The sequence below is a fragment of the Megascapheus bottae genome, chromosome 6 (assembly GCF_031878675.1).
Source record: "Megascapheus bottae isolate mThoBot1 chromosome 6, mThoBot2.hap1, whole genome shotgun sequence".
NCBI classification, from domain to species: domain Eukaryota; kingdom Metazoa; phylum Chordata; class Mammalia; order Rodentia; family Geomyidae; genus Megascapheus; species Megascapheus bottae.
The window spans coordinates 2,300,053-2,427,500 of record NC_143514.1 but is presented as its reverse complement, the minus strand read 5'-3'; the positions used below and the strand labels follow the sequence as shown (position 1 = coordinate 2,427,500).

The window sequence follows — 127,448 nt, the reverse complement described above, 5'->3', positions numbered from 1 at the left end:
ATTAACCACCAGAAAACCGGAAGTGGCACTGTGACTCAGGGATAGGGCATTAGCCTTGAGCTGGATTGCTCGGGGACAAAGCCCATGCCCAGAGTTCTAGTCCCATAACCACACACACACACAAAAAAAAAATTCACCTCAAGAAAAGACACATATTTACACTGGATCTTAGATTTGAGGTAGGAAGTATGGGGGATTGGAAGCAGTCCTGTTCACTGCTGTGGATGTATGTAGATTTGTGTGCGTGTGTGTGCATGTGCATATACATATATATATATACATACACACACATATATATATATGGGGATATACAACACCTCCACAGGTAGACTCATTGTATTAGCCACACAGAGGTTATGAGTGCATGATCTTTGCTGTCGAGGTGTGAAAGGTTTCTGAGGGAGGTAGTTGGAGCCATCAGCAGGTCTACTTGTTGGTACTGTGCCTGGATGAAACTTCTCCCCCTGCTCTTCTGAGATTTTATTCTCAGCCATGGTATCCAGTGCTAGGGTTGGCACACACACACACACACACACACACACACACACACACACATACACACACACACACTAGCTAATCCTATTTAGGTTTGAGACCATAGATCCCACTTAATACACCTCTGGTGGTACAATAAAGAAGTTTCTAGACTAGATGGATGGTATTTGGGGCTCATGTGGCAATGCCTGTGTTTCTCAACTATCTAGAGAGGCTGGGAAGGTTCTGGAAATTCCTAGATCATGTTGTTTGAGGGACCTGCCCTTCAGCTGGCACTGCCCTTACCCAACCAGGGTCTCTGATACCAGCTTGTAGAAGCTGCAGTCCTCTGACTGTCCTAGATGACTTCATGGTTCTGTGTCTCTTTCCTGCTCCAGCTTGGAGATGAGGAAAGATTCTGGAACTTTCCTTTAGCATTTAGAAAAGATGTTGTTGCGTTACCATGGTTAGAACCCCCAGGCTCTTCTCCCTGACCTGAAATGACCAGAGGCTGCCCCGCTGAGTTTAGGAGACACTTCTCCAATCCTTTTCTCCTGAGAAGCAGCAACCATACTTTGTCCCAGTGCCTGGGAAAGGGACACTAAGCAGAAGGTGACACTAGAGCCAGGAAGGCTTGACTAGAGGCAACATGCCAGTGACACATCCTGAAGAGTAGAAACAGTCCCAGAAAGTACTTCTGCCTGGCGAGATGTGGATTCAAAGCACTGTGGTCTGCAGAGGCCGAGCTAATGAAACATTTCAGAGTTTCCTTACATCACATGTTCCCTTTATTTTGGGTTGGCATTTCTTAGGTGTGATTGCAGAAAAGGATTCCTGGGGGAACCTATGGTATCTTTGTACATGAATAATAATAATAATAAACTAGTTCTGGATCTTGGGGTCATCATACCTGTCCAGGAACATGTAGCTCTTTTCAACACTGGAACAGACCTGAATTTCTCCCCCATTCCTTGACAGATGAACATTAGAGACTATTTAGATCTTGAGCTCTTGAGGACCTGATTAGAGCACACCACAGTGAACAGTGTTAATGGTCTGCCTGCAGAAAACTCAAGCTCTGCTTCTCATCCCTGGAACCCTCTTTTGTTTTAGAGCCTGGACTAATGATGTGAAATAATGTACTGAGTTGTCTCATCAGAACTCAGGGGTTGGGGGAGGATGAACTATTCCGGTCTCCCTGTGCTGTCCTGTCCCACAGCAGGGAGCAGCTGGGGTGTGGCCTGCTGTCAGTCATCCTGCTGGGGCCAGGATAGAGAACCCTGACAAAACAAGGAGAAAAGGGAAATGCTCTAAAGGAAAATGTTCACCTAACCACAAAGAACCCACTCCATGGGGAAAATCAGCCTAAGTGGGTGGGCTTAGGAGACAAGATGAATGCGTATAAGGAAAATTCATACCTAAGCCAGGCGCGGTGGCTCACACCTGTAATCCTAGCTACTCAAGAGGCTGAGATCTGAGGATCATGGTTCAAAGCCAGCCCAGGCACAAAAGGACCTGAGATTCTTAGCTCCAATTAACCCCTAGAAAATGGGAAGTGGGGCTTAGCTCAAGGGTAGGGCTGTAGCCTTGAGCTGAAGAGCTCAGGGACAATGCCCAGGCCCAGGGGTAGGGCAGTAGCCTTGAGCTGAAGAGCTCAGGGACAGCACCAAGGCTGAGTTCAAGCCTGATGATCCCTTCCCCCCACCAAAAAAAATTCACACCCAAGGAACAGTCTGAATTATCTGATCATCAGAGCTGAAGGAGAGTTCTAGAAATGGCAGCACACATTTCAGGACATCCTCTCTCAGGATAATTCATGTTGCTGAGCTGCTTTCCCCCACAGGCCGGGGTGTCTCAAGGACACACCTCAGCAGCAGGTGACGTCAGCTAGGGGCCTCAGTATATTCCAGGGACCAGTGGGCAAGTGCCTGTGGAGTGCCAGGCCCGAGGCAGCAGAGCCCTGTCCCTTACTCCCTCTTACTGCCGAGGACAATCCTAGTTCAGGCTGAAAATCATAGTTCCAACTTGAGCTCTCAACTCTCATGAGCCCTGGGAGACAGGTAAGTCCAGAATTAACAACATCCTTTCTTTCTTTTTGTTTTTATATTTTCTGGAACTGTGGGTTGCCCTCAGGATCTCCAGCTTGCTAGACAAGTGCAAGCTCCCTATTCTTGTTTGGCTTATTTTCAGATAGGGTCTCATGCTTTTGCCCAGGGTTCCTTTCACATTGCAATCCTCTGATCTCCCGTTCCACATAGCCAGGAAAACACCTGGCTTGTTCTCTCAGATAACATCTTGCTAACTTCATTTTTCTCCCCAGCTGAATCTTGAACTATGACATTCCTATCTCTATTTCCCAAGTAGCTATGGTTGCAGTGTAAGCCACTACTCTGGGCAATAATCGACAGACAACAGCTTCTTCCAACCAAGAACAGGTGGAGATGAACTTGAACTCAGTCCAATAGGAAATGCCAAATTCAGTGTTCTTTCACTTCACCTATGTCCTGCCCTTTGCAGGCTAGGCTGGCACACGATCCATCAGATAGAGCATACATGTTGGATGGCACTATATTCATTCCAGAAATGATAAGCCAGTCTTGGGTCTTGGGGATCAGAGTCAAGGTGGAATGAAAGTTGTTCTCTGTTTCACTGATCACCTTTAGTGATTGGAATTTCAATTTCTCTAATAATTTCTGTCATTGCTTGGCTGTGTCTAAATATTTAGGCATCTATGTGCAGAGTGGTTTGTCTGTTTGGTGTGTTACATATATTTATGTATTCCGGTTGTCAGTCAGTAAGAAAACCATACCACGGAAAGCAGATGTGATCTGACAGCTGCCAAATGTGTTCTTCATCGTCTCTGCACCTCTCAAAACCAGAACTGGATTCTGCCTTTGGATCACAGGGGACTGGTCATTTCTTAGTATCTTCTCACTTCTCTCCCTCATTACTCTTCTTGGTAGTACCAGGGCTTGAACTCAGAACTCCGTGCTCTTGCTTGGCTTGCTTACTCACAGCTGGCATTCTACCACTCGAGCTACACCTCTAGTACTGCATTTTGCTGGTTTATTGGAGTTAGAGTTTTTCTGACTTTTCTCCCGGGTTGACTTCAATTTATAATCCCCTGTCTTTACCTCCTAAGTAGCAAGGACTACAGGTATGAGCCACAGAAACCCAGTAACCCACATCACTCAAACTTCTCATTGATGATTCAATGGTCACTCAGTGTCTCATGTGTACTAATGTCTCCGTGGCGTTGTCTAACCAAGATAGCTTTACTGAATCCTCACATTTACATGGAATCGGTAAGCTCTTGGTTAGAAGTAGCTTTATTCTTTTCCTCCCTTGGAATTAATGTCCCAGTGACTTCCTGATTTCAGTGTCACAAAAATATGATGTCGCTTTGTAAATCATGAATTATCTTTTTGCATGATTTGTGAATTATCTTTGGGAATGTTATGTTAACATCCATTTGGCATTGTGCTAGCCTTTGCTTCATTCATGTAGATGTGAATTTATATGTATATATGTATGTACGTATGTATCTATCTATCTATCTATATACACATATATATTTATATTTCAGCTGAACAACTACTCTGGGAATTTTAGGTCATTATTTATCTATACATGATCTCCCATATCAGTTTTCTTTCTTTCTTTGTTTTTTTTTGTTTTTGTTTTTTTTTTTTTGTGGGTCATGGGGCTTGAACTCAGCCTGGGCGCTGTCCCTGAGCTCTTCAGCTCAAGGCTACTGCATTACCCTTGAGCCAAGCCCCACTTCCCATTTTCTAGAGGTTAATTGGAGACAAGAGTCTCAGATCCTCTTGTGCTCGGGCTGGCTTTGAACCTTCATCCTCAGATCTCAGCTTCTTGAGTTGTTGGGATTACAGGCATGAGCCACTTTGCCCAGCCATATCAGTTTTCTATTGCTGCACATATAATAAATTTCCCCAAAAAGTATTGGCTCAAAAGTACAGTTACTTCTCTCTTTCTTTGTTTCTTTCTCTTTTTTCCTTCCTCCCTCCCTCCCTCCCTCCCTCCCTCCCTCCCTCCCTTCCTTCCTTCCTTCCTTCCTTCCTTCCTTCCTTCATTGCTTCTTTCTTTTCTTTTGCTGGTACTGAGGCTTGAACTCAGAGCTTCACCCCCTCACTAGTCTTTTGTCTTTTTCACTCAAGGCTGGTGCTCTACCAGTTGGGGCCCATACATCTACATCTACTTCTGGTTTTGTGCTGGCTCATTGGAGATAAGAGTCATGGACTTTTCTGCCCAGACTGCCATTGAATAATGATCCTCAGATCTCAGCCTCCCGAGTAGCTAGGGTGACAGGTGGTAAGCATCCATGCTCTCTAACAGCGACTTCTTTGTAAGACAGCTCTGTCCCCATAATCCAAATCCAAATCCTTACATCTCTATCCTAGCCCTTCCTTGGCTTTTATTTTACTTATTTGTTTTTTGAACTTTTTCTCTCCACCCACCCTTCCCAAGGAATCTCACAGCCTCCACTGGAGGGTGGGAAGAAGGAGCAGAAAGGCCTCCCTTTTCCTCTGTTTCCATCCACTCCCTCAGGACCCACCCAGCAGACTCCACCTGCTGCAGGCCTGGAAGTCCAGGCTCCTCTTCCACGGGGGCTCCAGTGATGTTACAGCCCCCTGGATCCATCCAAGGCACCTTTCTCTAGGCAAAAATCATTTCGAAAGCCTTCCTCCATTTTGTCTCTCCCTCTTGTCAACTAAGAGCAAGATGTGGGAGCCGGGAAGTCTTGTCTGGGTCAGCTCTAGTTGCAGACTTTCCTTTTGAGGCTCAAGCAGGGAATGCTGAGCTTTGGGTCGTCCAACCCTCAGTCACAAGCCCCTTCCCTTCCTTCACTGCACTGAGTTGCTGGCCTAAGTGGGGCCATTTTCTTGGTGAGCAGACTAGAGACCAAAGTTGCAGTTTATAGGGCTACCATCACACCTGGCTTTGCCGAAGGTGTTATCCGCTTGTGGTTTGTTTTATGGCTCTTTTGGTCAGGGAGCATCCGGGTACAGTTTTATTCATAGAACACACACGCCCAGTGGGATGGCTTTGGTGATAATGAAGTGCCAATGTTGCCTCACCAAGTGGGATAAAAGCACCATTGTCATGTGGGTGTGGGTGTGGGCCAGGCTGCATGTCCACAGGTGTCAGGCTGCATATCCACAGTGTCAGGGTCATGAGAGGTCATGTGGCCCCTTCTCACTGGGCAGTTCTTCCTCTCACCTCACTCACAGCTTTCTCTCAAAGAACATCTGAGGCTCCTTGCTACCTCTTGTTCTCTCTCTCTTCCCTCCCCTCCCCTCCCTTCCCCTCCCCTCCACTGGAGCAAGTACCCTTGTACCTCCTCCAAGACACCCCTGCCTCGAGCTTCTCCCCTCCATCTCTGTGAGATGTCAACAGCCAGGTGTCCTTATCTTGAGCCCCCAGACAAGGGTGGCCTTGATTTACACCCACCCTCTGCCCTGCCTGCTCTCCTCTTCCTATTATAACTCATTGGCTGGCGCCAGCCAAGAATTTATTGCTGCTTTAACAGACTAGGGCTGTGAGCAGATACCCCTGCCCAGCTCCCCCCTGCTTCCAGCTGAGACCCATTCCACACATCACTCATGGTCCACTGTTAGTTCCCAACCCTAACACACACCTCCCACCTTCCCACAACTCACTACAAAATGTCCCAGCCTGCAAGCAAAGTATCTAGGTTTGACTGGAGGCTCCCTTTCCTAGGTTTAGTTTGCTCTCAGTAAACCTGGGCTGGTCTTCAGTCATCTTCATCTTATTCCCCTACTCTATGTACCAAGATGTTACTATTCTACTTGGTTGTGACAACGAGCCACTGTGATGCTGTAATTATATCCCACTGAACAGATAAGAAAATGGAATCCAGAACCTGTGTGTGCTAGGCAAACACTAAGCCATGTGCCCATCTCCAATCCAGGAATATGACAACTTAGGCTCTGGCAGGGAGTTTGGCCTAGCGGTAGAGTGCTTGCCTAGCATGCAGGAAGATCCAGGTTCGATTCCTCGGTACTACATATATAGAAAAAGCCAGAAGTGATGATGTGGCTCAAGTGGTAGAGTACTAGCCTTGAGAAAGCCCAGGGACAGTGCTCAGGTCCTGAGTTCAAGCCCCAGGACTGGTGCAAAAAAAAAAAAAATAGGCTGATGATAACATGAAAAAAAACACAAAAATTGGGACTCAGATTTTGCTTGTATCCCTGTGCCTGTTTTTTGTTGGTTGTGGGACTTGAACTCAGGGCCTGGGCATTGTCCCTGAGCTCTTTAGCTCAAGGCTACCGCCCTACCCCTTGAGCCACAGCCCCTACCCCTTGAGCCACAGCCCCACTTCCGGTTTTCTGGTGGTTAATTGAAGAGAAGAGTCTCCCAGACTTGATTACCCAGACTGGCTTTGAACTGCGATCCTCAGATCTCAGCCTCGTGAGTAGCTAGGATTACATGTGTGAGCCACCACACCCAGCTATCACTGTGCCTTTTTAGAACACCTTCTGAACTATTTTCTGACAAACTATCTCAGAAATGACCTTCTTTGGCTTTTCTGATGAACATTCTTCCAGGGATTTCTTTCCCTTTCTAAAGATAAAAATAGATGACCCAGAGGTCCCCAGTATAGTCAGTATAAGGCTCACTAAGAGTAGACTGCCACATAGTCCAGGCAGAAAAGTTTATTAGAGAGCACATTGCCTGCAAGTGAGGGTCCACAGAAAAAGGGCCAACCATGGCAGAGTCGAGTATAAGTGGGAGGAAGTGTGACCAGGATGAGCTAGGGTGTGACCTCAGAGAAAGGGAAGGTGACTGCCTCCAGGTGTGCCAGTTACCTAGGTAACACAGGTACTAGCCAGAGACTTAAACAGGAAGGGGAGGTGTCTACACGGTGGTCAGAGGAGATGGGAGTCTGCACAGGGGCCTTCCTGGGTGGACCTTATAGACAGAAGATAGATTTTTCTGCTGGGCTTGGTAGCTATAATCCTAGCACAGGGGAGACTGAGGTCAGCCTATGTAACTCGTATCCCTGTCCAGTGCCGCTGGCCACACCTGGAATACCAGCTACTCAGGAGGCTGAGAACTGAGGATCTCAGGACAGAGAGGAAAAGTCTGAGAGACTCTTATTTCCAATGAGCCAGAAAAAAAAAAGTCAGAAGTAGAGCTGTGGCTCAGGTGGTAGAACACCAGCCTTGAGTAAAAAAAATAAGGGAGGGGCTGGGAGTTTGGCTTAGTGGTAGAGTGCTTGCCTAGCATGCACAAAGACCCGGGTTCAATTCCTCGGTATCACATACATTTAAAAAAATGGAAGTGGTGCTGAGGCTCAAGTGGTAGAGCTCTAGCCTTGAGAAAGCTCAAGGACAGTGCTCAGGCCCTGAGCTCAAGCCCAGGACTGGCAAAATAATAATAATAATAATAATTAATAATAATAATAATAAAGTAGCCAGGCGCTGGTGGCTCACACCTGTAATCCTAGCTACTCAGGAGGCTGAGATCTGAGGCAGTTCAAAGGCAACCTGGGAACTAAAGACCGTGAGACTCATCTCCAATTAAACACCAGAAAACTGGAAGTGGTGCTGTGGCTCAAGTGGTAGAGCACTAGCCTTGAGCTGAAGAGTTCAGAGACAACACCTAGGCCCAGAGTTCAAGCCCCACAACTGACAAAAAAAAAAAAGATAATAAAGTAAAATTACAAAATAAGATTACATCTCATCAACTAACCAAAAAAGAATGTGCATACATTTTATATAAAGCTTGCATGCATCACTTCCTTGATTCTTAGAACCATAATGAAAGAGCCAGGAGCTGTCCTGTCTGGCGTTGTCTTCTACCTAGATTTGAAATTCCTTTGCTTCAGGATTCCCTTCTCCACTATTAACTCGGTGTGCAGTACTCAGCAGGCGCTTAATCACTGCTCTTTGCTGGAGAGGATATAACCACAAAAAGGCTAACTTGCAGACAGGCTGTTACAAAGGCCTGACGTGCGGAGGAATGTCTGCTGCCTCAGGTTGCTGGCTTCTAGTGACTTTGGGCAGGAAGCAGGCAGAGGGTGAGGGTCATTTCCTAACCCACCAGAAAAGGATCTGCCATGGCTGTCACACCCTCTAATTACTTAGAGTTTCCTGCACAAGCCGCCACCGGGGCCCCCAAGATTGGGGGAAGGAACTTCAGGGGTTGTGGGGGCCAGTCCTCTGCCCCCCAGGATGTAAGCATTTCAGCCGGCTTCTTTTTATAGTTTCAATCATCCCTGGTAATGAAGAGTCTGCAATTAGCACTCAGCTGGCAGTTGGGCCAGGGACGCGGGAGGCAACCCGGCTGCGGGAGGGCAGGCCTGTTTGTCAGGAAAACTTGAAGGCGCCCTGGGAACCAGCGAGAGGACCAGGGCTATTTTTACAGATGGTTTCCTGGCTGGCATCACACCTTAAATAAGTTCTACTCAGGCATCACCGACTGCACATTTTCGGTAGATAATCAGAGAACAGAAAGCATCAGGTTTCCTTTATTTAGGCCGCCTCTAAATATGATAGATGGAGCAGATGATAGCTTGTCTGTGTGTGTTCCATGGCGGAAGCATTTGTTGAAAGCTGTGGATTAGCCTCTTCAAGAAGGTAAACTGGCCAAGCATCAGCGGCTCTTACCTGAAATCCTAGCTATTCCGGAGGCTGAGATCTGTGGATGGCAGTTTGAGGACAGCTAGGGCAGAAAACTCTGTGAGACTCTTATGTACAATTAGCCAGCAAAAAGCTGGAAGTGGAGCTGTAGCTCAAGTGGTAGGGTGCCAGCCTTGATTAAAGAGCTAAGCAAGAGTCCAAGGGCATCAAGTTACCAGGATAACTTACAGCTGTCCCCAGCTTTCCCTGACTGGCTCTCAGAGGATCTTTACAGATTCTTTCCCATCACCTCAAGACTGGCTATAGCCTGAACACAAGCACCCTAGGGTGTAAACCCTGCCCTGGGGTGGCTCGGCCCACAGATACTGCTTCTCCAAAGATGGGCTGGTGGCAGCTTTCTGTAATGGCCACCCTTCTCCCCACACATTTTGATTTGGTTCTGCCCTCTTCAACTATTGCTTCAAAGTGATTCCTCCTTATCCTCCAGCCCCAAACAAACCCCCAGTCCTGGCTTCTTCACTGGACTCAAACTCCAAGTTTACCCCAGCCCTGACCCAGTTCTGAACTCAAGTACATCTGCCAACTTCCCTACGTGAACTGAGGACGATATATTCTTGTTCAAGGCTTCTTAGGGTACACACTTTCTTCACCTTCCTTTCTTTTCTTTATTTTTTTTGTCCATCATGGGGCTTGAACTCAGGGCCTGGGCATTGTCCCTGAGCTTTCTTTGCTCAAGGTTACAACTTTCTTTGCTCAAGGCTACCACTTTGAGCCACAGCACCAACTTCCAGTTTTCTGATGGTTATTTGGAGATGAGTCTCATGGGCTTTTCTGCCAAGGCTGGCTTTGAACCTTGATATTCACAGCTAAGTCTCCTGAGTAGTGAGGATTGCAGCTGTGAGACACCAGCACAGGGTGCTGTGAAAACCAAGGTTTAGATAGGTTTTTTTTAATATATATAATTAATCTTAGACCTTCATCCCTTTCCCCAAATTAGATGACTTAGCCCCACCCCTGGTCCTGAAACTGCACGTACCTCTAGCCTACAGCAGCATCGTCAGAATGCTGTCCACCCATGTCTGACTCTCCCTGGGCTATGGTGTTCTCTCAGATGTCCAAGGACAGCTACAGAAGCACCCCCGCCCCTAATGGCTCCAGCAGGTGACCTCGTGAAATTGTTCAGGAAAATTCTTCGTGAAAATTGCCTGTGAAATTGTTCATGATAAGGCTAACTGCAAATTTAGCGTCTGTGAATCAGCTTGTTTGCCTGCAAAACCGTGTGTGGTTTTTTTACCTGTATAAACCTACCCCTATAGAGGTCAGGGCAGTCCTTTGTTCTGAGATTTGCTTGGGAATCCTGGACAGGACAGTTGCTAGCTTGCTATAAACTCCTTTGTCATCTTTAAGCATGCTGTGCCATCATAGAAGACCCGAGAATATTTCAGTGCTCCTTCCTTTTTTCATTTAACGTTTTGAAGTAGTTTCAGATCTATGCAGGTGAACCTCCTTCTTTCACTTGACTGGATACACTTTACCAAATTATTTACTCAATTCTTTCACGTTACTCAATTACTTCACCATTTAGACTCTGGCATATACTGCTTCTCCACTTTTGTACCATGCGTGTTTCTTGGCCTAGCAGCGGGGTAAGGAGACATGACTGGAATCTCAACATTAGGTCCAGTTTGGATCCCTGCTGAGCTGGGAGCGATGGTGGAGACTGGACCTGGCTCTTGCCTCAGTAAACTTCACTTACTGATGCTGCAGAGGCTGAGTGAATGTGGGAGAGAAGAAAGTGAGCTGTGTGTTGGGGTAGGCTAAGTTTGAGTCTGTAACCCTCTTTCTGACGCCATACACCAACTGGCTCTGTACTCCTGTCCACTCGGGGCTATGAGCTGGAGCGAGAATGTCCTCTTACCCTCCCCTCCAGGTGAGTGACAGTAAAGAATGCCACCAGGACCTTGGCAGGCAGCTATGGTGGACTTATTTCTAAGAGAATGAGTCTTTTGAGAATTCCTTTGGAACTGTGGATGCAATCCTTTTCTAAACTGCCATTGATGTTTCAAGGCCAGTGGCCCAGGGGACGGGGCGAGCTGAATGATGCGAGGCTCTGCTTCCTAAAATTCCGAAAGCGAGACATGGAGGAAGAAGTTAACCATGATGACCTTCCTTCTTCCTGAACATTCAGTCCAGCGTTAAGAAAGCAATCTGCATAGCAGTCACAGTGTCCTCCACGTGAATCCAAGCCCCACTGGAAAAGGGCATGGGAGCTACATCTGTAATGAAATTCAGACCCGGCCGCCTCTAAATCACTAGAAGCTTCATTCTGGCTGTGAGTCACTATCAGAGATGGCAGGATTTAAGCATCTGCACTGTTCACCTGGACAGCTCCCATTTTTCTTCTCGACAGTGGAATCAACAGGAAGTCAGCTGTCACTCGGACAGGGCTCGTGTTTAACGATGGAACTCAATCGGGGATTGCAGGTGCATAACTGCTCTGAATTATGCACCTGAGCATAGTTCTGCATTTCTAGTATCTGAGCAGAACATGTATAGGCCCAGTATCCTTGTTCTAAGCCCCCCAGTCCAATGTTTCAAGGGCTAATGATGTTTCCCATGAGGTTGCAAATGAGTAGATGTCTCACTTAAGTGTCTCTCTTTTTTTTTTTTTTTCCACCAATCCTGTGGGTTGAGCTCAGGGCCTGAGCACTGTCCTTGGGCTAGAGCTCTACCACTTGAGCCACAGCACCACTTCTGGCTTCTTCTATGTATGTGGTACTGAGGAATGGAACCCGGGTCTTTGTGCATGCTAAGCGAGCACTCTACCAGTAGGCCAAACTTCCCTTAAGTGTCACTCTTACGTTCTTGCTGTCTTGAACAAAGAATTTAGTGAAACACAGGACTAGTAAGAGAGCTGGAGAGTCCTAAGGCCCGGAGGCCGGCGTGGGCTGAGAGGAGTCCTTCAGGAAGGACGGGCTGTGGTTAAGAACGGTGAATGTCAGACCCCTCCCCCGCCACCCCCAAGGCTTTGCCCAGTCTGGATCAGTGCATCTCCTCCTGGAGTGAACTCCAAGAAAGAAAAACAAAAATGAGGTAACCGAGCAAAAGAAGTGGGAAACCAGTTGGGGGCTGTTTATCTACCTGCTCACAAGACGAAGTTAATGGAATGACACCAGGTCCCAGGTTGACATGCCTCTGCTCACCAGCCATCCAGTGCTAAGTATATGAACAAGAAATCCCATGAGCCCAGGAGCCTCTGAGCCTAAGAGTCACCCACAGCAGCCGTGTCTTATAGGATCAGTCCCCGGGTCGGTGGGTTTCCTCTCAATGCCCGGACGGGAATTCCAGTTCTCCCCCCTCCCTGACAACTTCTATCTCTTCATGCTTTTTCTGTGTAATTGACATTTTCTCCAGTGAGCCAATGTACCCTCCTCTCCCCGGGGAGAGATGAAATAGTGACATTAGGAGATGACAACAAAGATGGAGAGATGGAAAGAGAAGATGCTTAGACTCAGAGAGTTGACACTAAAGACTATGTGGGATTTCTGGGCAACAGGGCCAGGGGCAGTAAGCAGATAGAAGATGATCACCCTTCAGACGTGGCAGTCTAGCCTCTTGGTGCAGTGAGGAGGTGAAGGAATGAGGGAGTGAAGGAATTAAGCCAATCTAGGACTTGAGGTTCCGTGTAAGGGGGGGGGGGCAATGAGGAAGGGCAGCCAAGGTGACCTTGGAGCTGAGGAATGTCTTGGCTCGACCTGGGCCAGGCTGTACACTGAGGATTTGTGAGGCTTTTTGTATTGCACAATGTGGCGATATGATGGTGGTAGTAGTAATTATATAGAAATCCACAAACATAAAAGCACAAGAGCAGAGCTAGCAGCGCTCCATGCTAGGGGGTTTCATTGAGAAATAGGTCAACATTGAAGTCCTGGAAGAATATTCCGTATTACATGCGTGCAGTGAGTCATTGTGTATTGCTGGGCACAGATAGTGCACATCTGTAATCCTAGTAACTCAGGAGGCTGAGATCTGAGGATAGTGGTTCAAAGCCAGTCCAGGCACTAAAGTTAATGAGATTCTTTTTTTTTTTTTTTTGCCAATCCTGGACTTTGAACTCAAGGCCTGAGCACTGTCCTTGGGGCTTTCTCGAGGCTAGAATGCTACCACTTGAACCACAGCACCACTTCTGGCTTTTTCTATGTATGTGGTAACTGAGAAATTGAACCCAGGTCTTGGTGCATACTAGGCAAGCACTCTACCACTAGGCCAAACTCTGGGCCTCTCCATGAGATTCTTATTAATGAACCATCAGAAAATTAAAGTAGAGATGTGGCTCAAGCACCAGCCTTGATTTAAACAAACAAAAAGGCCAAGTGAGGGGCTGGGAGTTGGGCCTAGTGGTAGAGTCCTTGCCTAGCATGCATGAAGACCCTAATTTGATTCCTGGGTTCCATATACATAGAAAAAGCTGAAAATGGTCCTGTGGCTCAGGTGGTAGAGCTAGTGCTCTACCTAGGGCCTTGAGAAAGCCTAAGGACAATGCTCAGGGCCTGAGTTCAAGCCCTAGGACTGGCAAAAAAAAAAGCCAAGTGAGAGTTTAAGGCCCTGAGTTCAAGCCCCTAAACCAGCAAAGGTGAAAAAAAAAAAAAGTCCATGAGCTAAACATCCTGGAAGAATGTGGAGAGTATGAGTTTCCTCTTAGCTGGCCAGGCACTGTGATCTTTCTAGTTATAGCTTCCCAAATAATGAGTTATAGATACAGATGACCACACTGAACTAACTTACTTTCTTTCTTTCTTTCTTTCTTTCTTTCTTTCTTTCTTTCTTTCTTTCTTTCTTTCTTTCCTCTGTCTGTCTTTTGCTAGTCCTGGGGCTTGAACTCAGGGCCTGGGCACTGTCCTTGGACAGCTCTATCTCTTGAGCCACAGCACCACTTCCGGCTTTTTCTGAGTATGTGGTACTAAGGAATGGAATCCAGGGCTTTGTGCATGCTAACCAAGCACTCTTACCACTAGGCTACACTCCCGACCACTGGACTTATTTCTTGAGATGAGGAGTCTTGCTAAATTTTTGTTGTTGCTGGCCTCAAACCATGATCCTGAGTATCTGGAATGATAGTGTCGAGCCACCTTGTGGGGGTGTGTTGATGACAAAAATGCTGCTCCTGCTAGCCAAAGTCAAGGGACCCCACCAGGCAAATGTCCATGCAACAGGAAGACTGTAAGGAAGACAGGAAGGACACAGGATTGCTGTTTCCCAGAGGACTAAGGGCGATGGGGCAAGCCAAGTGGCTGTGGTTCCTCCTGGACCCTTCCCATCCCTCCGTCCATGGTGCCTTCCAGAACCTTGATGGTGTAACGGTCTCCATATGTTTTCTGTGTCGTCACATTATTCTGGTAGAACGTGGAATGCCAGTGATGAAGTCACCACTTGGTCTCATTTCACAGAGGTGTGTCTGCCCACCATCCTTCCGCCCCGTGGTAAAGGGCTCTGCCACCTTGAACTTACGAAATCTCACTCTTTATCTGGCAGTGTTGATCTAGTCTGTGCCCCTTGCACCTGTCTTATAATGACTGGTGTATGTATGAAAGTTAATGAATACACAGAAATGTAATGAATATACATGAGGATCGGGTTTAACTACTTGTGGAACAAATCCCTGTGTAACTCATCTGTGCCAAGACATAGAACACTGTTGACCCTTAAAAAGAATTCCCTCCTGGGTCTGGGAGTTTGGCCTACTGGTAGAGTGCTTGGCTAGCATGCACAAAGACCTAGGTTCGATTCCTCCGTACCACATACATAGAAAAAAGCTGGAAGTGATGCTGAGGCTCAAGTGGTAGAGCTCTAGCCTTGAGAAAGTCCCGGGACAGGGCTCAAGCCCTGAGCCCAAGCCCAGGACTGGCAAAAATAAAAAAAAAAAAAAAATTCCCTCCCTACCTGAACTCTACCTTTCCCAGGGAGGAAATGCACTCTTGATTTTTTTTATAGTATTATTTCTTCCTTACTCTTTTTCAAAGTCTTCAGTGCAAAAAATGATTTGAAATATAAATTGTATCATACAATCTGTATCCACGCTGTTTGACTCTTCATTCCTCGGTATGTCTTATACGATTCATTTTCTGAGTGGATCCAAAACTGCAAATCAGAGCTCATTTTTATGCATCCTGTGGCTTACCTTTCCCCCTATTTCTCATAGCATGAAAACTGAACACTATTTGGTGTATGTGTGGATGGGTGTACATGCATGTGCGTGTGTGCGTGTGTTAGTACTGGGGCTTGAGCGCAAGGATTTTTTTTATATATATATATTTTTTTGCCAGTCCTGGGCCTTGAGCTCAGGGCCTGAGCACTGTCCTTGGGCTTTCTCAAGGCTAGAGCTCTACCACTTGAGCCTCAGCACCACTTCTGGCTTTTTCTATGTATGTGGTACCAAGGAATCGAACCAGGTCTTCGTGCATGCTAGGCAAGCACTCTACCACTAGGCTACACTCCCGGCCCAAGCTCAAGGATTTTTTTGTGAAAGTATGGTGCTCTGCCCCTTGAGCCACATCTCCACTTCCTGCTTTGTTTTGCTGTTTCCTTGGGCTTTACGAGGCCCTTCTGCCTGGGCTGGCACCTGGGATGCCAGGCTGAGCCAGGCGCGCGCTCCACGCCCCTCGGGTGCGGCTTCTGTGCGCGGGGAGGCTGGACTCTGGGCTGTGCCCAGCAGTCCATCCCGCTCCTCTCAGTTGACCAGAAGAGGGAGGCAGAGGACCTGGGATGGCGCCTTGGGAGCTAATCCACGAGGCGGGAGAAAGTCTCCTGCCTGTCCCCAAGCGCAGGGCTCCTCTCTCCAGGCCAGCGCAGCAGCAGCGTCTTGGCACCCCAGACCCAGCCCCCACCAGGAGGCCACAGTCGGGAGAGCAGGGGCCCGGGTCCTCCCAGCTGCCCCTGGAGCCTTCTGTCCCCGGGGGACCGTGGGCAGGAGCTCACCCCCAGACACCACGGCCGGTGTGGTACCCCGCGTGGCTGGTTTGGGGGGACAGTGCATTTCCAGGAGGTAACATGGGGCTTGCGACAAAGGATTAGAACACAGGTCTCATGACGCCCTTGTTCTTGGAACCTCCAAGGCGATGGCAGATTCAGGGGACAGAGACAGGTACTCACCTGCGCTTTGTCGCAGTGTCCTCTCCAACACTGCTCCAAGAGGAGGCAGGGCTGCAGGGAACCAGCCGGTCCTGGGGCTTGAACTCAGGGCCTGGGCGCTGTCCCTGAGCTTTTTGCACTCAAGGCTGGCATTCTCACACTTTGAACCACAGCACCACTTCCTGTTTCCTGGTAGTTAATTGGAGAGAAGAGTTTCACGGAATTGCAGATAAGAGTCTCACAGACTTTCCTGTCCAGGCTGCTTTGAACTGCAGTCCTCAGATCTCAACTTCCTGAGGAGCTAGGATTACAGGCCTGAGGATTACACTGGTCTGCCCAGAAATTCTACCTTCTTTTTATTAGAGGTTTCTATAAAGGTTTATTGCACAAATGCATGAGAAATGTTCTCATCTCAATATTGCAAAAAGTATACTCTGCAATTCTTATCTGTTTTGACTGGAAAATTTACCCTGTATCTTAAAGTGAATGGTTTATTTACATGTTTAATAACAGCTTTATTACTTTATAATATGATAAAAATGGCTCACATAAGTTCTCTGCTTTGAAACTTACTGAGTTTATTTCAGACTTTTTGTTGTATTGGGGGTCTTTTTATTTTTTGGTAAGTGTTCCACAAAAACTTGAACGGATGGTATATTTCCTCTTTCTAGTGAAAAAATATAATTTAGATTTCTCAATATTTTTGATAATTTTTATTTATTTGTGATATCAGCAGCCAAGCTATATTTATTTAAAAGTCTTCCACAAATAGTGTATTTCAAGTATCTTTTTCTTTGGTGTCCAGCATACTTTGTTATTGTTATAGAAAAGTTCCAGCTGGTAGATATTTATTGTAGATTGTAACTTTGTTCTGTACAAAATGTGTTTCTTTGACCCCCTGACAGCTTTCTGCCAAGAATTCTATCCCTCTGGAAAAATCCAGCCCAGCTTTCTCTGTGTGTGTTTGTCCTCAGAGATACAGTGGTAACCTTTGACCTGGAGCCTGGCTGGTTCCAGGCTCTTTTCTGGATGTATAGAAAAGGAGAAAATGACCCCCCAGAGTCACCTGGATGGAGGGGGGGAAGAGTTACTGCACTCTGGATGTCAAAGCCTTCCTTCTCTTGTAAGAGAAAGAGGGAGGATATGTTAGTTTACCCCAGGAGTGCGGAAACAAGAACTTTATCAGAACCAGAAATCCTAACACTCTGGGCCAGCTTAGACATGTCCCACAGTGTCTAGACACCCCGAATTTCCCTGAAGTGGCTGCCTTGTGGGTTCACCCAAGCTGCGCAGTCTACCCCTTTGAGCAAATGCTCCTGGATGTCCACTTTGATTGAGATAGCCTGAGAGGTGCCTTGGTTTCCCTCTGGGAGAAGGATGAGGGTGGGGAGTGGTGCCTGAATTTCTGGACAGAATTTCTCCTTGATGCCCCTTCTCTGTCTGGTTAGCTGTGGATTTGAGACCCCTGTGAATGTGTGTGTGTGGCAACGTGACTGGACTAAGGGATTCCCAGATGGCTGGTGAAAGTGTTACTTCTGGGTGTGTGTGTAGGGGTTCCTGGAGGAGAATGGCGTTTGAGTCAGTAGACCCAGGATAGACTTCCCCTCATCCTTGTGGATGTTGGCATCTAATTGGACAAGGGTCTGAGCTGAACCAAAAGAGCAGAGGAGGCCTGGATTTGCCCTCTCCACACTTGAGCCAGGGCGTCTACTTCCTGCCGCTGGACAGAAGGGTGCCTGGTTCCTCCATCCACAGATGTGGACTGCTCGTTACACCTCCATACCAGCAGTGCCCCCCCACACCAGTACTCAATCACCCCCCATACCATCACCTCCACCCACACCATCAACACACACACACACACACACACACACACACACACACACACCCCTTGGTCCTTGTACCTTTGGGCTTGTATTGGGTCATTATGAACAAAACCCTCTAACACTGTGAGCCACCATAATAAACCATCACTGCTCCAGGCTGGTTCTGACATTTTGTCACAGCAATGGAAATCTCACTAACATAGTCCCTTGGTTTGTGTAATTGGTGTTAAGTAAAATAACTCTTAGTGTATCTCTTTTTAAAACTCCTTCGAAAGAGAGCTGCTTTTCCAGGTACTGGGTGTTCTCACCTGTAACTCTAGCTACTCAGGAGCCTAAGCTCTAAGAACAGGGGTTCAAAGCCAGCCTAGACAGTAAAGTTCATGAGACGCTTAGCTCCAATTAACCACCTAAAACCCAGAAGTGGAGGTGTGGTTCAAGTGGCAGAGTTGTTGTGGCTCAGGTTCAGCACCCAGGCCCTGCATTCAAGGCCTGGGACTGGCTCTGTGCCCTCTGCCTTGTGGAGGCCTGCTTGTCTCAGCTGCTTTTGAATCACTTAGGAAATACGCCCTCAGCCCTTCGGTAAGAGAAAACAAATTTGGCTGAATTTCCACCACCGCACTGTGTCCCTCCTTCAAAAGCTCAGCTTAGCTTGTCTGGTTTTTCATTTCTTTCCATCCCTGCTGAGAATTTAAGTACCACCCCACGCTTGTTGGACAGCATTCCAGAATTTTCTCCCACATTTCACCCCCAGGCATAATCTCAATCTAAGTCTCACACGTCAGCGGGCCTGACTGACTGAGGAAGAGCAGAGCTGCCTTGGGTCAGAGGCTACATTCTTGGATCCAATCATCAGAGCTGTTCCTGGAAGGGTGTTTGTTGTCTTCTGTCTAAACAATCCTGGCCTCTCAGGGTTGGGCCCACAACCCACAGCCAGGGCCAGGTCTCTGAGGCACCAAGGCTGCAGCGGGAGCCCAACCAGCATGCGCACTGCCAACAGCTGGCAGGTCGTGGGCAGTTCCATTTACCCAGCCCAAAGAGGAGGGCTGCAGGAAACTCACCTGGACCTTGACTGGCCAGCAGGGGCTGTGGGGCCAGCAAGGACACTGGTCCAGAAACTAGCTAAGGGGAGAGGGGGAGCTTTTGGCAATGAATGCCAGCTTTGTGTCAGAGTGATTCCTGAGTGGCACTGTGAGTGAATGAGGACATTCGAGTCTTCATGGTTCAGTGTTTTGTTAGTTTTGTTTTGCTGTGCTGGTTCTGAGGCTTGAACTCAAGGCCTGGGGGGCTGCTGTCCCTGAGCTTGTCTGCTTATGGCTGACATTCTACCACACTTGAATCACAGGTCCACTTCCTGCTTCTGAAAGGTTGATAGGAGATACAAATCTCATCGACTTTTCTGCTCAGGCTTCCTCGAGACAGAGTTCAACCTCGTGAGTAGCCAGGATTACAGGTGTAAGCCGCCATATCCAGCTCTAAGACCTTGTGGGCCACTACTTGTAAATCTGAATCCACGAGAGAGAAGCTTCTAGAGATGGACAGTGTGGGAGGGAGCAGGGGAAGAGCAGATGAGTAGCAACATCTCTGGCTGGTTCAGACTCCTAGCAGCTGGAGTCCATCTGCCCAGCCCAGGGCGATTAGCTGCCCCAGAGTCATTTTGAATGCCAGAACCTTCTTTTATATTAGTTCATATGTCAAGAATTGACTCTTTACTTAGAAACTATAGGAAGAACTATCAAAGACGTCCTTTGCTAGGGCAAATGCCTAAGCCCAAACACCCGGAAGTCCATTTCACCATCATTGCATGTACTCCCAGGAGCACACAGGAAGTGTCACACTCCTTTAAAGTGCAAATTCTATCACCACAAAGAGTGTCTGTTCAGCCAATCATGAAAATACAGTCATCAGACAGCTCTAAATGAAATGAAAATAATTGCCCAGGTGATGAAACTGAAGTTTTAACCCCAATCTAAAAGTCTGGTGTGTCAGTTCCAGCCATTTGCCCCCACAGGCCAAATAAAGAGACACAAGAGCATCTGTGAAGGAGATTTGTTACATAGCCGTGGAGAGATAGCACTCCGTGCATCTTCGGCTATTTTCAACTGGCTCCAAGGCACTGACATTTGTCTTAAATTAAATACGGAGAGCGGGGGGTCAGGACAGGAGAAGGGCTGTATAATGACTCCATCTTTCCGGACACTGGAAGGTCCAGCTTGGCCATTATCTCAGTTTTGTCTCCGGAGGGTTCTGGAGAATTGGGATCATGTCATCTAGAAAGGAAGTAAGTGAACGAGCCAGTCAGTGCCTCTAACAGTTTCCACTTTTGCTACTAGATAAGAAGATGGCTTGGCCTGTGTGAGGGACTGCTTAGCTTTGGTCCCCAGCTGCTTATCTATAGCGATCCGGTCCTTTCTGGAAGTGACAGGTTGGACAGAGCACAGGATGGGTGCCTCCATCCTGTTTTCAGTGAGTTCATGCACCCAGCAAAAGCAGCTCTGAAATGGCTCACAATCAGCCCCCCCCCCAAAAAAAAACCCCTATAGATGTCTTTTTCTTATGTGTTCCTCGCACTTCTATGGATGCTAACCTTTGTGATAGCCTGGCATCATCTCCCAGCGTACATATCACCAGCTGTCTTTTCTCTTTAGCAACGTGGCGTGTGCAGCTGCTCTTCAGCCACTTGTCTGCAACCTTGACCTTGCACTTGACTTTTTGGGATCTCCCCAGTTGTGGGAGGTCTGGGAGGTAGACGAGGGCTTGAAGGACAGATCCTGAGTCTCTAAGAACCAGCTGAGGCTCTTTCAGGTGTCATGGTGAGGGTTGGGCTAGACTGTTCTGCTGGCTTGACCACAGAGCATGGCATTGTGCGTGGGCCAGGCTCGAGCTGGACACCAGCTCCTACGGCAAGGCTACAGAGGCTTCCTTGTGCATGTACACCACCCCTGCTGTCATGCAGATTCGGTTAGGTAGCTCGCATGCTTCTCTGTCTCTGTGGAAGTGGTGATACTGCCAAAAAGTGATTTTTCTCAGGGCGTTGCTACCACAACCAGCAGCAACAGAAGCATCAGGGAACTCACGCAAAATGCACATTTTAGCCCCCTGGAAATCAGACACTCTGGATATGTAGTTTGTGTTTTTAACAAATCTTTCTGGGGATTCTGAGATAACCCAGAGTTGTCACCTGCTGTGATGGTTTATAACTCTCCACAAAAGAGAGACCGATGTCCCTAGTCTTCAGGATTTTGAATGTGACTTGATTTGAACATAGGATTTGAAGATTTTATACAGTTAGGATGAAGTCCTGTCCAGCACTGGTAGCTTTTGTCACCAACATAATAGAATAGAATTGAGTGGTGTGGAATGGAACAGAACAGAGCAGGAGAAGATAGGAGTTGAGTAGAATGGAAAGAATAGAGTCATGGACTAGAACAGCCGGATGGAAGTGCCAGGTGGTATGAACGTGCCATGCTTTCCTCTCTCTGCAGACTGCCTCCTGTCTGTCTTTGCTGATTGCCACAGGACACTGTGCAGAGTTCACTCACGTAGGACCTGGCCCAGCGCTTCCCGTGGAGCTAGGACACCCTTTGTTTCTAAGTGTGTGTTTCTAAGGCCCAGCTGTGGGCCAGGCGGAGCCTCGGGGCTCACAGCAGTTTGGAGAAGGTAGTAGAAGCTTGGAAGGCAGTGTGAGAACATTAGCCTGCCTGGCCAGGCTGGTCCTGGTAGCCCAGGGCCCCTCAGAAACACATTGGGTGCCTCTTCCACATGCTGAACCCTGGGCTGCGGCTTGGGGGGGGGTGCTGGGGAGGAGGAGGCATAAGGAACATCTCTGGGGGACAAATTCAACTGGAGAGCAAAGAATCAGCTGACTTCCCATTCCTGACCTGGGGACCTGAGCACACGGAAAGCTCTTTCTTTCTTTCTTTCTTTCTTTCTTTCTTTCTTTCTTTCTTTCTTTCTTTTTTGCCAGTCCAGGGGCTTGAACCCAGGGCCTGACCATTGTCCTTGGGCTTTCTCAGGGCTAGAGCTCTACCACTTGAGCCACAGCACCACTTCTGGCTTTTTTTTCTATGGTACCAAGAATCAAACCCAGGTCTTTGTGCATGCTAGGCAAACACTCTACCACTAGGCCACACACCTGGCCTGTTTCTTTGTTCTAATTGTCAAATTCCCTCCAGGTTTCTCCAGAAATTTCTGGTTCTGCAGCTCCTCCACCTCCAGGCTTCCTGGAAGAAAGTTGTTCCCTGTCTCCTGAGCACAGCTCTGCCTATTAGGACTTTCTTCTTGGATTGAGTAGAAATGGATCTTTCTGTATCTTTTCTCCACTACCATCTTGCTGGATGACCTGGGGCCACTCCCCCTTTCTTCTTATCCCCTGCCCCTTCTCTTGCTTATTCAATGAAATTCCCAACAACAGAAAGCACAGTCACGTTATGAAAGCGCCCTGGACCTGCAGATTTGCCCTAGAATGCTGAGCATATGGTGTTTAGGGTGTGGTTCATATTCACAGAGATTGATTCTTGCTGACCAGGGCCTTCTGTAATCTGTCAGCCGCCAACTTCTCCACTTGCACACTGAGAATAGTTTCTTTTGTGACCAGGGCTCTCTCTGGACCAGCCACTCGCTGATGTGATCTCGAAGAGAATGAAACATTTAAGACAACACCCAAAAGCACAGCCCTAATAAATAACGAACACCCATACTTCCTGTACACACATTCTGTGAAGAATTTCTCCTAGTTTAACCAAGAACTCTTTGTCAGAATCAGAGAATCCGCCCGTGGAACTTCAGCAGGTGCCTGAGCTACGACTTCATGCTGCAACTCTGAAGATAGGAGACAAGCAGACATGTTCATGACAGAAAAGATTTATTTCCCACAGATACACAAGACCCAGAGGGGCAATCAGGCTTCAGGTCCATATACTACTTTAACAAAGGGAAGGTTTGGGAGAAATGATAAGATGAAGAGAGTTTTGAGCTGCAAGTAAATAAAGGGAAGGGAAATATAAGTAGAAAACTAATAGAGGATGAAGGTTATTTAATCAGCTTTGCTATGTCAACTCCTCTCAGTTTCAGTTCTAGTTCAGCAAGAGGAGAAAGAGAGAGAATCTTCGCAAAGAGAAATCGCTGCTTTGGATGTGGTCAGAGAGGAAGAGCCTGGTTCCTGCTGCTTCTCCTCAGATCAAAATCATCACCATGTCATGATGTGTTATGATCCCCTTGTAGTAACAGCATCTTCTGAACTATTTGTGCTTGGGCGGCTCCCTCTCCTCGTTCTTGAACCAATGATATGAGACCCCCATAAGCGAGCCTCCTGGCAGTTCAGAATTCCCCTTCCTCTAACCCTGGCCCAATGTTTCCTGCAAGTGCAAAGGCACTGGTGCACAAGCAGAAAGTAATTTAATGAATACATACCCTATTGGTATGGAAGTGGCAGATACTTCACTGTGAGTCGACTGCCACCATTCAATGTTCGTTGGGCAATTTTGAATCCCCAAGTTCTGGTGGGATGTGCCAGGAAGAAAGTCTGCCCACAGGCTATTGTTTAAACCATGACTGCTCTGGAAATCTGGTGGCACTGTCATAGGTCAAAAGGTAGGATATGGTGAGGAGGAAGAGGAGGAGGAGGAGGAGGAGGAGGAGGAAGATGCCAGCCTGGCCACAGTGGGCATCCAGATTGATCAATAACTGCCATAGAGAAGGGTTGTTCAATGCTGAGGCTTTTAAATCATCTCTTTATTATCGTCATTAGCTTGTTTGCATCTAGATCTGTCACCCTTTCTGTCATCTTTCTCCCATCCCTCCCAGCCCCACTCCTCACCTCAAGTTCCCTGGTTCTCTTTTCCCATTGGCTGTGAGGCCTCTGTCCGCCCCCCATTGTCTGCCTACTCTCCCCTTGACCTTGCTGGGTATTGAAAGAATGTGGATCTGGCTGTTGGCTGGGTGCCTGGGGTAGTGGAGGACTGCATGGGCCTACTTGTATCCCTGGGTTTTGTCACTCATCGCCTGCCAGTGATGGCATTGCCACCTGGAACTGCCCCTGCTGGGCAGAGAAAAGGGGATCTCACTCAGCTGTCTAGGAGGGCAGTGACCCCAGTCTCAGTTGCTCTGATAGCACAGATGTCCCCTCCTGAAATTTTCCCTTACTGGACGTGCCCACTACGGTAACTGCCCACGTGCACCTACACCTGTGTGTCCAATGGGCCATGTGATCTTTGTGTTTTTGTTTTTTGCCAGTCATGGGGCTTGAACCCAGGGCCTGGGCACTGTCCTTGGATATTTTTTTGCTCAAGGCTAGCGCCCTGCCATTTAAGCTACAGCACCACTTCTGGCTTTTTCTGTGTATGTGGTACTGAGGAATCGAACCCAGGGCTTCGTGCATGCTAGGCAAGCACTCTACCACAGGTCACACTTCTGGCTCATGTGATTATTTTATCATGGCAGGAATTCCTGGTGAGAAGGGGAATCCTACTTACCCTTCTCAATGCCCTGCCTCCTATAGAAATCGGGAGTGGTCTCTACTAGCAATAAGAATCACAGGCTAAGCACTAGCCTATGGACTTTCCATGTTAATCTAATTTTCACATACATGGTACAAATGCTATTCTATCTCTGCTTTACAGATAGAAAACTGAATCACAGGGAGGCTAAAGGATCATGTCAAGGTAACTAAGAGACGGGTTGAATCCAGGCATCCTAACTCTACCAACTGTTTAGTCACACACTAATCTATGCTGATTAATTAATTGAATGAATAAATGGACAAATGAATGAATGAGCACTAAGCGTGGGGTAAAAAGAAGTTTTCTGGCTATGTATTCAGTTTGTGAATGAATCAATAAACACTCATCCCCAGAGCATTCTACTTCACAAATTATCTTTCATTGCAAAGCAATGGGTTGTTTTACTAAGAGTTTCTTCTAAAAACTGAGGCAATGCTGACTTCACAGCCATTTGACGAGTGGAAAAATGGAAAATTTACTTCAAAGCAAGAGAATTAATTGCCAATACATTAAAAAGTTTCATCTGCTCTTTCTCTGCCCCCCTGCATGTTCTGCCTCTCACCAGAATAATGAAGACCTGAGGAACTCAGCCATGACCACTGCCTTTGCCTTTTCCAGAAGCCTGGTTTGTTTGGCAGCTTGTGAAATAATCTCTGTGCTGGCACCTGGGGGCTTGGCAATCTAGACAAGAATTCTGCCATCCTGAAACATGTCAGCCTCAAAGGACTGATGGGTCCCCTCCCTTAAAAGAAGGCTAAAGAGTAGGCCAAGCTTCTCCAATGGAAGACCTGGATTGCAGTCTCCTCCTATCCTCAGAATCTGGCTGAGTACCTTGTAGGAGCAGTACATAGATTGCGCTCCGTCCGCTAAGTCTCAGGTTAGCAGGGTTTTGGAGCTGGGGTTGAACACAGGGACTTGTGCATGCTATGCACATGGTCTGCATGCAGCACAGCTACACTCTCAAACCTTAGAAACTTTGACTGTGAGCCGGGAGCATGGCTTAGTGGTAGAGTGCTTGCCTAGCATTCATGAAGCCCTGGGTTCAATTCCTGGGTAGCAGAGACACAGAAAAGTCTGGAAGTGGTGCTGTAGTTCAAGTGGTAGAGCGTTAGCCTTGAAGAAAGCCCAAGGACAGTGCTCAGGCCCTGAGTTCAAGTCCTAGGACTGGCACCCACCTATCATCCTCTCTACTCAGCAGTCCGACATCCAAGGATCACCATTTGAAGCTGGCCTGGACAGGAAAGTACATGAGACCGCAGTGTCCAATTGACCAGTAAAAATGCTGGACTAGATGCAAGTTTAAGTGGTAGAGTACCAGCCTTGAATGTAAAAAGCTAAACAAGAGTACGAGACCCTAAGTTCAAGCAAGCCTTAGTACTGGCACAGATAAAATAAAGGAACATTACATCTTTCTGCATGCATGCTTTGAGGAACATTGTGCTTAAGACCCCAACCCTACTGGATCAAATAGATCTGAGTTCAAATTTGATTCCTTTAAACAACTTTACACACGCGTGTGTGTGTGTGTGTGTGTGTGTGTGTGTGTGTGTGTGTGTGTGTGTGTGTTGGTAATGGGACATGAACTCAGAAGCTGGATGAACATTTTCCCTTAGCTGTTTTTTCTCAAGGGTGGTACTCGACTGCTTGAGTCACACCTCCCCTACTGGCTTTTCACAGACTTTCTTGTCCAGGCTGGCTTCGAACTATGCTCCTCAGATCTCAGTCTCCTGAGTAGCAGGAAGAGCTACCAGCACTCAACTCATGGGTCATCTTATTAGCCTGGGGGAACTTCCAAAACATTAAGGACATTAAACATTTTCTATGAAATAAGTTACAAACTATTTGCTCCCAATTTGCCAGTCTCATTTGACTTTGTGCTATTAGTTCTGCCAAAGAAGATTATTAATAGAATTTAATTTAAGTCTTTTTTAATGCCTCTAGATTTTTCAGAACCTTTCCTTTTAGAACCTATTTTTGAACCTAATATTTGACTCATTTGGAATGGCTCCTAATATAATGCGGGTTCAATTCCATTTTATTTTCTATCTAAGTGGGCCATATTTGTCCCAGCACAATTTATTGAGGAGTTTATCATTTTCCCCAATGTATCACATGCCAAACCTTGTATATATTTGAGTCTACTTCTGACTTTTCCATTGCACTCTATTGATTTGTCAGCAAGCAGCAAATTGTAAACTGTGTAAAATCCAAGTTCTAGCAGTCAGAGAGAGACAGAGAGAGATGGGGGAGGGAGGGAGAGGGAGAGGGAGAGAGAAATAGAGGATACTGAGTCAGACATGCTCTATAGGAACAACACAATTTCCATGTGAGCATGAAAAGTAGGGCACAGAAGGAGTTCGGATGCCCCTATGCCTCCTTAAGGCTAGAATGAAACACCCCAAAGAGAGCAAGGGACTGGAAGCTCACAATCACCTATAATCCTGGCTGAGATCTGAGGATCATGGCTTAAAGCCAGCCTGGGCAGGAAAGTCTGTGAGACCTTTATTTTAATTAACCAGAAAAAACTTGAAAGCACGGTTGTGGCTCAACCTTGTACCAGCCTTGATGAGAAAGCTAAAATAGAAGGCTCTGAATTCAAGCCTGAGTAGCAGCAGGAGAAGGAGGGAGAAGGAGGGAGAAAAAGAGGAGGAGGGGGGAGGGGAGGAGGAGGAGGAAGAGAAGGGGGAGGAGAAGAAGAAAGAGGAGGAGGAGGAGGAGGAGGAGGAGGAGGAGGAGGAGGAGGAGGAGGAGGAGGAGGAGGAGGAGGAGGGGAGAAATTCTGTGGCTTTACCACAACCTCTCCTACCCCAGCCCTTTGACTCAGGAGTTTCTTCTTAGGAATGTCTGAACTTGACACGAAAAGTGAATCAAGTAGTTCTGGGTGAGGGGACCACAAAATGGAAACTCAGGGCTCCCCTGGGCCTGGCTTCAGCCTGTGAGAGATAGCGAAGCTAAGTAACAAAATCAACCCTGAAAACAAGATAGCCAGGCTATATAAGAAAATGAAATCAACCCTGAAACACAGAGATGGTGAACTATCATGTAGCCATGACGAGAAATGAATTATAGAAACAGCAACACCATCAATCAGAGAAAAAGAAGACAGACATTTAAAAATGAGTGCAGGGCTGGGAGGTTGGCCTGGTGGTAGAGTGCTTGCCTAGCATGTACAAAGACCCGGGTTTGATTCCTCAGTACTACACACATAGAAAAAAGCTGGAAGTGGTGCTGTGGCTCAAGTGGTAGAGCTCTAACCTTGAGAAAGCCCAAGGACAGTGCTCAGGCCCTGAGCCCAAGCTCAGGACTTGCAAAAAATAAATAAAAAATAAAAATGAATGCATACTAGATGATTCCATTTTTATAAAACTCCTGAGTATGCCCTACTTATCATAATGAAAAATAGATGAGCTTGAAAGCTGGCGGCTTACACCTGGAATCCTGGCCACTCAAGAGGCTGAGATCTGGGGAACCTCGTTCAAAGGCAGCCTGGGCAGAAAAATGCAGGACACTCATCTCCAATGAACTGGCAAAAGCCAGATTGTGGAGGTGTGGCTCAAGTGGTGGAGCACCAGCCTTGAGAGAAAAAGCTAACAAGAGCATGACGTCCTAAGTCCCAATACTAGAGTGAATGACAGACAGACAAACAGACGGAGATCTCCAGTTTGATTTCTTGCTCCAAAGTTGAGTTCCCAGAGTAATATGTTTATTGTTTTGCCCAAACTGAGTCTGTGACCTTTGCAGACACAATATGAGGACCAACACTGCATTGTGCTAAGGAAGAGCTCAAGGAATTCAAACTTTGCCTCCAATTCTGTCTTGTCTCTCACACTCAGTTTATCATCAGATAAAACTGACTCCACTTCCAACCTTTATCTCAGCCCTAGTGCTTTGGGTTTATTTTTCAGATAGGGTCTCATGCTTTTGCCCAGGCTGGCCTCAAACCAGGATCTTCCTGAATCTCCCTCCTAGGTAACGGAAATGACAGGCAGGCATGTTGCACTGTGCCCAGCCTCACCCTCCTACAGCCTCTCAACTGGACTCGCCTCCATCTTCCACCCTCTTTGTTATTATTAAAGTCACAGATTTAAAGCATACAATGGATCTGTCCATTCTCATTCTTTATCACCTGGTGATGGTTCATTGGCATAGTCATGGAGCCATGTCAGGCTTTCTCTAAGGCGTCTCCAGCCGGCCCCACCACCTGGGGCCCTCAGTGCTGTCATCCCAGAGACAAAGATGGCCAATGGCCCTAACAAACCACTCCCATAATGAAGGCTCCAGCCTGTGCCATCTTTTCTAGCTTTCCTTTTTTTTTTTTTTTTTCATTTTTCAGTCATGGGACTTGAACTCTGGGCCTGGGCCTTGTCCCTGAGCTCTTCAGCTCAAGGCTACTGCTCTACCCCTTGAGCCACAAGGCCACTTCTGGTTTTCTGGTACTTAATTGGAGACTTCAGTGCCAGGGTTGGCTTTGAACAGTGATCCTCAGATCTCAGTTCCCTAAGTATCTAGGATTACAGGTGTGAGCCACCAGCACCCAGCAACCCTAAATCTTTATAGCTTCTGAGCAGGTGACTTGTTGGATAAGTACACTGGTTTTGCTGTGTTCGTTTTGCGCAGAAAAAAAATGGAACATGGTAGCAATATATTTCAGAAAGCGAAAATGATGGCTAATGTTTTATTACATGTGTCATCTCATTTTTGTATTATTTTTCTTATTTTCTAAGATGCGCCATTTGTGTGGCTTTTCTGGCAGAGCTCAGCAAGTGACCAGTCCACTCGTAATCTTATGTGCACTCTCAGGTCTAGAGAAAATTTGCACACTCAAAAGGATAAGTTTCAGGCACTGCTAAGACTATCCAGTGTGAGGATGTTAAAAATATTCAAGCCCACTGGACAAAATGGTGGCTCGCATCTGTGATCCCTGCTACTCAGGAGGCTGAGATCCAGAGACTGATGGTTCATCACTAGCCTGGACAGGAGAGTTCAGAAAACTCCATCTTCAAAAGAACCAGCAGGGCCTGCAGTTTGGCCTAGTGGTAGAGTGCTTGCCTAGCATGCACGAAGACCCAGGTTCGATTCCTCGGTACCACATACATAGAAAAAAGCCAGAAGTGGTGCTGTGGCTCAAGTGGTAGAGCTCTAGCCTTGAGAAAGCCCAAGGACAGTGCTCAGTTCCTCAGCCCAAGCCCAAGACTGACAAGAAAAAAAAAAAAACACAGCAAAAATACAGGCTGGAGGACTAACTCATGCAGTAGGAGCACCAGCAGAATAAGCAAGCTGAGGAAGCCCAGCCTCTGAGTTCAAACTCCCATACTGGAAAAAAAAAAATTCAGAATTGTATTTGCTCAAATCACTGAGTTACACGTTTAGATCAAGACTAGAATCTCAGAGCCTGTCTAACCCTGACAATAAAAGGATCATTAATTGTGTGCAAGTTATATATTCAGTCTCATGTATTCGCATCATTTTTTAGAAAAACAGCCTCACACCTATAACCCTAACTGCTCAGAAGGCTGAGATCTGAGGACTGAGGTTAGAAGTCAGCCAGACAGAGACATGAACAGTGACTCAGAGAGCTGCGACTCAGGTGGTGGAATGCCAGCCAGCCTTAAGTGACAGCATTCGGCCCTGAGTTCAAGCCCTGGTACTGACTCCAAAACAAAACCAAAGAATAACAAAAGAGATTGATTTGTGCTGTGATACCTTGGGGTCTGTCTTGGGCACTGAGAGCAGACATAGACAGGAGCTACACACAACCACTCATCCGGATTTTACACCGTTCTTAAAGAAGGGAAAACATCTGCGTCTGTGCCCTGAGCATTTGTTGTGAGCAGCTTGTCTTCCTATTCAATTAGACTCTTGCTTTGCCATGGTGATGGAGGGTTTCAAGATGTTTTTATTCTCTGTTATAATTCACGAAGAGTTCTGTGTTCCCTGATTACAATAAACTTGTTTTTGGAATTCATGATAATGTCTGTACTGATCAGAGTGTGAGTGCTTGGCTGCTGTGTTTTGATTTTAGCAGAAATGAATGAATGAAACTTTTTTTCCGAATAATGTCTTGTGGGCTTATTTTTATAACAACTAGAAAAGGGAAAAGAAAAAAAAAACACAAAACCAGAATGATGAAGTGTATTTTGAACCAAACATGAATTAAATCATTCATCTAACAAACATTTACAGAGTACCAACCATTGGGCTGAGAGCTTTGCCACCCACAGTAATGAATAAATCACACTTCCTGCACGCACAGGACTGATGGCTTTGAGAAAAGAAGGCCAGCAAGTAAATAACCCCATTCAAATGAATAAAAGCCTTAGGAGCTGTCAGAGCTCTTTGGACAGGGAGGTGAGAAGGCCAAATTCAAAGGAGAAAAGAAAAGTTTCCAGAGACTTTGGCCGGAGGCCTGTCTGTCTCTGGATCCTTGTTGGAAAGCCAAGATCTAAGAATGGTCTAAGGTTTCCGGAGGAAAGGCCCTGTGGTTTTAGAAGGCAGTGGCATGGACTGACATGAGGGGACCAGTTCCTTCACTGCCTCTACCTGAGCCTGCAGACAGCAGGGCTTGAGCCCTACACGTAAATGTGGGAGATGAGAAGAGATCAGAACTCTCCAGCCCTGGGCATCCTTTGAAAGCTAGGAGTAGAAACACAGAGTTGGAAATCAGTTGTTGTTTTTTTAAGTTGTAGTGGTTGTCAGGCTTGGCCAGCCTGAGTTCCCTGGAGAGTGTGTTTCGATTCGGGTATCAGGGTGAGTATGTGAAGAGTATGGTTCTGTCAGATTGGGTGATGGGCCTGGAATCTCTGTGGGACTTTTCCTAGAGATCTGCTTCAGCTTCTACAGCTCTGGAATTACAGAACTGTAATCTGGAGGGTCAAGTAGCACCCAAATATGATGGTGCACTGGTCACACTTTGTAAAGCTTTGTTGTGGAGAGAGGTCTGACCAGGGTATAGAGAAGTGAGAAGGCAGGAGGGTCTGTGTCCTGGAGCTCCTATTTTGAACCATGATTAGTCCTGCATACTAAGGCCTTGCCCTCTTGGAGCCTACATTTTACTGCAAAACTATGTACACAGTAGATCAACTACTGAATAAATAATATGTGGGGGGGAGAGTTATTGGTTGGGGGGGGGCTTGAACTCAGAGCCTCAAGTTCTCACTTGGCTTCTTCTCTCAGGACTGGTGTTCTACCATTTGAGCCACATTTCCACGCCAGCTTTTTGCTGTCTAATTGGAAATAAGAGTCTGGCATGAAGTTTGATGTCTTGGACTGGCTTTGAACCAGAATCCTTAGCTCTCAGCCTCTTGAGTCACTAGGATTACAAGTTAGCTATAATCATAGCCAGCCCCCTGGCTATAGTATTGTTTTTAGTAATAAGAAAATTACAATAAGAGAGCAAGGCTAGAGCAATGAGATGGAGGGAAAGAGGAGAATGTGGGATGGAGGTTTGAGGACCTAAGATCTGGCAAGCAGAGGAGGAGACTGACTGGAGAAATGCCACCATGTTTGAGAAAGGGCTGGAGGTCCAAAGTTTTCCAGGCCCAGCAGAGAGGAGATGCGGGGAGACAGGAAGCAAGCAGGCGGCAGGAAACCTCGGGTGGTTCGGAGGCTGGTAAAATGGGGAGCCTTATTTCGTGTAATTAAGCTGCTTAACAATAAGTTTCATCTACACTCCATCAGCAAAGAGCCAAAACCAATGTGGGAGCCACGTGGCAGAATGTGGCCTGTGGCGAGGGCCTGGGCTGCTGGCCTGCTATGTGCTGAAATCACTGCATTCCAGACACCACACGGCTGCCTAGAGAGACTGGACATTTTTTTTTGGCAATCTTGCAAAAATATCACGAGAGTTTTTCTTTTTTAATTAAATTGCTTTAACAAAGTAAACTTAATGAGTCGTGGGACAAAATGTTGAATGAACACAAAGAAGTTCCTAATGGCGCAGAACGAAGGGGAGGTGGGTCTCTGTAACTGGAATCACCAATCAGAGGAGGCAGCAGAGGTCCTGGGAGGGCCTTTAGTCCCTGAGTCTGTGCTGGAAAGAAGCTGACCTGGCCAGGAAAGAAAAGCACTGAGGGGTAGAAAAAAGCATGCAAGGCCTTGCTTGCTTGCTAGGAGCTTCTAGCCTGACTGGGAAGGAGAGAAATAGAAACCCACCAGAACATTACAAATGCAGAGCAAAGCCAGGTGCTGGTGGCTCATGCCTATAGTCCTGGTTACTCAAGAGACTGAGCTGTGAGTGCAAAGTCAGAACCCGAGAAGAAACATCTGTGAAACTGTTACCTCCAAGGACGAAGGAAAGAAAGCCAGAAGTGGAGGGCTGAAGTGGTAGAGTGCCAACCTTGATGGACAAAGGAAGGGAGATGATGAGGTCTTGAGTTCAAAGCCCTAGTTCTGGAGAACACACACACACACACACACACACACACACACACACACACGCACACGAAGTAGCATGTAAGATAAAATAGTATAGACAATGAAATTTGGAGGGCTGAAGGGTGGAGGAAGCAAGCATTCCAGAGTTGGGGTGGGGGGGTCCAGAGATGTTATCCAAAGATGTTACCCACGAGTTCTGGGCAGATACATTAAGACAGACAGCATGATGCTTGTGGCACACACTCAGAGGTTAAAGGTCACTCAGTAAACAGGCAGGATGCTTAGGCCTCCAAGAATGGCCCGGGTGAGGCAGAAATCCTAATCGGAAGTGTGTAGCAAGTAAGCTTAGACTTTCTGATGTCAGAAGTGAGAAGCCCCTGGCACCTTCTGAGCTGGCATGCTGATAGCTGTGTTTATGGAAAACGAATCTAACCAGGAATTGTTGATTGGCTGAAAAGGAAAAACAGGTGATCACCCGCATAAGCCAGACTAGAAAGTGTTCAAGGGAGCACAGGAGGCCAGAGCCTGCAGTGACGAAACAAGGAGGAGGTGGGCTTCATTTGTCAATGTGGGTAACGTGAAGCACTTTCCTACGGGGGTTCAAACCCAGCATCACAAAGACAGTCAGCCCCTCAGCCAACCAATTAACCAACAAGTAAGTGTGGGTTTTCTTTTGTTTCAGATGTAGCTGGATATTTTTGCTTTTAATTAGTGCACGTCTCCTTCATATTCTTCAGACAATGCTCTGCTAGATATCAGTACATCATTTCATGGATTCTTTAGTTTATTTATCTTTGTGTATGTGCCAGTCCATACTGAGGCTTGAATTTGTGACCTTGTATTCTCACTTTACTTTTCCTAATCAAGTGGGCCACAGCCCCACTTCTGGCTTTTGGCTAGTTAACTGGAAATGAGTCTCGTGGAATTTTCTACATAGGCTGACTTGAAACTGTGATCCTCAGATCACAGCCTCCTGAGTAGCTAGGATTACAGGTGTGAGCCACCAGTGCCAGGCTTGCATGTGATGTCTGTGTATCATCTGTCTCTGCCATAGACTGAATGCCTGGGGAGAGGGACCTGCTTGCTCACCAGTCCATCTCCAGGACCCAGAATAGAACTGTGTACTTAGTACCTATGTACCTTCTGCAGACAGGGTTCTCTGGAAAGTGGATTGTGAACAGAACTTGGTGTGCACAACTCTCCTAGGGAGAGAATTGCTATCAAAAGGAAGAGAAGGTGGCTTAGTGGTAGAGCACTTGCCTAGCTTTCATGAAGTCCTGGGTTCGATTCCTCAGTACCACACACACAGAAGAAGCCGGAAGTGGTGCTGTGGCGCAAGTGGTAGAGTGCTAGCCTTGGGCAAAAGCGGATCAGGGACAGTACCCAGACCCTGAGTTCAAGCCAGGACCAGTTAAAAAAATAATAATAAGGAAGAGAAGGAAAGGAGACTGGACAGAGGGAGCAGGCAGCCTATGAACTTATCTGATAAAGACCCAGCCAAACCACCATAGCTGTGATGCTGGGATTGTACAGGTGACAACTTTGGGTTGTAGGGGAGTCAGGTCTAGATTACACAGGTGACAGGTCTGGAATGTAGGGATTGACAGGTCTGGGTCTTTGTAAACTAAAGGAAGGGCAGGACCTTGGCGAAGAACTGACTTTAGATAATTGTCCTTCCTTCCAGTATCACACCACAAACTGAGATAAGAAAGCCTTACTTCTCAAGGGGCTCTGGGTTGTGCTGCAGGGCCCACAAAGTACCTAACAAGGTGGCTGAACAAATGAACCAACCAAATTGGAAAAGACTCCTCCAGTGCCAGGAAGCCTGGGTTCAAATCCTACAGAGCAAAGCGCTGAGTCCCAGCCCAGGACTGCCCACCCCAGGGGTGACAAATGAAAATCAGCCCACAGCACCAGTCATGGAAGCTGGAAACCAGTCCCTTATACTTGGGAAATGGAGTATAGCAGAGACACAAAAGACCGAGCTTTCCTGACAAGAAATCAAAGCCATGGTAGTTGGGTCTGGTTTGCAAAGTTGAGAATCAAAGAACTAGACATACAACCCATCCCAGATTGCCTTATAGATAGGGAAACTGAGGCACGGTGCAGTGTAAAGGTTTCTTCAAGGTCACACAGTACATCCGTATTAGAGGTGAAATACAGCAATACAAACATAGTGCCCCATCCCTGACAGTGCCTCCTGCATCTTGGGTCATAGCTCTCTCTATGTCTGCTTTCCTCTCCCTTTCATTAATAGCAATAAGAGCCCCTGGCCAACACATTTGCTGGGTGGAACTGCATCGCTCATCTAATTGGATCCACTCTGAAAAGGAACAACAGTTGCTTGAGCTCCTTGGAATCTGTTTTGTTCTTTTCCTTGTGACTTGTGAACAGCGAGCTGAGACATAAACCCTGCGCCTCATTGTTGGGGTAAGGGATGATTTACAAGGTCCTGGCCGAGGTCAATCAGCCTTGGCTCTGATGGAATAAAGAAAATAACTCGAAGGTTGTAATTTAAGAGAGTGACAAATACAGTCGTCACTTGAAACCGAGGTTTCAAATTGAAGTTCCAGCCCGGCATCCAATTTTCCCACCAGTTAATTTAATTTGTTTGTCTAACCTAAATCAAACCGAAAAGCAACTTCCTGATAGGCCTGGAAAATAGTCTCTCCCCAACCCCCTGCTGGAAATGATTGCAGCATTTCTTAAGGCCTGGGTCCCTTCAACCACTCAAGGGCCGCCTCGGCCTTTGGAACATGTGGGCATCCTTGGATTTAGAAGGGACCAAGATGAGAACAGTTTACCTCATGTGTGACCAGCCTGGTCTCAGAGCTATGACGGAAACTGTCATTGTCAGTTAGAAGTTAGGCCTGAATAGACAAGCCAGCCCAGTGTATGTGTGTGTGTGTGTGTGTGTGTGTGTGTGTGTGTGTGTGTGTGTGTTGGTCATGGGGCTTGAACTTTGGGCCTGGGTGCTGTCTCTGAGCTCTTCAACTCAAGGCTAGCACCCTACCCCTGAGCCACAGCACCACTTCTGATTTTCTGGTAGTGAATTGGAAATAAGAATCTCAAGGACTTTAATGCCCAGGCTAGCTTTGAGCACCATCCTCAAATCTCAGCCTCTTGAGTAGCTATGATTACAGGCATAAGCCACTGCCACCTGGCTTCCTTGAGACTCTTATCTCCAATGAACCAGCAAAAAAACTGGAAGTGGAGCTGTGGTTCAAGTGGTAGAACACTTGCCTTGAGCAGACTCAACATCCAGGTTCTGAGTTCAAGTTCCTGTGATGACTCTCCCTTCCCTCCCAACCCCAAACAAAGCTGTGTCTTGGTGGTGCTGATGGTGACAGTGAAACACGTATAGGGGGTGTACACTTTCCTGCTTTGTCGGCCAGGCAACGATGTTCACCTCCCTTGTTGCAGGTGAGGAGACGATGGACGGAGTGACTTAGATGCCAGATGAAGGCAGACCTCAGAAGCCACACAGTGCAACCGCCATGGAGAACAGGAAGGTGATGGGATCTGCTTTGTGCTTTCCCTGTAAATAACAGACAGAAGTGCAATGAGGAGCCTCGGGGGTCTTGCCCTTGCCCCCTGCCAACCAGGATCCTCTGCTGCGAGAGGCTGGCTCCTTCCCCTCCTCTCCCCCACCCTGCCTGTCTCCCCTCAACTCTGTCTGAGCACCTGGAGTTTGATGGATTGAAAGCAGACCTCACAACACCAGGACTGGATAATGACGGTCTTTTTTGGTAAAGCTCAGGATTCCAGAATGTGGCTAGAGGCTGAAATGTTTGATAGTGGCTTTTGTTTGGGCTTTGGCTTGGGGGAAGGGAGAGTTTGGGCCGTGGGCAGCTTGTGGACAAAGACACAAGGAGGAACAAAGATGGTGTGTGAGGACATTTGACCTAAAGGGAATGCCTCCATTGCCTGTGTCCACCCAGGGACAAACAAAGCTCTGGAATTCCTTGACCTGCACTCAGAGCAGCCTTCCCCCCGCACCTGGGACCCCGTGAGCTGTCAGGGAAAGAAGGCCCAGGAATGCACCCTGCCACCCAGCCTTATCCCACCAGATAAAGTCTTTCCTGGAGCAGATTCCCATTTCACAGAAAGTCCTTCATCCCCCAGTAAGGCCTATGAGCCTCAAAACCCCTGCCTCCGGGTCTCGAATGGGGCAAGAGATACAGAGATAGCAAGTGATGCTTTCTGTTTCTGTGGTGCTTGAAGGAAGGATGGGGAAACAGAGGTATCCACTAGGCCACTGTGAGGCTGGAGTGAAGTTCCCCAAGGGGCATGCATGCTGCCAGAAGAGAGCTCAGGGGATAGACCCACAGAGGAAGAGCCAAGAAGATGGCCTGGACACAGGGCTGAGGCAGCATCCATGGGGGCTGCAGAGAAGAGTGTGGAAGGAATGCGGTCTCTGGAGGACTGGAGACACTCATGCTTTGAGGATTCTGTGCACCACGCACAAGCATGCACACCCACACACATGCACTTGCCTAGCACTGACTTTCTCCACTGGTTTATCCATGTGACCGTTCAGGTTTTAGAATCAGGACCAGAGAAACATCTGCTTCTCCAGCAGTGGCAGAATGCCTCTGAGCTTTGTATCCCTGCTCAGGAGTGCCTGTCCTGGTGGACATTTTCCTGGCAGAGGAGGCCCCCGGGCACGCTACCACACACTGGTAGATGGGGAAAGTGTTCCAGCATGGATCAGGCCAAATCTCTGTGCCTTCTTCGGCCAGAGTGCACAGGAAATAAGAGGACCACTGTCCATCAGATCTGGGGAGGCTCCATCTTTGCAGGAGCTCCAGAGGACCACTCTTCCTTTATTCTGGGGAAGGAAGGCCCATGAACCCTCCCTCAAAGCAACCACCCAGTCCAGTGACACATGCCTTGAAGAAAGGCAGAGCACTCCTTCAGCCATCCAGGGTTTCCAGCAGGGTCTGTCAGACCATAAATCTCTTTCCACAGATACTGATCTCCTCTCAGCAATCTTCTATTCACTCCTCCTTCCTCCCAGCCAGACTCTACAGTAGAGCCAGGCACTGCCTGTAATCCTAAGATCTGAAGATGGCCATTCAGAGCCAGCCTGAGCAGGAAAGCCTGCGGGACTCTTATCTCCAACTAAACACCAAAAATCTGGAAGTAGAGCTGTGGCTCAAAGTAGTAGAGCAATAGGATTGAGCAAAGAATGATAAGGGACAACACCCAGACCCACCGAAGAATATGCTGGAGTGCAGTGCTGGTGGACTGTGGGAAGCCTGGTATGCATTTCCTGGGACATCATCTCGCGCTGTGAACATTTCCTGCTCAAAATGGAGGAAGCCAGGCCAAGAAAGTGAACGTAGTCCTTAGGTTGCCTGGAGATCTGAATGCTCAGGAAATTTTCCAGGTCTTCTTGTTACTAGTTCACTTTTGACAGGGATACCCCTCTGTCCGGTGCTCCAGTGGTTCTCTGGAATTAAAAAACAATCAAACAAACAAGCAACAACAACAAAGGCCGGATATCAGTGTAAGCCCATCTACATAGGAGACTGAGATCTGAGGATCATGGTTCAAAGTTAGTCTAGGCAGGAAAGTTCATGAGATTCCTTTCTCCAGTTAACCAGCAAAACGCCAAAAGAGGAACTGTGGCTTAAATGGTAGAGCACCAGCCTTGTGCCCAAAACCTATGCAAGAGAATGAGGCATTGCATTCAGGCCAGAACCAGTACAAAAGAAGGCCACGCCACGAGCAGCGCCTAGTGGTAGAGTGCTCACCTAGCATGCACCGAGCCCTGGGTTCAATTCCTTGGTACCACATATACAGAAAAAGTCAGAAGTAGTGCTGTGGCTCAAGTGGTAGCGTGCTAGCCTTGAAAAAGCTCAAGGGCTGAGTTCCAAATTCCAGGATTGGCAAAGAAGGAGGAAGAGGAGGAGGAGGAGGAGGAGGAGGAGGAAGGAAAGGAGAAGGAGGAGGAGAAGGAGAAAAGGAAAAGAAGGTAAAAACCCTACAAGGTGGGAAATGCATGCAGGCCCTTTCTAAGTCTCAGTGAAATGAAACCAAAAGAAACTTTGTCCACCCAGCTGGCTTGATGTTCCCATCACTGCTCTCCACCTGGCCTCTCTGAGGCGGCCCTCAGGGTTCACTCTGCCTTTGTCTGGGTGACAGAAAGGATGGGATCCCCAGTCCCCAGCCTCTTGGCGCCACCTTTCCAGTCCTTTCTCCTTGTGAGATGAAATCTCCTTCCCTCTTCATCCTCAGGAGAAAAAGTCCTGGGATGCCAAGGGGAGTGAGAGGATAGCTGGGAACTCTCCTCTTGCTCTCTCCCAGGTCGGAGCTGGGGAGGTGGCTCTGGGCCTGGCTTGGCTGGCTGGCAGGGAACACAGCCACAGGCAATTCTGCACTGGGGCTGTTTCCTCATACCTGAGCCGTCCACAGCGCATCCACCCCGCCCACTTGCACTATTTAAGGCCAGCACCCAGGACTGGTTGTGAGTCTCAGCGCCCAGCCGGGCAGAGCCTGCTCCACTCACCCCAGCCCACCCCAGCCCAAGTCTCCCATCAGCATGGCATCTGTGCGGCAGATCATTGTCTGGAGGTACTGTACTTTTTCTCCTCTCTACCCTTACAGTTTAAGAACAATGGGGGAAGTCTTTTGGGGGTATTGAGAACGGCTGTGCTATCTCATAGAGTCACCCCTCCCATACCCAGCAGGGGCTCAAGAGTGCAATTGATTTCACCATTGCACCCTGCTTCTTTGAGCTCAGGGTTAGGGAGTGTTTGGCTTAGTGGCTGGTCAGAAGGGCTGGCACTTGCCAGAGAAGCTGTGACACTTCAGGGGTGGTAGTGTACCATGTGGGGTATCTGGTGATGTGTGGGGTGCAGGGGGCCTTTCTATGCAGCCCTCAGAATGAAAGGGATGAACATGCGTTGACTTTTTTTGTTGGTAGTAGTGATGGTGGGGCTTGAACTCAGTGCCTGAGCGCTGTCCCTGAGTTCTTTTGCTCAAGGCTAGCACTCTACCACTTTGAGCCACAGCACCACATCCAGTTTTCTGGTGGTTAATTGGGAATGCGAGTCTCATGGACTTTCATGCCTGGACTGGCTTTGAACCTCGATCCTCAGATCTCGGCTGCCTCCGTAGCTAGGATTACAGATGTGAGCCACCAGAGCCTGACTTGACTTTTCTTGACAGGTGACATTTCTGTATAGCACTGAGAAATTCATACAGGTACCTCTCCCCTCTCCTCCAGCTGCAGGGGGCGGGGTCTCTCATTTTCCTGAGAGCTTATTGGAGAGAGGGCCCTAGCAGCTGCAGCTGATTCCCCAGAATCAGAACAGAAGCTAGCCCCTCTTCTACCTTCTGCTCTTCTGACTTACTATATTCTACTTGATTTGCCCCTTGGGGCATCATTTGCTTTTCTGGGAGGAAAGAGATCGAAAATGAAGGGGTTCATTCACTCGGGTTTTTTTTTTTCTTTTTTCTTGAAATGGTTGGTAATTCAGTGCCAGGCACAACTCACAGTGGCCTTAAAAGAGATAGATTAGTTGGTTCTAAGAGTTGTTTGAAGGATTTATTCTCTGCTTTTTGTGTCTTTTTCCAATGAAAGGGGTGGGGGAGTAAAAAAAAAAAGACAGGCTGGGAAGAAGGAAGGAAGGAAAAAAGGAGGGAAGAGACCCAGATTAACAAACTGTGAAACATGTATAAAGAGGCTAAGAACATATCAGTTCCTACAAGCAGTCTAGAAAATTCTTTTCCCTGGAACAAGTTGTCATCTCCCTCTCTTGTGTTCATTTCAAACCAGCAGGCCCTTGGAGAGGTGGAAAGGACCCAGCAGGGGTCTCTACCAGTACCTGGCCAGGCCATTGTCCCATCAGTCCCTGACAAAGCAGCAGGCGGGGGTGGCAATAGGGAGAAGGGGCATGTCCACTTAAGACCTGAGATGACCAACGACGGTCCCAGGAGCCACTGCGAGGGGGAAGCCATCGCTCAGAATGCCTGGCCTGGCCTGCTCCATCTCGAGGTGTGGCGTACTGTGCTGTCTCGGTAATCCTCAGCTCCCTCTTGCAGAGAAATGAAGTCATTTGCTCAAGGCCTCAGGGTTATGAGGAGAAGGTAGGGCAACTTGACACCCACTCAGTCTCACCCTGACACCCCAAGCTCTCCGCCCCAGGCTGCACTTGTCTTGGCTACCACCACTCCAGATCCTCTGTCCCAGTTCCTCCATCTTTGGTCTCCTGGATAGGAAACAGAACAAGTGGGCCTGTGTGCCCAGGACAGGCATGTGGGCCTTCGAATGCCACATTACAACCTGCCTGACTGGCTTCACTGGAGAGTTAGCAAGAGGTGGGTGTTCCAAACGCGGGTGGGTCCCGCACACTGGCAGGCCCAGAGTCCACAGGCCTCTCTGGTTGGCCCAGGCTGCCCTGAGCTCTTTGGCAGTTGCAATAGTAGGGACAGGAGTCTTCAGGAAGAAAGACCATGAGCAGCTTTGATGGGAAATAGGATCTGTAGAACGGGGGAGTGGGGGATTCAGGTGCTGAGGGAAACTCTGTGGTCTCTGTTGATCCTAACAGCACACCTATCTTTGCTGTGAGTCACTGACCTCTCACCCAGAACAACATGGCAACAGCATTATGGCAGCTATGGTGGCTCCCACCTGTAATTCCAGCTACTCAGGAAGCTGAGATCTGAGGATCATGGTTCAAAACCAGCCCTGGCAGAAAAGTCTTTAAGAAGCTTATCCCCAATTAACCAGCAAAAACTTGGAATTGAGGTGTGGATCAAGTAGTAGAGCACTAGCTTTGAGCAAAAAAGTTAAGGGGTAGTGCCTGGGCCCTAAGTTTATGCCCCAGTACTAGAAAAAAAAAGTGTGTGTGGGGGGGAGCTGAAGCCCCAAGTTAGTTCACAAACTCTTTGCAGTCTATACAGTAGCTGTAACGTGGTACATTTATGTAACTACTGTTTTGTACTATTTCTTTCCTTTTAATAAATATATATTTCTAAAATGTTGAGATTCAGTGTGATTTGGAGGCCTTGCTGAGAAAGTGAATCATCATTGATAAATAGTATTTCTATTTGTGAATTCTGTTCAAAATTTCAAATAGTAAACTCTAGAAAGGAGCCATCGGGAGCCGGGGGACTTGTAGGTGTAGGTGGGCTATGTAGGCATACTTCTTCTGGATGAGGAGAGAAAAGGGCTGTTCAAGAGGTAACATTTGAGGTCTCAATGACATGACGCATAGATAAATGGATGATGGATGGATGGAAGGCTGGATAAATGGATGGATGGACAATAGATGGGTGGATGATGAATGGATTATAGATGGATAATTGATGATAATGGATAGTAAATGAATGGATGTATGGATAGAGAATGGATGGATAGATGGATGGTGGCTGGATGGAGAGAGAATGGATGGAGAATAGATGGATAGATAATTGATAATGGGTAAAAGAGAAAGAATGGATGGATGGGTGGACAGATGGGCAGATGGACATTTTTGCTGGTGTAATTGAGAATATTCATCTCTCTGGAAAGGATAAGGAAGTCTCTCAGATTTCCTTAGAGAACATACTTCTATAGACTCAAAGTGGGTAACGGGAATGATTTTTTTTCTCTTTTACTAGAAAGTTGTAATAATATCATTTAAGAGAGTATTGTAAAGAAGAAACCCAGGGTCACCATAGTTTTGTTGTAGTTTTTCTATTTTCTCTGTTGGGGCCCCTTTCAAACTCAAGTACAGATAATTTTTAAGTAGTTATTAATACAATGGTTACCCTTTTATAGTCTAGTCTGCCTTTACCACTGAATGTCTAAGTATGAGAAGTTGAAAATAATTTCACACTTAAAAATATTTGCTGCCAGGCATGGTGGCTCACACCTGTAATCCTAGCTACTAAGGAGACTGAGATCTGAGGATCAAGGTTCAAAGCCAGCCCGGGCACTAAAGAACATGAGACTCTTATCTCCAATTAACCACTAGAAAACCAGAAGTGATGCTGTGCCTCAAAGGATAGGATGGTAGCTTTGAGCTGAAGAGCCCAGACCCAGAGTTCAGGCCCCATGACCCACACACACAAAAAAAATTTGCTTTGCTGTGTGCTGGTGGCTCATACCCAGGAGGCTGAGATTTGAGGAGCATGGTTCAAAACCGAGGCACAAAAGTCCATGAGACTCTTATTTCCAATGAACCACCAGAAAGTGGCACTGTGGCCCAAGGTGGTAGAACACTAGTCATGAGGAAAAGAATTCAGGGACTGCACTCAAGCCCTGAGTTCAAGCCCCACAAATGACAAAAATAAAATAAAATAAAATAAAAATCATTGCTTCCTGCTGTAATGTACATTCTGGCCCGCTCATACCTGGTGGGATTTCCCTGGCTGCCGTCTGGAGGTCTTTCCCTTCCTGGTAACCCAGTACTTAAGCGGACAGGAGAGCATGGTGAGTTCTACGCATGCTCACACTGACATCAGGTTTTAGAGACGCTGAGCAACATCAGGCTGGACCATAAGAAATTGCCAACATTCAATTGCTTACTTAGCTTTGTGTTGTTTTGAGGCAGGATCTCACTAGCCCGGGCTGGCCTCAAACCCATGTTTCTCTCATCTCTGCCCTCAGTGTGCTGGAATTACAAGGATGATTGGGCTCTGTGGCTCAATTGATTCCGACCTGCAAAACATGGTAGCTCAGACCTGTACACTAGCTACTCAGAAGGCTGAGATCTGAGGATCGCAGTTCGAAGCTAGGCAGAGAAGTCTGTAAGACTCATCTCCAAAAAGAAAAAGGAAAAAAAAAAACACTCAGAAAAGGCTGGAAGTGGCCTGTGGCTCAAGTGGTAGAGCACTAGTCTTGAGCAAAAGAAGATCTGGGACAGCACCTAGGCCCTGAGTTCAAGCCCTAGGACTGGCAAGAAAATTAAGTGAATAACCAAATAAAGCAATAATAATAATATTTATTAAAATACACCTAGACTCCTTTGAGCAGTGAGGGCTTAGGATAATTAGAAAATAATAGAAGCAGCGAGTGGAGAACAGGTCCATTAAGGCAGGAAACTGGCTGCATAAATAGGGCTTGGATTATATTGCTTCGGTGGAGTGACACAAGTGACACTGGCAGGGGGCAAAGGTCAGGTGATATGTCACGTCCAGAGCTGGCCATCTGTCTCCTTGCCCAAGGGCTTCACATTTTCCAGACTTTCCAGCTAACGTTCTTCTTGATTTATGTGACTTTTGGTAAGTGACTCATGTCCTTTCCGCTCTGGTGACACAGGAGGGAGGAGTCCTTGGTGGCATTAATAGCTCGCTCATCATCCCTCAGACATGTGTTCTCAGCAAACATAGGAACCACTTTCCCTAGGCCTCTTGTAATTACTAGTTTTTCTTTTCAGGATACCGCAATGACCCTGGGCTATGGCAGCTCATGTTGAGGAGACACTAGAGGCAGAGTTGGTCTCTGGGCAGATGTGAAACACACTTAGCCAGAATTTAAATTTGTGTTTCTGAAGCCAGAGTAGCCAAAGGGGTAGATTCAGAGTAGAGTGAGACAGGGGCTTGGCCAGGACTAGCTCAGTGCTTCTAGAACATTCTTTATCCTTTTCCTTTTCTCCACCTCTCTTCCTTTTTTTCATTGATGCCATTGCTGTTTTCTCATACTAGAGATGGAGCTCAAGGCCCATGTTTGCTAGGCAGCTGCTCCACCACTGAGCCCCAGCCTAGAGCTGATCTCCTCGGGTGTGTTTGCATTTGGTTCTAATGGGAATGTGTGTGTGTGTGTGTGTGTGTGTGTGTGTGTGTGTGTGTGTGTGTGTGTTATATGGTGGGACCATACTGGAGTTTGAATTCAGGGCCTGTCACTTTTTAAAAAAAATTTTTTTGCCAGTCCTGGGACTTGAACTCAGGACCTGAGCACTGTCCTTGGGCTTTCTCAAGGCTAGAGCTTTGCCTCTTGAGCCACAGCACCACTTCTGGCTTTTTCTATGTATGTAGTACCAAGGAATTGAACCTAAGTCTTCGTTCATGCTAGGCAAGCACTCTACCAGTAGGCCAAACTCTTGGCCCCAAGAAAGATGTTTCCTACCGCAAGAAAAAATGTTTTTCTTTTCTTCAAAGAATTATCTTCACAAATGTCTTCCTACTCGGAGCCCTTTTTATACCCTTCATGTGAGTGCAAGGACTGGGAATTATGGAGATGACTGTGGAGGAAGTTCTGCCTCTCAGCTGGTTCCTGGCTGGGGTATGCAACATCCACTATATCTGGGAAACCAGAGCTGAAACCTGGAAGGGTAACATCTTACTATATAAAAGGCAAAAGCTAAAAGGCTTAAAGTTCCTGTCAGTGAGGAACTTAGAGGAGACTAAAAGACACACAGATATGTAAGTAACCTGATCGGGAAGCAGGGGGAGCAGGAGAGTGGCTCACACTTGTAATCCCAGCTACTCAAGAGTCTGAGATCTGAGGGTTACAGTTTGTAGCCATTCCAGGCAGGAAAGCCCATGAGCCTCTTAGCTCTAATTAACCACCAAAAAGGCCAGAAGTAGAACTGTGGCTCAAGTCCCTAACAGAACACCAAACTTGAGCGGAGGGGGTGGGGGGGGAAGATAAACAACATAAACACAGTGCCCAGACCTTGAGCTCAAGCCCGAGGACCAACACTAATAATCATAACTAAACTATAAAATGTATATCCAACATGTAATGAAAGATTCTAGTTTTTCTGGTTTTAAATTTCTAGAAAAGCTCATTCAATGATATTCCTGGCCTTTTCTAAGCATGTGCTGGGCTGGGGTGAAGGCAAGGGCTTTTCTCTCTTGCTTAGATGGAGCAGATTCGAGTTTCTAGACGTCTCTAGCATGTCACCCAGAACTAGAGCTCCAGGACTTGTTTTGGTTAGTCTCTTGAAGTTTTTGATATGTCAGATGCAGAACAGGAAAGCTTCGCCTGTGATTTGCATCTCCACGTTACTCGGTATGTCAATAATAAGGTAAAGAATGAGGGGCCGGGAGTTTGGCCTAGTGGTAGAGTGCTTGCCTAGCATGCATGAAGACCCTGGTTGGATTCCTTGGTACCACATATATAGAAAAAGCTGGAAATGGTGCTGTGGCTCAAGTGGCAGAGCTCTAACCTTGAGAAAAGCCCAAGGACAGTGCTCAGGCCTTGAGTTTAAGTAACAAGACTGGCAAAAAAAAAAAAGAATTATAATAAGGTAAAGAATGAATACGTACCCAAACTCTTTTCTGGCCCCTCCCTTCTTAATTTTGGGTGTAGTCTAACCAAATTAACCAAGTCACCTGGCTTGATTTTATTAATGAGTTCTTATTTGGGGGGAATTTTATCACCTGAGGTTCTGTGAAGTCTGGACTAAACAGTACATTTCCTCAGCAAATATTTACTTTTGCTTCTGTTAAGCATTGGAACCTCCCCAAGGGGAACCATTTGAAGTTATTTCTTGGTTTAGGGTTACATGAGACTGAAGGCATTGTGGATGCATGCCTTACACTTGCATAATTGTCACCTGTAGTCTCTGGGAATTTGTGTGTGTGTGTGTGTGGTGTGTTTCCATATGGTAATGTCAGTTTCTTTTTTTTTTAATTCAGCATTTAAGGTATTTTAAAGTAAGATTGTTGGGCTCTTTTTGGCTTCACTTTCTATCAGTAGTAGGGCTTGAACTCTGGGCCTGACACTTTAGACCTGAGTCTTTTCACTCAAGGCTGGCACTCCATACTTGGGTTTCAACTCCACTTCCAACTTTTGGGTGGTTAATTGGAGATAAGCCTGGGCTGTCTTTGAACCGCAATCCTCAGATCTCAGCCTGAGTGGCTAGGATTCTGGGCACTGTACCTCACTTACCTGGCTATACCTTGTACCCGTATGAGGGCTTCACAGAAGGATTAGCAAAAGCCTAAAGGTGCTTCTTGTTTCATTAAAAACACAATGGGGTCAGTTATACTGCTGAAGGAATCTTCTGGAACTCTCCTTTTCCTTTGCAGTGAGAATAAAGAGCAACAGGAAATTCAGGTCTGAGGGGCCAGAGCTGGGAGGAGGCAGGCCATCCTCGCCTGGCTTTGCTCCTGTGGGTACAGGGCGCTACAGTCAAGAGAAGCCACCGCTTGCTTCATGGAGCCCGCACAGTTCTAAATAGAAGAGGATTGTTAATGAAAAGGAATGGCTCTGCTGCCATTGTTAAAGCTCAAACATTGTTAAAGCTAAGGTGTCTGTTTATCAGTGTTCTGGAATTTTCCACCTCATGCTTCCTGATCAGTATTCCTTCCACAGTCTGCAAGGAACACTGCAAGGAAGATTTTTTTTTTTTATTTGTTGATTTTTGTTTTTCAATTGGTGTAACACAGTGCATAGTTTTCCCTGTGGAGAACACAACTGATTCCGATCCCGAGACTGAGAAAGCAGTGGGCTTCTATAAAATGCCACACAAGTAAGGCAGTCACATGCCCATAGCTCACACCTGTAATCCTAGCTACTCGGGTGGCTGAGATCTGAGGATCACAGCTCAAAACCATCACAACAGACAGAGGAGTCTGTATATTTCCTCAATTCACCAGCAAAATAATCAGAAATAGAGCTGTGGTCTAAGTGATAGAGTACCAACCTTGAGCAAAGAAGCCAAGAGAGGTTACCCAGGTTCTGAGTTCAAGCCTCAGCACTGACACACATGCAAAAGAGCAAGAATGCCTCTGGTCCCCCATTTCACAGGTAAAGAGCAGAGTCACAGAGAAAGTGCTGACAGGTATGGGATCCTCTCCCAGGCTCACCTCTCACTGAGGTGAGAGAGAAAATGGTCAGAAGTGGAGCAGAAACCCTGGTTTATCGTTGCGTTTTTGTGTTGTTGCCAGTACCAAGTTTTGAACTCAAGGCCTGGATGCTATCCCTCAGTTTTTATACTCAAGGCTGGTTGCTTTACCACTGGAGCCACAGCAACAGTTGTGATGGTTTTTTTTTTTTTACTGTGGAAATAAGAGTCTCACAGACCTTTTTATGGGTGAGGCTGGCTTTGAACTATGACCCTCAGATCTCAGCCTCCCAAGAAGCTGGGATTACAGGTGTGAGCCATGGGTTGCCCAAAGAGAGATCCTGCTTTTCAGAGCTGCCAGGTCGGCCCTCCAGGAATGGGTTACTGCGGATGAAAGCTTGGAGAAGGGAGAAGTGCCCCCTTGGCAGTTTCCCTCAGCCGAGCCCATCTTTGAGCTGAGGAGAGCACAATGCGCCTATACAGGGCACTGAGTAAAATGCCCCATGCTTTCCTGGTCTCTGTGGCACCATTCTTTGCCTCTCTGTGCCTTTCTTTTGTCTGGCCTGTTGTGTCACCTCACCTCAGCGTGGGTGGGAGGCGTTTCCAGCTATGTGGGACCTGAGACCGCAGCCTGGCCCCTGGGAGCTTCTCACAACACCCTCATTGACCCGGACCTTCAGCTCCTCCCAGCCATAGCTGGGGCAGAGAGGAGGGAGCCTGCTACCTGGGAGCACAGCTGGAAGGAGCAGGGAGGTTTTGAGGATGGATTCTCATCTCAGCTCCGCTGCATGCGAACAGCGTGGTTTCAGGGAGGCGCTGAATTCCTCTGTCATTTCTTCATCTAGAAAAGGAAGGTGGTAGATCTGTTTGCTTGTCTTTATGTGGGTAAATGACAGGAGCTGTAAGGGCTGTGTGCAATCCAAGCATACGTGGGTAGATGTTAAGCTCTAACTATTTATTTGATTTCCCATTTGTTAGTCTGTTCATTAACAACTGTTAGGAGCTGGATACTGGTGGCCCATGTCTAGAATCCCAGCTACTCAGGAGACTGAGATCGAGGATTATGGTTCAAAGCCAGCCTGGGCAGTAAAGTCGGGAAGAGTCTTAAATCCAATTAACCAGCAGAAAACTGGAAATGGCACTGTGGCTCAAGTGGTAGAGTGCTAGCTTGAGCTGAAGAGCTCAGGGACAGTGCCCAGACCCAGAGTTCAAGCCCCATGACCAAAAAAAAAAAAGCTTAGAAAGACATATGGCAGTGGAGGGTGGGCCAGAATCCTCAGGGTCGGCCTTTGACATGGTGGGGAGGCCACACTCTGTCTCCATGCACCTGTCTTCTCAGGACTGGAAATGGACCACTGTGGAATTAATTAAACAATTACCCAGCTGTCTCAGGATGGGGGGCGGGGCTCCTTCCCATTTCTCGGAAGCTGCTCCCCTGGAAAAAGGCTGACGTGCTCTGTGTGGTACATCTCATCCATGGCCACTGTGACCGGCATCTGAGGGGTAATGGGGTCACTTCCTGTCTCTGTCTCTTTCCACAGCATCATCAACATCATCATCATCCTGGCTGGGGCAATTGCACTCATCATTGGCTTTGGTATTTCAGGTATGGGAGTTCTGCATTCCCACAATCCCTCTCTGTAACCATTAGAACACTAACCATCCCTGACGCCCAGGCCTCACCCGTCATCCCAGCTACTCAGGAGCCTGAGATCTTAGGATCACAGTTCAAAGCCAGTCTGGGCAGAAAAGTCTGTGAGACTCTTATCTTTCTAATTAACCAATAACACACACACACACACACACACACACACACACACACACACACACAAACTTTTTAAGGGAGGCAAAACAATGGCTAAATTCTCCCTGGTTTTTATTCCTCTCTATCTGATGGGAAGGAAGATTTCATCGACATTAAATGTATTTTCTCCACCTCATCATTAACACAGCTCTAGAGGCCTAAAACCTGCAACGAGTCTAAACTTTACCTCAATAACTTCTCTAGGAGAGATTTCAGTGCATTCCCACCTATAGCTCAAATACTACACATTCAAATAACTCAGTTACACAAGTACCAGCTAAATGGTGTCATTGTTTCATTTTCTCCATAAATGAGGCTAAGTAATCTTTCGAATCAACTTGAATGACACTTTAAAAAGTACAATTTTTACCCTTGTTCTAACGTAGTTACATCTGGTCCATGATTTTATTGAACTTTTGGGGGTTTTGGGGGAGGGGGGGTAAGCTCAGGACTGGCAACTACCTCTTGAGTCACACCTCTAGTTTGGAGGGGTCTGCTGACCAATTGGAGATAAGAGTTTCATACACTTTTCTGCCCAGATTGACTTTGAACCACGAACCTCTCATCTCAGCCTGCTGAGTAGCTAGGATTACAGGTGTGAGCCACCATCACCACCTGGCTTCTTTGTGTGATTTTGCTGCTTTCTTTTTTCATATTGTCCCCCAAACTTTAGATGTACCAGCTCTGCCCACCATTTTTTACTTGCACAGTGAACTGGTTGTCTCCAATACTGCTTTTTTTATGTGAGCTGGTACTGGGACTTGAACTGAGGGCCAGGATTATATTTGTTAGCTTTTTCACTTGAGACTGGTGCTCTACCACTTGAGCCACAGCTCAACTTTCAGCTTTTTGATTGTTAATGGGAGAGAAGAGTCTTATAGACTTTTCTGCCCAGAGATTTTTTTGGTTTTGGTTTTGTTTGTGTCAATCCTGGGACTTAAACTCAGAGCCTGAGCACTGTCCTTGGGCTTTCTCAAGGCTAGAGCTCTATCACTTGAACCACAGAACCACTTCCAACTTTTTTTACGTATGTGGTACTGAGGAACTGAACCCGGGTCTTTGTGAATGCTAGGCAAGCACTCTACCACTAGGCCACACTCCTGGCCCTAAAGGATTCTTTTTTACAAAAGCTTTTCACATTCCCTGTTTCTCGTTGATCCCAGACATCAGTCTGGCCTTCATGGATGAAGGGTGTGGCACACTAGCTCCCAGCACTGCCATGGTCTTGACCCCCGAAACCCCTGCTCTGCACCCCCAGGGCGGCACTCCATCACAGTGACCACGTTCACATCGGCGGGAAACATCGGAGAGGACGGGATCCTTAGCTGCACGTTCGAGCCTGACATCAAGCTCACCGATGTCGTCATCCAGTGGCAGAAGGAGGGCGTGGTGGGCTCGGTCCACGAGTTCAGAGGCGGCCGGGACGACCTCTCACGCCAGCACCAGGCCTTCCGAGGCCGCACGGAGCTGTTCTCCAACCAGGTCATCGTTGGCAATGCCTCTCTGAGGCTCAAAAGTGTGCAGCTGACCGACGCTGGCACCTACAAATGTCTCATTGCCACCTCCAAAGGCAAGGGGAACGCAAACCTGGAGTACAAAACTGGAGGTGAGCTCATTCCAGAGCAAGAGGCCCGATGGGGGCCTGGGAGCCCAGGCTCCCCCATAAAACATCTCTGGTGTCAGTTCCGTGCTCCTGACCCAGTCCTGTCCACTTGCCCTGTGCCAGCTTGCCCTGTGCCCACCTCTACACCAACCGCATTATAACACTAGGACTTAAGCCTCCTTCTCGACCCCTTTCACGCCCTCTAGCCATCTCTCCGAGGTGCTGAGCCATGTCAGCATGAAGTATTTACAGTCCAGACAGCAGGGGCTGCGGACCACATGACAGCTGACAGTGGCCCCACCATACGAGAAATGTGGTGGCACACACCTCTGGCGGAGGCCAGAGGACCGTGAGTGGAAGGCTGGCCTGGGCTGTGTATTGAGACCTGGCTCCAAAAACAACAGAGAGAGGAGACAGACACAGAGAGAGTATGTGCCTGGAATCTGTCCTGTAAATGTTTCTGGGCCCACATCAGCAATGCAAGTCTCCAGATGCTCATGAGTGTGGAATCCATTTTAGAAATTAGTGTTGATAGCAATTCAATATACAATGTAGAAACTAATATGGAGGCTGGGAGTCAGGGGGCTCACACCTACAAGCCTAGCTACTCAGGAGGCTGAGGTCTGAGGACCTCCAATTAACCACCAGAAAACCGAAAGGGGTACTGTGGCTAGCCTTGAGAATGTTCAAGGACAGTGCTGAAGCCCCAAGACTGGCAAATATTTTTTAAAAAGCTGAAATAATTGAAGCAATGAAATAATATAGTATTGAATTATAATGCAAGTGCACCAGTAATGAGTAACAAATCAGAAAGAATAATAAAGCGAATCTTCCTGACAAATCAATGGCAAGTCAATTGTCCTAAAGTGCACGTTCATTTGTCATCTCTGGAGCTCCTTGGATCAAAGAAAATCACCTGCTTTTCTTTAAAGCTGTATCACTTGAACTATACTTCCCCTGGTAGCTTTTTTTGCCAGTCCTGAGCCTTGAACTCAGGGCTTGAGCACTGTCCTTGGCTTTCTCAAGACTCTACCACTTGAGCCACAGCACCACTTCTGGCTTTTTTCTATGTATGTGGTACTGAGGAATCAAATCTGGATCTTTGTGTATGCTAGGCAAGCACTCTACCTCTAGGCCAAACTTCTCCCCTCTCCCCCTCCCTACCCGCCCCAGTGGCTTTTTGTTGGTGATATGGCAACACAAGGAGAAAACCAGAGACAGAGACAGAGATAGACAGAGACACAGAGGGACAGCATTTTGTGTTTTTAAGACCTAGCACGTCAAGGCAAAGTAGTCTTACCTGTCTGACCTTGACATTTACCCTTCTGATCTTGGCTCTCAGCCTTCAGCATGCCCGAGATGAATGTGGACTATAATGACAGCTCCTCCGAGAGCCTGCGCTGTGAGGCCCCCAGATGGTTCCCCCGACCCACAGTGGCCTGGGCGTCCCAGGTGGACCAGGGAGCCAACTTCTCAGTAGTTGCCAACACCAGCTTTGAGCTGAACTCGGAGAATGTGACCCTGAAGGTCGTGTCAGTGCTCTACAATGCCACCTTCAACAACACCTACTCCTGTGTCATCGAGAACGACATCGCCAAGGCCACAGGGGACATCAAAGTGACAGGTGCGCTTCCTGGTGGGGACAGCGCCCTGGGGCCTGAGCTCCCTCCCATGGAGCTACAGCTGCGTGGCTCTACATGCTTTCCATATGGGCTGAGAGTGAAAATATCTAAATTAAAGCGTAATGTACTTCATATATATTGTGTGCCAGGGCACAGATCTGGTCCTGAGATCTTGATTGGGATTTCAGTTGCGACTGCATTATGTGACAGGAAGCCTGACACACGCAGTGTTAAGGCAGTCATTAGGTTTTGTGGTGAAGGTCTGCTATCAGCCAGTTTTCTGGAGAGCCTAAGTAGGACCGTGGGGCACTGTTGAACTCAGTCCTGCTTTGCTGCAGTAGTAAGCGGGATGATTCCAGTTGTTAACTGCATCCTGAGTTCCCCCTAAATGGTTCTGCTCTGCCCTTGAGAATGGGAAGACGAAAGATCTAGGCCTCAACTTCCTCTTAACAAGCCCTAGTGAGACATATCAAAGATCTCACTGGTTCTGGGCCAGGAAAGTCTGCAAGCCCTAGGTTGAACTTGCTTCTTGGCACCCTGGCTGATAATGGGGTAAGAAGGCCCATTACTTCATCTCTCTGCTTCCTCCAGAGAAGGAGGAAGTGGAGCTGTGGTTCAAATGGGAGAGCATTAGCCTGGAATGAAAAAGCCAAGAGAGAATGGGAAGCCCTGAGTTCAAGCCCCACTACAGGCACCCAAAAAACAAAATCACCTGAATTGGGAAGCACCTGCTGGGGTTCTGCAGGTTCTTGCTCTTCACCAGCTGGTCATTTGACATGGACAAGTAGCTTCTCCCAGGAGACTCTTGAGCCTCTTTCTCTTCTTTCCAGACTCGGAGATCAAACGGCGGAGTCAGCTGCAGCTGCTGAACTCTCAGGCTTCCCTGGGGGTGGCTTCCTTCGCTCTCCTCGGCTGGGCACTCCTGTCTCTGATGCTCCAATAATTAGCCTTGGCCACACCAACACACGCAGAGCGATTTGTACAACAGGTGAGGTGAATCACAAGCGGTCTGGTAGATTGCATGTACTGTTAATGTTGCTAACGGACACAAGAGAAAACTCACCAATAGATGGGTGGTATTTGTGGAAACTCAAACCTTGCTCTTTCTATACTACAACACTCATGAAAGCAACATTTTCTTATTCCGGGGGAAGAAGTGGTTAGCTTTGATTTATTACCCTGGATTCTGTTGTGATTGACAAAGCATAATGGCTTGCACACAATCACTTACCCAAGTGGCCTCAGGCCATTGGGCCCTTTGGCCAGGGGAGTTGACAGATGGCGTGCCAGCCAGCCCCCTGCTGAACTTGCTCATTTTCACCTCTCAGTTCTTGGGCTAAATGACTGTTAGGATATTTCCTTCCCCATCATCTCCTGTAGGTGACATTTGTCAGAATCCCAGCTTCTGGAGTTCTGGGCTTTTGTGTCATCACCACCTGGCCCCAGGCTCACAGACCTGAGTTTGTCTCCCTCTGCCTCAGTGTATGTCCTGCATGGTCTCTGGTCAGATCTAACCCAGCCTTCACACTCTAGTTCAATGCCTAGTCCAAGGCCCGCCTCAGTGGCCCATGGCAGGAAGTGAACATCTGGAGAATCACTGGTTTAAGGCAGTTGTGGCCAAAAAAAAAAATAGTGAGACCCCAGCTGAGTGAAGTGGTTCATGTCTGTAATCCTGACTAGGAAGGCGAAAGCAAGGATTGCCAGGTCAGAGTGTGGCCTAGTGGTAGAGTGCTTGCCTAGCACGCACGAAACCCTGGGCTGGATTCCTGAGCACCACATAACACAGAAAAAGCTGGGAATGGTGCTGTGGCTCAAGTGGTAGAGCTCAGTGCCCAGGCCCTGAGTTCAGGCCCCAGGACTGGCAAAAATGAAGAAGTAAGGATTGCTGTCCAAAACTGGCCTGAGGCAAAAATCGAGACCTCATGCGATAACTAATGAAAGCAAAGGGACTGGGGCGGGAGGGGGGGGTGTCCACATGTAGGGTGGTGGCCTTCAAGTACTTGTCCCAGAGACCAAACCCCAGTACCAGCAAAGGGATAAACAAATGTTCCTGGTATGTGTTCCTCTCCAGCCCCCTCTCCCTCCCTCCCTTCTCCTCCCTCTTTTCAACCTCCTCCATCCCCCTTCTCCCTGTCCTCCCTCCTCCCCCTCCTCTTATTCCTCCCTCTTCTTCCTCTCTCTCTCCCTCTCTCTCTCTTTTGCTCTCACTCTCTTACTCGGGAGATCTGCCCCACTTTAGGGCAGTTCTTACCCTCAGCTTCCCTTCTCTTCTTGATGATGACATCAACAGGCCTTCCTGGCTGACCCCTTTCCTGAGGTCCATGTTCTCATAGCCTCCTGGTTTTCATGTATACACACTTTTCGCCTTGTCCAGGTTCAAAGCCAGCCCAGGCCCAGACCTGTGGGTCTATCCCTTTCCTCCTTCCTCTTCTTCTGCCAGCCCCATGGTCCTATACAAGGTAGATGGCCAGGAACTCGCCAGCTGCTATGGCCTTCTGCCCTCCAGTGTGGCCACAGGGAAATGCCCCAGCAAGACTACAAGGAACTCTCTTTTCCTTCTCTTCCTTTAACATGGTAGTTTTTTTTTTACTTTGCTGGTACCAGGCCTTGAACTCAGTGCCTGTAGTTCATTTGGCTGGTGCTCTACTACTTGAGTGATGCCTCCTTCCTGGCTTTTTATGTTTTTTGGAGGAGACTCTGGGACTTTTCTTCCTGGGCTGGCTTCACACTTGAGATCTCAGCCTCCTATGAGGTATTAACCAAGTGCTCCACAACACTGTGAAGTGGGGCTTTGTTGTTGTTAGTTTGGGGAGCAGTATTGGAGCTTCAACTCGCGCTGGGCATTGTCCCTGAGCTCTTCCGCTCAAGGCTAGTGCTCTACCACTTTGAGCCACAGTGCCACTTCTGGTTTTCTGGGGGTTCATTGGAGATAAGGGTCTCATGGATTTTCCTTCCTGGGCTGGCTTTGAACTGTGGTCCTCAGATTTCAGCCCCCTGAGTAGCTAGGATTAAGTAAAAGGACAGGCCATGATTTGAGACCCACGTTAACACTTCTGGTCACATGGTCCCAGCCCACTCCAGAAGCTGGCATGTTGTTTGTCTCTCGGTGTCTCTCTGGAGACTGCCACTGGATGTCCCCCTTTAAGATGAGATCTTAAGATGAGCCCCCTTCCTCACACTCAAGGACCAAGTGGAAATCCATTTTTATGGCTGGTTCGATCACAGTGGCAGACAACACTCAGTTCTCAGTACCCCAAGGCTGAGTGGCTGTACTGCTATCTTCTTGCTGTATCTTCTAGAATTCCAGAGATCTACAGACCTATTTTGCCACAATACGACCTAGTTTTATATGTCTGGGGGAAAGTGAATTCATGTGTAAAAGTCTGGAAAGAGGAAGAAGATGCACGAATTCAACAAAAACAACCCACAGAAGACTTCGGTGTGAACAGGACAGAGCTATCTTCAAAGACACAGGGTAGAAGTTGGGAGAATAAACCCATCTGAGCTGCGGAGAAATGTTAAGTGCTAAGAAAAATATGCATGGAGACAGCTGTCTATGGAAACAAGTCCACACCTGAGGGTTCTGCCTTTATCCAGAGTCTCTGGGGAGTCAGGGGACTGGACGTTGTGCAAGACTTCATTCTGCAAATGAAATGACCATCGCTGCCAGCAGCTGCCCTACTCCGAGGTGGCCGTGTTGTCCTGACTACTCAGAGGCTCGCTTTTCAGGGATGCTCCTCCTCACACAGTGCCAACCACCTGAGGCTGCTCCGGATTTTAGGCTGGACAAAGGAGTCGAGTGACACTGATTTTCTAAATGATCGGGGCATCTTCTCTGTTTTTGAACAAATGCCATTTTTCTTCCCAGTGGACACTGATTTGTATGTGTGTGTATGTGTGAATGTGTGTATATATGTGTGTGCGCGTGTGTGCACGCGTGCTCGCGCACTGGGGCTTGAAGTCAGGGACTGGATGCTGACCATTAGCTTTTTTCCCTCAAGAATGGAGCTCTACCACTTGAGCCACAGCTTTTTAGCAGGTTCACTGGACTTTCCTGCCTGGGATGTCTTGAGACTGTTTTGAAAGAAGCAGGAGAGCGAGGCTCTTGGCCCCAGGCAGGTGGAGCGCAGGGTGGCCGCACCAGTCTAATGTGCATGCGCCAGCTGGGCCACGTGCAAAAAAACTCTGGTTTGGCCATTGATATGTTTGGGAAACAAACAAATCTGTTTGCTTCTTAGAAACGGCCTTGGCTTCTGTCTCTTCTGCCCTGGACACAGAGGGGCAACTGTGGTAAACATGGTGATTGATGCCTTTCAATGGGCAGAAGTGACAAGCCATATGGAGATTTTCAGCGGGGATTATCTTCAGAAATTTGTACCTTTCAGTTCTTCTCTACATTCTTACCTAGAAGCTAAGCTCTATTAGAAAAAGTCACCTCAGCTGGACATGATGGCCTATGCCTTTAATCCTAGCTACTCAGGAGGCTGAGGTCTGAGGATCAAGGTTCAAAGCCAGCCCGGGCACAAAAGGACCTGAGACTCTCATCTCCAATTTAGCTATAGAAAACAGGAAGTGAGGCTTAGTTCAAGGGTAGGGCTGTAGCCTTGAGCTGAAGAGCTCAGGGACAGCACCCAGGCTATGTTCAAGCCCCATGACCCACAAAATAAAAAAAAAAGAAGAAGAAAAAAAGAAAAACAGTCACCCCAAGGACCAGGAATTTGGCCTAGTGGTAGAGTGCTCACCTAGCATGCACAAAGACCCGGGTTCGATTCCTTGGTACCACATACATAGAAAAAGCTGTAAGTGGTGCTGTTGCTCAACTGGTTATCCCAAATTCTGTCTCAAACTCTATTACTGTGAATGTTAGCCCTCAGGATACTGCCTGTACAAAATTGAAATTCAGTACCCAATGTGTTCCTTGAAACACAGAGACTTCTAAAGATCAAACCTCATGCATGCCGGACAAGCCCTCACAGAGACTTCTAGAAGAAACAGGCAATACCCCTGTGGAATGGGGCCCCAAGAATGAAGCTGTCACGGAAGTCATTTCATTTCCAGCCCCTCTCTACACGAGACATGGGTTGGCCGCTGCCTGCCTGGCACTGTAGGCCACCACATTGCATTTGTTGTAGAAAATTTCATTTTAGAGTTCTGACCATTCAAGAGAATGATTAAATATTCATTTCCTAAACTCTTGACTGCCTAGTCTGTCAAAGTAAGTGGAAGAGAAGCTAGATTAAAAACCATAGAAAGGAGCTGGAAATTTGGCCTAGTGCTTGCCTAGCAAGCACCAAGACCATGGTTGGATTCCTTGGTACCACATACATAGAAAAAGCCAGAAGTGGGCCAGGAGTGCATCCTAGTGGTAGAGTGCTCTCCTAGCATGCACGAAGCCCCGGATTCTATTTCTAAGTACCACATACTCAGAAAAAGCCCAGAGTCGTGCTATGTTTCAAGTGCAGAGCAGAGCAAAAAGTGTCCAAGGACAGTGCCCAGGCCCTGAGTTCAAGGCAGGACTGGCCCCCCCCCAAAAAAAAACAACATAGAGGGCCGAAAGTATGGCCTACTGTTTGAGTGCTTGTCTAGCATGCACAAAGCCCTGGGTTTGATTCTTTGGTACCAAATACACAGAAAAAGCCGGAAGTGGTGCTGTGATTCAAGTGGTAGAGCTCTAGCCTTGAGCAAAAGAAGCTCAGGGACAGTACCCAGCCACTGAGTTCAAGCTCCAGGACTGGCAAAAAACAATACAAATAAAAAATAAACCAACCAGGCACAGTGGCTCATGTCTGCAATCCTAGCTACTCAGGAGGCCGAGATCTGAGGATCATGGTTCAAAGCCAGCCCAGACACTAAAGTTTGTGAGACTTTTATCTCCAACTAACCACTAGAAAACTGGAAGTGGCATAGTGGCTCAAGGGGTGGGGTAGTAGCCTTGAGCTGAAGAGCTCAGGGACAGTGCATAGGCCAAGTTCAAGCCTCACAACCAACCAACCAACCAACCAACCAACAAACAAACCATAGAACTGTTGAGCACTGGTGGCTTATATCTATAATCCTAGTTACTCAGGAGGTTGAGATCTGCCAATCATACTTCAAAACCAGCCTGACCAGGAAAGTCTGTGAGATTTTCATCTCCAATTTCCTACCGAAAAGTAGAAGTGTGGCTCAAGTGGCAGAACAGCAGCCTGGAGCAAAAGAGCTAAGGGACAGCATCCAGGCCCCAAGTTCAAGCTCTAGAAGAAGAAATCAACATATAAATCTGGGCAAAGTCTACAAAACCTGTGAAAGGAAATTAAAAGTAGTCACTGTTGACTGCTGGTGGCTCACGCCTGCAATCCTACTCAGAAGGCTGCAATCTGAGAATTGTGGTACAATGCCAGCCCAAGCAGTCTATGAGACTCTTATCTCCAATTAACCACTAGAAAACTAGAAGCAGAACTGTGTCTCAAAATGGTTAAGTACTAGCCTTGAACTAAATAGTTCAGGAACAGCACTCAGGCATGAGTTCAAGCCCCATGACCAACAAAAACAAGCAAAAATTTTTAAAAAAAACAACTACTGTTAAGCACATATGTTGAGCAGGTCAAAAGGAACTCAGTAACAGGAAAGATATGAACAACTTTTTTGTTGTTGTTTAATTCCATCTGATGGAACACATGAAGAAATGTTTAATGTGTGAACAGTTAAGATACAACAGAAAGCCTTATCCAAGTAGTTGCTAGTTCAAACCAAGTCTCAGGACCCTTGAGGACTGGCAGAGTGCAACAGCTCAGCAGGTGAATGCTATAAAGAAAACTAAATTGACTAATGGCCTCCCCAAACCACAGGTTACTGCTTTAAATGTTACAAAAGACCACAGAGCATGGAAAGATGAAAAAATAATCAGAGTGGGTCCAGTTCCAAAGAAGGGCAGCTTGTAATGGAAGGAAGTCACCAAATACTAGGGCTTGCTTTGGATTAGAGGAACGTTCCAATATTTTCTGTTCTGGGACTCTCAGAAAACCTGGTTTTCTTTCTTGCTTTCTTCTCAATAAAGCTCACTCCTGAGGACTTCAGTGCTCAATCAAAAGGAGGATGTACTTAAACCTAGGGCCATATAGTGAAAGCATAATTGTAGCTTAAACTGGGAGTGTGGCTTGAACCTGTAATTGTAGCTACTCAGTGGCTGAGTTCTGAGGATCAAAGTTCAATACCAGACAGAGCAGGAAAGTCTGGGAGACTCATATTTCCAATTAACCAGCAAAAAGCTGGAAATGAAGCCATGGCTTAAGTGGTAAAACACCAGCTTTGATTGAAAAAGGTTAATGACCTGAGTTTAAGCCCAGTACTAGCACACACACACACACACACACACACACACACACACACACACTCACTCCTGAGTTTATCTCCCTAACAATGATTATTCTGGTCTTCATGCATTTGCATATGCAGACATTACTGCCCTCACAGCCTTTCCTCTGAGTAAATAAATATATATTTAGGTGTATACACCTAAATTGGAAAAACGTATCTAATCGCATTTGATGTTACTTAATTCCACCAATTCCATTTGAGAATTTACCAATCTGGAGTGCATCACTTATTAGACATTAGCTCCTGTTGATGAAAGGTAAAGTTGAAGCCTGGGTTATAACTACATACTTTTTATAAAGGAAAGGTGTCAAATTTGATTAAAAGCTGTAGATTGAAAACTTGGTGGGGGTGGTGTTGCTTAGCATCTAGAAAACACAAAAGATAATCTCTCACTTTAAGTACATTCTCCTTAAAATGAGGCGTTTGGTCTGGATTTTCAATCACCACCCCCCACTCCCCAGCCCATATTGTACAGGTATTGTGCTCCATCTGTGGCCCTACTGGGAAGTGATGAAACCTCCAGGAGGCGTGGCCCCCTTTCCCCATTTTGCTGTCTGGCTGCCATGCAGTGAGCAGTTTCCCACCTGTCACTCTTCCTGCCATGGTACATTGTACCAACCCAGGCTAAAGTGATGAGACCAAAACCTTCAAAACCATGAAGCAAAATAAAGCTTTCCTCCTTGTCATAGTTTTTAAAAAAAGCTAGCCAACACGTATAATAGTACCTACTCCATAGAGCTTTCTGTGGGAAATAATACTATATTGTAAAGTTACACACACACACACACACACACACACACAGGATTTAAATATTGGAAGACTATTGACGTCATTCACCCATCTGTCATTCAACTCCCAAATTCTCCAAATTCCTTAGTTTTTGTTTGTATACACCCATACATCCATATGCCTCATTCCTGAGTCCTGCCTCTTGCTCCAGGGTGCTATAACACTGAAGCAGAAACTCTGTTGGAGTTACAAGAAATAACCAACCAATTCCCCTAGAACTCTCAGGGATAGTTCATCAAGAGTTTCACAAGGGCAATAATAAAGCACCAGGAACTCTTTTGAATATTTTAGAAAAGCTTTATCTGAAATACTGTAGGCAGCAGTAAAACTTTACAAGCCAAATAAAGTTGTTTCCTTTTTTAGTCACCCTGTTCTTTGGAATGGGATTATATAAAACAATTATGTGTTGCCATAAAAAAAAAAAAAGTAGTTATGGCAGGCCCCGGAGATTGGCCTAGTGGTAGAGTGCTTACCTAGCATGCACAAAGACCTGTTTGATTCCTTGTTACATATCAATAGAAAGATAGCTATGGCTTTATGGAATAAATATTGTGACAAAAAGAAAACAAAGCTACACTCTTTGCCTCTAGAGACTCAGCCGTCCAGTGAAGACAGCCAGGTTTAACACACCAGCTCACAGCTGTATAGCAGAGACAATAATGAGCACAATTACAGTAAAGGTATGTATTCTCTCTCTCTCTCTCTCTCTCTCTCTCTCTCTCTCTCTCTCTCTCTCTCTCTCTCTCTCTCTCTCTCTCTCTCTCTCTCTGTGTGTGTGTGTTTCTCTCTACCACAGGGGAGAATGGCATGGAATCCAGGGGTTATCTAGGTAGGGGTTGTGTAAGGCGATGGAGTGGCCAGAACAGCTCAGTACAAATGGACAATACACACAAAAGGCCGGACAGGCATTGTACTCTGACTCTTAGAATTGTTCACTTCTATATACCTTTCCTCATGACAGCATTGATACATGTACAGGAATACCTACGCCACACATAGGAGAGACAGAGACAGACAAAATGAATGTGGCAAATTGTTAACAAGTGGTGGGCAATAGGATTATTGTTATTGTTGGTGGTGGTTGTGGAGCTTGAACTCTGAGCCTGGGTGCTGTCCCTGAGCTCTTCAGCTCAAGGCTATTGCTCTACCTCTTTTTTTTTTTTTTTTTTTTTTTTGCCAGTCCTGGGCTTGAGCTCAGGGCCTGAGCACTGTCCTTGGACTTTCTCAAGGCCAGAGCTCTACCACTTGAGCCTCAGCACCACTTCCGGCTTTTTTCTATATGTGGTACCAAGGAATCGAACCCGGGTCTTCGTGCATGCTAGGCAAGCACTTCAACCACTAGGCCAAACTCCCGGCCCCTTGCTCTACCTCTTGAGCCACACAGCACCACTTTCAGTTTTCTGGTGGTTAATTGGAAGTGAGAGTCTCGTGAACTTTCATGTCCCAGCTGGCTTTGAACCTCAATCCTCAGCTCTCAGCCTTCTGAGTAACTAGGATTACAGGAGCCACCAGAGCCTGGCTGGTGAAGGATTTTTCTCTCCCGTCTAGGCCCATTCTTTCTATGTATCCAAAGATGGAATGTGAAGGATTGACTCTTACCTTGTTTTCTCAGGTGCATACAGACACCAGGCAAGCCACCAAAGATAAGTGCAGGCTACCTGACTCCAGCAGGGCAATTTACCTAAGCCTGGCTGCAAATATCCCATCGTGGGCCCAACCAGAAAGCCCCCACTTTCTTTGACCCGATGGCTTTTGCAGTAACTACTGCCCCCTTGCTCAGACCCCATAAACCTCAGGTCCTGTCCAAGCTCGGCTGCACAGTCCTCGCCTGTCAACCATTGACTCCGGCCTATTCCTTTTCCATTCTCCTCCATTTTCCTAACAGCTGGTAATGGATATGTTTAACCCTCCTCAACTGCTCCTCTGTCATAACCTGTGAATGTCTCCTACATTTTTATTCTTCATATCTTACAAAATCAATCCTTTAAAGGGTTATATACAGAATATACGTATACACACATAAGTGATATATATACATATGCATATCATCCATCTTTTATGCAGAAATAAAATTAAAAAAAATAAAAATTTCTTTCACAAAGAACCAATTTTTGCCCATCAAGAAAAGAGTGTTCCCAGTGGGAATGTGTGAGATAAACACATGTACACAAAAGAGTAATAAACCCGATTATAATGGAATAATTTATTCCAATTAGGCTTTAGAAACAATGTTAATATATTAATCACTCCCAAGACCACCTTTCTGTTGTGTTGCTGTAGGCAACCACCTGGCACGTATGCACATATTTATATGTTCCAGGGAAGCCAGGAGAGGCAGGCACTGAATTAATCCTCCATAACCTTAGTCCTCAAATCCCTGCTAGGCTGGGAGGTAAGGATGGGAAGCAGAGGAAATAAAGCCAGGGCTGGCTTAGCCCTCTGGAAGAATGCCCTTTGTAGCAGCAGCTGTTACAATGGAAGAATTGTTTTGAAGATAAACTCTTCTGATTATACTGTTTTGCTATAGTCTAGAGTGGAACTGCTCAATAAAACTCATTGTGAGTCATTTTCTATCATTTTTAGTAGGCACTTTAAAAAGTAACAGAAAGAGCAGAAACAATGAATGATCTTGTGTATGTGCCAGTAAAGAACTCAGCCTGGGTGCTGTCCCTGCGCTTTTCTGCTCAAGGCTAGCAATCTCCCAATTTAGCTACAGCTCCACTTCTGGCTTTTTCAGTGTCTAAGTGGAGATAAACCTCAGGGGCTTTGCGGCCTAGGCTGGCTCCAACCCTCAGATCTCAGCCTTCCAGGCAGCTAGGATTACAGGTATGAGCCAACAGTGCCAGACCCCAAATGTTTTGTCTTGTGTGCTTTACCAGTCCTGGGACTTGAACTCAGGGCCTGAACACTGTCCTTGAGCTATCTCAAAACTAGAGCTCTACAACTTGAGCCACAGTACTATTTCCAGCTTTTTCTATGTACGTACTGAGGAATCAAACCCAGGTCTTCATGCATGCTAGGCAAGTACTCTACCACTAGGCCAAACTCCCAACTCTCCAAATATTTTCTTGACCAGATGCTAATAGAAAATACTGGGAAAATAGAAGAGCCCTATCACACCAGAATTTCCTGGAAACACTGAATACTTCTCATTAATAAAAGGAGAAAGTGCTTTCAGGTCCCCCATACTATAAATAATAAAATTTTTATTAAAATGCAGTACAGATGTCAATGCTACCTTGAAAATAGACACTTAAAACAACTGCTGTCAATCTAGAAATATGTAAGTAGGCTTTGCCTTGGTGGGCAATGTAATTTATTTATATTGCCTAGCAACGTGCCTGAACTGGCATATAGCCTTCCATATGCCACGATGTATCATAACATACCCCCTCATTAATGCTGTCACCAGGGCGTGGTACACTTTTGAGCAGGAACATTAAGTGCTATTTGTATTAGGAAAGGCATTAAATCACTCTACCATTTAAAATTTTAAATCATTTTCAGGTTTTATCACAGTGACACAAATGAGCAATAAAAGGCTTTTGTTTGCTAACCATTTTTAAGCTCTTCCAAAAGAAGAGAAGTGGCAGAGGATGGAGCCTAATGCTGGAAGCTCACCGTCTCTAATCCTAGCTACTCAAAGTTCAAAGCCCATCTGGGCAGAAAAGCCTGTGAAAATCTTTATCTCCAATGTGTGACCAAAAGAAACCCACCAAACCTATGGCTCAGTCTTCAGTGGAAAATTGGAGAGCTTGAGGCCCTTGGTTCAAGCCCTAATACTGGCAGTTGGGAAAATAAAGTGAGAAATAGTAATCCCTCAGTATATCACCTTTATAATGAAAACAAGAGCACTTCCAAGTCTTTATTATAAATACCCCATCTTTACTTTCAGAGTGTAGCGTGGCCTATAATCACAAAATACCAGTTATGACTTAAGTTCTTATAGCTCACAGTTAGGATCAGCTCATAATATACTGACTTTCTCATTACAAACCAAAACGCCTAGAAAGCCCTCTATCACAGGGTCCATGGAAGCCCTTTTCTGTTTTTGTTCAAGTTTTTTTGAAAAAGAAGCAACCACTATCCAAGCTCCTTTGTATATCGTTTGTTTCATTGCAGCTGCTTCCACTAGATGGCACTGTGATTTAGCAATCAGGCCTTGCATGTAAAAAGAGCAAAAAATTTTTTTGAAATAAGCTCTACATTTCTCACCAACCAGGTGCTGGTGGCTCATGTCAGCTACTCAAGTGGCTGCTGAGATCCCAAGCATCTCAGTTCAATGCCAGCCTGAGCAGAAACATTTGCTGAACTCCATTTGGAGCAAAATGCCAGGCTGGAGGCACAGCTCAAGGGGTAGAATACCAGTTTCGCAAGTGTAAGGCCCTGAGTTCAAACCCCAATTCCACCACCAAAAAAAAAATGTCTCATTCACTCACTGAGTATTTATGCTTCAGATACCATGCCCTGAAATAGTGATGTGTATATAACAGGATCCCATAACATTACAAGCTCCGAGCATATGGGCTTTTGTCCCAAGCCTCTCCTACCCCAGGCCCATGCTTCCTGTAGCAACCCAGCCCTGTGGCTGCTGATGGGCTGTACAGACAAGCCCCTCTATCCAAGTACTCCTCATTTGCTTTCTCCCTGCTCATCCCCTTTGTGTCTAGGCTCTGGTACCTACCACCTTCTCTCTCAGTGGTCCTTGTTCAGATCACACCTTTCCTTGACTGGCCACACCTCCACCTGGAGCCAGGGACACTCTGCCTGGCTCTTTGATCTCTCCTCCGCCTGTGGGGAGGAAGAGGATTCGTCCAGTTATGGGATGCCCTGGAAAGGAAGGGGCGCTACCTCGGATCCCCAGTAGATCTGCAGGCGGGTCCTCAGGGCCGCCCTCCCCTGCTCCGGCCTGCCCCTCTGCCCCCATGGTCCCTGCTCCTCTGGGCCTATGTAGTTTATGATGTATGTGGTTACTGGCTGCAGAGAGCTGGGACACTTGTAATGTGATGTGCTTCTGTGTGTGCCTGCCTGGCACACCATCTGTCCCCATTTCTGTGCAATGTCATAAAGACACTTGAGGAAACATGTAACAGGATATTAGAGGAATCAATGGCTGCATTGAAGAGTGTGAAAAGCTGGGCTTCAGAAAGATCACCATGGGGTTAGAAAGAATAGATTCAAAACAGACTCCACTCGAGTCATGTGAGCTGGGGCTCACATGGAACAAGGAGACTGGTGTGTTACGCATATCATTGTCCCACAGCCACTAGGGGGCCAGGCAAAGCCTTAAAGAAACAAGTAACAGGGCAGGAGTTTAGCCTAGTGGTAGAGTGCTTGCCTAGCATGCATGAAGACCTGGGTTGGACTGATTCCTTGGTACCACAGAAAAAGCCAGAAGTGGTGCTGTGGCCCAAGGCTCTCTAGCCTTGAGAAAGCCCAAGGATAGTGCTCAGGCCCTGAGTTCAAGCCCCAGGACTGGCAAAAAAGAAAAAGAAAAACAAGTAACATAGGAAAAGAGGACCAACGACCCTGGGAATAAGTTGAAGAAATAGTATGCTACAAAGAAAAGGTCTAGAGGACAAGAGGAAAACACCCAGCTTCAAGAAGGAAATTGAAGGCCGGGAGTTTGGCCTAGTGGTAGAGTGCTTGCATAGCATGCATGAAGCTCTGGGTTGAATTCCTTAGTACTGCATACACAGAAAAAGCTATAAGTAGTGCTGTGGCACAAGTGATAAGAGTACTAGCCTTGAGGAAGCCCAAGGACAGTGCTCAGGCCCCAGGACTAACAAAAAGAAAAAGAAAAAAAAGAAGGAATTTGATGGAAGCGGTAAAGTGGTTCAAGTGGTAAAGCACTTGCCTTAAGCACAGAGAGGCTTAGTTAGGGACAGCCAAGCGTGCTGGCATGGCATAATCCTAGCTACTCAGGAGGCTGAGATCTGAGGATCGAGGTTCAAAGCCAGCCTGGGCACTAAAGTCGGTGAGACTCTTATCTCCAATTAACCACTAGAAAAAGGGAATTGGGGCTGTGGCTAAAGGGGCAGAGTAGTAACCTTGAGCTGAGGAGCTCAGGGACAGCACCCAGGCCTAGAGTTCAAGCCCCATGACCTACAAAAAAAAAATTTACTTACAGGGCCGGGAGTTTGGCCTAGTGGTTAAAGTGCTTGCCTAGCATGCTTGAAGACCTGGGTTCGATTCCTTGGTACCACATACATAGAAAAAAGCTGGAGGTGGTGCTGAGGCTCAAGTGGTAGAGCTCTAGCCTTGAGAAAGTCCAAGGACAGTGCTCAGGCCCTGAGCTCAAGCCCAGGACTGGCAAATAAAAAAAAAAATTTTTACTTACACAAGAAGGAATATGGGCATGGCTGAAGTGGTAGAGCCATGAGTTCAATAATGAGTGCTGAACAAATTCAATTAAACCAATCCAAAACCAAACAAAACGACAAATAAACAAAACTGAAAAAAAGCATCCTCCCTTGCTGGCTTTCTTGCCTTCACTGTGGGATTTAGCAAATAGGAAGCTTTGCAAAAGCCATTTCAGAGGATTTGAGACCACATATGCCATGAATTCCCAGTGTGGGCGGGGAGTATTCCAGAGTGAACTTGGAGCAGATTACTCAGGAATCTTGGGTACTAAGACATTAACTGATTTAAAGCATGTGCAAACCATAGAAGTTAGAAAATGTGATTCTGCATGAATAAGAGAGGGAGGGAAGTCCAGCCTGGCATCACAGTTTAGAGCAAAGGCAGCTTCGCAGCCTGCGCCCTCCCCAGTGCAGGGAGAAGTCAGATCCCAATCCAGGAGGTGTCGGGGAGAGGCTGAAGACCTTGTAGCATGTTTACACTGGGAACTACGTGAAGCATCTGGCTCCTTGACTGGTTCTATTATATGAACGCCGTGGCTTGGAATGAGACGTCAGGAGCCTGTGATTGAAGACCAAACCAGACCAAACACTCCCACCATTTTTAGGCGGGGGAATCTAGAGATGGGCACAGAGCCTCACACCTGCTGAGGTGTTTAACTACTGAGCCACATCAGTCCCGATTTACGGGGGGTGTGGGGGGCCGCACACACGCATGCACCAACACTGGGGCTCAAAAATCAAGGCCTGGCGCTGCCCCTTAGCTTTTTTTTCTCTGAAGGCTGGCGCTCTGCCACTCGAGTCACGGCTTCACCTGGGCTTTTTGGTGGCTGAGTCTCATGGACTTTCCTGCCACGGCTGGTTTTGAACCACGATCGTCAGATCTCAGCCAGGGTGACAAACACAGCCCAGACACAGCTAGAGGTCCGGGGCCCCAGGCCCAGGCGCAGCCGGGCTCCAGGCGACGGATCCCGACTGTGGGCGAGCGGTGCGGACGGAGGGCCGAGGCCAGGCGCCCTCCTCCCGGGCCGGGAGCGCGCCGGGGCCGGGGCCGGGGCGCCATTGTGACTGGCCCGGCCTCCGTCTCCGGGGCGCCCGGCCGCGGATTCCGATGACGCGCGTTGAACCCCGCACCCTCACAACCGCCGTGTCGGCCAACTCCGGGTCCCCGGGGCCTCCAATTCCACACCTCGGCCCAACGGCCTCCGAAACTGCTCTCCAGGGCCAGAACGTCGGCTGCCTTGTCCTCCAAACATGCCAGACGCCGGCACGCGGCGGAACCCCGGCAGCAGCCGACCAGGCCTCGGGCTCCAAGCCCGGCAGCGGCGTTTCCCGCGGGGTAAGGAGACGCGGGCACGCCGCCTACAACTCCCAGCATGCTCTGGACCACACCTCAGGACTGACAGCTCCATTCACCAATGGAAGAGCCCAGTTTAAGTTCGTGGGACCAACTGGAAGGCGTGAAGGAGGCCGTCCCGGCGGCGCATCATCACGGCCTTTCCTGTAGTCCTGAGGCCACTCTGGTCGCTGGACAGAAAAAGCTAATCTTCGTAAAATGGTGACGCTGGCTATAGTGTCTCTCAGTCCTAGACTTACACCCTAGCTTTCGCCTTTGGCCCTTAGTTTGATCTCTACTCTGCCCCACCTCCCCTACTGGCGCCGCGCGGGAGAATGGCGAAGAGGTAGAACTTCCCCAAAGCTCATTGGGTGGTGGTAGTGTCACTCTAAGGGACGGCGAGAGAGGACCGCCCCCGAACGGTGATTGGACGGCCTGGAGCCACCTGGGCTGTGATTGGTGGAGCTGTCGGGCACCCTGGGCAGCCACGCCGGGAGGCCGTGCCGGGAGGAGCCCGCGCCCTGGTCCGCCCTCCGCCGGGAGAGTGCGGGGACCCCTTCTCACCGCTCGGGGGGCCGCTTGTCGCGTGTGCAGGGCGGGACCAGCTGCGAGCCGCCGGCGGGCAGTGGCGGCGGCGGGCATGAGATGCGGGGACAGGACCAGCTGGAGATCTAGATCTGGACGCCTGGCCTGGGAGGACGAGGACGAGGACGCGTCCGGTTATGGGATGCCCTGGAAAGGAAGGGGCGCTACCTCGGATCCCCAGTAGATCTGCGGGCGGGTCCTCAGGGCCGTCCTCCCCTGCTCCCCGCCCGCCCCTCTGCGTCCCCCCATGGTCCCTGCTCCTCTGGAAACTCCCCGTGGGTGGGCTTCGCCAGCGACGACGTTGCGGCCCGGGCCTGCTCTGACCGCGGGCACCAACGCGAGGGCCATGTCAGACCCCCAGGAGCCGGCCCCCGCTGCCGTGCACAGGCCCCGGGTCGCGCGGGGGGCCCCGGGCAAGACCCACTGCCCTCTGTGCCTGGGGCTCTTCAAGACCCCCCGACTCCTGCCATGCTTGCACACGGTGTGCACCTCGTGTCTGGAGAAGCTGGAGCTCTTCTCCGTCGGGGACGCCCGCGGGGGAGCCTCTGACAGGAGCCCCGCGGGGTCGGCCCTCCTGGACCTGGGGCCACGGGCCGGCATCCTCTGCCCCGTGTGCGATGCTCAGGTGGACCTGCCCGCGGGCGGGGTCAAGGCCCTCACCATCGACCACCTGGCCCTGAACGACGTCCTGCTGGAGAGTCAGAGTGGGGACGGCCCCGGCGCGGCGTGTGACCTGTGCAACGACAAGGGGGTGGAGAAGAGGTGTCAAACCTGTAAGGCCAACCTCTGCCAGTTCTGCTGCCAGGCTCATAGGTAAAAGTGGAATGCCCCTTCCGGCCCGGCCTGCGAGGTGGGGTTCAGACCTGGGAGGGGAGGGGAGGCACATGAAAGGAAAGAGTTCTCAGCCTTCCAGTGGCTCACGCCTGTAATCCCAACAACTCAGCAATCTGAGGTCCGACCATCCTGATTCAAAGCCAGGCCAGGCAGAAAAGCCGGCGAAGCTCCTACTTCCAATCAACCACCTCCTACTTCCAATCAACCACCAAAAAGCCAGAAGTAGAGCTGTGGCAAAAAGCTAAGGGGCCAAGTGCCCAGTCCCAGGACCACCAGCACCAAAGGGCGGGGAGTTGTTCTTAAATATCAAGAGCTAAAGAGCAATATCCAAGGAATTTTCCTGAACAACTGAGTAGTAGTTCACTTGGTCAGCCTAATAGAATGCTTATAATAATAGCAGTAAAGGGTCACATCGTTTCTGTGTGTGTGTGTGTGCGCGCATGTGCATGCCTGCGTGCGTGCGCGTGCTGGTACTGGGCTTGAACTCAGGGCCTGGGTTCTGATGCTTTTTCATTCAAGGCTAGTGCTCTACCACTTGCGCCACAACTCTACTTCCAGCTTTTTGCTGGTGAATTGGAGTTAAGAATCTAAAGGCGTTTCTACCCAGGCTGGCTTTGAGTAGCTACCATTACAGGCATGAGTCACTTGCACCCACCCTCATTTAGTCTTTTTCAACTTACAGAGTACATTCACAGATCCTTCAGTCCATCACTTGTGTGGTAAATAATTGTAGTGGCGAAAAGGGAGGATGAATAATAGCAGAGATTCCGCAGTGACTTTGTTTGATCCTCACAACTCCTACAGGAAAGCACCCACTGTCTTTGCCCCTATGTCTTAGGGAGACTGAGGCTCAGCAATTTGGGATTTGCCAAGGAGCCACAGCCGGTGATAAGTGAATTAGTGCACATGTTCTGACTCTGGTCTGTGTTCTTTGTACTTACGCATGGTGCTGTCTTTGTAGAGGTGCCAGTTTGATTGGTGAAAGGCTCAGTCTTGGCTGTATGCCTGGTAGCTGGTGAATGGATGGACTGTAGATACTATATGGCTTTTGATAGTTTGGTTAGATGCATCAGTCTTGTCCCTTATTCCCCCACTGCGCTCTAGGACTTCAGGAGATAAAATCACCAAGGTTTTAGGATTCATCCAGTATAGTTTTCCAGTTCTGGCTGGTATTTGTCATCAGGCCTCACAACAGGCCAACTGTCTAGTGTTCACTCTATTTTTAACTTGTGTGATGGTTGCTAAGACTGTCTCACTGCCAAACAGCTGTTTTCTCAGGAGCCTCTCTTCTGGTGCCAGGAAAGACCCTAGGGTGGAGCTGACAGTGGCATCAGGGAACTCTAAACAGCCATGGTGGTATCGCTGGGATTTCCCTGAGTCGCTACAAGGAAAGGATGATGAGGGAACTCTGCTTGCATGATCTAGTTATGCTGACAACAACTGGAAAGTCCAGCCTTCTGATTGAGAGGTGTAGGTGCTGGCAGAGGGAATGCTTAATAAAATTTTAGAGAAAAAGCCAGATGAGACTTTCTTTCAGGGCCAGCTACTTGCTTCAATTGGTGCATTGTCAGCTGGAGTTTGTATCTCTCGGTGCTGGTTTTCCATTAGGCTCTCAGATCTAAGTCTGGGAAGCTGCCTATGTGGCTCTTCTTGTCTCTTGGAGACAGTTTCAGTGTGTGTGTGTGTGTGTGTGTGTGTGTGTGTGTGTGTGTGTGTGTGTGTGTGTGTGTGTGTGCTTAACTGGAAATAAGAGTCTATGGGCTTTACTACCTGCTGAGGCTGGCCTTGAACCTGAGTCCTCAGATCACAGCCTCCTGAGTAGTTAGGATTTGAGCTTTGAGCCGCCATGCCAGGCAGCACAACAACCTGTTGCAAAGTCACAACCTGAGCAGAACCCAAGTCCACTTCCATTTCCTCACAAACCGTTAGGCAGGTGTTGGGGGTAGGGGGGCGCAGAGGAGTAAGAAGTCTAGGAGGCCCTTGCAGTTAGGGGCTTCGATCTGCTGCTCATGGGGGCCGCCCTGGCCCCTTCTCCTGACTCCTGCCGGGGTTGGTTCGCAGGCGGCAGAAGAAGACCACTGATCACATCATGGTGGACCTGGACGAGCAGCAGCAGTGGCGCACAGGGAAGCCCGCGCTGTGCTCCGCGCACCCGGCCGAGGAGCTGCGTCTGTTTTGTGAGTTGTGCGAGCGGCCGGTGTGCCGCGCCTGCGCGACCGCGGAGCACCAGGGCCACCCGTGCGAGGACGCGGGCCGCGCCGTGCACCGGCACGGGGACACGCTGCGGGCGCTGCTGCGGACGGCGCGGCCCCGCCTGCGGGCCCTGGACGAGGCGCTGGCGCGGGTGCAGGCCGGGGACACGGCGCTGCGCGAGCAGGTCCAGGCCGTGGCCGCCGAGGTCCGCGCCTTCTCCGAAGGCCACATCGCCGCCATCGAGGAGCATCGGGACCGGCTGCTGCGGCAGCTGGCCGGGCAGGGCGCCCGCCGCGAGCGCGCGCTGCGCCTGCAGAGCGCACAGCTGCAGCAGCTGCGCGCCGACGTGCACGCCGGGGTGGAGTTCGCCGAGCACCTGCTGGCCAGTGGCTCCGACCTGGCCGTGCTGGTCACCAAGGGCGTGGTGGTGGCTCGGCTCCGGGCCCTAAGCCAGGCCGACTGCAGCGTGCGCCCCGGCGGGCACCCCCCCATCCGCTTCTGCCCCCAGGAGAAGGCCGGCCAGTGCCGCGGCTACCAAGTTTTCGGGGCCCTGGACGCCCAAGAGGTGGACCCGGCCAGATGCATCCTTCAGGGAGAAGGTAGGAGGGAGTGCCATCCGCACCTAGAGCCAGGACCGAGTGTTGACAGAATTGTGAGCCCCACCCGGGGCACACGCCTGTAATCCCAGCCAATCCTGCGGCCTGGCGGTTCGAAGCCAGCCAGCCCTGGCAGGAAAAGCTATGAGACTCCTTCCTATCTCTAGCCAAGCAGAAACGCACAAAGAAAAACATATGGCCTGTGCTCCCCTATGGCCTCCTCTAAGCAAAGACTGAAGTAGAACCCTGGCCCCTTTCTGCCCATTTGGTCAGTGCCCGGGTGAAGTCTGACTCTTTCCCATCTCAGGATAATAGTATGGACCCGACCATAGCTGGGTGAATTCTGCCCGCTCAGTGAGGCTCTGTACACGAGGCTCTGGGTTCCTTTCTTCCATGCCCTTCTTCTTCACTTAAGCCTTGTATCCCTGTTTCATTTGTTTTATATTTTTTTGTGTATGTGTACAGGTCCTGGGGTTTGAACTCAGGGCCTGGGCGCTCTGCCTTAGTTTTTTCAACCGAAGCTAGTGCTCTATCATTTGAACCACACCTCCACTTCCGGCTTTTTGCTGGTTAATAGGAGATAAGCGTCTCCTCAGGACTTTCTTGCCTCACACCTGTCTCCTCAGATCTCAGCCTCTCTAGGAGCTAGAGTTGTACATGCTCCTGCCTTGTCAATACTTAGAAGGTATCAGTAGGGGAGAGAAGGTCTCTTTGCACCCTGGGGCCATTTGAGATAAGGAAGGATGCCAGCTTCATTCTAGCAGGAAATTCCTAATTCCTAGAAGAAACTCTGTCCCAGACAACATGGCCATCACTAGATTATACAACATCGCGAGTATCTTAAACTCTCCATAAGTGGCTCCACAGAACTCCCACTAGAAGGTTTTGGGGGCTTTTTTGTTTTTTTGTTTTTGCCTGACCTGGGGCTTGAACTCAGGGCCTGAGCTTGGCCTGTCCTTGGGCTTTCCTCAAGGCTAGAGCTCTATCACTTGAGCCTCAGCACCACTTTAAGCTTTTTCTATGTATGTGGTACTGAGGAATCAAACCCAGGTCTTCTTGCATGCTAGGCAGGCACTCTACCACTAGGCCAAACTCCCAGCCCCCACTAGAAGCTTTTGAGTCCTGGGTTAAGTAACCCATTCCATCTCCACACTGTCCTGGCCCCGTGGCTATAGTAACACCACAGCACCACAGCGAGAGCCTCCAGGCTCAGAGGATCACACAGCACAGGTCTCAGTGGGTCCCCTGGATCCTGCAGCCAGCAGAATTCTCAGCACAGGCTGGTTTGGTCTGATCATGTAGGTCAGTCCTGCATATTCTCTGAGATTCCCTAGGGTTGAAGTTAAAGTCCCTGCAAACTCAGAGCAGCTGTGGCCAGAGGCCGACCTGGGGCGGGAAGAGAAGAGAACCAGGAGGGCGCTGACGGTTGCAACAAACTGGAGGCACGACCCCTGGTTTGAAGTGGGAAGGCAAGCTGGAGTCTGTGCTGGGGACACAGTTACTGTGGTTTGTCCTAGCTGTGGTGTTGGGTTTGTCGTCCACAGATCTGCACAAAGCTCGGGAGAAGCAGACATCCTCTTTCACCCTGCTATGCAAGGATGCCACTGGAGAGAGCCTGGGAAGAGGAGGAGACCACATCAGCGTCGCAGTTGTCCCTAAAGATAAGAAAGACGGGTGTGTGGCCAGGAGTGTGGCCTAGTGGTAGAGTGCTTGCCGAGCATGCACAAAGCCCTGGGTTTGATTCCTTGGCACCACATCCATAGAAAAAATCAGGAGTGGTGCTGTGGCTCAAGTGATAGAGCTCTGTCCCTGAGAAAGCCCAAGGACAGTGCTCAGGCCCTAGTTCAAGCCCCAGGACTGGCAAAAATAAAGACACGTGTATGGCACACACCATGCTGGGATAGGAAACTCAAAGGTCTCTGATTTATTGGGGATAACTTGATGTCCTTTTCTTGGAGTTCATTTTCCATCTTCATGGGGCTATGAAACAATGTGATTTCTCAAGGCTGAATCAAACAAATGCAAGCTTTTTGTTCATTTGATTTTGATTTTGTGCCAATTCTGGAGCTTGAACTCAGAACTTTGAGTTCTTGCTTAGCTTTTTCACTCAAAGCTGGCTCTCTAACATCTGAACCACATCTCCACTTCCTTTTTCTTTTCTTTTTGCTGATTAATTGGACATGAGTGTCCCAATTTGTCTGTCCAAGCTGTATTTGAACCTCTGTCCTCAGATCTCAGCCTCTTGGATAGCTTGGATCGCAGGCATACCTCACTGGTGCCTACATCCGAGTGTGTTTTGCTTGTGTGTATTTTAGTCCTTTATTCCAGTTCTCTCTCAAAGATTTACTTGATCGGCATGGACTGAAAAAATCTTCAGTGTTAAATGGATTGGACCAGGTTTAGAGCTCTGTTTCTCTGGAGTTGGATGTGGAGAAGGGAATGACAGAGCATGAGGGGCCTGAAACAGGGGCCTGAAAACAAGATTAATCCCAGAAACATAGAAGGCTGAAAGCAGAGCATCAATGTTCAAAGCAAGCTCAGGCAGAAAATCTGAGACTCCTATCCCCCATTAACCAGCAAAAAGCTGGAAGTGGAGATGTGGCTCAAGGGGAAGAGCACCAGACTTAATCAAAAAAGCCAAAGGGCAGCGCTTAGGCCCCGAGTTCAAGCCCACTACTGGAAAGAATATTGAGCAAAATGTTGTAGACCTTTCAGCCTAGAACAACAGACGACTGAGAAGCTTTTTTCACCCCTTTTCTTTCGTTCAGTCCAGTCAGAACAATGGTCCAGGATAACAAGGATGGGACGTACAACGTGTCCTACACCCCCAAGGAGCCCGGCATCTACACTGTGTGGGTTTGCGTGGAAGAACAGCACGTGCAGGTGAGTGTGGCCCAGTGCCTGCCTCCCTGAGTGCCTCCATCCTGGACCCCAGCTTCCCTCATCTTACAGATCAGCTCCACAGAGAATGGAGGGAATCTTCCTCTTTCTTCACTTCACTGTAGAAACAGCCCAGATTTTACTTTTGTTCCCCTTTCATATCGGTACTAAGGCTTGAACTCAGGGCCTCACACTCTCACTGGGCTTCTTCAGCCCCAGGCTGGCACTCTACCATGTGAGCCACAGCTCCTCTTGCAGCTTTTTGCTGGTTGGTTGGAGCAGGAACCTCATGGAGTTTTCTGCCCAGGCTCAGTCTGACCCTCAGTCTCAGATCTCAGCCTCCTGAATAGCTAGGATTACAGGCGTGAGCCACCAGCTCCCAGTGATGTTTGCTATTCAGTGTGTCCTGCCTTTACTGTGCAATGGTTTGTTGAAACTCTTAATTTGGAGAAGATGCTCTGTCCTGAGACAAGCAAACTGACACAGTGTCACTGGGGAAATCCCAGTCTTGTTCAGGGTAGGACTCAGATGTAACTGGCAGAGGCCCCTTCCTCTTCACAGACATTTATCTGCCTATAATTCTGTTTCCCTTGTTTACATCTATGTTACCATGTTTACTGCACCATCTCCACACCGCTTTCTGGTGTATGAAGTTTTAAGCATTGGATGGTACCTGTCCAGTGGTGTGTCTCTGCTGCCATTCAGAACTCTAAGCTTTCCCCAGGCAGAAGTCACTCTGACAGCATTACAGGCACGCCTACGCTTTGGTGCAGGCACTGGGAAGACACTATGGCCACAGACTGCTCACCAACTCAGTGTGTGAGCACATGGGATTTTTGTGTGCAAAGCTTCAGATTTCTTCAAAGCCCAGTGCAGGCGTCGTCTACGTATACTGCGTTCAACACACAGCACATATGTTGAACTTATTTCTTTGAATCCCAAGTTGTTAAATGAGTTACATGTTAGTTTTCCATTACTCTAACGAAGTACTTGAGGTAATCAACCAAAAAGGGGAAAGCTGGTTTCACAGCTTCAGTTCTGTAGTCTACCTTTCAAAGAGGGGAGAGACTGGTGGCAGTGTCTCCTGCCTGTAATCATAGCTACCCAGAAGTCTGAGATCTGAGGTTCAGGGTTTGAAGTTAGTCCAGGTAGAAAAGTCTCCATGAGAATCTTATCTCTAATTAACCACTAAAAACAAGAAGTGGCACTGTGGCTCAATGTGGTAGAACCCTAGGCTTGAGCAAAAGAGTTCAGGGATAGTGCCCAGGCCCTGAGTTCAAGCCCCAAGACCAACAAAAAATAAAATTGGTGGCTCACACCTGTGATCCTTTCTGCTTAGAAAGCTGAGATGTGACAATCGTGGTTCAAAGCCAATCAGGGCATGAAAGTCCATGAGACATTTATCTTGAGCAGCAAATGCCAGAACTGGAGGTGTGGCTCAAGTGGTAGCGTGACAGCCTTGAGGGGAAAAGCCAAGCACAGGATCCTGAGTTCAGGCCCTAATACTGGCAAAAAAATTTTTAAATAAATAGAATTTAACATCAGAAAGGCTTCTAAGATAGTAAGGTTTTCTGTTTTCTCAGACTGCACGGTTGTCATGCAGGGAGAGGCAGACTGCAGCATTTACGAAATCTTTTTGGCAGCTGGGAGAGTTGCTAATTGGGAATCATTAGCCGCAGACACTTCACCTTTCTCCCTCTGGGGCAGGACAGGTGTGCGATGGGCCAGGCGTGTGGCCTGGTGGTAGAGTGCTTGCCTAGCATGCACAAAGACCTGGGTTCAATTCCTTGGTACCACATACATAGAAAAAATGGTGTTGTGGCTCAATGGTGGCATTCTTTGAGAAAGCCCTAGGGTAGAGGCTGGAGGCAGGAGGCTTGCCCTGTCGGTGAGGAGAGGCGGTACAGGGCTGGGAAGCTGGAGAAAGGACTAGAGGCCACCTTGCCTGCTGGGTGTAGCCTGAGACCCCAGGGCAGGCATTGCTTGGTGAATCGCAGGCACATGAAAGCACAGGGGGAGAAGAGTGCAAGTCAGTGTGGTGTAGACGTCCACCCCACACGAGGCTGATGAGAGGGGTGGGCCTCTGCTCTTTCTGCCATCTTCCCACTAGAAGCCCTTAGCTAACTGAGATGCCACTGTGCAGCGGCTCACTAGTTACACTAGGTGACTGGCCCCTGGGGAAGAGAGCATGGCTGAGGGCTACAGATTCCTTCATCTTGCTTTCTGTGCATTCATATCACTAGATACAAGAAAGCGTGGCGAGGCTTGGCTGTTGACTCACAATGTGTCCTGTGCTCTTGGTCCCCACGCTGCAGGGCTCACCCTTCACTGTGACGGTGAAGAGGAAGCGTCACCCACACTCAGGCGTCTTTCACTGCTGTACCTTCTGCTCCAGTGGTGGCCAGAAAGCCGTGCGCTGTGCCTGTGGGGGCACCATGCCAGGTAAGGGGGCATGACTGCCCAGCAAAATAGCCATCATGGGGCCAGGAGTTTAGCCTAGTGCTTGCCTAGCATGCACGAAGACCTGGGTTCAATTCCTCAGCACCACATACATAGAAAAAAATCCAGAAATGGTGCTGAGGCTCAAGTGGTAGAGCTCTAGCCTTGAGAAAGTCCAAGGACAGTGCTCAGGCCCTGAGATCAAGCCCAGGACTGGCAAAACAAGCCCAGGACTGGCAAAACAAACAAACAAACAAACAAAAAACAGCCATCATGTGAAGGCCCCTGGCTGTGTCTAGGAAGCTTTGTGTGTGTGTGGAAACACACGGGAATGTGGGGCCAGCTCCAGCTTCTTTGTTCTGCACGGAGTTGACAGGTGTGAGGGTTCTGAGTTCTTCGGGTTTTACAGTTCACCGGCTGTACATCTGTGTATCTCTGTAAGGATCCTGGCTCAGCCTACATGGTCCAAGCAGTTTGAGAGAGTTCCAAATGAGTTGATTATAGGTGCACACTGGTAATCCTAGCTACTCAGGAGGCTGAACTATGAGGATCAAGGGTTCAAAGCCGACCAGGATAGGAAAGTTTGTGAGACTCTTTATCTCCATGTAATCACTGAAAGGCCAGAGGTGGAACTGTGGCTCAAGTGGTAAAGCACCAACATTGGGTATAAAAGCTAAAGGATAACACCCAGGCCCGAATTTATGCCCCAGGGCCAGCACAGAGAGACAGAGAGGGGGGCATGGGGGGGAAGGGAAGGGGAAATTGATTCTCAGTGTGGCAGGGAGTTGGGAGTGGATGGCTGAAACCAGGGCACAGGGCTGGTGCTTTGACTTTCCCAAGGTGTTTTCCCTCTGAAGGAAGACTCTGGTGCCAGGACGCCCTCTGAGCTCCATTCCGCCTCTTCTTTGTATCGTGCAGGTGGGTACCTGGGCTGCGGCCACGGACACAAGGGCCACCCTGGCCGCCCGCACTGGTCCTGCTGTGGGAAGTTTGCAGAGAAGTCGGAGTGCACGCGCGGGGCGGGGTCGGGCACCCCCAGGAGTCTTCTGAGGACCGTGGTACTCTGATGGTGTCACCCCACACATACCCCTGTAAAGCTTCTGCCAGCAGACACCAGATTTACAGAGGACCCCAAGGCCCGAGAAATACCAAAGAGCCTGATGGAATTAAAACAAAGTGCCTTCAAGCACCTGCTTTGGTCTCCCTCATCCCTTTCTCGTCAAGGTGGATTGGCAACGTTTGTGCTCCCCCACGGGGCCACCTTTCTGTTTGGCAGGGGCCATGCCACTAGAGTTTAGAGGTCACAGGAGATGCTCAGTTAACTCCTTCCCTTCTCATGCATGTATTTTTTTTTTCATGCTATTCTTGGGGGTAAACTCAAGGCCTAGTGCCGTCTCTGAACTTTTCCACTCAAGGCTGGCACTCTACTACTTGTGTCATGAGCCTCATGTTTCAAACCTCAATCCTCAGATCTCAGCCCAGAATAGTGAGGTTACAGGCGTGAGTCACCAGTGCCCAGTTTTACCAGGACGTTTTTGAGGGCATTTTCTAGTGATCTTGTCCCATTCCTTCTGGAAGGCTGCCCTTTGCAGGTAGGGATGACAAGTAGAAAGTTAATGCAGGGGCGCGATATTGAAAGATCACACACATCTGTTGCAGTTCTGCTCAAGCCAGCTTCATCTTCCTCATGTCTCATTATTTAGGGCTCCTTTGCTTGTGTTTGTGCACCTCCAAACTGACCTAGAAGCACTGACCCTCGGAAGGACATCATCTTAGTTGCTAGAGAATTCTGAGAAGACAGAGCACTTTCTCAGCCCTCACTATATATTTTATGTGCTCTCTAGGGATTCTTGATTTTTTCTTTTTTTTCTTTGTGTGTGTTTGTGCGTGTGCGTGTGCGTGTGTGTGTGTGCCATGGGGCTTTATCTCTGGGCCTTAGCGCTGTTCCTGAACTCTTCAGCTCAAAGCTAGCACCACTTGAGCCACAGCATCACGCCCACTTTTCTTAGAGACTTAAGTGCCTGGGCTGCTTTGAACTGCAATCCTGAGATCACAGCCCCATGAGTAGCTAGGATTACAGGAGTGAGCTACCAGCGCCCAGCTCTTGATTTCCTATAAAGCAACAAATGCAGCCTGGATTAACACCATTGAAATTTGCATTGTAAGATGCTTTAAGAAGTGGGTGTTCAGTCAGTATGGCCAATATTCTAAACTCAGATGACAAATGCTGGTGGGGTTGTGGAGAAAGGGGAACCCTACTGCACTGCTGGTGGGATTGTAAACTAGTTCACCCACACTGGAAGGCAGTTTGGAGGTTTCTCAAAAAACTAAACATAAACCTTCCCTATGACCCAGCTATATCACTCCTGGGCATCTACCCTGAGCAGCATAACCCAGGATATGATAAGGACACCTGCTCAGCCATGTTCATCTCTACACTATTCACAATAGCCAAGCAATGGAAATAACCCAGATGCCCCATTACGGATGAATGGATGCAAAAAAATGTGGTACATATATACAATGGAATTCTACATAGCCACCAGACAAGCTAAAATACTGGCATTCGCTGGGAAGTGGATGAATCTAGAGCGAATCATGTTGAGTGAGATAAGTCAAGACCAAAGGAACAAAAGGTGCATGGTATTCTTGATATGTGGATATTAGATCCAAACAGCACAAGAGCAAGGACTGAATACTCAGGTACTCCAGGTCATTGACATGAATTTAGAGATACAAAGACATATAGGTCTATGATAGGATATATATTCTATAGACATATATATCCTATTGATATACAGATCAATATGTATCTGACAGCTTAATTTTAATTATGTTCTCAAATTTATGTGCCAGTGGTTGCAAACAGATTTTTTTGAATACTTGTTTGTAGGACATAACATTTAAAATATGATGTAAAAACTTAGTGTTAATAAGAAGTTTTAATTTAAAAATTGTAATAAGAGTGATATGATTGGCCAGTGAAGAGCAGGTCTCTTTTCCTCCCTGGCTGTCTGAAGGTCTGCCGCCATTATGAATGAGTAACTATTCGCACCAGGAAGTTCATGACCAAACGACTACTTCAGAGGAAGCAGATGGTTATTGATGTCCTTCGCCCTGGAAAGGCAACAGTACCTAAGACAGAAATCCGGGAAAAACTTGCCAAAATGTATAAGACCACACCCGATGTCGTCTTTGTATTTGGATTCAGAACCCATTTTGGTGGTGGCCAGACAACTGGCTTTGGCATGATTTATGATTCCTTGGATTATGCAACGAAAAATGAACCCAAACACAGACTTGCAAGACATGGTCTGTATGAAAAGAAAAAGACCTCCAGGAAACAGCGAAAGGAACGCAAAAACAGAATGAAGAAAGTCAGAGGTACTGTCAAAGCCCATGTTGGAGCTGGCAAAAAGCCAAAGGAATGAAGATCCTGCAATGACTTGACCTGCAGTGATGATGGATTTTTCAGAGGGATTAATAGTTAAAAAAAATAAAACAAAACAAAACAAATTGTAATAAAAGAAGTGAGTACTTTGGCAGGCTCGGGTGGCTCACACCTATGATCCTAGCTACTTGAGGCAGATCTGATGAGCGTAGTTCTAAGATAAGTCTGTGAGACTCTTATCTTTAGTTAACCAGCCAAAGGCTGGAAGTGGCAGTGGAAGTGTGGCCCAAGTAGAATACTAGGCTTGAGTAAAAAAAGGTCAGAGACAGTGCCTAGTTCCTGAGTCAAAGCTCTATGATGGAGGCGGGAGGGGGGGGGTAGGAAAGACAAGGCACAAGCTTGCAATTTCTTACCTCAAATGTGTCTGATGGAATTTTTAGTTTGGTCCAACTTCGTATCTGTTTTCCTAAGGCCTCCATTCTTCCAAAACCCAGTATATCTCATTTAACTAAAATCCACTTGGGAAAACAGTTCTCTGCCACCTCTCAAGACTTGTGGATAAAGTACATGCACCTGAGGGACCAGTCTTGCGTTTTCCACTTACCTCACACTTCTGGGGATTTAATATTTGCTGCAAAGCCTGTTGGATTGCATCATCTTTCTCCCATGTGTCTTTATATGAATCAGATGGCAGAATGGTAGGTAAAGACCTTACCGTTTATTTGTTGGAAAAAGTTCCAGTTAATTGGCCAACTCTTATCAGAAATGAAATTATACTGTGACAGAAAATTATTCCATTCATAGCTGGTGCTCTGCCACTTAAGCCACACCTCCAGCAACAGCTTTTTTGTTGGTTAATTGGAGCTAAGTCTTACAGACTTTCCTGCCTGAGCCGACTTTGAAGGTTGATCCTCAGTCTCTAGCAGCTAGGATTACTACATGAGCCATCATGGAAATTTTCTATGAGAAATCTGTGACCTGTGGCGTTTTAAACATTCTGAATAGGAACTCTGAAGTACTTGGTTTGTGTCCACGGCAGTGGCAGGGGCTCTTGGCCTGGCATAACAATGCAATCTTCACCCAGTTTAACTCAGCTGCCTGGCCAGCAGTGAGGCCTGGAGGAGCGGGAGTGGGTGCTGGGCTGAGGACTTCGGGTTGGATTCAGGAGCTGTGCTGGGATGAGGAAGTGGCTCAGAAGTCACCTTTGGGCTGGACTTGGTGGCATGAATGAGATACAGCACTGAGATGAAGCTGTACTGGCGTCACAGGGAAGGAGACAATGAGCGAATCAGTCTCTGCGCTCTGGGATGAACAATGAGCTATATACCTGGGCTATCATGGAAAACAAACATCCACCCACTGGCATCTCTCAACACAGCCATCACTCAATTTTATTCCAGAAATGGATCCCTGTGTGTCAGGTTTGGTTCCAAGAGGTGGTATCCATCCTTTGATTATTCAATTTAAAATGTTTTAAAATAAACTGAACTTGGACTCGACAGCAGTATTCCACTTCACACTAAATCAGGACGAGACTTCCTGGTCTGGGGACTAGAAGCTAAGAATGTATGTCAAGTATACTGTTGGAGCTTGGACAGACAGTTCCAACTTTCCCTACATCCACAACACACCGAGCATCTCACTATCGTACAGACACTGGCCCAAGGAATAATTCGGTGGCTTTGGTAACTTACAGCAGAGCAAGGATAATTAGCATCTGAAGACATCCAGAGGAATATTTATCTTACAGATTAATCAGATTATAGACAGTAATGCCTGCTCCATTCTCCACACAAGACAGGTAGTGTGACCCAGTTCTGAGGACCTCAGGACCGGCAGTGAGTGTTCCTCTAAGGACTTCCCCCTGTGGCACTTCTGATCTTTGGGTTCAACAAGTGATCACATATACATGTCCGTGAGTTCCCGGGGGACAGACAGGTGCTAACCCCACAGCTCAGGGAGGAGGGGCTGAGCCCCACAGAGCTCTGATAGCCAATCCTGCAGCAGGCAGTGGGCGGTGGACGTTCTTGCTGTCCTGAGCCATTCCTTCTCAAGTGATTTGTCTTTTATAACTTCACAAAGGTAATTTTACTACCTTCTGGATTTTCAGCAGGGCCTTTATGGTAGCAGCTAAGTTCTAAAAGCAATGCTTGAGATTTTTTTTTTTAAGTCACCCAGACCTTTTGGGGGGCTATTTGAGGTTCCAGAGCAGAAGACTCCTTGCTGGGCCTTGTGGACTTCACACCTGAAAGTCTTTAGGTCTGTCCCTGGAGGACGCCTTGCCCACACCCACATGTCAGCCCCCAGCTGTCCTCATCCAAACCCAAGAGGCACTTCTTTCTCTGGGAAACTGTGATTTTTCTTTCCTAGAAGTGGATGAGGTCTGGGGAACCATTGCAGCAGGGAGAGGAATCTGAACTCTTCTCTAAAGCATCGAGATCTGCCATGTTGACATTACTCAGAAATCAACTGCCATGGAAGCGAGCCCTAGATCTCAGTGGCCCCACAATAATTTCCTGGTCCCAGCGAAGCCCAGTGCCCTCAAGTAGGGCGTGGAGGGAGGCAGGCACCCAGGCTCTGTGCGGTCCTGCAGGGCTTAAGCCTGATGTGAAGGCTGACAGCCCAGAGCAGGTCAGGAACCCCCGAACCAGCGGACTCATCACTCAGGGCTGCGCCATCTTCCCTCAGGAAAGCGGAGGGAGGAAAGTGGGAAGAACCACCTGGAAGTGTGAAGATGGCAGCCTAGAAATGCCTGTCCACTTCTGTCCATGTTCCCTGAACTACTGTGTCCTGTCTAGCTGTGGGAAAGGGAACTGGAAACAGGGTTTGGTGAGCGCTTAGTGTTACATCTGCTACAGTGAGACCCACATTTATTACACTGTGCCAATGATAATACAGCTGCGGATGATGCAGACACTACATGACAAATGTCCTAGATGCTAACAAAGAATTATACAGGCATTGCGTACGACAAAGAGAACATGATACACTTGGAACCCTGCTGACAAATAAGAGTGACAGGACAAAACGACACAATCACACCAATGCTAAGTGAGGGTTGAGGTGGAACAGCCGAGGACCACTCACATTCAACAATGGTGGCTGCTGGAGAGCAACGAGATAGGACGTACCTGCATTCCACAGGGTGGTAACACACCCTCTGCCGCCCAGGTGCCGGGGACTATGGCTGTGTACTACCATATCCACAACACAGGGCTTTCAAGCTTTACTGGAACGGAAATCCACTTCTACTGGAGTTGTCTTCCAAAACCAAGTGTGTGCCTGGTCCTGGGGCTTGAACTCGGGCTGGGCACTGTCTCTGAACTTTTCCACTCAGGGCTGACACTCTATCACGTGAGACACACCTTCACTTCCGGCCTTTTGGTGGCTAACTGGAGGTAAGAGTCTCAGAGATTTTTCTGCTGAGCCTGGCTTTGAAACATTTTTTGACCTGAAATATTGGCGTCTCTGCCACTCAATAAAGAAGCGGACTGACTTAATAGCCAGGTAACTTGGCACCATCTTCAGTTCTAGGGGCAAGTTCGTTCCACTCCTCTGGAGAAGGCCACCCCTCCACTCCCAGATTCCAACACCATGCAGTAAGGTTATATGCCGAAAATGACCTTGAGGTCAGCCAGAGTGAGCTTGCTGATGGACTCGGCGGACTCAGAGAGAATCTGCTTGGCCAAATCTTTCTTCTTTCCTTGGAGCGCCAAAATTTTTTCTTCCACTGTTCCAGCACAGACAAATCTAACACAAACAAGGGAATGATGAGAAAGCCTACTTGAGAGTGTACCCAAACTCCCACCCTGCTGCTGAGCTTGGTGCCATTTGTTCCTTAAGCTTTCCCACATCAGAAGTGCAATCCACACAACCTTTATGCCATCTATGTAGCTCGGGCTGAATTTTTATTTCATCCTGAATCAAGGGTATCTGAGAGCCTCAAATAAACAAAGAATATCTTATCCCAAAGTAGCATGGAGCTAGGGGCCAGCAGCTCTCATCTCTTATCCCAGCTCTTCAGGAGGCTGAGATCTGGACAGCTTATGGAAGTCCAGTAAAAAGCTGGAAGTGGAGCTACGGCTTAGGTGGTAGAGTGGTAGCCTTGGGTTAAAAAACTAAAGGACAGCACCCAGGCCCTGAGTTTGTACCCATTACTGGCACAAAACAAAACAAAAATCAGAGGGCCCTGGGGCCTTGTTACCTATGGATGACAACATCTTTTTTCTGTCCCACTCGGTAAATCCGATCACAAGCTTGATCTTCAAGTGAAGGATTCCTGTTAAACAGAGAGGTTTAGCTCAGGGATACATCCCAGACTGAGAGTGACAAGCTGAGGACCAGAGGCAAAATCCAGCCTATTGTCTTTGTTTGCTTCTTCCGCTAAAAAAATGGCTGTTCTATTTTCAAGGGGATTAAGAAAATAAGGCAAAACCAAGCACAAAGGATAGGCAAGAGACACCATTTAGCCTGAAAAATATGGACTATTCCAGAAGTCTGACAGCCCATTCTAGGCTCTATGGTCTAAGGAGGGCTGCTATGATAATGCAGCCCTGCCAGTTAATAACAACCAGCAGTCCAGGCAGGCTTAGCTGGGTGGCTTCCGCTGGTCCAATTGCAACCCTCCATTCAGGCTTCAGCCCCTACTTACAGATGCAAGTGCTGGCAGACATTCTCAAATAGTTACCCTTTCAGCCTTCCTCCTCCATGAGTCAACCAGGGAGGAAAGATGTCTTCCTTCGCAGACTCTCACGACCAACTCCAATTGCTTTCTTATCCCATCTCTTTACCATCTCAGATAACAAATTCACCATCTCAGGCACACAGCACAGATGTGGGTATGGTTCCCTCCCTAAGCACCTGAGCACATTGTCCCAAAGGTGGAGCAGAGGCGTCCATTTCCACCAGGCCCAGACACCTAGAGGACTAAACAACCCAGCCATCCCAGTGCCCACAACACAACTGAAAACAGGAACTATTCTTCAGATGTCACTGGTAACATCCAGTATCCAGAAAGCACTGCCGCCAGCCCTGGGAGCATGTGTATTTCTAGAATGACTACGTACTCTTCTGCCTTCTCCTTCTGAATGGATCTAGGGTTGACATTTCCCTGGATCCCTCAGCAGTTTCACAGGAGTTGAAAGAGCTGCCAGGAAGAGCTCTGCTCCTACTTTCCACCTTAGATTATCAGGAAATAAATGAACCTTTCTGCAAGTTCTAGGGTTTGGGGTCCTGCTCTCAGTGGCTCACTCAGCTGCCTCTGTATAACCTGCCCCCTGTCAGCTTTTTGCTGGCTATTTTAGAAGTGGAGTCTAGAAGACTCTTCTGTATAGCAGGCTTCAAACCTCAGTCCTCCAGGTCTGAAGCCTCCTGAGAAGGTGGGATTACAGGTGTGAGCTACCGGTGCCCTGTGTGTGAATTAATGCTATTAAGGAGATCTCTGAAGCCCGCGCAGGAACCAAGGAATGTGGTCTACACTCCCCCCTGCTCACAGCCCAGTATCTGTGGACACATACGAACAGATGCACTGGGCCCCACTGCCCCTGCACCCCTCTCTCCCTGTAGGACCAAGAGCACTCAAGGAAGGGCCAGATCCATTACCAGTGCATGTCCAGAAGGAAGAGATGGTTTCCTCCGATCAGGTTTAGACCCACACCTCCAGCCAGGAGAGAGATCAGCATCACCTTCCAAAGGAAGCACACAGGGGAATCGATACAGGAGATGCAGGGTGGATCTTTGGGGTCCCCAAAAGGTCTACATGGTAAAGGCTTGGCCTCCCTCAGCTCATGGGGTGCTGGAACCTTGAGGGTCTTTAGGTCATGGGCGGAGAGGTAAAGAGGACCTGGCCTCAGCACTTTCCTCAGTCTGTTTTGTTTCCCAGCCAGGAACTGAGCAGCTAGGCTCTGCTGCACACTCTTGCCACAGGCCCAGAGCAGCAGGGCCAATGGGCAATGAACTAAAATCTCAAAAGCCATGAGCCTAGCTAAGCCCTTCCTCTTGTACACGAGTGGATTACTGCAGGTATTAGTTTTAGCGATGGGAGAAGGGCAACAGGAACTCAAGTTTAAGCTCCAGACCAAAATAGATGAACCACAGGTCCCTACGAGTTCCCTGCTGAGTCCTGAAACCTTCGATGCCACCTTCTGCCTCCCTGTGGAAACCAACCTCCTCTCCTCCTGTGAACCCACCTCAAAAACTGAAGTATGTGGATACTGTCCGTCAGAGTCCAGTCAGCATTCTGTGACCCAACTGTCCCCATCCTATCCATCCCCATCCTTCCCCTGCTTCAGTAACTTTCCCGCCACCACGCAACTCAAGCTTCGTGTCCTTACCATCTAGGACTCTATGACTCCTGCTCCATGCTTGCTCACAGCAAAGACCCGCCTCTGACCCCTGGTCCTCTCATCACAGCCAGCTGCCTGAATCTGTCTAGTTTAGTGCTCATCTTATTCTCTTTAGCCTACTCGTGCACTCTGACAAGTCAATGTCTAATCAGCTCTCAACATCCGAAGAGACTGAGAGGATGAATATTTTAAGGTTGAATTGCTCTATTATCTCTAAAAAAAAAAAAAAAAATCTCTAAAAAAATTTCAGGTTGCTGCTTTTTTTTTTTCTTTTCAATTCCAGAGTCAAACTCACTGGCCTCACACTCAGCTATTTTGCCTATGACTGGTGCTCCACCCCTTGAGCCATTCCCCCTCCCCAGCTTTTTGTTGGTTGGTTAGAGATGGAGTCTCTCCTGGCTTTGAACTGTGATTCTCTGGCCCTCTGCTTCGAGTAGCTGAGACCCCAAGTGAGGCAGTGTGCCTGCCAGTACCTGAGGGCCTCTGGAGTGGTTAAACGCCTCCACCAAGTCCATTCTCTGTTTGGGGTTCACGGAGCCATCGATGGTGGCGTGCGACAGCCCGTGCCTCCTCAGGTGTGAGGCTACCACTTTCAGCATGCTGGTCCACTGCGAGACAATGACGCTGGAAAAGGCACAGTAAAAAGCAGTAAGCTGGCTTCCCTGTAGCTTCATGCCCTTCCCATTAGACGTAAAAGCCTCTGTTCACCTTGGGGAGGGCACTACGAGGTGCTGCACCCCCACAGTCCATGTGGAAAGGCTCAGGTTCTGGGTGACAGTGCTGGGAAATGTGTGCCCTTGAGGTCCAGAGACCCCATCTCTTCTTCAGGCTCCACTGCTTCCAGGCAGTGACATGAACCTGCATTGCCATGGCCTTCTGCCACCCTCACCAAAGACCTAAACCAGTGCCGTCCCCCAATCTCAGCCTTGACCCTCCCAAGCCACGAGGCAGCTTAACCCATCTTTGCTTCCTACATAGTGATGGGAGAGTAATGCAGGCACGCATATTTAGATCACACAGGAGGCCTGAACTCAGGGCCTCCCGCTCACACATAGCTTTTTTACTCATGACTGGTGCTTTACCACTCAAGCCACACCTCCACTTCCAGCTTTTGGCTGGTTCATTGGAGACAGTCTCCTGGATTTGTCTAAGTTGGCTTTGAACCTTAGCCTTTTGAGTAGCTAGGATTGCAGGCATGGATCAATGGTACCCAGCTCTAGATGCAGTCTTGCCTCGACATACCCTTTTCAATGAGTGCCAGGAATATTTTAGTTTGAAACCATGGAGGATCTGTTCTATGACTTCTATGCTTACTACAAATCCTGGCTCAGGGCCTGGAGTTTGGCCTAGTGGTAGAGTGTTCACCCAGCATGCACAAAGACCTGGGTTCAATTCCTTGGTACCACATGCATAGAAAAAGCTGGAAGTGGTGCTGTGGCTCCAGTGGTAGAGCTCTAGGCTTGAGAAAGTCCCAGGACAGTGCTCAGGCCCTGAGCTTAAGATTGGGAGGGCAAAAAAAATAAAAAGCCTTTGACAGAAAAAGTTTTTAAAGTTTACGACCATCAGCAGGAGCAAACTTTCTGAACGATAACTAATGCTTGAAGTAACACTTTTACCTCTTCTGAGTCCCTGAGGCTCTGCAGATTGCCTCCAGTTCTGCCAATAGCGATGACACCTGGAAAGGTAGCACTGGCATTGTGGTTTCCACGGCAGGCTCTCCTCCCCCTGCTCGACCGCAGCCCACTCGTCCACAAACCCATCCCTACTCCACTCTCCCCTCTGGAGCCAGAAGGCTTGCCTGGATGTAAGCTGGGTGGGACCCTGTCCTGATTTTCCCACTGAGGACAAGGCCAGGGCCACTTCACTGGCCCTGCACTCCCCTGTGGGCGTGGCTCTCACTTCTCTAGGCTTGTTTCTCAGGGAGCCATCTTTACATGGCACTTCAATTGTACCAGAATTTTCCCCAAGACACACCTTTGTGTATTCTGTTCTCTTCGCCTTACACATTTTTCCCTGTCAGCCTAGTGTTACTTTTCAGCAATTCTCCCCAAGCCCCAAAGTCTAAGCTGGGTAATGACTGCCCATAGACCTTACTCCCCACAGCGCCTTTGTCTCTATCTCACTGTCCTCTCCAGGCTATGGCACCTAATCATTGCTTACTAATCATGTCTTTCTCTCAGGACTGAGATGCTCTAAGCAAAGGCAGCACATGTCTGGCTCATTTCTCTTCTCCTGGCCCCTAGGAAATTGCTAAACATCAGGTACTATCCTGAGATTCTTCAGAAGACGAGAAAACTTTACCACTTTAAGGGCTGTTCTAAAATCACTGCAGATCTGTCTAGCTCTCCAGGCATTTACCCAGAGGCCCTCGGGCTCACTCACTGCAAACAGGCACTGAGACACGTGGGCAAGCCCCTGGAGCAGAGCTGCCTTTGTTCTTCTGACCTCTCAGAAGACCCTAGAAAGCTGGGGTATTGGCTCATGCCTGTAATCCAAACTGCTCAGAAAGCTGAGCTCCAAGGATCACAGCATGAAGCTAGCTGGGGCAGGAAAGTCTGTGACACTGTTGCCAATGAACTGCAAAAAGGTGGAAGGAGAGCTCTAACTCCAGTGGTACAGTGTAAAGTTTTGAGCAAATAAAGCTGAGACCTGAGTTCAAGCCACAGTACCAACACACACACACACACACACACACACACACACACACACACCCTCCAAAACCCAAAATCCCAAAGAAAGGAGGGACAGAAGCACCTTGGTACTCTCTCGTGTGTCTTCAAAGAGCTCCATCTTGAAGCATGCACCATTTAGGGACACAGTGGGAGCTGAGTCCGAGTCTGGGAGTTCAGACAAGGTGAGAGCGCTGAGCTGCTCCTCCAGGGACAGCACAAGCCCTTCACTCTTCAGCTCGGCTGGATCCAGGGCCTGGAAGGAACACGAACAAAGGGTTGAGCAGTGAAGCAGCCAAGTATATTGCTTGTGGATAAGGTTCCTTGATTCAGGGAACAGTGTTTTGAAATTTATCTTTACTATCTTTATCTTTACTCTTCAGAAAACCCTGCTCAAGAAGGAGAGGCATGGCTCAAGGGATAGTTAAAAAGCCAAGCAAAAGCAAAACGAGTTCAAGCCCCAGTAGTGGCACAGGCACGCGTGCGCACACATACCCACACCCACACCCACACCCCCACACCCCCACACACACAGCCCCATGTAGACAGTGACCTTGAAAGTTTTCAATCATATCAAAGATAATTCAAATGATTTTTTTTTTAAGACTTGCCAGGCAGATGACATGATCATGCTGTTTCCCAGCTAGAATAAATTACCTCAGCTGGGATTCCAGATGAGCTTTTACAAAACCAATGTAAAAGCAATGCTGCCATTTAACCACTTGACTTGTCCTATCAATACGCTGCTAGCAAAATTAGCATTATAACATTCTGAAACAGCAAAGCCTTCACAAGTGGTGTCCTTTTTAACCAAGGACCATTTCCCATTCTTAAACAATTCATCTCACACTAAATAATAAAAATATACTCTCCTCAACGCCATGGAATCATCGAGATCAGTGTACCTGAAGTAACACAAATAGATCCCCCTCAAAGGAAAATCAGGACTGATCCCCACAGGTGAGCACCTCTCACAGCCCAGGCCCAGAGCCCGAGGCAGTGGCTGGAGATGGGGCGGATCCGGCCACAGCCTCTTCTCACCGACTTCAGTAAGGAAAGATGGCAGCAGCATTGGCGGAGTCTCAGCAGCTGGGAGAGGATGTGCACGGTGCTGGGGCTTCCCGAGCTGGCCGTTGCATGGTGCCCAGGCCCAGCGGAGCCAAACTCCTGAGCCACTGCCAGAAGAGAAGAGAAGCCCAGGAGATGGCCGCTTAGAACCGACATCTGGAGAAGTAGGAGGAACTACAGCCTTTTTTGGTCTGAGATGCGGTAATTTAGGTATAACACATGTTGTAAGATTTCAAAGCAAAGGGAAGGAGTTTTCTTTGTGAATGGAGCAGACTTCCTGAGCAATGACACAGAAGCGGAAGCTGCCAGGTCTCGTCTATGCTGAGGAAAACACCTTGCTCTGGCCACAGGGTGTTGGCCGCCCTCCGCTCCCTCAATGGACAAGAACCCTGCTTTCACTGGTGGACATACCCAGAGTGTCTGGCTCACCTCGAAGGAATGCGTTATTGGGGTTTCTTTCAAGTGTGCTGCCTCTGCTCTCTTGTCTCTTCAGATAGGACTGCAGTGCTGACCTGCCTCAAATCAAACAAGACAATGTCCACCTTCCATCACGAAACAAAACCAGCTGCTGAGGGTCACTGCTGACCTGTGCTTAGAATGCGCGCAGGGCAGAGAGATGCAGCTGTGGGCTTCAGCAAAGATGCCAAGCTCCTGGCAAACATCAGCCCAAAGGAATGATCACCTAAAAGCCCATGGAAAAAAACCTCACCGGGTACTGGTGCCTCACACCCGTAATGCTAGTGACTCAGGAGGCTTAATGCTGAGGATTGGGGTTTGAAGCCAGGCCAGGGCAGACAAATTCAAGAGGCTCTTGTCTCAACCAGCAAAAATTAGTACTATGCTGACTCACCACCACTATGCTCCTGAAGTTTCCTTCCCACTCCCCTTTTCAGTATTTGTTTGGCATCAATATGATCTGTGCGTGCGTGCGTGTGTGTGTGTGCGCGCGCCCTCACCTTCTCTCTTCTACTTTTACAAGAACCAGCTAGCAGGTGTGAGGTATATGAACTGAGCAGCACGGTGAGAACAGATCTGGAATCTGGAATCATAGGCTACAGCCTATGAGTGTAAACAACCAACATCAGGGAGGACTATTACAAAACCAGCTTTCGTTTCACTTCCACACTCAGGTGACAAGTTAGCTGACAGGCTAAGGGTCAGAAATGTTTTCCTGACGTACTCTCAAGAAAACAGACAGATCCCATACCCTAAATATATTTTTTTCCCTATTTGGCACAGCTGGGGTTTGAACTTGGCTCTGTGTGTTCTAAGCAAGTGCTCTACCCCCTGAGCCATGATCCAGCCCTTGTTGCTTTAAGCTATTTTTTTTTTTTTTTGCCAGTCCTGGGACTTGAATTCAGGGCCTGAGCACTGTCCTTGGGCTTTCCTCAAGACTAGCACTCTACTACTTGAGCCACAACAGCACTTCTACCTTTTCTAAGTATGTGGTACTAAGGAATCAAACCCGGGTCCTTTCTGCATGCTAGGCAAGCACTCTATCACTAGGTCAAACTCCTGGCCCTGCTTTAGTTATGTTTTAGGTACGTTCACTTTTCTTGTCCAAGCTAGCCTAGACTTTAGCAGGGCTGGCAAATATGTACCACCACACTCAGCGTTTTTCACTGAGATGGGAATGTTGAAAACTTTTGCTTAGACTGCCCTCAAACCAGGATTCACCCAGTCTCTGCTTGTAAGTAAGCAGGACTGCAGGTATGCACCACTGTACCCAGCCCCTTCAAACACCTTATGCTTTCCATGAAAGGGTGTCAGGGATGAGCAAGCTTAAAACTTTGCCTTCGATGTACATGAGGCAGAGGTGAGACAGGAAGGAGAGGGGGAAAGGGAGATTAAAAGGGCCTAAAGGTTAAGTAACACATCTATGCCATCAGCACAGTTAAGGAGCTGGGATGCTGGATTCACTCGCAAGCACGGGCAGGAACGAAACAATTTTAGAAGGAATGCCCTCACATACCTGGATCTTGCATAAAAGACATTGTACACAGCCTGCTCATCTTCAGAAAGCTTTAACTGGTGCAGTTGAAATGCACGCTGGGGAAGCATCACCTGGAAGAGGAAGAGGAAGCTGGTGAGAGCTGAGCACCACAGAGCAAACCACCAGGAAAAGCAGCGCCAGCGCGGCCGAGACAGGAGAGCTGGGACTGGGAGGCTCGGGCTCGCTCCAGCTTGTTCATCCTTCCATGTGCCTCTCCCCCCCACCTCCCCCCCCCCCCCCCCCCCCCCCGGCGTACATGTAATTACCAGGGGTTTCCCGGTGGCATCTAGCTGGTCTTTGGTTCTCCTCAGCAGGAGGCTCTTGGTCAGAATGCTCAACCGCTCTCCTCCCTTCCTGGATCCATTGTCCACCTGACTCTTCCACAGACTGAACTCATCAAATGGAGAACAGCGCAGAAATCTTTGGGATGTGTGTGGGGGGGGTTGGAGGGGGGAGAGGGTGATAAGGAGAGGACACAAAGTAGGGGAAGGGTAAACATGAGAGAATGTGGTCAGTGTCCACCTAAGACATTGGCGGAAACAGACCACCATCATTGGGTTACACTTTCATTCTGTCATTATAACAGCATTCAGAGAAAAATCTCAGCTAGGCAGATCAGAGGGTACAAGTCCATAATGAAAACTTCTTAACTATGTCTACAGGGTTACAACAGGACCAAGAAATAATAGCTAGAATTTCTTCTTAAAGCTTCAAAGGCAAGCCAAGAAATCCTATACCCTCTGATGGTCTGCCTTAACCAGAAGTATTTACTTTTATGCCATTCTTTGGGCTTGAACTCAGGGCCTTGTGCTCTCTCTTGGCTTTTTCACCCAAGGCTGGAGCCACACCTCCACTTCCATGAAAAGTTTTTTTTTATTTTGTATTTATTTTTGTCATTTCTGGGACTTGAACTCAGGACCTGGGCCCAATCCCTGAGCCTCTTTTGCTCAAGGCTAGCACTCTATCACCTGAGCCACAGAGCCACTTCTGGCTCTTTCTGTGTATGTGGTACTGAGGAATGGACCCCAGGGCTCCATGCAAGCTAGGCAAGCACTCTACCACTAAACCACATCCCCAGCCCGGAAGTTAAGTATTTTAAAGTCAGCACTTTTTTCTGTTTGCCTCAAATCATTGGTAAGGCTGACCCCAGTCTGTGTTTTGGGCAAAAGTAACCAAACCCACTCACCACACTGAAGAGGACTTCTACGTCCCGATTCAACTTGCCTTGCAATTTTGCATATGAAAGGACTGGATGTAATCAAGGTCGTCGACCAATGATACTTGGTTATGTGTTAATTCCATAGCCCCTAAAGGTTAGCACAGTGGCCATCTGCTGCAGAACAGGTAACCTGGCATGGGAGAAAGGCCTTGTGCTGGGCGGAGAGTCACTCACTTGAGCAGCGAGTACATATCCAGCAGGTTGTTTTGAATGGGGGTGCCGGTGACGGCCCAGCGGGCCTGGGCTTGAAGCTTGCACACAGCGATGGATGCCTGCACACGAGGGTTCTTCACACTGTGAGCCTCGTCCAGTATCACCCGAGCCCAAACCACCTGGAGCAAAGGCGCGGAGACACCCTGGAAGGGGCAGAGGTCAGGGAGACATGGAATGTGAGCGGCTGGGAGACAAGAGAAGGGGAGAGGGGGAGAAGCACCCCTGAAGATGCACTCTAGAATCCCAGGGTCTCACTACACTCAGTTACAAAGGAGAGCCTCTCAGGTCCCTTCAGAGTCTGTCCCAGAGCTCAAGATGCCCAAAATGTTTTCCTATTGGAGGGTCTGAGTGTTTTGCCAGTACTGGGACTTGGATTTAGGGCCTTGTGCTTTTGCTCAAGACTGGTGCTCTACCACTTGAACCACAGCTACATGTCTGGCTTTTTTTGCTGGTTAATTGGAGATAAGAAAGCCTTGGGTTAGTCTGTCTGATTTGGTTTTGAACCACAATCCTCAGATCTCAAGCCTCCTGAGTAGCTAGAATTACAGGTGTGAGCCACAGGCATTTGGTCTTAACTTGAATTTTCATTTATTCTTTCAACCCACATCTCAACCATGGCTCTAAGCCAGGACTTCTCCAGGTATTAAACATTTACAGAAATCTACTTTAGGGTGTAAGGTACTAGGCTGGATGTGAAGGGCAGTTCCAGCTTGAGGAATTCAGATTCCAGCTGGAAGATAAACGAAGGTAAGGACCACACAGGAGATAACGGGAGGCAGGGACTCAGGGGACATGGTACTGAGCCCGGAGCGCCTGGTCCCGAGGCAGCACAGCACACACGAGAGCCCCACCTCACAGCCCGGCATGAGGTGAGGCCATATATGAGCACCATGCACCAGGAGGCACTCAGCCAGATGATGGGAACAGAGCAGATTCTGCCTCAAGGATTCATGAAGCAGATGAAAACAACCTGGGAAAAGGACTGGGCCCAGGGGGGAGAGCAAGGACAGGGCATGGCAGGACCACGGATACTCTGTGGAAAGCAGTGGAGAGCACCAGGAAGCTGGGGCATTCTAGGAATCCCCCAATTCGGAAACCTGTAAACATCCTATACAATCACATGCTCTTAAGCCAGGCCCTGGTGACTGATGCCTACAATCCTAGCTACTTAGGAGGCTGTGATCTAAAGATCGCGATTTAAGTCACCCTAGGCAGGAAGGTCTGAAGTTCTTACCTCAATTAGCCACCAAAAAGCCAGAACTTTAGCTGTGGCACAAGTGGTAGAGCACTCAGCCTTGAGCAGAAAGCTTAAGGGATAGAGCCTAGGCCTTGAGTTCAGGCGCCAATAAAGTACACACATACATATGCAATTAACTACATAATTAAACAAACATATCAGTAAATAAATAACAGATGGCCAAAAAGAGCACCAAGTATCAATGTTGGTCAGAGGCTCTGGACACCCCATCAGGTGCCATGTCTCCCCACCCCCACGGCCCAGCCCCCTGAGCCTCACCTGCGCACTGAGGGCCGCACCTGGGACCTCCCCGTCCTGCTTCTCTGTGGGAATCTCCTTGGCTAGGAGACTGTAAGTAGTTATCACGATGTCATATGTAGACAGACTGCAGAGACATAACACAAAGCAAACAGTGCATGATCTTCTGTGGACAACAGAGGCAGAGCTGAGCTTCATAAAGATACTTAGGGCTAGAAGAACTGACTGAATTGACTAAAAAGAACAAGCAGAGCTGAACACGGTGGCTCACACCTGTAATCCTAGCTACTCAGGAGGCTGAGATCTGAGGATCCAGGTTCAAAGTCAGCCTGGGCACTAAAGTCCATGAGACTCTTATCTCCAATGAACCACTAGAAAACCAGAAGTGGTGCTATGGCTCAAGGGGTAGGGCAGTAGCCTTGAGCTGAGGAGCTCAGCAACAGTGCCCAGGCCCAGAGTTCAAGCTCCGTGACTGAAGAAAAAAACAAACAAACAGAATTGATTAACTTGGGTCCTTCCCCCGCCCTCCTCACACACACATGCACATGTGCCTACACATAATTTTGGAGAGGTAAATTTTATTACTTGGACTTCTCTACCTCTTAGCTCTGATTGCTTCAAGTCCACTCACTACAGCTGGAAGTCTCCCCCTCCTCTCCAGTGAGCCTCAGAGATCAGACTCTGGCTGGGTCATGTTAAGCCTGGTCAGACTTGGCTAGAACAGAGAGCAAGGCAGGGCTAGGAACTGATTTCAATAAAGACTCAAAATGGATGATGCCCAAATCCCAGAAAAGAAAAACAAACCCTCCCAGCACTGCTTGCCTCACATCAAACATGTTTTCTCCCTTCCCCTCTGGTCTATAATAGACTGTGAAGAGCCAGTAATCAAATCACATGCTCAAAGTTTTTAGCCCACTCTACGCAGATTCTCATTAGAAGCACAAATCTTATTCCAATTAAGCTTATTGATGGCGACATGGAGATGTTTGCCATGTCTTATCCAGAGGCAGCAGTGGCTACATACTGCCTTAGAATCAGACATAAGAAACAGAACAAAGAACCAGAAGTGGTCCTGAGGCTCAACTGGTAAAGCTCTAGTCTAGCCTTGAGAAAGTCCAAGGACAGTGCTCAGGCTCTGAGTTCAAGCCCAAGGATTGGTAAAACCAAACCAAAACAAAAATGAAGGTTAGAGAAACTTCTTATAAGTATAAACAACGTTGTTTTCATCTTTGATTAGAGCAGCAAGTATTTATCTCAGGATAAAACACAATTTATATCACAATTAGAAGCAGAAAATATTCCTTTGAAACCAAAAGAGAAGCCAGTGTATAGTATAGCTAAGCTGCAAAGAGCTTATCTAGCAAGGACAAGGCCCTGGCTCCCTTCGGGAATTTGTACTCAGTATAAAACATGACACTTCTTTTTTCTTTTCTTTCTCTCTTCTATTATTTTCTTTTCTTTCTTGTCTCCCCTCTCCCCCCCCCATCTCTGTATCTTGAATCTTTTTATTTGCAGTTTTGGGAAGCAAACTCAGAGCCTGTACATGCTAGGTAAGAGCTCTACTACTGAGCTATACCCCCAGCCCTAAATCATTCCAGTTCGTAAGATGGTTTATATATGAAAAACAGCCATAAGAATACACAGAAAACGTTCAATTGAACTCTGCAAGGCAGATGGTTCCATTTCCATTAACAGAAAAAGAACAAGAGTTCTAGAACCAGAGACACTGTGACATCTCCTCGGTTACCAGGGCATGCTGCTGCCTCCTGGTGCATAGCTCTGGCATTGCAGCTGTTGCTGGGGACAGTGACAAGGACCTAGCAAATTGACGACCACTGGATCTCAAGATCCCTCAGAAGAGCAAAGGTTTGGTGATGGGAGCAAAACTCCATGTTGCCTTTTTTTCTGCACTCAGGACCAGCGGTGACTCAGTGCAGCGCTGGCACACAGGAAGATTCCCCAGGAGTAGGCCAAGCCGTCCCCCTCCCAGCACCCCACCTCCCCCACCCCACCCAGGCTATGCACTTACGCTTTGGCGTGTCGATTCCGGTTCGGCCCGTGGTAGAGGTAGACTGTCAGTTGGCTGTTGCTCACCCGTTTCTGTACCTCGTTTCTCCAGTGATGGATCAGGGAAGCTGGGCAGACAATCAGTGTTCCATGAGAAATGAAGCTGGAAGAGTCTGGGAGAGAAAACCAGGAATCAATCCACAGCTGCGTCTCTCCACTGGCTTTGCACCTTCTGTCAGTACTTCCACAGAGCTGACAGAGGAACAAGAGATGGACGACATGATTCTTTGAAACAAAACACTTCACCATTTTCTCCTTATAAATGGGCCCTTATAAAAAGGCAAGCTTGAGCTACAAGTGACAAAATCTCTCAAAAAGAAGAAAAAAGAACCAGGCACCTTGGCTCATGCCTGTAATCCCGGCTACTCAAGAGGCTGAGAGCTGATCCCAGTTCAAAGCCAGCCAAGGTAAAAAAAAAAAAAGTCCATGAAACTATTCTCTCCATTTGATCAGCAAAAGGCCAGAAGTGGAACTGTGGCTCAAGTGGCAGAGCACCAGGCAGCCTTGAGTGAAAAAGCTAAGGGACAGAACCCAAGCCCTGAGAGTTCAAGTCCCAGTACTGGTACCAAAAAAAAAAAAAAAAAAGACTTACTATGATTAACCTAACTCTTCTAGAGCCCTGGCTCTTCCCATAATTTTTTCTGTCACAGATGAAGCTAAAGTTTATAATAAAAGGAAACACAGGGCCGGGAGTTTGGCCTAATGGTTAAAGTGCTTGCCTACCATGCATGAAGACCCAGGTTCGATTCCTTGGTACCACATACATAGAAAAAAGCCGGAAGTGGTGCTGAGGCTCAAGTGGTAGAGCTCTAGCCTTGAGAAAGTCCAAGGACAGTGCTCAGGCCCTGAGCTCAAGCCCAGGACTGGCAAAAAAAAAAAAAAAAAAAAAAAGGAAACACAGTCACTGTAATTAACACATTGAGCCTCAGAGACAACGCCACAGGAAAGCCCTCTAGTTTGTCTAGAACAGGAGCCATGGTGGCTAAGAAGCCTCCATTTGGGAGTTCAGATCTTTAGAAATGGCACTAGACCCTCATATGTACCGTCTTTGGAAAGCCATGTCAAAGCCACATTTTTGTCCTTTTCTTTGCTCTTGTGCTGATTCTTCTGGGTAAGTATGAGTGCAATCATGGTCAGGGTTTTCCCTAAACCCATGTCGTCCGCTGTAAAATGAAACATTAAATAAGTAAATGGCTAAGAGGAAAAATATCAACGTACAGTCAAGAGAAGAAGCCAGAGACAGCCAGTGACCTGTCTATTTCGGTGCCATCTAGTAACTAAAGAGGTTCTTCATTTTCCTTGTTAAAATGAACTGTTGCCAGGTGCTGGCAGCTCACACCTGTAATCCTAGCCAATTAGGAAGCTGTGATGGCTCATGTTTCGAAGCCAACCCACGAAGGGAGTCCATGAGACACTTCCGGTTAACCACCCAAAAACCAGAAGTGGATTTGTGGCTTAAAGTAGCACAGCACCACTAGCCTTGAGCAAAAGAGCTCAGGGACAGTAGCCAAGACCTGAGTTCAAGTCCCATAACCAAAAAACAGAAAAGAAAAAAAAAAAAGAATTCATATGGAGGTTTTTCTATAGTGTGGGCAGACACTCATGGCTTTGGCCTATAATCCCAGTTAATTCTAGGCCAGCCTGAGCAGAAAAATCCACAAGATATCATCTCCAAAATTACCAGCAAAATTTAGGGCTGAAGGCATGGTTCAAATGGAAAACATGTCAGTCAAGCAAGCAAGCCAATTGAGGCCTTGATACCAAAAAAATGGTAATAATCTGGATCATTCTATAATCCCACATGAACTGACTGGTATCTATTCTGGTTTGACAATGGTGCCTAGACTTCTCACTTAAAAAAAAAAAGGGCCAGGAGTGTGTCCTAGTGGTAGAGTGCTTGCCTAGCATGCAAGAGACCTGCGTTCAATTCCTTAGTACCACATACATAGAAAAAAGCCAGAAATGGTACTGTGGCTCAAGTGGTAGAACTCTAGCCTTGAGAAAATCCAAGGACAGTGCTCAGGCCCTGAGTTCAAGCCAGGATTGGCAAAAACCAAAACCAAAACATCATCTGACAGAGCTGAAGGAAGATGACAGCATGGTTGGGCTTCAAATCCTGACGCTGCTGGAAGACTGAACTCAGCAGGCCTGCCCATCACCTGTGAGACGCATGCTTATGGGGCTGTCCAGAAACTCCGATTCAGCACTCTTGCTCACTCTGCCTCAACTGATGCTGCTGCATACCTGCTCTGCGTCTGGGAACAGCGAGGGGTTCATTCTCCCAGGAGGGAACTGTCTTGGCATCAGCATGAAGGAAGCTTGGGCACTGAAGCTCTAACTCCTTGAAACATTCTACAACGGACTGGCAGGAATGAAGGGTAGTCTGTGGACGGGGGGGGGGGGGGGGGGGGGGGGGGGAGGGGCGCAGCCTTACAAAGTGCGGGCCAGACTCAGTTAACCTCTCTTTTGCTGCATGCAGCTAGCTGCATGCTCATAAGAGGCTACACATTTCTACCTTTTAACATCCTTATCTGCAAATGAAGGAGTCACAGCACCCGCACCACCAAAGCAATCCAGTACAGCTACCACCATGCCTTCCCCCCAATCATGGTTGGCTCTGACAATACCACACTTACCCAGAATCCCTCCTTGCGGCTTCTGACGTTCCCGCCATAGTAACCAGGCCAGTGCCTGCTTCTGGTGCAGTAATAAAGGTACCTGACAAAGGTACCAGATGGTATGTGAAAATTCCCACTGAGAGGATAAGCAGGCCCTGACTTCAGCTTTCTTGTGTTGAGGAGAAGGGAAATGGAGGGGGGTGGGGCTTGAACTCTGGGCCTGGGCACTGTTCCTGAGCAATGAAGCTCAAGGCTAGTACTCTGCCACGTTAAGTCCCAGCGCCACTTCCAATTTTCTGTGGGTTAATTAGAGATAAGAGTCTCATGGACTTTGCTGCCCGGGCTGGCTTTGTACCTTGATCCTCAGATCTCAGTCTCCTGAATAGCTAGGATTACAAGCCTGAGCCCTGCCTGGTTTCAGCTTTTATATTAAGAATCCCTACCCTCACAAACATTCACGCATGAGACCTGGTTTGTCTGCCTCATTAACTTGTGTCAGTTTCTGCTGTGCACTAGCCATTCTGTTGGTTCTTCCTATCATGTCTCTTAAATCTGACTTTCCTCTCTAGCCGCAACCAAGTGCACACTGCTGATCAGGTATTTCAGTAGAGTTTTTGTTTGTTTGTTTGGTTTTTAAAGGACCCTCTAAACCTTTCATGCACCAGTAATGGAGCTTGAACTGAGGGTCTGGATGCTGCCTCTTAAAATGTTTTCACTCAAGGCTGGCACTCTACCACTTGAACCACAGCTCTTCTTCTGGCTTTGGCTGTACTCTCTTGCTAGGATTCCAAGTGTGAGCCACTAGCATCTGACCTGCAATTTCTTTTAAGGCACAAGTGGGTAGATAATAATTATTGGCCTGGAGTGCTGTGTCCCTAGAACTCCTGCCATGGTTACAATGCACTGCAAGGCGCGCTGACCTCTCAGAGCTCCACACGTCACCCTACCAACACTACAGAAACTCCTCTGCACCCCCAGCACGGACCCCGAGGCAGCAAATGCAAACTTGTAAGGAAAGATTCTGCTTCTGGACACTGGTGGGCCTCACCTGGAGCCCTAGCTATCTTCCCCAGCTCACCTTCAAGCCAGGTGGGTCTTCTGCCACTGCTGTCTCCCCAGGACAAGACTCGAGCGAACGATGTAGCTCGTCAATGGCTTCACTTGTGACTTTCCACACAGCATGAAGGCGATCTTGGCTCATACGTCCTGCACACAAACCAGAATTACCCAGAGATGCCACAGCTACTGTGTGCCCACCACTGCAGAAAAGGACATTATGGGCCCAATGTGAGGTCGGTACTCACTAACAATTCTGGTCTCCTAAGCTGGGCACTGGTGGCTCACACCTGTAATCCTAGCTAATCAGGAGGCTGAGATCTGTGGATTACAGTTCAATGCCAGCCCAGGCAGGAAAGTCAGTGAGACTCTTATCTCCAATGAACCATTGGAAAATAAGAAGTAGAGCTGTGGCTCAGTGGTGAAGGACTAGTCTTTGAGCAGAAGAGCTCAGGGACAGCACCCAGGCCCTGAGTTCAACTCCCACCACCCCCCCCAAAAAAAATTCTGATTTCCCCAGGTTCACCTGGATCTCATAGACCTCTCTTTGTCCCCAGCAGCTCGCCTTCCATATCTCGGGACATTTTGGAGGCCACTACAGAAAACTTCCCCAGCCCGGGCCAGCATCTCCTGTCCCCCGCTACATCTTTCCCACACCCGAGCACACTGAACAAATGGTATCTCTACACTTCTTTTTCTTCTACGTCTGCCTGGAGGGTTGTGAAAGCACAAATAATTATAATGTAGAACATAAGAAGAGCATGAAGAAAAGTCAAGCCCTGGGACAGGTACTAAAAAAGGAAAGAAAACAAGCCCTAAGGTGGGCACCCATGAACTGGAATAGACTCAACTTTCAAGATTTGCTTCTCCCACCCTTCTCATGGACACAGATGTCCACCTGCAAGGTCTCAGCTGACTCTCAGGGCAGCCCTTCCCTACAAGGCTAGGCCTGGGATCCTACCTCCAGCCGTCATTCGGCAGGCTGCCTTCGGTCTTTGGGAGTCCAGAGGTTGGGCATCAGGACCCTGAAGGCGCTGAGGAGGTATCAGGTGGAGGGGCTCAGTAGTTTTGGTGACTTTACTCTGCTGTGGTGCTTGAGAGCTGCTTTTCTCATTACTTCCTGCTGGAGAAACAGAAGCAGAGCAGATTGATGTGGAGAAAAGCAGGTGAGGAAGTGTATGTGTGGGGGTCAAGGGTCATGGTCATCCTCAAAAGCTGGGAAAGGCCTTGTAGGGGACAGAGGTCTTAGATCTGGAAGAGGTTAGTGCATAGGAACAAGAGCGTTTTTACAGGTCGCAGGGATAATCTAAATGTTCAGAAGCAGAAGACAGAATGGAAACGTGAACCAACCAGCACGCCTCTAGCCAGCATCATGAAAACCCAAGTTCCAGGGCTTCAGCCCCTGTACCTTGCTCTGGGGAGAGGGCGAGAGCACCAAGGGACTCCTCCAGCGCCTGAATCTGCTTGAGCAACTTCTCCCCCTTGTCTGGAAGAGCCTGGATATTCACCGATGCCAGTAAGCTCTGAAAGAAGTCCCATCAAATGCATTCCTCCTTTCCAGCTGTTCAGACCCAACCCCCAGCGCTCAGCACTGGTGCCTCACACCTGTAATCCCAGCTACTCAGGAGGCTGAGATCTAAGACTGTGGTTCAAAGCCAGTCCTGACAGACAAATTGGAGAGATTCTTAATGCCAATTAACAGCACAAATCAGGAAGGAGAACTGTGGCTCAGGTGATAGAGCACCAGCCTTAAGAAGAAAAAAAACAAAAAAAACCCAGAAAACTCAAGGCCCAGAGTTCAATCCCAAATACCAGCAGAAAGCACAAAGAGAGACCCGAACACATATAGCCTAATCAAAATTCTAAAATTATGTTCTTTTAATTGTGTGCATAAAAACAGGACTTTTTATGCTAGGAACATAGCCTAGTGGTAGAGTGCTTGCCTAGCATACTTGAAAACCCAGGTTCAATTCCTTGGTACCACACACATAAAAAAGCTGTAAGTGGTACTGTGACCTGTGGTAGAGTTCTACCCTTGACAAAGCCCAAGGACAGTGCTCAGGCCCTGAGTTCAAGCTCCAGGAATGGCAAAAAAAAACAAAAACAAAAACAAAAACCCACATACAAAAAAAACATGGCTTTTTTTTTTTTTTAAATCAGCTAGTTTACTAATCCTGAAAATATAACCACAAGAAAAGACAGACACTGGGGCCAGGAGTGGTAGAGTGCTTGCCTGGAAAGTATGAAGCTCTGGGTTCGATTCCTTGGGACCACATACATAGAAAAAGTCAGAAGTGGCGATGTGGCTAAAGTAGCTGAGCACTAGCTTTGAGCAAAAAGTGTCCAAGGACAGTACTCAGGCCCTGAGTTCAAGCCCCAGGACTGGCAAAAAAAAAAAAAAAGACAGACCCTGAGCCTCAGGCTGTACATCTTCTGCACTGGCTCCTTGGACCCCTCAGTTGGTCCTGGGTGCCCTGGTCCACACCAAACCAGCCTGGGTAAGCCAGAAAGGCTCTCATCTCAGCAGTTACCTTCTTCTGCTTCAGCTGGGTGGCCAGGTGCAACTCCTGGGCGGTGGGGGCTGCGGGCTGTGCCTTCTTGGAAAGTGGTGCGACTCTAGATTCTTCTCTTTGTCTCCTTTGACCAGGGAGCATGTCCTCCTCCTCCTCTGAGTCCTTGGTCAAGTCAAAGAGAAGCGGGCTCCCTGGCTCAGAGAAAGCCTCCTTTTGCTCCTCCTCCTCCTCCTGCTCCTCCTCCTCCTCTTCACTGTCTTCACTGCTGGAGGCAACTTGGTGTCCCCATCTCCGGGCATGCCCTGTGGGAGCAGGCCCACGGGCCTCTGAAGACCCCTGAGGTTGCCCTTCCTGGAAGGTCTCTGTGCCTGGGCCGGGCTCTGCCTTTGTTTCCCTAGCCTCCCAGTTCTTAGGGTGCTCCCTGGCGTGGTGTCCCCCTTTCTGGGGCTGGCTTTCTGGGTTTTGGCGAGGGGGAGAGGGGGCTTGCTTTTCTCTCGGAGGCTCTGCTCTGCTCTCATGCTGTGACTCCTCCAGTGGGGCCACCGCGCATGCTCCCGGTGCCTGGTTCCCACGGCAAGACGTGGATGCAGGGCCCGGGCTTCCGGATGTGCTGCCTCCACTTCCCATGGCCTCGGTGCTCCCCTTCCGCAACACCTCTTCTACTCCATATTGTGTCCCCTTTGTGCCCAGGTCAGATGCCAGGCCCTTCTCCATCCCGCGGTTCCCTTCTGCCTTCGGCTTCTGCTCTGAGCTGTTGACCAGCTGCCTTCCCTCCTCCTTTGGCTTCTGGTCGCCCATCTTTTCCACACCTTTCCCACTGTTGCTGTGTTTGAAGAGAGCTGGTTTCTTATTCTTGTCCAGCACCTTGAAGGGGTTTCTCTCCTGGCCGGAAGGGTGAGGAAAAGTCTCAGACACAGGCTGAGACTTACTGGTGACAGGGGGATTTTCTGAACTAGGATCCTAAGGGAATGAATGAAAATGATTAATCACAATATGAAATGTTTATGTAGCCTTCCTGTCTAGAAGGAAGACACACAACACAAGTGGCTCCAATATTTCTAGACATTCCTGATATTTCTGCATCTAAGGAAGTGTAGGAGCCAAACACAAGGTTTCCTCACTTCCTTTTGTGTCTGTACTGGGGCTTGAACTCAGGGCTTTACACTCTCACTTGGCCTTTCTGCTCAAGGCTGGTGCTCTACCACTGGAGCCACAGCTCCTGTCCTATCCCCAATGTCTGGGCTATTTGCAGGGTGTCTTCTAGCCCTACCAATCCAGGGCCTTCTCAATTATACTATCCAGGTGCCATTATTAAGCACATGTTGGTCTATAAAAACATGGGGAATGGGAGAAAAACATGGGAAGGGATATCAATGTTCAACAAGTAATGTACCCACTACCTGACGAATGTAACTGTGACCCTTTTTACATTGCCCACATTATACAATTGAAAAAAAAAAAAAGGGGAATTAGTCAACAAAATCTCTTTTTTTTTCTTGCATTTAAAACCTTAATACTTATGTAAATACAACAGAAGGCAAATAATGAAAAAAAATTTTTCTTTTTCTTTTTGGTGTGTGGGAGATTGAACTCAGGCCTATATATGCTACTCTGCCACTGAGCTCTAGTACTAAAACATTAAATAGTGAATTCAACAAATGGAACTTTGAATAGTCTCACTTGAGTCCATGTGCTTAAAGAAAACTCAAGAGTTTGATGACCAATCAGTTTACTGGTCTTTTCCGTTAAAGCCACATATTAAATACATATTAAACTTGGACCACAGGCTTGTCGAGCAAGTGCTATGCCATTTGAGACAGGCACCAGACCTTTTCAGTTACTTTTATAGATGGGGTCTCTTATATTTGCCCTGACCAGTCTCAGACTATGATCCTTCTACTTATGCCACCATTGCACCTGGGACAGTAACTGAACTATGTCTGAACTATGAACTGTGTGTGCGCTGTCGGTTGAGACGGGATTGTGCCAACATTTTGCCTGTGCCGGAATGACTCACAATCAGATCTCCTCTTGAGCATCCATATTGTGCCAGTACAGGCTTTGAAAACAGATCAAGAATTCCTACCTTCCATGGAACATTTCCACACCAGCGTTTCCCCTCTGCCTTGCCTTTAGCACATCGGAAGAACAACCTAATGAAATATAAAGTACAACTAATTGAGACAATAAAAATCCATTAAAACAAAATACTGTATTTTTAATCCAAGAACCTATCTGTAACTATTTGATCCTGGCTTTGAGAGGTCACTTGAAACCACTCAATATAGATTAAAAAAAAAAAAAAATTGTAGCACATTGGGATTTGAACTCTAGACCTTGTGCTTATCAGACAGGTAATTCTATCAACTGAGCTATATCCCCTGATCCTGCAAAAGAATGTAATAGCTAAGAAGCGGAACAAGGATAACATATTACCTATGTGCAGGTTTATTCTTTTTACTCTGTAAAGAACAAATAAAGTGAAGACGTCTATCAGTAACAGCTTCTAAAATCAGAAAAAAAAAAAAAATAACCAGACATTCTGTGCACCTGGCAGCCTAAAATGAACCTGACATCTAGATCCATTCCAAGTCCCAGGAAATGCAAAAGAACAAAACTAGAACACTGGGAGAATAATAGAATTTTAATACTGGAAAAGACTACAGTGGGGGGGGGAGGGAAATGGGTACCAAGACATGTGAAAGGGTATCAATGTATGTGAATTAATGCACCTTCTATCTGGCAAATATCATGTAACCCTTTTACTAATTACAATAAAAAAATTAAAAAAAAAAAAAAAAAGAGGGCCGGGAGTTTGGCCTAGTGGTTAAAGTGCTTGCCTACCATGCATGAAGACCCAGGTTCGATTCCTCGGTACCACATACATAGAAAAAAGCCGGAAGTGGTGCTGAGGCTCAAGTGGTAGAGCTCTAGCCTTGAGAAAGTCCAAGGACAGTGCTCAGAAAAAAAAAAAAAAAAAAAAAGACTACAGTAGGAACAACCAGATCCCTTCAGTAAGTAATTCACAATACATTCTCTTTATTTCCAGCTATTTCTTGTCTGTTGTCCATACTTATTAAATAGTGCTGAATAAAATAGAACTGATTTTTTTTAAAAAATTACCTAAAATGATTCCTACAAACCTGAAATCAGTTAAATAAGAACTTTTAAAACTTTTAAGTTGGTAATGGACTCAATCAAAAAGTATGTTTTGCTGGGTGCAATGGTTCATGCCTGTAATCCTAGCTACTCAGGAGGCTGAGATCTGAGGATCAAGGTTCAAAGCCAGCCCTGGCACAAAAGGACCTGAGACTCTTATCTCCAATTAACCTCTGGAAAACAGGAAGTGGGGCTTGGCTCATGGATAGGACTGGTAGTCTAGAGCTGAAGAGTTCAGGGACAATGCCCAGGCTCCAGGGTAGGGCAGTATCCTTGAGCTGAAAAGCTCAGGGACAGCGCCTAGGCCGAGTTCAAACCTCATGAACCACAAAAAAAAAAAATATAATAATAATTGTGTGTGTGTGTGTGTGTGTGTGTGTGTGTGCATGTCAGTGCATCACATCTGCAACCCTAGCTACTCACAAAGACCCAGGGGGTCTTGGTTCAAGGCTTGCCTGGGTAAAAAAGCCTACCTGGGGAAAAAAGGACAGGAGACTTTATCTCCAAACAATCAGCAAAAAGCCTGCTGGATGCATGGCTCAATTTGTCATGTAAGAAGGAAAGTTGCAATTTATTGAGGACTTAGCATACATGTAGATCTTTTCTCATTTTATTACCAGCATTAAAAGTTTGTCAAGTAAATAGAGAGTCCCTTCTTGAACACTTGTTAAATTTGTCATTTAAAATATGCTGTAAAAATCGTTAATAAATTCTTTAATTAAAAAAAAAAAAAAAAGCTGTCAAGAAAAAGCCAGGGCTGTAGCTCAAGGGGTAAGGCGATAGCCTTGAGCTGCAAGGACAAAGCCCAGGCCCAGAGTACAAGCCCCATGACTGACAAAAAATAAAAAGTTGGCAAGTGGTTAGTTAGCTCTTGGTATACCGAGATCAGCTCAGCTACTGATAGACAGAGATGACCACGGACCTAACTATCCAGAACTTAACCACAGGTCAGACTTCTCAGATAAACTGGTTGCTCAGCCAAGTGTTAGGGAGTGAGGGAGGGCATTCATGTTTATTTTACACACTTACCTGTGTTCTTTCTTACCCTGGGGTAGAAATAAACCCTGAAGCTCTACCACAGAATCCTCATGCAATAAACAATGAGAAACAGGAATGCTTGAGAAAAAAAGAAAATGAAAACTTACTTTCAGTAGACAAGGAACAGCTGTCAACATCATAAATCAGACTCTTACGCCGGCTTTCCTACAAGTGGTCTTTCCCACCTTTGCAAGTAAAGTACTATAGCAAGTGTGTGAAAGTGTGAGTGTGTGTGTGTGTGCCCCCCCCCCACAGGGCCTCACACACCACCTTTTTGTTTGTTCGTTTTGCTCCAGGCTGGTGCTTCCCATGACTGGATTTCAGCTTCAAGCCTGGAAAACCTAAATACGCAAACCTACCGCGTCCATCCCGCAGGCCGGGCGGGTGGGGGTCCTGAGGGTGGGGGTGCGGGGCGGGAGGGGATCGGGGGTGCTGGAGGCGGGTGTGTTCCGGGGCCCTGCGGGGCGGGGGTCCAGTCCCGCAAACCTACTCGGTGGGCCGCACGAAGCTGCACGTGTCCTCCCGGCACACGTAGAAGCTCTTTCCTCTATTCGGGCCATCGCGGACGCCGGTCTTCAGAAAGCAAGCAGTCCCTGAAGAGGCAAAAGGGTCAGCAACCGCGGCGGCCGCGCCAGCCCGACCGGCCCCGGGACCCCGGAGCTTCCGCACTCACCGTGCGCGGGACACCGGACAGCGTCCATAACGTCCGGCTCTCCTCGGGCAGAAAGCCCCGCCCCCGCCTGGCCACGCCTTTGGCCACGCCCCCTCCGTGCTGTAACCAATCATCCCCCTTCCTACTATTCTCCGCCCCTAGTCTTAGCCATGCCTCCGTCGATTGTCAACCAATCATAGGTGAGATTCGCTCATCTTCAACCAATCATCGCGGCGCTTTGACTTAATGAGCGCGAAATCAAACGTGGCGCGAGGGGGCATGGAAGCCTGGGGTCTGGGCGGACTCCTGGCCGGGAACCCGGCCCGCCGCGGGTGCCGGGATGGCCTGCCCGGCCCCGCAGCCCGAGGTTAACTTTAAAAGCCTAGGAAGAATCCAAAGCTGGGTGCGACTGGCTCACGCCCGTAATTCTAGCTGCCCCGGAGGCTGAGACCTGAGGATCGCGGTTGGAAGGCTGCCCGGGCAGGGAAGTCCGAAAGACTTATCTCCAGTTAACCACCCCAAATCAGGAGGCGTGGCTCAAGTGGTGGAGCACCGGCCTTGAGCAAAGCATCTCAGCGGCAGCGTCCAGGCCCTGGCTTCAAACCCTAATACTCTGTCCCTCCCTCTCTTACACACACACACACTGGGTCTTGTGCTTTTGTTCAGGGACCTACCCGGGACTGTGATCCTTCCAGCTCTGCCCGCCCCCCTGAAGTGTCCCCCCCCCCCCATACGCACACACACTCTTTTGGAAGAGGATGGTTCCCACAAGCTCACCCAAGGATCAGTGGGCCATCTGGACAGATGCAGGATTCCATTCCCAGCCTCAGCACTGCAGGACCCAGGCACCTGATGTCTAAAGCCTCTCGTATAGAAGCCATGAAGAACATACCTTCCTTTTACTTGAGGCAAATTTTTGGGTTTCTCTGTATTGTCAAACTTTTTGTATTGGTATACGCTTCCCAAGTTGAAAAATCAAGGATGAGGTTAGAGGGAAAGAGAATGTATCTGAGGTTGGCATGAGTTGCATCAATGAACCAAAAGGGAAGAATGGGCATTTGTTGACGGAGAGGACCATATGTCTCAGACATACGGAGTGACACGTGTGCTTGTGGGACGGGGACAGGATGGCTGTGATGTCTGGAGAAACTGAGCTGTGGTGAGCACAAATGTTACAGGGGCTCAGAGAGAGGAGACAAACTTTGCGGTATCATTTGTTAATTAATCAGTCCTTAGTGAATAGCTTTGTGTGTTCCCAGCGTGAAGAAAACACTTGGGAGGCAGTAAAGGAAGGCAGTGTCCTTTATTGACACTTGAAGTATAAAACAACTGTTTTCATGGCAGGAAACTCACTGAATAGAGGAGATTGAAACCTTAAATGGCAAATATCAAATTGCAAACGCCAAGATGAATACAGGGCTGGAGAAAGACATGACTAGAATTTCTGTAGAATTAGTATCTATGTCATTTCTTACATGAAATACATAGAAATGCACTCCATCATGAGACAAAGACAACAGCAAACAAATAGGTAGAGCAAGGCTGGTCTCTCTCATTTGAACCATAACAGGAGATGAGCCTCACAGACTTTACTACTCAGGGTTGGCTTTGCACCTTGAACCTCAGGACCTTAGACTCCTGAGTAGTTAGATAGGTATAAGCTACTAAAGCCTACTTACATGGGAATATTTTCATTATTCCCAGATTGTAATTTTTTTTTGCCAGTCCTGGGGCTTGAACTAAGGGCCTGAGCACTGTCATTGGGCTTTCTCAAGGCTAGAGCTCTACCACTTGAGTTACAGCACCATTCCTGGTATTTTCTGTGTATGTGATACTGAGGAATCAGACGCCTGCAATCCTAGCTACTCAGGAGGCTGAGCTCTGAGGGTCATGGTTCAAAGCCAGCCCAGGCACTAAAGACCATGAGACTCTTATCTCCAATTAACCGCTAGAAAATTGGAAGTGGTGCTGTGGCTAAAGGGGTAGGGCAGTAGTTCAAACTCCATGACTGATAAAACAAAATTTCTTGTGTACATGTTGACTAGATGGAAAAGTATAGATCGTAAATATCTGATGTGTAGGAAAATGAACATGATAATTTTTTACATAATTCCAATTTGAAACAGATAAGACAAAAATCAAATCTGTAAGTAAACATTAGTGAAAATGTTTTTCTTCTACAAATACCAAGCCCTCGGTCTCATATCCTGTCTTCTTTTGGGCATGTATTCTGACAAGTCCTTTGACAGGCATGGTTGCATTTCATGCTCACAACACCCAGCGGGGCAGTGGGTATGCTTGAACATCCATTTTAAAGATGAGGACATTGTATTGAAATGTAGAGCAGCTACAGAACTGGCCCAGAGGCCATATTCCTAGTCCACTCACAGGCCTCTCCTACAACTCTGAAAGAATCAGTTTTGTCCTGACTCTGAGCCCCAAAGCTGACACCCACAGATCAGATACCAAAGCCAGGCTTTGAGACTCCCAATCCAGGTCCCAACCCAGACCAAAAACACAACAGTGTTTATTCAGTGATTCATTCAGATATGTAGGTCAGTAACTTACATATCACTAAGCTTTTGGGTGTTTGTGGTGGTATGTAGACAGGCTCAAGAAATCCCAAGACTGGAGATAAATAAAATTGTGTAAATGCAATTCTCTAAATGACCACAAGAGGACAGCATATTTTCATAAAAGCCACACAGAGGCCCCATCTTCCATTCTTTGTGTTCAATGATGTGTATTTCCGTTTTACTTCATTTTGTGTCTTTCGAATATATTACTATTTCACACCTTTTACACAAACACTGTCCATTCTAAGAGTGAAGACAAACTAGTTTATAATCTGACAAGTCAAAAGGCTTGACACATTTGTGTGTGTGTGTGTGTGTGTGTGTGTGTGTGTGTGTTCTGGGGCTTGTTCTAGGGCTTGACTTAAGGGCTCAGGCTCTTACTCAGCTTTCTTGTCTATGACTGGAGTTCTGACCCTTGAGCCACAGCTCCAGTCTGCCTTTATGCTGGTTCAATGGAGGTAAAAGTCTCAGATTATCCTACCAAAGCTAGCTTTGAACCATGAACCTCAGATCTCCACCTCCCAAGTAGCCAGATTTACAGATGTGAGTTACCTGTACCCAGCTCTTTATTACTTTCTCACCTTCAATTCCTGGTGAGCTGACACCTCCTCCAACTGACAGGAGATAGACCTTGTCACTGTGTGCTCTGCCTCTCCCAGGTCTTGCTGTAGGCTTGTGCTCTGCTCCCTCTGCCAGCTGGGCAGTTCCACTGGGAGCTATCCACACAGCTGAGTTCAGGATCACAGACCCTCTGGGAGCAAGGAATGGGTGGTTTTCCTCTCTGCAGTTGGTAGGCTTTGATTTCTGCTTTCTCTCTCCCTCTTATGTGTTAAGGCTTTTCACTGCTAATCCCCCATTCTTTTGTGTCTCCTGCCTGTCTTTGCGGCTAACCTTCAGCCCTGCTGCAGGGGAGGCAGACAACACCAGGGGCTTTTGTGTTTGCATCCAGAGCACCGTTCACAGGTTAGAGAAACTCCTTTCTCCCAGGAACTCATTCAGAGAATCACCATTTCTGCCACTTCTGTAATTGCCTAATTCTGGCAGAAGAGCCAGAGCATGGCTAAGGGGCAAGTGGGAAATTTTCCTCAGTTTGTTTCACTCATTTTGCTTTCCGGCTGTACGTGCTACCCCAGTAGGGGTGTGTGTGTGTGTGTGTGTGTGTGTGTGTGTGTGTGTGTGTGTGTGCACGCGCGCGCGCGTGTGCCTACAATAACAAATATAGCAACCCTATGGCACTCAAAGGACTTACACCATGTAAAACACATCACCACACATGAAGAACCAAAGCACAAACTGAGTGAGCTCAGTTTAGCTGGGTAATGCTTGCCAGCTGTGGTCAGCACACAACTCACATCATTCAGGCGATGACATCCCAGCTCTTGTGTTGGTATTTGTTTTTAGTCCACTGCTGGAACTTGAACCTCAGGCCCTGGCTCTTATCCCTTAGCTTTTACACTCAAGGCTGGTGGTCTACCTCTTGAGCTGCAGCTCAACTTCTGGCTTTTTTTTTTTTTTTTGGCGGGCAGGGGGTGGTTGGTGGTGGCGGGGGTGTTGGTTAACTGGAGATAAGAGTCTCCCACACTTTCCTGCCCAGACTGGCTCTGAACTGTGATCCTCAGATCTCAGCCTTCTGAGTAGTTAGGATTACAGGCGTGAGCCACCGGTCTTTAGAGGTGGGGCTTTGCAGAGCTAATGGGCTTAGACAAGGCCACCAAGGTGAGAACTTCATGTCAGAGCCCTCATAAATGGAGTTACGAGACAGCTCACCTTCTGCCTCCAGAGCTCAGAGAAACTCCAGTGGCCCCCAGACACCCAGCCTAGGGTGTTTTGTGATGGCTGACTGAGCAGATCTATACAAACTCCCAAGTTAACTATTTACCATCCGCCATAACATTTGTTTTCCAAATGTGTCTGTTGCACTTCCATCTATGTGTAAATTGAATTAGCTAATTAATACAGGTACAAAGTTGCTCAGAAAGGAGTCTCCAGTGATTCTGTTTCTGATTCATTTCCATATATGCGTGTGTGCATACATATATATGTACACATCTATACACACACATATTTATATAGTCTCCTTGAACTCTTGCCTGAAATTTCCCTATGTTCTTATTTAACTGCAAATACATGATTTTATCCAAATGTTCCTCTGTCTACATTGCTTCTACATCTTGACTCCTTCTGAAACCTTCCACTTTCCTTAAATTATTCTCTAGGACTGAGAAAACAAGCAAGTGACCTCATTTTGTGTTCAAGAAAGAATTAGGACCAGCTTGTTAAGAATTAGGAAGTAAGTCAGGCACTGGTGACTCATGCCTGTAATCCTAGCTACTCAGGAGACTAAGGCAAAAAAAAAAGAAAGAAAGAAAGAGAAAATTAAATACAGGTGGTCTGGCTTCCTTTTGAGAAGTAGAAAGGCTTTGATAAGGATAATACACTTCCCTCACACACACACATATTGCTGGTACTGGGACTTGAATTTAGGGTCTTGCATGCTATCCCTTAGGGTTTTCACTACCAATTGAGCCACACCTCCACCTCTGGTTTTTGACTGATTCATTGGAAATAAAAGTCTTAGGGACTTTTTGCCTGGTCTGGCTTTGAACCTCAATCTCAGTCTCCTGAGTAGCTAGGATGATGCATATTTAACCCCTGCTCTGGGACCCTTCCTCAATAAAGCAAAGGATGTCAGTGGGCATACCTGATGGATATGTACCATAGCAGTTGATGCTGGGGAGAGCGAGGAACCCTTAGTCAACATAGAAGCCAAGCCCACCTCTGGATTTCTGTAGCGTCAGTCAGTGTGTTGCTTCAGGTCTGCATTTACACAGGCCATCATCACTTGTCAGTTTTAGGGCTGAGAGACCCATGGGCCACACTTCAGGAACGCAGGCCATGCTGATGTCAGCACCTCTCTTGTTAGGCCAGTGGCATCCTGGGCACTGAGAAAAGAAGGACTTCTCCATTTCCTGCTGCCAGCAGGGTGGCACAAACAGCCACTGTCAGACAGACCATTAAGCAATACGAAGCTTCCCCAAAGACCTCCCCGAAGCCTTGTAGCATCTGCCTTAGTTATGAGAGATAACACAACATGTTCTCCTGTGTCTCTTTAAAGGGCTCTACAAGGCAGCCCAGAACAGCCATTCAATCAACACGCCCAGAGCAGCGTGGGCACCTGCAGGTACCGTGGTGAGCCTGCTTCCCAGTGCAAATTCACGTCTGCTTTCAGAGCAGGCCAGCACTTAGAGCTGTCACGAAGGATGCGCCTGCCACGGTGGTAGTCCCACAGCCCCGTGTGTCTTTGTTTCTGATGTTCACCGAGGACGGGATCCCGTCCTCACAAGTGTGTTAATTACCTCACTCCCATCTCCCATCCTGTGTCCAATCTGAGTGCCTCGAAATAGAAATGCATGCTCCAATAGTTCTATTCCTCATTGTTCCCCGAGGGCGCGTCCTCGGCCCAATTGTTTTTTCCCTTCCTCTGCCTGCTTAGATCCTAAAGTAGCTGGCACAGGATCCTCAGTGTATAAACTAATCTTGTCTGTGCGCCACCGGCACGGGCAATGGTGAGCTTTCATAAGGAGCTCCCTGGGTGCATGGGGGGGGGGGGGTGTTCTGTGCTATCACAGTGGCTCTCAGTGATCACGTGATACCTGTCAACAAGGACTTCACATTATGAGCCTCAGATCTCAGCCTTCTGAGGAGCTAGGATGACGGGCATAAGCCACTGTGCCCAGCTAAATTGTGAGAGATTACCGAGCCATGCGTCCTCTTCGCATTGCATTCATCTTCTCTCAGAAGTCACCCATTTATTCCTAGACGTGCCTCAATAAGGTAAAAAGAACACATGCCTTACTCATCTCAGCGACAGCTCGTCTTGCAGATGCTGGGTTCCTGTTCTACTAAGGAGCCTGGTGAGAAATGGGGAGATTGGCTTAGTGTAGGTCCGTCATAAAAGCCCAAGCTTATTTATGAGCACAATCAGATTAATAACAGATTCAGATATCATAACAACTTCCTCAGGAACATAATAGATGGCCGGGATGGGAAGATATTAATCAGCAAGAATGGGTGGGAGCTGGCAGTTTTCTCCAGTTAGGGTCAGAGAAGATGCACTTTAGCTTGTGCGGATCAGATGGTCTCTTTGGCAATTACCCAACTTGGCCATTTCACCAGGGAAGCAGCCAGATATGAGAAGTTGAGGAGGGGTGACTGTTTCTCAATAATTGGTATTTAAGGAACTGGTGTCGGGTACCCTGGACCCTTGGGTGAGAGTTTGCCCTGATATAAAGGCTGTCCAAGTGCCAACGAGGCTTTTGAACAGGGACAAAAGCGAAGCCATGTGTGGCACAAAATGCAACCGTGAGAGGGGGTGAAGTTGGTGCTGCTCTTTCTGGACTGCCAGACGCTGACGTGAACTCCTGCAGAACTGAGAGGAGTTTCACGTCAAGTGTCTGTTGCGTGGGATCAAAGCAAACTTGATTCTCCATGTTCAAAAGTGAAAAGAAAGAAAGTAGAGTTTAGGGTCTCAGTGGCCTGAAAACTCAGGATGAGACAAAAGGTGCCATGTCATTTGTAAGAAAATCGAATGGGCTAGGCAGGTCCTTTCTGTTCACCCCTGCAGGAATGAGTCACCACTGAGCCCCTGCAAGGCAGGGAGCAGGAGAGGGGGAGGCAGGGAGGCCAAAGCCCAGGCTGGGCAGGGTGTGGAGGCTGCAATCCTAGCTACTCAAGAGGCTGAGATCTGAGGGTCATGGTTCAAAGCTAGCCCCAGGCACTAAAGACTATTATCTTAACTACTAGAAAACGGGAAGTGGTGCTGAGGCTCAAACAGTAGGGGAGAAGCCTTGAGCTGAAGAGCTCAAGGACAACGCCCAGGGGAGGGCGGTAACTTTGAGTTGAAGAGTTCTGCCCAGGCCCAGAGTTTAAGCCACACGATCAGAAAAAAAAAAAAAAAAAAAAAGCACAGGCTGATCTATGATGCTCTGTCTCCTCTCTTGGCTTCCAGAACTCCTAATTACAACGCAGGTTTCCGGAAGCTGGTGGGAGGGACATCGTACTTTGTAAGAAGTCTTAATTGCAGCTTTGTTCTCAGAGCACAAGCGCCCTTACCTGGGAGAGAAGTCAATGTGTTGACATGTATAAGAAAATATTTGGACTATTTTAAATGAGACTATAAAGGAAGATGGATTTAAGAAGCCAGTAGGTCTATAAGCAAGCATGTTCATAACCACCAATAATCTGCTTTCAAAGGAGCAAAGGAGCTAATTATATTTGGAGAGGACTATGTGCCTGGTAAAATAATTGAAAATAAATTGCTCTCCTTGGAAATGCAAATTACAAAGTGCCAAAGCAACTCTGTTGGTCACATCCACCAGAAATAGATAGGTTTTCTCACCTCAGTTAGGTGGCATTGATTGATGTCTCACTCTGACTGTGACAGCCCTACGGCAAGTCTGCAAGCAGAGGTACAGGGACTCTAGACAGAGACTGGACACATGTTGAAAGGCTTCAGAGGTGAGGCCCCCCTCTTGGAATCTTCTAGACTGATAGTAGGGGATCCTGGAGATTGGGTTTGACCCAGCCAGCAGGGGGCCTTGCCTGACCTTGCCTGCAGTGCCAAGCAACCCAGGTCACTGGGCAGAAGGGAATGAGACACTGACTGCTCACATGAGCTAAGCGGCCTTGTGGTGGAGGGAAGAAGGAAAGATGGGAGGCCCTAGAGGGGGACTGGAGCACGGTTGCACAAAACGTAAGAGGATGCCCCCCTCAGCCATACCTAAATAAGTCTTTTGTGTGTGCTGATACTGGGGCTTGAACTCAGGGCCTCAAACTCTTGCTTGGCACTCCATCACTTGAACCACACAGTTACACTTCTGGCATTTTTGCTGGTTCACTGGAGACAAGAGTCCCATAGACTTGACTGTCCAGGCTGGCTTCGAAGTGCAATCCTCAGATTTCAGCAACCAGGATTACAGGTGTGAGCTACCAGTGCCTGACAACCTTAACAAATCTTACAACACAAAACCAAACGACACTCCTATGAAAAAGGTTACATTTTTACACAGACAAGCAACCTTGATTAGACATCTCTTAAACTCTTGAATGGGCATTTGTCAATGGACGGGGAGAGAAACTGGAGTTCCACCCAAAGCAGCAGGGGCAACCTGAGTAAGCTAGAATGCAATTCCATTGACCTGAAAGACATTAGGCTCCTTCTGAAGCCTCCCATCTAAAAAAGAAAGACACAGGAGCTGGTGTGTCTGGGCTACCTGGTGTTTCCCCATGGGGTAACACAGGCCCTGTGGGGGCGCATTGGCTTCTAGAAGCAGACCTCTCTCTCCTCCCAGGTAAGGTTCCTGTTGGTATGACAGATGCTAGGGCTGTGGGAAATAACATATGAAGAATCACGTAGCAGGGCCTGGTACCACCCAAATGCCCACGAAATGCCCTGGGGTCCTCAGGGAGCATGTCCAAAGCCACAGATAACAAAAGGGCAGACGCAGGATTCATTCATATCCAGTCCACTCCCAAAGCCCCACCATGATCCTTCCAGCGGCTGCCAGTGTTGTCATCCTCTTCCTCTGCGGCCAGTCCTCCAACCCTTCCATCCCCATGCACATAGCCTCTGCTTTCTGTGCACCGGGGCGCAGTCCTGACCATTTCTGGCCTTGCTGTACAAGCAGAGCTGGAAAAGGAGCAGCAAGACCAGCTATGCAAATGGGCAAGCCACCAGAAAGTAGATTAAAGGTGGTGATGAGCAGATTCTGGAAAGGAACATGGACCCTGCAACCCAAGGGAGAAAAATCAAATCATCAGAGTCCCTTACCTGGCCCGTCAATCACTCATACCCTCCATGTGCTGTCCTAGGCAGATAGATGGTAAATCACAAGGCTCTGTGGAACAGGCTGTCCCCTGCCCCATCATGGGAGGGCCCAGGATGAAGTAGACCAGCTGTCCGCCCTCCTGTGACCAGCACCCTCCCCCTTCCCCCCAGCTCTTCCTAGCCAGTGACCTACATAAAACCGCCAGCCCCCAAGCAAAACAAAACCAAAGAAGAAAACCTTGCCTTTAATCTTCTCCCCTTAGAGAAGCTATCTATAATTCAGCCCTCCTTCTCAACCTCGTGGCTGCTCCTGAATTTTTAACCAAGCTATTCCCATGACTGCTTCTGGCGCACTCAGCACACAGCCTCGCCCTTCACACACAGCTCCTATTCTCCGTCTCACCCACACTCACAGTCCCCCAAACCTGTCACCCTAAGAAGGTCACAGATTCCCCAGGGGCCCTCCCCTCCCTGGGCTCCTTTCCTGTGTTTCTCAGTTATCACCTCCTGCTCTTAATCCTCTAGGCTGGCCAGGCTGGCCTGATTATCCTCCCTCCCCAACCTCCCAGCCCTGCCGCTGTTTCCTGTGGGCACAGCTCACCTTGCTCCCATCCTAAGTCCCACCCTTCCTGTGGGCCTCTTTCTTTCCCTTCTAACTTCCTCTTTTGTTTCATTACAAGTGTTTAAGCACGTCTGATAGTGTCCTGTGGTTCTCAATAACTTGTGATCTGATCAAATCTGATCAAATCACATGGCCTAGGATCCCAGAGCCAAAGACTTCGTATATAAAAACATTCTGATGCAGCTGACCCTCAGTAGCTGGGTCCTCTGGGAAGAAAGATCCTCCCGCAGACCTGGGGAGTGTGCACAGCCACCCACTTGGCCAGAAAAGCAGAGAGAACAGGACTGGAAACACTCCTGGTTTCTGGGCTGCTGGTCAAAGGACCAGGTTTGCAAACCCTTGAAGCAGAAAGGCAGATGCTTAAAAGAGATACTAGCAAATAAATGTAGCCTGCATTTATCTAAAACAAATGTTCTATTTCGACCTGGAGTTTGGCCTAGCGGTAGAGTGCTTGCTCAGCATGCACAAAGATCTGGGTTTGATTCCTTGGTACTGCATACATAGAAAAAGCCTGAGCTATGGCTCAAGTGGTAGGGCCCTAGCCTTAAGAAAGTCCAAGGAGAGTGCTCAGGCCCTGAATTCAAGCCTTAGGACTGGCAAAAAAAAAAAATGCTATTTTAAGGTGAGTACTATGACTCACATCTGCAATCCAAGCCACTGATGAGACTGAGATTTGAGGATCCTGGTTCAAAGCCAGCCTTGGGAGGAAAGTCTATGAGATCCTTATCTCCAGTTAACCAGCCAAAAGGAAAAAGAAAAAAGAAAAAAGTAGAGGTGTGGTTCAAGTGACAGAGTATCAGCTTGAAGTGGGAAAAGTTAAACAAGAATATCCAGACTCTGAATTCAAACCTCAGTACCTGAAATAAAGCCAAAGGAAATGATATAGAAAGAAATAATAAAATAAAATAAAAATCACCCTTCCCTAACTCTAGCTCATGGCTCTGAGCACTAACAAGGAAACCTTCAGACTCCTTGAAGCTTTTTAATAACAGAAAACCTTACAGGTCACAGCCTAGGTTTCTGGGTTTTTTCAGGGATGGAAGATACAAAGACTATTCAATTTTTAATGTTGCCTTTGTGGAATTCATCTTAAAATCTTATACCTGTCTTACAAGGATCAGAGAACAGCAATATACATACAGAGCCAAGCTCAAGTGTCTCTAAGGAGCTGTGCTTTCTAATCCCAGAATCAGTGCTTTTGGTGAGTAGTTATTTAGGAATCACTGCTGGTTATTCTGCTGGTTAGTCTGCTGGTTCTGTCACACCTAGAAACTCCAGGGGAAAACACATATGGAATGTGTTCAGGGGTGTGGGACTTCCTATAATTGTTGGAACGAAAAGCTGGCAAGATAAAAACATTCTGCCTGAACACTTAGGAGAGAGAGGGAAAAAAAAATTGACTGATGGACAAGGGAAGAGAACAGTGGAACCCTGGGAAAGAAATCAAAGATGGTGTCTAGCCTGTCTAGAAGGCTGGCTGCCCGGTGTGGACATAGCTATCCCCTCGCCAAGGTGATGCCACTGTCCTCAAAAGTATTCCTGCCCCATGATGTGTGCTCCTGGAGCTAGTGGAGGTCTTGGCTGGCCCGTCCCGTACGCTTAGCTCCTTCTACCCCACGCTCTGAGCTTCACCAGAAAGAAGCAGGGAAGAGAAGGTCGTGGCTCACACAATACTCCCAGCTGAGATCCCAGGATCACAGGTTCAAAGCCATTCAGGCAAGAAAGTCTAGGAGACTCTTATTTCCAATGAATCAGCAAAAAGCTAGGAGTGGAGTTGTGACTCGAGTACCAGCCTTGAGCCAAAAAGCAAAGGGACAGTGCCCAGATCCTGAGTTCAAGCTTTAGTCCTGGAACAAATGAAAAACTAAATAGAAGAATGTGGATGATCTAGGAGATATTATAGACAGCCATTCATCACCAAGACCTTACTAGTCTAGCTGGAGAAGTTTTGTCTTTATTGTCAGACACATGCCTGCACTGCACCTGCTTGCACTCTTGGCCAATGAGAAGGCTTTCCCACACAGAGAATGGCTTTAAGGAACTGTCTTCTGAGCTAGGGGCTGCATGTAAGTTCTCTGGGGTGCCCTCCCTTCGTTTCTTGATAACTTCAAAGTGCAGTGTGAAATGCACCAATGACCAAAGTATGAATCTTAAAAGGCCCCCAAAGGTCCAGAAGTTAAAAATATGACCCCAGCTGGACACTGCTGACTCATACCTGCAATCTTAGCTACTCAGGAGGCTGAGAGCTGAGGATCATGGTTCTAAGCCATCCAGGACAGGAAAGGCCATGATCTCTTATCTATAATGAACACCAAAAAACTGGAAGCAGCACTGTGGCTCAAGGTGGTAGAGTGCTAGCCTTGAGCAAAAGAGCTCAGGAACAGTGCCTAGGCCCTGAGTTCAAGCCCTAGGATTGGCCAAAAAAAAAAAAAAAAAGGTTTCAGGTGTGGCATTATCAGGAAATGGGGCCTCATGGGAGAGCTTTCAGTCATGAGGACATGTTTCAAAAGGTGACAGAAGAACCTGTGTCTTGCTTTCAGGGCAGGAGGTGTGTGTATTCCACCACACATACCACTGCAGGTCCAGTGTGGAGGGCCTGGCAACTGTGGACTGAAACTTCTGCGTTGTGAGTCACAAGAAACCTTTTGTCTCTAGATATTGAGGGATTCATAACTCTCATGACTGAAGTCCTGGTTGCGTGTGTGTGTGTGTGTGTGTGTGTGTGTGTGTGTGTGTGTGTGTGTGTGTGTGTTAAACACACAGAAGCAAGAAGAAAGCACTTACTATTTGGCAAAGGTTGTTGGGATTTTGTTTTGTTTGGGGTGATGGTTGTTTTGTTTTTCTGCTTGGTTCTGGTTGGCTCAATCAGGCTAACATGCAAAGTGAGGGATAGTGAATGAGAGTGTAGTGTAAGGTCGGGGGCCTCCTCTTCCATAGCTTGGCATGCAGCTTAGCTCGCCCCTGTCCCAGCCAGTACTGGCTCATTTGGTCAAAGCTGTAAATAATCAGTGCTGGCCCAGAGTTTAGTGTGTTCTCTCTCTGCACTAGTGTTACCAGGCATGTTGATTAGGGCAAGGTATAGCTATCTCCCACCCAGCCATGAAACCCCTACTTCTCACAACCACCCCAGGAGTCTCCACCTTCTTTCCACCCCCTAAAACCTTTCAGGTTGTATAGGTTACCCCAGATAATAGCCTGCGCTTCTCACATGCATGTGAGAAGGGATCTTGCCACCTCCTTTCGCTAGCAACAGACTTGCCTTTCTTCTAGGTGACTTGTGTCTATGTGATTTTTCTGGGATGGAGCTTACAGTGAAAGTCTCATTTCCACTGCATTCTGAGGTTGGAGAATCAGCCAAGAGGAAAGGCAAAGCATCTGCTTTACCTCTTTATCCATTATTTGAATGTTTAAGGACATATAATGTCAAACTCTCACGTCAACTTTGTTAAAATGAATCAGTAGAAAAAGAAATAACAATGATATTCTTTTCCCCCTCCCCCTTTTTGTGTGTGCCAGTACTGGACTTGAACCCAGGGGCTTTGAACTGTTGCTGAGCTCTTTTGTTGTTATTTTTTCATCATGGGACTTGAATTATGGCCTGGGAGCTGTCCCTGAGCTCTTCAGCTCAAGACTACCACCCTACCCTTCAGCCAACCTCACTTCTCGTTTTCTAGAGTTTAATTAGAGATAAGAAAGGTCCTTTTTGTGCCCGGGCTGGTTTTGAACCTCGATCCTCAGACCTCAGCCTCCTGAGTCGCTAGAATTATAGGCGTGAGCCACTGACACCCGGCTAACACTCAATATTTAAAATAAAAAAAAAAAAACAACTTGAGTCGTTACATTCCCTAATTGGGAGAAAGAAAGAAAGAAAGAAAGAAAGAAAGAAAGAAAGAAAGAAAGAAAGAGTTATACTGTGCATCAAATTTTCAACCCTACTACAACTGTATTAATCTATTAAAAAAAAATAAGTTCTGTCTGATCTTGAACTGTCTCTACTCTCTCCTTTCCTTCCGGGAAAAGCATATGAAAGTGTTAGTTTACATAAAACCATCTGTTTCCTTGCTCACCTCGAGTGATACCCTATTTTATTGTATTCTAGCTCAAGTCTCATCACTATGACTGGCCAGGGCCCAGCTTCCCAAATCAAAAGACAACCCAGTGTTTATGTGTCCTCTCTAGGGTTTTGTGACTAACATTTATTTTCTTCTTGAAAGTCTTTCTTCTTTTCATCTCAGACCAGCCCATCTTTTCCTGGAAATTTTCCTTTTACTCCATTGCCTGAACCTGAGTGGGCAGCCAGCAACTCTCACCACACATAAACTTATAGTGGGGAGGTTGTTTGGCACCCTCAATATTTTATTTTATTTTATTTTTTGTCGGTCCTGGGGCTTGAACTCTGGGCCTGGGTGCTGTCCCTGAGCTCTTCAGCTCAAAGCTAGAGCTCTACCACTTGAGCCACAGCACCACTTCTGGCTTTTTCTATATATGTGGTACCCAATGAATTGAATCATGCGTGCTAGGCAAGTACACTACCACTAGGCCAAACTCCCAGCCCCAACTTCTGGTTTTCTAGTAGTCAGTTGGAGATAAAAGTCTCATGAACTTTCATGCCCTGGCTGGCTTTGAACCTCCATCCTCAGCTCTCAGCCTCCTGAGTAGCTAGGATTACAGGCGTGAGCCACTGATAGATGGCTAAACCTCAATATTTAAAAAAAGGAAAAAAAAGAACTTGAGTCATTACATTCTCTAATTGGGAGATGTCACTATTTAGTCAGTTTTTCGTGGCTTTGGAAAAATAAAAAAGAACTGAATACAACCATTTAAGGAAGCAACCATTTATTCTGGTTCATGGTTTCAGACCCCATGACCCTATAATGCCAGGGATGCTGGGTGCCTGGAAAATCCGCATCATGTGATGGCAGGCCTGCGGCCAGCTTCAGTCGTAACTGCACCCCTGGACCACGAGTGCTGAGTGCTGAACACAGAGAAACCAGGCTACTGAGCCCGCTTCCCAGGCAGCCCAGTTTGAATGGGGCACCCCAGCCACCTCTTCTCTTCTTAAGGAAATGGCTCCTAAATGTATTTACTCTCTCCCTCCTTCAGCCTTTATGTGCAGGGACTGGCCAACTCCCAAGATGCCCTCGTGGCATCTTTGCTTCTTTTCTGGGGCCAGGGAAATGGCTTCCTAATGGAGGTAATCTCGTTCTAATATCTTCGATAGTGCCTTGTCTCCAACTTTGCATGTGCTTCTAGACTGCCCAGACTGCAGGCTTTTCCTCTTTCTACTCTGATTTTTGGTCCCAGTTCTCACTGTAAATCTGGTAAGGAGCAGTCTCAAGAACCATGCTAAAATAGCCATGTCACAGACAGAACTCTTAGCTGCCGTGACAGTTCCTCTATCAGAGTAATTATTCATTTTAAATGAAGCATCACTCGAAGACTCAGAGCACAGACAAAATGTAGACCCATTATTTTGCCAGAATATAAGCGACAGGGCTTCTAGTCCAATAGAGCTTTATTCTCATCTGAAATCTCAAGCAGTCTTTACCATCTGCGTTCCTGTCGGTATGCTGGTCTTCTGAGCTCTCCTTGAACCATCCTGTTAAGCTCTGCCTGCAGCATTCTTGGACTTTGCTAGTCTTCTTGGCCACACCCACATCCTTCCCACAAGCTGGTTTCAAAGGCACAAGAGCCACACAGGCAGGCGTGGCTCCTGTGGGGACCCCGCTGCTCTGATACTAATTTTCTGCATTAGCTTTTTGCTGTTGCTGCTGTGGCAGCAAATACTGGAGAGAAAGTCTGAAGAAGGGAACACTGATTTTGTCTCATGGTCGCACAAGTTTCTGCCCAATAGTTTGGATCTGAAGCAAAAAGCAGAATATCATGGCAGATGGAGTGTGTGGCAGAGGCTGCAACTAACCAGGATATGTGTGTGTGTGTGTGTGTGTGTGTGTGTGTGTGTGTGTGAGAGAGAGAGAGAAAGAGAGAGAGAGAGAGAGAAAGAGAGAGAGAGAGAGAGAGAGAGAGAGAGAGAGAGAGAGAGAGAGAGAGAGTGCTATATTTCTCTGGGCCTCTAACCTGTTGGATGCTACCATTCAATTTAGGGCAGATCTTTGCCTCTGAAAAGACCCAGGAACAGCCAGGAGTTTGGCCTAGTGGTAGAGTATGCAGGAACACTGGGATTCCTCGGTACTACATACACAGAAAAAGCTGGAAGTGGTGCTGTGGCTCAAGTGGTAGAGCTCTAGCCTTGAGAAAGCCCAAGGACAGTGCTCAGGCCCTGAGCTCAAAGCCCAGAACTGGAAAAAAAAAAACAAAAAAAACAAAACCCTAAAAGACCCAGATAACCAGTAACTGGTGGCTTACTTTTGTAACCCTAGATGCTCAGGAGGCTGAGATCTGAGAAATGTGGTTCAAAGCCAGCCCAGGCATGGAAGTCTGTGAGACTCTTATCTCCAATTAACCACCAGAAAAGCACAAGTGGCACTAACTAGCCTTGAACTGAAGAACTCAGGGACAGCAACCACACCCAGGGTGCAAGCCCCACGACTGAAAAAAAAAAAAGAAGACCCAGATGTGTCCTTTAGGAATCGCTTCAGTTTCTCAGTCTAACCAAATTGCCCATCAAGGTTAACCACCACAGTCATTAAAAAAAAAAAAAAGACGACCAGGATTTCTTGATGTATTAAAAGATCTAACAGCACAGAGCCCACATTTCTACCTGAAAGCAGTAGCTGAGCCAGGAAGTGGCCGCCCTTCCTCCTTTGGCTGGGACAGCTGAGAGAAGACAGGATGCCAAACGCAGAGATGCAGGAACGTGAGCGAGTCGTGTGGGTTATCACAGTGGATAAAAGCAATTCAGGACAGGGTGTAGGAAGGGGTCCTTGGGGCATCTGAGTAAATATATGCAGCTGGCAGATGGGTCCAGAGGCCTAGGGCTCAGGAGATCTCAACATAAAGACATAGAGTTGTCATCCTGACAGCCATGGTTAAAACCTGGGTAGCTTTTTAGAAGGAAGCTAAAGGGTCTGTCCTTGAGACACATTCATGTTTACAGGGGGAGAGCAGTGAAAAAAATGGAGGAGGAGGAAGAGGAGGAGGAGGAGGAAGAGGGGGAGGACGAGGAGGGGGAGGAGGAGGAGGAGGAGGAAGAGAGGGAGGAGGAGGAGGGGGAGGAGGAGGAGGGGGAGGAGGAGGAGGGGGAGGAGGAGGAGGGGGAGGGGGAGGAGGAGGTCCTCATATTAAGCTATTGCTTTGTCCCTGCCCCCACTGTTTGATTTTACCTTGAAAATAATGTTTTAGTAGTGTTTAAACAACTTATTTGCATTATGCTATTGGATCTTACCCGAGTCGCAAACCTTCTGTGTGACTTCCGTTCCATGTTAATCAACGGTAGAGGTGACCTAGCCAATGCTGAGACCTAATCAAGCCATCCACCTTTTCCAGCAGGCAACACTCCTGGACCAGGGTGGATGCATGGAACTTCCATTACACTTTTAAAGACCTCCCGAGGAGCAGGCCTTCCCCTCAGCCAGCCAGTCCCATGGTTAACTACTGTGGCTTGCCTTATGTTTAGGCAGCGAAATGTGGAAAGGCAATTTCTCCACACGTCCCTGCAGACTTGTACAGTTTCTGCTCACAGTGGGAGAAATATGCTTCCTATTACTCTTCCTTGGCCAAACGACAGCAGAGCCCCACTGGATTGACACAGCTTGTTATTACAGAGGCCTGGTGATGCCATACCCTGGGTAGCTGCACAAACCAGGCTACCAGGCTGATAAGAAAAGCAACCAAAGGGATCTTCTTCCATTTGGGCTCCCCAAGCCCCAAACGGACTCACTTTGAGTGCCTTCTCCCTCCCCGGTGGCTTTTTAGGGCC

The 127,448-nt window shown here is 47.8% G+C and overlaps 3 protein-coding genes, 1 long non-coding RNA gene and 1 pseudogene across 7 annotated transcripts; 3 read left to right on the top strand and 2 right to left on the bottom strand.

Annotated features, from left to right (window-relative positions):
• Positions 1-48,477: 48,477 nt before the first annotated feature.
• Positions 48,478-68,590, bottom strand: LOC150061198 (uncharacterized). Of its 3 annotated transcripts, XR_016535897.1 has the most exons (4): positions 68,377-68,490; positions 65,513-65,619; positions 50,711-51,045; positions 48,478-48,495 (listed from the first exon to the last, which is right to left on the bottom strand). It is a non-coding gene; the product is annotated as an uncharacterized LOC150061198 (long non-coding RNA). The 3 variants fall into 3 exon arrangements; XR_016535895.1 differs by lacking the exon at positions 48,478-48,495 and having other exon boundaries at positions 50,974-51,045; positions 68,377-68,590; XR_016535896.1 differs by lacking the exons at positions 48,478-48,495; positions 50,711-51,045 and adding an exon at positions 53,468-53,721 and having other exon boundaries at positions 68,377-68,590.
• Positions 49,161-53,665, top strand: Vtcn1 (V-set domain containing T cell activation inhibitor 1). Its single transcript, XM_090334096.1, has 4 exons — positions 49,161-49,260; positions 50,717-51,064; positions 52,404-52,685; positions 53,514-53,665. Exons 1-4 carry the CDS (start codon positions 49,161-49,163, stop codon positions 53,624-53,626), a joined length of 843 nt encoding a protein of 280 aa, XP_090190222.1. The 3' UTR covers positions 53,627-53,665.
• Positions 68,306-79,236, top strand: Trim45 (tripartite motif containing 45). The gene is made up of 7 exons (XM_090334095.1): positions 68,306-68,869; positions 69,118-69,921; positions 72,004-72,734; positions 74,276-74,405; positions 75,500-75,614; positions 77,927-78,053; positions 78,969-79,236. Exons 2-7 carry the CDS (start codon positions 69,356-69,358, stop codon positions 79,115-79,117), a joined length of 1,818 nt encoding a protein of 605 aa, XP_090190221.1. The 5' UTR covers positions 68,306-68,869; positions 69,118-69,355; the 3' UTR covers positions 79,118-79,236.
• A 1,790-nt stretch (positions 79,237-81,026) lies between these two features.
• On the top strand, positions 81,027-81,521 carry LOC150061196 (small ribosomal subunit protein eS24 pseudogene; annotated as a pseudogene).
• Positions 81,522-84,982: 3,461 nt separating this feature from the next.
• On the bottom strand, positions 84,983-109,598 carry Ttf2 (transcription termination factor 2). 2 transcript variants are annotated; one of them, XM_090334093.1, is made up of 23 exons: positions 109,567-109,598; positions 109,384-109,486; positions 108,885-108,971; positions 106,783-106,849; positions 104,715-105,656; positions 103,592-103,706; positions 103,145-103,306; positions 102,206-102,333; positions 101,146-101,227; positions 99,553-99,672; positions 98,472-98,622; positions 96,464-96,569; positions 94,909-95,090; positions 93,782-93,935; positions 93,495-93,586; positions 91,952-92,034; positions 91,496-91,629; positions 90,540-90,710; positions 89,402-89,460; positions 88,259-88,409; positions 87,043-87,125; positions 85,646-85,720; positions 84,983-85,191 (listed from the first exon to the last, which is right to left on the bottom strand). In XM_090334093.1, the coding sequence occupies exons 1-23, from the start codon at positions 109,592-109,594 to the stop codon at positions 85,047-85,049; spliced, it is 3,420 nt and encodes a 1,139-aa protein (XP_090190219.1). In that variant the 5' UTR covers positions 109,595-109,598; the 3' UTR covers positions 84,983-85,046. The 2 variants fall into 2 exon arrangements, with proteins under 2 accessions (XP_090190219.1, XP_090190220.1); XM_090334094.1 differs by having other exon boundaries at positions 103,145-103,303.
• Between the last annotated feature and the right edge of the window lie 17,850 nt (positions 109,599-127,448).

Coding starts and splice junctions, on each gene's coding strand:
- Vtcn1 (XM_090334096.1), top strand. CDS start 49,161: ATGGGGTCACTTCCTGTCTCTGTCTCTTTCCACAGCATCATCAACATC. Junction 51,065..52,403: donor CCTGGAGTACAAAACTGGAG/GTGAGCTCATTC, acceptor CTTGGCTCTCAG/CCTTCAGCATGCCCGAGATG. Junction 52,686..53,513: donor AGGGGACATCAAAGTGACAG/GTGCGCTTCCTG, acceptor TCTTCTTTCCAG/ACTCGGAGATCAAACGGCGG.
- Trim45 (XM_090334095.1), top strand. CDS start 69,356: ATGGTCCCTGCTCCTCTGGAAACTCCCCGTGGGTGGGCTTCGCCAGCG. Junction 75,615..77,926: donor TGGAAGAACAGCACGTGCAG/GTGAGTGTGGCC, acceptor CCCACGCTGCAG/GGCTCACCCTTCACTGTGAC. Junction 78,054..78,968: donor CTGTGGGGGCACCATGCCAG/GTAAGGGGGCAT, acceptor TGTATCGTGCAG/GTGGGTACCTGGGCTGCGGC.
- Ttf2 (XM_090334093.1), bottom strand. CDS start 109,594: ATGGACGCTGTCCGGTGTCCCGCGCACG. Junction 103,307..103,591: donor CGCCCTCTCCCCAGAGCAAG/GTACAGGGGCTG, acceptor CTGTTTCTCCAG/CAGGAAGTAATGAGAAAAGC. Junction 88,410..89,401: donor GCCTCAGGGACTCAGAAGAG/GTAAAAGTGTTA, acceptor TGCCTTTTCCAG/CGTCATTGTCTCGCAGTGGA.